At 45.7% G+C, this 144,179-nt stretch overlaps 2 long non-coding RNA genes across 5 annotated transcripts; one reads left to right on the forward strand and one right to left on the reverse strand.

The window, feature by feature from the left end:
• The first annotated feature begins 18,674 nt into the window (after positions 1 to 18,674).
• Positions 18,675 to 86,930, forward strand: LOC142602083 (uncharacterized). Of its 4 annotated transcripts, XR_012835753.1 has the most exons (5): positions 28,020 to 29,902; positions 29,976 to 30,070; positions 37,194 to 37,275; positions 80,923 to 81,181; positions 85,921 to 86,930. It is a non-coding gene; the product is annotated as an uncharacterized LOC142602083 (long non-coding RNA). The 4 variants fall into 4 exon arrangements; XR_012835754.1 differs by lacking the exon at positions 37,194 to 37,275 and having other exon boundaries at positions 28,254 to 29,902; positions 85,921 to 86,922; XR_012835756.1 differs by lacking the exons at positions 28,020 to 29,902; positions 29,976 to 30,070; positions 37,194 to 37,275 and adding an exon at positions 18,675 to 18,761 and having other exon boundaries at positions 85,921 to 86,911.
• Positions 83,597 to 89,140, reverse strand: LOC142602086 (uncharacterized). Its single transcript, XR_012835759.1, has 3 exons — positions 88,928 to 89,140; positions 86,945 to 88,097; positions 83,597 to 86,033 (listed from the first exon to the last, which is right to left on the reverse strand). It is a non-coding gene; the product is annotated as an uncharacterized LOC142602086 (long non-coding RNA).
• Positions 89,141 to 144,179: the final 55,039 nt, after the last annotated feature.

Raw genomic sequence — 144,179 nt, forward strand, 5'->3', positions numbered from 1 at the left:
TTTCAAATTAAAAACTGAATGTTTTTGAAATTTTTCCCCCCACATGAATGTTTCTGTTGACTTGCAAAATCCTTTTCTGTTAGAAGTGTCAGTAGTAGATTTTTTTTTTAACCCCTTCTAAGGAACTTCCTGCTGTTAAAATGACTGACGTCCTAAGCTTTCTTAGGAACTGTTTGTCTGTGTTTCCCTTGCTGAAAAATGATGAATTCTAAAAAATTTGTTTCTTCTCTTTTCTCTCCTTAGCATTCTCTTTGTGTCTCCCTATTTTTTCCCCATCCCTGCACAGAACTGAACTTTGGTAAGAGTGATATTTCTGAACCTGGAAAGTAACAGAAATGGCACAGTAGTTTAGCTAGGATTAAAGAAGTGATTTAAGCCAAGACTGATCTATAGGGAGAAATTTTCTGGAACCAAAAACTGTCATATTCCTGCAGCTTTTTCAAACTTAATAGTTTTGTAAGTCCAATGTACAGTTCTACAAGAACTTCCGAATACATCTCACTCACTAATAAATTCCAAATAATTCTTGCCGACTCTTGGGCTTCTCCATTAGATTTTATTATAGGACTTTTTACATAATGGGAGAACACAAACAGGAGACTTGGAGCCACAATTTTAGAGCTCTTTGTTCTGGGGTTGGGAAATCAGTTTCCAGATGTAGACCATGCTGGCGTTTTTTTCATTCTTCCCCCCCCACCCCCCCTGCCCCTTTTCATTTGTGTGTGTATGTGTGTATGTCTGTCCTTCTCTTTTGGCCAGGAGTGAGAGAGGGAAATTAAGATGATGAATGAAATAATGAAAATAATAAAATAATAATGGTCAAAATCCCCTTTGTTCATGAGTCATGACTCAGCTGAGGGCAGCAGCAGGAGTGCTGCTGCAAGTCTGCTCTGATGTCAACAGCAGACATCACTATAGGGACACATTTAGGTACTTTGGGTGGAAGAGGTGGAGTCTGGGGGATGCATGGAGAAATTCACTAAGGACTTAGGGGGATTCTTAGGTCCATGTTCTCTCCCACGCTCCGATTTCTTTGCGCCACTCTGGAAAGACAACAGATCTCCCCAGCTGAGGGATTTCCCAGCATGGGGTAGTCCACAGATGGCAAAGCTGGCTTCTAAATTAACTTCCCACAGGACAGGGTGTGGAGGGGGTGGGCTGTCACCGGCTGATGGGGAAGAGAGCTGCTCTGAGAACAACTCCCATAACCAGGGGTGAACCCTTCTCATGTCAATGGCACTCTGGCTATGGAGCAAATGCTCCAGGTGTTGGTGTGAGTCAAGCTGTCTCCTTTCTCCCTCCTCCTTCTGTCTTCTTCAAGGGAAAATTCTAAGCTTGCAGTACCACACAGAAGTGACATTGTGTGCTCACCCACCACAATCCACATGACTGGCCACCGAAAGGGACCCCCAGTCTGGCTACTGAAGAAAGACCCAGGGCTAGAGATGTCTGCAGGATAGAGCCTTTTGCCAGAGTTGCATGAGTGAGGACAGTAGGATTAAGATATATTAGTGTTGTACGTGCTGTTGCATCTATTAAGGCAATCAAGTCCTAGTCAGTGCCATCGCTTCCATTGTTTTGCAGGCATCTGTTTCATTCCAGCATGGGGAACGACACCAAACTGGTTTCTTGTTAGATATCTGTTAGCAGGGCTTTAGCCAAAGATCTCTAGGAGTGAATTCTGAGCAGTGAGCTGAGAGGGAGGCTTTAAGTGTAATGAGGAGAAGAAGGAGACAACATTGTGTTGTGTCTCTAGTCTGTGCACGTGCAGATGCTTCCATGATGCGTTATTGAGACCCCTAGAACTGTTCAGTGTTGCCTATGTAGATGATCTGGACAGATGCTGAAGGAAAGGGAGGGGAAGGGGGACTCAGCTCTGCTGGCTCTAAATGTTGGGTTTGTTTGGTTTTTTTTTTTTTTTCCCCCCTCTCAAATCACTGCTTTCAAGTTGTGGATACATATGGAAGTAACAGCAAACATGTGTAGACTGTGGTTTTGGAGGAGGGGAGACGAGATTCATATGCAAGGGGGGGATGCTGTCCCTGTCCTGACAGCATGACCTTGGAGGCAATTGGAGACAAACTGGAGGTAGAGGAAGAACTCCGCAGATCAAAGAGAGATTTCCATCCATCTCTGCCATTCTGTCTGGAGAAACTGGGAGGTTATTCTTGAATGTAATGGACATGCATAGAAGTTGTAACACATGACTCACTCTGGTGGCTATAATGAGATTTGCATCCCCTACTTAGGTGGCAGATGAGACACAAGGCTCAAGCCTGGTAGGTGATGGATGCTCAAAATAATCCTGACTGTGTCTTTACAGTTGTGGTTGCAGCTAGGATATCCATCATAGCCTATGAATAATAAACTCTTTTACCTAGACTGGACGTTTAACTGTATGGCCACAAAGAAAGTACAGCTCTGAGCCCCTTTGATGGCTGTAAAAATCATTGAGCTAGAGAGCTTGAGAGGTTTCAGGTAGCTTTGATGTATCGTTACATTTTTTTTGCAGTCCTTTGCGGTTTTGGGTTTCCAGGGGTGGAAACAGATTTTGGCCATGGACCAGGCTGCTGATCTACCTACTTCTACATTAGTTTTATGCTACTATCCATCTTTACACTGTGCGAAATGCTTTCAAACTCAACAGTGGGGTGAACTTCATGTTGGAGTCCATGGAGTCCCTTGTCTGGTTCTGCTTCTGGGAAATTCAAACTGTTTCAGGGATTGTTTTATTATTATGCTGATTTGAGGGGAAAGTGGGGGGTTTTGTTGTTTTTGTTTGGGTGGGTTTTTTATGATTTAGTTATATTCTATTTAGATTGGTTTATTTCAGGAAGCTTATTTAAGATTAGCATTTTTTGGATAGAGGGGGGAGCATGAGTAGGACATCCTAGTTCTTAGAACAAAAGAGTTCATTCAGCAATGAAGTTTTTCTGGTGTTTCCTCCTGATTACCGACTCAGGCCTCAGAGAGGCCAATAGGATAGGGTAACACATGAAAGAGAAGATAGCATTTGACCTTTCTGACACAGTAGTTCCTCTGATGGCAGTACGTGCTGTCTCGTGATATGATGGACAAGCGTCATAGAACAGAATAAAAATTTTCCATTAAATGTTTGTCTTGACATAGCGAGAGTATGTTTTTGGGTTTGATATCTTAGTATCTTGGGGAACAAGGAGGAACCTGATTTTTGCTGTGTCAATGTCTGTGGGTTTTTGAGTGTTCTTTCCTTTTATGTTGTTTCCTTTTGACTTTCCAACGTTCTGAGAGAAGTCAAAATAGCAAGAGAAGCACAAGTGGCAGTTCACAAGATCGCTGCTGATTTCCAGCTAAATCTCTGTGCCTGGTATTTCTTATTGCACAGGCACTGCCAAAGAGCTGGTGCCAGCAAAGAGGAAATGCTGCGTACATGGAGTTTGGCAATATGTAGGCAGGCTGAATCTGCATTTTCATTTGGGAGGATGAGCTGACTCCTGGAACTGAGTTACTGTGACTTTCAAAGGTTTTTGGCAGAATTAGACCTTGAAAACCAGAGAGGCAGAGATGCCTAGTTTCTTTCACTGTCCATCTTAGTGGTATAGTCAGAGGAAACCTGGGTGATGCTTGCAAACGTGAGCAGGTAGGAACAATGCTTGAGTTAGAAGAAACTAGAAGGTAGCTGACCCAAAGATGTCAATGCTGCATAGGCCCCCTTGGAGCTATAGCCAAAAAGGAATCATCTGCATTTCATTTCTCTCATTTGTATCCAATCAGGACACATTTCCTGAGGATCTGAATGGAGAATAATTTCTCAGAGGAACTACTATTCCCTAAGTCATATAAAAGAGGACACAGAGTCCGTGTCAGTGAGCAACCCAGCTTGGTCTTTGAGCATTTTCATGAATCCTTTTTATCTTTGAGTTGAATAGCTCCAATTGCATGGCAAGATGGAATGCTAGAATGAATGAAGAGGAAAAAGGAGAAACAATAACCTAAACCAAGGACTTATATTGAAAACAGGACTCAGGGAAGAACAAGTAACTGCTGGCTCTGTAGGCCAGCTTGCGCTCTCCTGGAAATTTCTTTCATCGATGAGACAATGTAAAAATAAAACAGAAGCACATTTCAGATTGCAGTCAGCATGTTGGCTGATGAATGGACATAAGTATCAGAGATTACATGCCTGACATTAGCCTATAAATGGTACTCCAGGCTCGTATTCATAAGTGGACTTCTGGTAGTTTGGTCAAGCAAGGAAAGTGAGTACAATCATCACTTCACCAGCTGTGCAGGACTTGCACAGGGTACTTGTCCTGGCATGCAAATCCCAGATGCTGTTAAAGCCCTGCATTACCCAGCAGAAAAACTGGAGTGGTGGCACTGCTTAATAAAGGAGAAAGAATAAAAAAGACAAAAATAAACCCCAAACAAGAACAACTAACTAATTGATTTTAAAAAGAGAATTACTTTTGATGTCTGCACAGCCAGCTGTGACATCCATCTGCTTTTCTCCTTCACAGCATGCGCAATGCTGCTGAAGGTATGGGTGAGAAATCCATGTGGTGGTTTAAAATTCAGCATGTGCCTTGAAATGAGAACTCAGCTGGGCAACAGCAGTGTGGTTGTAGAAGCGTTGTTTCTTTAGCCTCAATAATGGGAAGACAAAAACCTCAGTCCATGTGTTTCAGTAACCAATTGTTAGTTAACAACCTCTCAGTCTTGTTTAATCCTCGAGTGCTAATAGAGGAGCGGCAACATGATTGTTTAAAAAATACAGTCTTTCATTAAAAATATTTTCTGAGGTCTATTAGTTAACAAACAAATGTATCTAATGGGACATAAATAATATACATGGGCAGGCAACATAAAAAATAAAAGCGATGCATATGCCAAAAACCACCTCTGGTTATATTGTGTAACGCAATGGAGAAGATAAATGTAAATGAGAACAAGACACAGTCCTGTAATTGTAAATATATAGATTCGTAGAGAGCTTTGACCACAAAAAAGTGACTGAAATTGTCAAACTCCTGACTGCGTGCCAGGTACCCTGGGGCTGAATTTGACATCCACTGTAATGCATTGGTTAGGGAGAGGACTCACAGGAAGAAACATACCTCTGTCCTGAAAACCCCTGCCTTGAGCTGGGCCAGCTGCCCAAAAGTGGTGTGCTCTATCACAGCATCTCTGTCTGTCCCACCACATTTGTCCTCCCATGGCTTTTACTGATCCTTCGCCCTTTTTCTTCCTCCTCTCAATGCCTTGGAATTGGACCTATTGAGATCATGGTGTTGCCGCCTTTGAAGTGAGTCCTCCTAGCTGTCGGTACTGGCATTCTGTGCACAAGGCACCTGTGGGTTTCGTGCCAGTCCTGAGCTGCCAGCGCTTCATCTGCCTATGAGGACACTTGAAGTTTGGATCCCTGAAGCCACAACCTTTGCTCATTTGGCTCAGTACAATGGTAGGAAAAAATTTGTGGTACTACTCCCTTGAAGGCTGATGCTGGCAATGAAAAGAAATTCCTGGATTTGAATGCTTGTCTGTTTACTTATTTACTTTTGCGTTCAACAGTGGGAAAGTATTTTCATCTTCCTCCTTGTCTTGTCAAACCACTTTGTTCATCACAGCGGGCACCGGCGTGCAAAACTGGACTGTAATAATTTATCCTTGTCCTGAATCTCTCTTGGTCCTCAGTGAAATGCTGCGAGGCTGGGAGAAGACCCGCGATGGATTTGCGAGGAAGAAATGACCACCCTCATTCTCCAAGGCCACCGCAACCAGCTCGTTCCTTGCATCACCTTGGGATGTTGGCTTCCCGTGCTGTGAGGCTGGTCTGCCGCACATCGTTGCTGGAGCTCTCTTTGCCTCTCTGAACGCATGCCCTGCCACCCTGCTTGCTTGCCTTCCCTTCTGCTTTATCCTGTCTGTGAACTCCTGACCTTGATTGCTCCCACTCCTCGCCTGTGCTCCCCTCCCTCTTCCAAGCTCCAAGATGGTCTCGTGTTTCTTGGAATCCGGCAGCGCGAGGGCTTCTTGTTGATTGGTATAAACAATCCTAAAGGTCACATTTTTCCCCCCCTGCAGAGGGAGTTGGAGGCGGGGGGGGAGGTGTCTAAAATAAAAGGCTTCTCTCAAATTAACAACCACAAGGATGTAAACATGGAAGCCAAAGGGAGCTGCTCACCAGCAATGTGAGATGTGCCAAAGAAGCCCCTCGGGGCTTTCTTAGGAAAGAAATTGTGGGCACAAGATGCGGCATGCTCTTGCGGCTGGCTGAGAGGGAGAGGTCAGGGTGCCAGGGGATGGTGGCAATCACGCCCTGCGTGAATGTTGACATCGGATTTGAGCAGCTGTGTTTGTGCCAGTGCTGGCACCGGTCATCCCACTAAGCTGGGGGGAAATGTAGAAGTCCTGGTGGCTTTGAGCTGCAGGGGCAGGAGGCCTGGAGCTGTGGGACAGCGGATAGCATTTCACTCGGCCAGGCGCTGGGTGCCATCCAGCTCCGAAAGCCGGTCGGCCGCCTTTGTGGACTTCAGTGGGAATTGGGTCAGAGCGCTGTCTGGGGAAAGGCTTGTGGAAAACAAGCAAAAAGCAAACGTAGGTGCTCAGTCGCCTGCTCAGAGCTCATGTCTGCTTTTTGGCTGAATTGCAGCCAGGTCTACGCTCTAGAGGTTTACTCACTTGGTTACATGAGTTCAAGTACAGCAGGGAGTCGCAGCGTTGATCAGCTTGGTTGTGCCAGGAAAACCCTTTGTAGGTGCAGCCTGCACTGCAATGAGAATCTTTTAACCAGTTTAGTTTATCTAATCCAGGGAGAGAGCTTAAATGTAAAAGGGCAAGACCTCTTCTTATCTTCATAAATTGTCAAGTATCTGAAAGACTTTGTAGGTTTAATTCTTCCTAGCCTGGTCCAGCTTCAGGGTTGTTAGCACCACTTTGCCCCGTGCTGCCTGTGAGTTGTTCTCCGGTGCACTGCAGGAGAGCAGGAGTGATTTGGGATGTTGCATGGTAGCCATTGCTTCCTTGCCAAGGCTTCAGAAGTGAGCAATCTGAAGAGCTACATTTCAGAACTATCCCACACCTTCAGCAAACCCAGCAAAACTTCATATCCTAGCAAGCTTCTCTGAATTACAAGTTTACATAACTTCAAGGGAATAATTTCATCGAAGAGAAATCCATAGAGATTAAGTGCGTAGAGATTGCATTCTTCTGAAGAAGCTGCTGAGCAAGAATTGTTGGAAGTGAAGAGGACACCTGAGGAAAGTACTGAATATGTCTGCTGAACTTTGTTCCTCCTTGGGCGTTTATTGTGGCCACTGCTAGGCACAAGATACCAAGTTAGATGAACTTTTAGGGCTTGATCCCCTCTCTGAAGGAGATAACCAGGCACAACTTCTTGTGTTGTGCGTTAGTGGGTGCATTCATAACCCTGCTGCTTTGACTAGATGGATGTAGGCAAACCAGGCCAGATCTAATTCCAGCATCCAAGAGCTGAGAAAGTATTTTGTATGTTTTTCTAGATGATCTCCTAAGGAAGTATGGTTTATGCAGATGTATTCTGTGTCATGAGCTTGTGCTCCTGCTTGTTCCTCCATCTCCTTCCTCAGGACTCTTTAGCTGGTTTCAACCTAATTAGGGAAGGGGGTAGCGATCTCAAGGGTAATCTAGTTTCTACAAATATAATGAAACTTAAAGCTGGTGAGGAGACACGTCTCACTAATGGGCATGAATCTCAGCACTTAGACATGAAAAATCACACAGGGAGAAGATCTTAGGAAGAATTTCAGCCATGGGAAAGGCTTCCTGGACCCAGCAAGTATGTCGGATACCCAGTTTCATTAGTTCTACTGCTTGTTTTTTATTTATATTTTTTTCCCTGGACCCATACTTATCCAGGTTCAAATGGAAGCAGAGTCTCAGAAACAGCAGGAAATTTTTTATTTTTTTATTTACTTGTATTACAATAGATCTTAGATGCCCAGAGATCAGGATCCCATTGTCTTGGGTGCATTCCGTCTCATACACAATAGTAGACAATCCCTGGTCTGAAGTGCTTAAAGCATCCAATGCCGGCTCTGGAGCAAAACTGGGTCACCAGCTTGCACACCAGGTTTGCATCCAGGCTCGAGGGCTTTGAACTTGCTTTCTCCTGAGGAAGAGCCCTTGGGGCCATGCGGTTCCAGCTGCCCTTGTAAGAATTCCCCAAAGGCTTGCTCGGATTGTAACTGAGCTTATTATGATGCTGGTGATACTCTCCTGCAGTTAGTGCTTGAAAAATTAGGTGCTATTTGCCTCCATGTCTAAACCAAAAATGATTGCCCATGTCCCCCCTCTTGCCTCACAGAACTTTTATTAGATGCCAAATAGTCCATTTCTATCTTCTGTGGGGTGGGAAAGGAAGGGAGGTGGCAGATTTGAGAAGATATGTTTGTGTTTCAAATGGTATGGCTATTTTAACTATTGTCTGCTTTGTTGGTCTGTTGCTAAAGGGCAACAAACTTCATTCCTGTTCCCAAATGTTGAGTGGCTGGGAGATGAGATCACACTGAGGGTCGTTTGCTGATACATCACCTTTGTTTAAATTCCTAGCATATTATGTTTTCCAACAAAAAAAGTGCTTGGAAGAACTACTGGTGGCCCAGAGTGACTGCAAATGTTGAGTTCATCTCAACATAGGTTTGAAAACTGGGCAATAATTCCTCAAATTTAAAGCTTTGTTATAATTTCAGGCCTGATAAGGACTTCAGGGAAGTTCGTTGAATACTTGGTGAATGGGTTAGAGAGAGTGGGCTCCAAAACAACTGAGAAATAAGTGACTGACTTAATCGTCTGGCCTTTGGTGCTACAATGGACAATTCCAAACTATTCTTGCTGAAAACAGCAGTTTTAGTTAAATAGAACACTTCAAGGAGAATGATATTTTTCATAAGCAATAAACTGTTGTAGGAGCTGAAATACTAACCCAAGTCACATAAGAACTTCTCAAAATTTTATTTCGTTTTAGCCAACACTTCTGAAGGGCTTTTAATGCTTTCTGAGTCAAGCTCTTGTAAGATGCTCCAAAGTGAGATCCATAAAACTACAATTTTCCATGAAAAAATAAAGAGAGGAAAAAGACCAAAGACTGCTTTTGTGAAGCACCAGTATCTTTTAAGAGATATGCAGTGAGGAGGACTGGTCTGGGATCCTTCTCCTAAAGGAAATGTTGACTCTCTAGAAGAAAGAAGGAAAAACTTAATGCCCAGATGATTTGAACAATGGTTTTGCCATTATTCGAATCTTTGGTTTCAAGCAGTCAGGAGAGCTGATACTTTCTGTGACACATCTTGTCTCATCAAACACTTTATTTTCTTCCTGTTAAAGATTTCCACAGGAAATCTCCAGCCAAACCATAACATTAGGCATGATTCTTCCCTTATTTCCACTGCAGTAACGCAGCCTGAGTGGCAGGGGTAGACTTATTTTTGCTAAAAACTCAGGCTGTCAAGAACTGGCCCTTCTGCCGGAGTGGAGCGGGAAGCTGTTTGGAGAAGTCTGCATGCATATTTTCATAAGAGATGTCATGCTCGGGGGAAGTTTGGATCCACAGGATATGGAGGCAAGGCAGCCCACTTCCCCCATGGCAAAGCTTCTCTTTTTTCGGAAAGCGTCCCTCCCCTGTCTCCTGACAGGACTTGGGTCATGCTCCAAATTCCATCCTGTCCCTCTGCTTCCTGCCCTTTCACCCATCACCAGAGTGATAAAACACCCGACTGAAGGTTTTGCGGAACTGATTGCTGTGCTATACTTTCAGAAATTAAAAGTAATGTTGCAAAAACTGTTTTTGTGGGAATTTCAAAGAGACCGGATTGATGTGAGCTGCCCAGCATCTTGAGAGTTTTGGTGTCTGAAATTTGTTATGCTTTGATGAAAATCCCAGCCTCAATGCTTAGATTTTTGTTTTTGCATAGACTCCTGTTTAGCAACATGAGAAATGGTCTGAGACTGTCATGTTTGCCCTGAGAAAAATGTCCCTCAAGGAATGGATCCTTCAGATTTGGGGTTTTGGATTGATACGCTCAAGCTGAGAAGCTGGACTGCTGGCTTTACAGGAGTAAACTGCCCCTAGGAACATATCACTGCCCAGATACAAAAGAAAATCCACCCAGGTGTGGATTTTCTGACATTTTTGATGCATCTGATCTTGGTCACTGTTGGAGGTAAGACATTGGATTAGAGCAAGAGTGGTTTTCTCCAGTTTGGTGGCTTTTCCGTTTCCCTAAGTCCAGGGCTCTGTAGATAGATCTGTTTTGTGGGTCCAGAAGGAAAAGATCTGTGCGATATTTCTGTTCACAGCGAACTGTGGGACTGCTTTGATAAGTCAAGTTGTCCTAGAAGTGTTGCTGTAGCTGTGATTGTCTATGATTGTAAGCAAGGAGAGGTTTGTAGCAAGGTCAGCAGTATCAGCTGGTCCAATAAAAGATACAACCTTTGCCTTCAAACCTTGCCTCACTTAATAAACTAAGGTACTCTTAGGGCAAGTTAAACAACAAATAATGCTGAGCCTGGAAAAAATAGCTTGGTGTACATGTTTCAACTCACATAAGGAGAAATCTACCCTTTGAGCTGCTGAATGCTGAGGAGTGAAGGAAACTGGCTATCCTGATGGTGAAGTCTGGTAATGTTGAAAGTAAGGATGCTGATTTGAGGGACAAGTTTTAATCAGCAAGGTAGAAATGCAGTAATGTGCTAAGGTACGTTTGCTGGTTGCTTTCCCTATGTTGCCACCATTCCCAGCCTAGCCCACGTTCTTCTCCTGGTGTGTTCTTCAGATTGTGCTTTGGAGGTTGGAGAGCTAAAGATTTAGAGAGGAAACAAATGGGGGATCTCAAGAGATGATAAAGGTGGTTGAAATATGAAGCCGGGGTATAGAAATGTGCTCATGTTCTCTTTCTGGTACCCTTGAGAGAAGGTTATGGAGAGCTTTCTTGTATTTCAATTTCTTCTATGCTCTTCAAACATGTGGCAGTGTCCCTGTTTCCCTGAGGTGGCTGCTAGACACTGCACAAGTGTCTCATGGACATTGAAAGTCTCCTAGATTTTTTTTTTTTTTTTTTTTGAGATAGTTGGGCACATTGAACAGCTTTCTCTTGAAGTTCATTATATTGTTCTGGGCAACCTGCTCTAGGTGACTCTGCTTGAGCAGGGCGATTAAACAAGATGACCTCAGGAGGTCCCTTTCCATTTCCACCTCAACCATGGTGTGATTCAGCCTCTTGACTTGGAGTGTATTTCTAAGTGTGCAATGTGTTAATCTGGATCCTGGAAGCAGCATATCTCCAACAGTACAACAGAATTACCCTGTATTAATGTTTTGATATTCCACCTAGCTCATTTGTACGTAATTTCTGTGTTCTTTCACACTATGCTTCAGTCTAGACCCAACCTGTAGGTAGCTAAGCAGGGTTAGGAGGTGATGCCCTGCAAACGTATCTAGCAGCCATCCCTTCCAGGTCATCTTTTTAGAGCAGATCCTGCCTATTTCTCAGTGCTTCACAGCCCTTTGCCATTCTGTCTGTGGCCCTGGCCAGGCTCAGCATGCCAAAGGAGACAAAGCCTCCTCCTGCATAGCTTGGGCATAGCTCAGCTGCATTCTTCAATGACTGTTTTTCCCCAGTGACCTTACTCTACAGCTCTGGTGGTCAGTTGACTATTATGCTGTGAGCTTGCCCGCATTCCTCCACCCACTCAGGCAAGCGCTGCCCGCTGAGAAGGGGCGGCGAGGCAGGGAGGAATCCAACTGTCTGGGGACTTATTCAAGGGAAACAGAAATTCCAGGCCTTTGGGACTGTTTTGCCCATCGCTTCTCCAGTGATGGGGAGGTTGGAGCAGCTGTGTGAAGAGAGTCTGACCGCTGCGGTTGCCACACACCCTGCAGTGACAGGCATTCCCATGGCAAGCTAGCAGGCTCTCCTTGTTGCCGCACAACTTGGCCCTTTCCTCACATTGAGAGGAAACCCCAAGGAAAACAGCCTGGAGAAACCTTCTCAGAGCAGTTGCCACTTGTCATGTTTGTGGGGGCCTTGCAATAACAGGTTTAGTTCCTCAGGTCCCCCCTTTGAAGGCTGCGAAGCTAAAGATCCTTAAAGACTGTAAATCACACAGCTTGTTGGTTTTGAGAGCCTTTTAATTTTGAGCACTTAATGTGCAACTTCTAAAATAACAGTTTTATTTTTTTTTATATGTGTGTCAGAGAGAGACTAGACTTGAACTAGATAGGGAGTTGCAATGCAGATGATTTTTCAGCTCTGGAGCCAACTCAGATTACAGTGGAGAAAGGTTTGTACAGTAAGAGGAGAAGGTTAGAATCCTGCTATTTTATTATTACCATGGTTAGATTAGAAATGTTAAGGATTTGTGAAGAAATGACTATGTCAGGAAAATTTATGATTCTCATAGCTCACTCAGCCACTCTGCACATCCTGTATATTTTCTGACATACTTCCAACAGCATAAATATCAATAGAGTAATACTGACATTTAGGGCCTGATCCAAGTCTCATTAAATTCAGTGGAAACACTCCCATTGTCTTCTGTGGAAGATGGATCGTGGTCTTGAAAAGGAACAAAGGAGGAGAAAATACCAAGTGGGGCTTCGTGGGGCTAAATAATGTTGTTATCAAATCAGAACTCCTCTGCTTCCTGACTCTGAGCATTTTGCTCTGTGACCTTTAACGTTAAATTATTGCCAAAACAGGAAGAAGAAATTAAGGCTTGATAAGGGTTGAGATGGTCACAGATTTTACCAGCCTCACTGATGGAATGTGACAATTTCTTCAGTGGGAATGAGTAGGGCGTGAATTGTTCATCAGTTGTTCTGATTTATTCAACCTTTCAGCCCCATAGTTTGCAGTGGCAGGGATTACTAGAAACTCTGCAAAATAAATTCTTTCTCCCACTTAGTTTATAACATCTGCAGGCGCTTGAAGAGTTACAGATAGAGGATAAGCTATTGTAAATGGCTCCATTTACTTCATTGAAGAGGTAGCCCAGAATCGGCTCTGTTGATACCATGTGAGGATCTGTTGCAAAAGCTTTTTTGGCTTTGAAATCTCTTTCCTTTTCTAGATCAAAATCTTTTCCCCAAACCTTTCTGCACAGCAATTAGCTACAGCTGTGTTTTGCAAAGCCACCTAGGGAATTTGGATGTCCAGTTCCCATAAAGTTTAATGTGAATGAGGTTTCCAAGCAGCTTTGAAAGTTCAGCTGAGTTAGGGCTGGAACCTCCAGGTTTTGATACAGTTCTGTACATGAAACCCCTGCATCTCTGGATGACAAAAAAAAAAGGGAAATTTGAGTTTTTGTCATCACCTTGCAGAGCACAGGCCTCGATGAAACAGCTAAATCAGAGCTTGCAGCACCTGCAGAAGTCACACTTCATGTCAAAAGAAGCAAAAGTAGTTTTTCTAGTGTTCTCCATGCTTTTTAGGACCAGATTTCCAAAAGAGTCCCTCTTTGCACCCAAATACAGGCCAGGTTTCCAAAGGGTCCTTTTATGAAACCATAAATGCTGCATCTCAGTGCACTGAGTTCTGAAAATCTGGCCAAGGATGGAGTGAACACAGAAGATACTGTACTCAGGAGTACCTGGCAAGTTGCAGGCCAGAACAAGCTGTAGGGTACATTTCCCTGGAGAGATTATCAGTGAATGCATGAACTTTCTCAACCACAGCCACCCACAGAACTTCCAGTTCCTCCTCTTGTCTCATTAGGAAGTTCATGTCTGATCTGTGAAGTACAAGTACACAAGGCAGCCTGTCATCTCTACTGTTTGAGGAAAAATATACAGGGAGTAACAACTGGAAGAGCCAAGTGAAACAGCTCAAGAATTGCAAGAGCGAAAGTTGGACTTACACAATGGGTGGAGACAGCTCTAAGCTACCAACATCTACAGAGGTGATACCTTCGCTATCTCCAAAACATGCCTTAGGAGGACAGGGAAGTGGACAGGAGGGAAAGGAGAGAGAAAGCACTTCTAGTGCAACTAGCTGATGCAGAAGCCTCATGGAAAGAGATGGTTATTTAAGCTGCAGACTTCTCAGAAAAGGAACATTTTAGAAATATTTCCTGTAGCTACACCAGGGGTCAACAAATCTTAGCCAACAATCTGGAGCCACATTGGTAAACAAATATGTACTGAAAAAAATTAAAAAAAAAAAAAAGAGACTTTGAGAAATAGGTCCAAGGCAACTTAGATGACTAGCTTTCCAGTGCTAGTACTCGGTAGCCGCAAAAGCAGTAAACCAAAAAGATTTCCCCCTTAGTAAAAACCAGAAGCAGCTGTTTATGATCAGTCCTGTTTGGAACCTCCAACGTTGTAAAACTAAACCTGCACTGACCTGAGTGAATGTAAAGATTTTACAGGGCCTCAAGGTATATGCATGTTTGCAATGCTGTAGTAGCGAGGAGAAGCCAACTGGAGTACTTTAACCAATCTCCCCCCATCTTCCATTTAAAAGCTATGCTGCACATTAGCCCTCAAAGGACAGGAATGGTATGCTGCACTGTTTTGGACTCTTGTCTTACTGTTTGCAATATTTGTCTGCCAGGCTTTTTACTTTGCTGCATCTCTACCACCTTAGTCCTGGAGAGTTCACGGGGTTCCTCAGCTGTCGTGGAATTAGCAGGCACTGAAGGAAGTGGTGCTGAGTACTCAGGGATGGCTTTCTACCCAAGCATGACCTGAGTGAAAGGGCTTTTATGCTGCTGATTGGTCAGATGAAGGACACCAGGGAAAGCAGAAGTCCTGGTCTCCTATTCTGATGGCCTTCAGATAAATAATGATGTAGGCCAAATCCAACTTGGGTCACTCATGTTATCAAACATTGTCTTACCCTTTAGCTCCAAAAGAATGTCTCTTTTGTCCCCTGCAATTTTATTTTTTTTTCCAAAACTTTTTCAGAAAGTTTTTTTCTAAGTGCTGCTTGATGTGATCTGGATGTTAGATGGGTGCAAGTGCTTGTAAACCTTAACTCACTCCAGGAAAAAAGATCAGTGTGGCTTAGGTAAATGCATGTGCCTCGTCTGAGGGACTCGGTGCTCTGTGGCTCTTTATTCAGCTTTTCTCAACTAGGAAAACTTCTTTAGTCATTAGAAAGCCAGGATGGAAGAAAGAAGTGGACTGGTCTGATCGAAAGGACCTCACTCCATGAAGGCAAAGCGCAGCAGTGGCTGGTGCAGAAGTAAGCCATGGCTTCGTTTGCCTTGCAGCCCTTTTCCTCCACATGAAACAAAAGTTCCCTCTCCCCACCCCCCCTTTGCATTGTTTCCTCTCCTCTCTTTTTTTTCCTCTTCCCGTCAAATATTTAAGCAGAGATTTCCTTTCTGGTGGTGTGCCAAGCAGCATTCCAGCTCCTTTACTCTGTCCCCTTCAAAAATAAAAAGGCTGACCCCCATTTCCATAACAAAGGAAGGGACAGGTAGCCTTTGTTTGTGTTCCAGAGCATGACTGTTTTTCTTAGATTTGCACCAAAAGAAGAGAAATGATGCTGTTATTCAGAGGAGGAATTAGCTAGTGACCCCAGCAAATGCAGTAGCAATGGCAGTGAAATGGGTGGTATGAGCCGAACGCTTTTTGGTGATGAACGTCTGGCTTCAGCCAATTCCTTCTCTCCCCCTCTTCCTCTCCCTTCTCTCCCCACAAGATTTCCCTTTTTTCTTGTGTTTGAGGCACGTCAAACCCTGGAATAGCCCTCACAGGCATTAGTCACCGGTGATTAAAATAGCCACTAAGCAGGCAAGAGCCTGCGATGATTTGTACTAAATTGGGTAGCAGGGGTTGCTAATTTGCAAACCTCCCTTGTTATTATCGTTGGTTTTATTAATAGCACCAAGGGGCTCCAGCTGACATTAAAGTTTCATTTCATCCACTGCTGTACAAAAGTGGGGAAGGTAAGAGTTTGTCATCTAGATGGGCAATGCAAAAATCAGGAGAAGTGAAGGACTATCTGGTCCATACAGCCTAAGCACAGAGGTCCCATTGGTGGCCACTCAGGAGAGAGAAGGGGCAGACATGGGAAAGGGGCTCAGGTCCCCCTGACTCCGAGCAGGTTCTCAGCTAGGTGACTGCTCATCACCTCCCTGATGGCAGCGGCGGACTTGGTGGCCCAGTGCAGGCAGAGCTGCTGCCAAGGTGGGTGCTGTGCTGGGGTGAAGGTGGTGCTTCTGGGAAGCAAGAGTGTGCAAAGACAGAAATCAGAAACACCAAACAAAAAGGCTACATTGTTGGGCTTTTGGACAATAAACTCAACTGAAAGGGTAAAAATATCACTTTGGTCCAGAGAAGTATCCCAAACTGTAATTGCAGGTGTATAGCTGCATTTCCTCACCTATAAAGTGGAGACAGTAGTGTGACCTCACAGGGCTCATGCATGGTTTAAGGGTCCAGTTTTATACAAATACATGATCTTGGACCACTCCCAGTCACCTGAGTGAAAAGCCCATTTGTAATAAGGATGATTGATGTAATATAGTGACCAAATCTATTTGTTAAATATGTTGTGTTTCCCTATAGTAATTAGTATCTGCAGTGGTTAAGGTTTTAATTTCTAGGACCTAGAGGAAGCTATAAGGATTTACCCAATTTTTTAGCCCTGTAACTCCAATAGTTTAAAAAAAAAAACTGTGGTTTTTATTGCTTGAAGTCTTGGGTTCTGTCCCTGCTGATAGCTCATGGATAATATATTCTGATGCAGAACAGAAATTGGAAATTGTGTAAGAACAACTTAGGTCAGGCTGCAAGTATATCAGAAGGGTTTTTCCCTCTGTGTATCTGCTTGCAGCTGAGAGGAAGTAACAAAGAATGTGTTTAAAATCAATGGAATTAGTCGAACTTCTTTGACTCATAATAAAGGTCTGGATTTTTGGAGAGTTTAAGTGAAGTTTTGGCTCTGATTTTGTTTTGTCTGCAGTAGTCACATATCTCTAACTGCATAATAAACTACAAGATCTAAGCAGGATTGCTAGAGGTCTGCATCGCTCTGCAGTGAGCATCACTCTTGCTGCCCACACTGACAGTAATAGCAGTGGCTTTGTGAAGAGGGCACATTTTAAATATTGGTTGTTAATTTGCATGTTAACATGTGGTGGATTGAGCTAAGCAGAGAAATAAACCTGCAGTTGGTTGAAATACAGCAGTACATAATTTAAGGCAGCTGCCACCAGATTAAAACTGTGAGCACTTTGCTCAGTGAAAGGGGTCCCTGGTTTGGGAAAGCTGTTAATAAAGCAGTGAATGCTGGGATGCAATTAGTCTCCTTGCCGTTGATGAGGCTTGAGCATGGACTTCAAGCAAAGTGAGTTTTCAGAGTGTAGGGAGAGCGTCTAGGAAATGTTGTACCAAGCCGTGAGCATGGAGAGCCGGGAAAGCTGAGTGATGAGACTTGGGAAGACTTTGGAGTGGCTGTGAATGGATGTGCAGGGGAAGGACAAAGTGAGGGTGAGCTGTGAAAATTAGTCAAAAAATCTCGTCTTCAGCTAATTTATTTCAGTTTTCCATGTGAAAACGTCATGGGGATAGAGAATGGATGTTTGGCTGCTGGGTCCTCCAGCAAGTGTGGAGGTTTGGTAACGCTGCAGAGCCAGAGGTAAAAGTGGAGATGGTGGGGCTCACTCCTCCCAGCTGTGGGACTCGGGGAGCTGTGCCTGCTGGGGTGTTACCCTGATGTGCTGACACCTAGCATCTTGCTGGTTCATGCTGTTGTAACTTGGACTGTTCCTTTGGGTTTTATCCTGCCTGGTGGTTTTAGCTTTCACTTGATTACTGAGAGTCAAGGATGCAAAGAATCTGTGAAGTGGCAAAACTACCTTTTCATTATACATTTCCAAAGAGACAACCTCAAAATATTCTGAGAATCCATCCCAGGGAAAAGAAATCTCTAAACCTCCAATTAAGATACTGCCACAGCACCTCATTTTAGCGAGCTAAGAGCTCTCATTAGATCTTTCCCAAGCCACATCCCAGCTACAGACTTTCTCCCTCGAATACCCTAGATGGGGGGGGGGGGGGGGGGAGAAAAACAGAAAAGAAAGAAAAAACCCAGCCCACTTTCCAAATGCTGCTCAGTCTGCACTGATTATATAACATGATTGATAAAGTTGAGGAGTGAGCTGAGGTCAGAGCCTCAGGATGCTGGCTCCCTGTGCAATGAAGGAGCTTTTTGTGTGTACGTGTATCTGCATGGGGGATGAGGGTTGTGTGTGTTTCTTGAAAAACTCTCAGATGCTCTCCAAGGAATTCCAAATTTAAAGCGGTGTAAAATGCTCCATCAAACATGTTTTACCGTCTCAACGTCGCTGGCTGTTAAATCTACCCCAGTGGTTGTTTCTGAGAGCTTTTGAATAATCTCCTGATAGTGCTTTTTGCTGCTGGGCAGAGTCTTCATGGAAAACAGGGACAATTGTTTTATAGTCCTGTCTGGATGGGGTAACCTTGGAGGAGGCTGCTTCACCCGAGGTCATGTAAAACACGTAAAATATATTCTGCCTCCAAAAATAAAGAAGCTACATAAATAAGGCTGGGCCAGGGCATGAAGCAGGAGTCATTGAGGAATCTGGGGCTGGGGACTTGCTTTCAAATTGAGCAGAGACCGCAGCGTAGCTGTCACATCGAAGTGTTTTCCTGAAGCTTTTCTTGTTTCTCCATAGTGCCTAGGAGTGGGCCAGGCATGGTGGAAGCCAGAAGAGAGGTTTCTATAGGAGATCAGATGGGAAATCGCTCTCCCAGCTGAATTACCTCAAAATTGGTGAGTTCCTAGAGGTAGTAACCATGATGTTAGCTTACATGGAAGTAATGTATCTCGGTCCTTTGCTAATGGTCTACTCACTCACATAGTAAAGGGACTCTGCTGGTCTATTTAGGGCAGTTCCATTGTATTTCAACCATTTATTCACTGCACCTACATTGCATCTTGTGTGAAGTACCAAAGACTAGGACTTTCAAATCTGCCCGTAAGATTGAGGAACTGGACTTCCACTGGTTGATAGGGTCTCAGTGGTGGTACTGGTGTAGCAGAGTTAAAATACACTGCGATAAGACATGATGTCAGCATCACTGTGCCTGGACAGGAAAATAAACATCTCTGCTTTGTCTCACTATTTGTTTTCCACTGATATCTTGACTCAGCCTTTATGTAGCAGCGCGAAACCATTATCCTGTGGCATTTCTTCCTTTCTATGAATAAACAGAATGAAAGGGAGAGGAAGTAAGGCCAAGTACTGTAACGTTAGGACCAATAGGACAAAATTAGACATGGCAAAATTGCAATTCAGTCTGAAGGAAGAAGAGTTACGATATGTAATGCTTCAGCCGTGGCTAGGACTTGACTGTGGTGGGGCTGTGCTCAGAGACAGTTCCTGCCTCAGATTCGTTTACAGTCCAGAGCGATGACAGGTATTGTAATCATTTCTCTTCAGAGGGAGAATCTGGATACAAAGGGTTAAATTTTTGCCTTTGTAAATCAGCAGGACCTTTGCTGCAGCTAGGAGTAGAGTTTCACTATAAGCCATTTGGCTAAGGTGTGTGTGGCATGTCCCATCTCAGTGTCTTACCCATCTTTCTGCACACAGTCCAGTTTTTACCTCTAAAATGTGAATGATCATTGTAAAGTAAATACGCATTTTAGAGGTAACCCAGGCTTGTGTGTGAGTGTTGTGTCTGATCTCATGCATTTGTATGTTGTCCCTCACTTCTTTGTGCGCTCAAGTGCAGTCACACACATGCCACTGTGGGCCAAAACCTGTGGATCGTCTGTGCTGTAGCTGGCAACAGGTTGTCCCTCCAGGGAGGATGCACCAAGCCACGCTCAACTCTGAGGAGCAGGACATGGACTGGAAATGCCTGTGAAATGTGGGTGCAAACATGTACAGAATGGCTTTCACATCAGGGCCAATTCTACCCTTACGTGGTGTGAATGGGGTCAGGTCCTTGTGCCAGGGAGCAAGCTCTGAGCAGTGCAGCCATTATCCAAGTAGTCTGGGACATTTTTGTGGAGATGTGTCTGGTGGGAATATGGAAACTCAGATCTGGCCTTTCAGCGCTAATGCTCGCTCCCTGGTTAGCTGGCTTGAGGTTAGGGTCAGGCAGCAATCACCCGAATTATTTCTGCAACGAGGAATATGTGCAGAGTCAAGCAGAAAACATCTCAGAAGAAATGAATTACCAGCCAAATATAGATAATTTCACTTTGAGGGATATCATCCAATCTACTGAAGTTCTCAGTCATTCAGCAACTTTTAATGTGTATTAATGCCTATATTTATTATAATTGTGCATACTAAAAGCCCAACCTGTATTACATCTTTCTTGCTTGTTACTGGCATATAATGTTAGACAGGGCAATGCCTTTTCTGTTTTCTGAGACACTGAGTGCACAAATTCCTTATGTGTAAGTATTCCCCTATGGATTTTTAGCCTCTTTTTGTGTAGTAAATAGGCAGGAGAGGGTAGAGACAGAGTGGGGTAATTTTCTCAGTGGGCTAGTATCTTTTAAATGCATCTTCTGGCACCAATTCAGCAAAATGTACAGATAAATAGCTTTAATGTGATTTAAGCATGTGCTTAAAGATAAGCTTTGTATTTTGCAGAATAATTGTCCTAATGCCTTATTTGAGGCTGCAACTGTGAAACTGCTCAATTGTGCAATCTGCTTGGGCCAAAGTAGTACAGCAGACAAAGACAGCTAAACCCAATTAATTACAAGCCACACATGAAGTACAGCAAAATTCAGAGACTTGCTAATAAGGGTCTTAGAAACCCTGTTGAAAATTGATATCCACCAAGTGATAAAATATGGAAACTTTTCCTCTGATATAGCTTAAAAAGCGGTGATCTTTCTTCTGAAATACTGTAGCAGAAGCACTAACAAGATAAATGTATTTATGCCATGAATAAAACGCCTGATGAAAACTAATCCGAGAGACAGAATAAGTGATTGAAGTGGGCCAGGATTGTCAATACGCTCCATCTGCTTTGCATCACTGGGCCGGGCAAAACATCAGAGCATATTGGTGAATCTGGCAGACGTCATGTTATTTTTATGTCATCCTTATTCTTCCAGGGGCCTGATCCAAGCCCCACTGAAGTCCATAGAAATGAGTGGACTTTCCTTTACATCAGCAAGCTTTGAATCAGTTCCTTTCTCACTCACTGGTAACGTCAGGAGTCCACGATGGGTCTTGGAGGCATTTTGACAGAGCAGTGCTTTTGATTTTTAATACCACATTTGGATGATCTCGTTATTGATGTATGGTGATGGCTGGAGTCCTGAGATGAAATGGGGAACATAACAAACTGGAAAACGCATGCTGATGTAGAAGCTAATGAAGCCATTCCCAGAAGTGCTGAAATTCAGTGGGATTTAGAATCCCAAGGACCCTGTTATTTTGGAAAATGGACCATATACTTTGAAGGCGTTTGGGCAGCTCTGAAAACTTCACCCATCACCTCTACAAAGAGACATGTGTACCTTATGTAATATCACAGGCGGCAGCCGGAACTGTTGAGAGTAAAACTCACAAAATGGCCTGATCTTCTATTGTTTCTGAAGGTGCAAATTCCTCTTTTCCTGATGTTAAGTAACTTTTGGGTGTTGTTCTCTTCTGTTAAGAGCAGTCTGCTGTATGTTGCAAAAAGATGTTTATAATATCCCTCACATGCCTGTCAATCCAGACATCCTTTCTTATTCCTGTTATGTTTATTTATATAGACACATATAAAAGCAACAATCTTACACTTATTATTAATCAAGGTGATTCAGCCCATGCCTCCCACTGTCTTTCTTTGATTCCAATCTTATTCCAAAAAACAGCCCTAAATATCACTCGGGTTACTCATAAAACATGGTGCTGCTCTGCATGAGTAAGACTGAATCTGGCCTGGAGTAAAGTTACTAATTCTCAGTGAGAAGCAGAGCTAGACAAAGATTGCAAAATATTGTCCATTAATCTGTTCTTGAATTTTAAAACATATTTTTTTGGTCTCTGTTCACTCGTGGATCTCTGAGCTAATGAACTTGTTGACAGGAATGTTCACCATAACAACCCATTTGCTGCAAATATTGCAAGATCTTTGCACTCTTTCCTTCATTCAAAATAATACCAGTCTTGCTCCCGAAGAAATGACCTTCCTGTTTTAGAGTTTTGTCATTAATTGTGAAAAATCACATTGGTAAGATGTTTTGTTTATTTTGCTAAATCCTCCTCCAGCAAGAAAACAGAATTAAACCACTTAAAGTAGAATTTAACAAAGACAGACCTTGTGGAGGTCCAATGCCAAGAGAAAGGATGGCCCAGAGGCTAGAGATGTGGAGGTCACTCCTCTGTCCCACCAAAGGCTTTGCTGGGTGGGAAGTCAGCAGTGCTGCATCTCAACTCCCCACACAGGAGCACTCTGCCTTGCAGGGCACTGAAAGGTTAACGGCTTTCGGGACCTCAGATACACTGGGGTATGCATAAAGGATGCATAATCCTGACAAATCATCCACTTGTGACCTAGCTATAAAAAAAAAAAAAAAGGGGTGTAGAAATGATTTAGTTACAAATTCTTTACCTAAAGATGTCCTTTCTTCTGCTGGTGGATAATTTCTTTGAGAAGATTATTCATGGAGCAAGGTTCTAAAATAAAAATTGAGGAGGATGGAGCAAAGCTGGGCTTTGGTGAATACATCCAAACCCTAAGACATATTGCAAACAATCTCAGCCTGTTCCCAGGCAACTCCCAAGTAGAAAATAGGCACAAACATTCCAAATGATTTTCTCTACAATTTGTTTGCCTACCTGTCAGGTCGTCTTCAGAGCCAGGCAAAATCAAGGGAGGCACAGTTGTTGACCTCAGCTTCCTTTGGATCTGGTCTATAATGAGAGCTTATACCCCCACCAAGCTTCAAATTTCAAGCAGTTTGATGTGGCCTTTTACAGAGAGAAAAAATTGTTAGAATTTTTATTACAATAAGAAAATGCAATTTTTCATTCTCTCCTTGTTTCAGAAGGTCTGAAGGGATTTTACTCAACTTCCTCTTCTACCTTCAGGCAGAGACCAAATCTGAGAAATTGCAGCCCAATTTTGGAAAGTTCTCAGAATGTGCAAATTAGGGGCTCATGATGGGAAGCTGCTGTTCAACACCCTTTGTTGTCATGTGTGCTTCTAGTAATCCGCTGCAGACCAGGTGTCCCCTTCAGCCCCACTGTGTTCTGATTCATATCCTTCCATCAGAAAAAGTGTCTGACCAAAACGATGGGAGGTTTTGCCCTGTTGGGACCAAGCTGGCTAGAAGGTAGTCAAGATCTGGCCTTGCGTATGTGGGGATTATCTACCAGCTCACAGAGTGCAACATCCGGTAGAAAACCATAAATCTTTAAGTACATTGACCTTGCCAAGCTTTGGCAAACACGGTCTTGCTGTTTACTCAGAAGGCTTTGTTGCTGAACCTGTCAGCCCCAGACAAAACTGCGTGGAGGAGGAGAGGAATGACAGCTGAACTCAGGGGTGCCCTCTTTAGGCTAAGTCACGGAACCTAGGACAGACTACACCCTGGACCTTTGATGACGCAAGACTTAATAGAGTTAGTATTGACCTGCTTTTGCAATGTTCAGTATTCAGAAGAGTGTGGTGTGCCCTTACCAAGAGCAAACATGAGCCTTATAATATCTGAGCGCAGCTGGTATTATTTTCGAGCCCAATTTAGATGCCCATGTTAGACACTTTGGCAAAATACACCAGCAGTATGGAAAAGAGTCCCTAGAACTGGAAAAATTTGCTGTAAATTCACTGTTGTTACATCCACCGATTTGGAAAAAATCAGTGTGAAAGCACAATCCCTAAAATAAATGAAAGAAAATGTCTTGTAGCTGCCGGCAGGCGCTGGAGCTCCCCAGCAGAGGCTGCCTGGGAGCAGCAGAAACAACCACACGCGACTCCTCAGCCAGAGTAAACGGCAGCACGGCATTTGCCCATCCGGGGGAGAGATGTGCTCTTTGCCATTGATGTAGGTTGCTGATGCTTCGATCTCTTCCTTGGCTATAGACACCTACCTCTAATTTGGGATCCTGCACTGCTCCATGCAGAGCTGGAGGAGACAGAAGGCGTGAATGGACAGCCAAGACCGAGCACAGCCAAGGGACTGGCTTGGCTCTGGAAGGCAAAACGCAAGCTGAGCCATTGGAGCCGGCTGTACACAGATGAGAAGGAAAATGCACAAAGTGATAAATAACTTTGCTCGGTCCGCCAGGAAGGGCTGCCAGAACATTCTCGCTTGGCTATGCTCTGACTTGGCTCACCCACCGCCACCGGCCCCCCTCCTGCACAGACGAAGCGCCGGGCCAGAGCCACGCATGCATCTCGAGGCTGGCTCGCCGTGTGCCCCCGCTGCCCAGCCTGCCTCTCAGGCGGCTGCCTCTGCCTGCGCCGCTCCCCTCTGGAGCTCTCCGTCTGTCCGGATGAGCAACCCAGAGGTGCACCCTGCAAAAAGGCATGGAGATAAAAAAATTGGGAGGTTTTCCATTAGCTTGGGTTGTTTTTGGAGGAACCATCTCTCCCATTGCTCTTCTAGCAATCTGGATGGTGTCTGCCTCTAGTATCAGCATACAGTACTGCCTGCACAGGCGGCAAGAGCCCTCTTTCTCCAAGGATCAGCTCTGCACCCTTTCCTTACAAAGGCGAGCAGCGTGCACAAGCGATCCAAGTGATTTTGGCAGAGATGGTAAGACACCTGCCTTCTCACCTGTGAGTACCTGGCAGTTTGCAGAGCAGCCTCAGACAGATGGCTGGAGTCATGGCGCAGGGTGTGCAGAACGGGGATGAACTGCCAGCGCTGCACACAGCAGTACAGAAGTCAAAGCGACGCTTCCTCCGGCACCCCATGACACTAGCAACTTGGTGCCTAAGTGGAGCAGAATGAGAGGTGGATCTTTCAGAGGATTTATCAGAGAAAAAGAAGTGTCTGCATTTCTCAGTTTTGGCTGGCAGCTCCAGCTTGAGAAAAGCTATTGTTGCAGGATTTCCAACGTCTCGTTGCCTTTCTGATCTGTGATGCGCATTGAACATATGTCTTTGTTTAGTTGCCCATTACTTAACCTAGATTTCCCCCCCTTGAGAGATTACAGTGAATTCAGGGGACGTGAATGGTTTAATGTATCATTTTCCAATATACATTGTGAAAGTATATATATATATAGTGAAAATAATTTGTTGTCAAGTTATCCAGTTACCACCTCATTTTATAAGCTCCATAATGAGCTATTTGTAATGATCCGTATTTGTAAGAAGTCTAAATAACCCAAATATTGCCATCTCACTACAGATAACCACTAAACATTTCCAACAGCACTGGATCATACTGATCCTTGGGAGAGCTATGTACACATTTTTACAGAAATGGTTTGCTACCAGAAAATTCCTTTTCAAGAGTACCCTGTTTGCTTTTGAAACCCTATACACTTTGGGAAAGCTTCCCTTTAAAAAAAATATGATAAGATATTTCAATTTGAGGGGGAAAATATTATTTTATTGGAATTTTTTTTTTTTTCCAAGTTGCATTTCTTTCCCCTTTTTGCTCTTACTGTCATGTATTCCTTTTACAATGGGTGTGTCTTTCCATGGGATGCTGCTTGTAGCAGTAGCACATTGAAGGTTATGGGCATGCCCTCGTGCTAACTGCAAGTTATTTTCCCAATACATTAAAATGCCTAGACTAATGCACATTCACCCTGGATTTCTCTCGCATGCCACAAATGCCCAAGGATCCCTATAGTCACTGAAAAGAGATGGGTGCTCTTAGAAAGTGGTTCGACACACACACCAAGATCCAGATTACCCTTGGCTGCAGCTGTCTCACCTCCTGATAGCTGAGGCGATATATTATTCTACTTAAATGAAGTCCTTAGTTAGGCAGATCAGTTAGGTGCCTAAAATGGCTTAGGCTGAACCTGGCCAAAGCACTTCTTTTGTTCTGTCCTCGTTTGGTGTTAAACTGTTTCACTCCTGTGCAAGCAAGAGACCCCGGTACCATTCCTTACGCTATAGCATCTGTTTTCTAATCAGCCACCCTGATGTGGTAGTTGCCCTCGGGGATTTAAAACGTAAGTTATTTCTACTGTTATTTTATGGCATGACTTGGCACTATGCGACATCCCCGTTTGGCTTGTATGAAGGACCAGTGACTTGGACTGGCTGACAGACTATAGTCAGAGACTAATGACTGCCTGCATACTGCTAGGAGGAACCCCCTGGGGTGGCAGGGGGACCGCTGCCAACTCTGCTCTGAATTAACATCTTCACTAAGGAGCAGGCAGGGAGATTAGGCAGCCACGGACAGAAGGACAAGTAATACTGAAAACCCTGGCATTCTAGTTGCCAAGAAGTCAGCTTTTTGAAAATATTTTGGGTAGGTTGTTCAGGTCGATCAAACAGATAAATAAACAGGAACCCACACAGTGAGCTTTAACGTTTCAGATGGATGTAAACATGGGAAGTTGTTATTGGGGAAATTGCAGTAGCTGAAACTGAACTGAAATTGTTTGTACACAGAAATGATCTTAAGGCACGCAATGCGTGTGTATTGCTGCTAGATGCATTTTCTGTGACTTTCTAAAAGAAATGGTGAGCTTAGATAGAAAAATCACTAGCCTGCATATTCTCAAGCAGTACAAAATGTAAAGAAACAACAGGGGGTTTGGGGAGCTGCTTTGAAGCACCTTTCTGGAGGAGAAACACCTCAGAAAAAATCCCAAGTGACACAAGAGCAGGAGATTAACATGAGATAAACTCTATGCTTGAGTCTTTCTGGTTTTCTAGCTCTTCTTTTACAACTGCATTTCCAATCTTATAATACAAAAAAAAAAAAAAAAAAGTAATGCTTTGTTCAATTAGAATAACATTGTTTTTATTCTTTAACCTTGAGTGGGCTTTTGAAGGAATTTAGATAACTCTGGAAAGCACCAGGAACACTGGGGTTTTAAAAAACATTTCTGAAACCAGAAACACTTTAAAGGGTTTGACTTTGCAGAATACATCATTATTCAATTCTCTGAAACATGGGTCTGGTTCCTCCTCTTTTGAACTTGCTATTCTCTGTTGTTGGTGTTTTGTTTGTTTGTTTTGGGGTTTGGTTTTTTTGCTACTTCTTGGTCAGAGAAGGCCCAGATCTTACAGTCAAATTATGTAATTTGACAGTGGAGGGGCACACCTGGTCCTCCAAAGGGTTGCTTTGGGAAACCTGGTCTACATTTTTAAAGAGTAACAAATGGCAATACAAATGGACATAGGAGACAAACCAGGAATCTCCTGTTGTTTAATCAGCTGTGCAGTGCTGGCATGAAACACCAGCTCAGGAGCATCGTGGCTTTCTTGGGCATCAGTGCCATCAGACAGGAAAGCAAACTCTGGTTGAAAACACCACCAAGAAGTGCTATGTGGAAGCCTCTTGGATTTGCTGTCTTGCTCCAATGTAGAGCATGCTAGGCCTCCACCAGATCAATGATGAGCCACTGCAATATGGTGGCCTGGAAACTTGGGCTGGTTTTGTCATTTTGCTCCTGGTCTGTTGTCTGTCCATGGTCCAGTTACTCCATCAGCTATGGCCATGGTTACCTCTGTCCTTTATTTGCATTTTGTCACCAGGAAGGGTTCCTAAACTAAGTGTTTGTTCAGGGCTGGTAGCAGTTTGTAACTTCTTCAAATTATGTACATCAAATTATGATACTTAAGAAAACGTTAGTTTTTTAAAAGGTGGTGGCAGGGCTGACAGAGGAACCACAGACTCCTGCTGCTGCTTCTCGTTTTGTCAGGCTGACTGTTCGCGCACCATACCCTCACCCAGGGCAGCCCTCCCTGCAGGGTACATGAGAGGAGTGGGGTTAAGGATGCTGTAGCCCCCACTTGCTTCCCAATACCTTCCTTAGGAGGACACGTACTATAGGTGAGACAAAGGAGAGAAGTCACATGGCTGTTCTGCACCTATGGACTATAGCCTGTCTCTGTGTATTTATTTTAAAACTCTGATATTTTTTAGCTTGACTTCTCTACGTTTTCAGGCAGAAGTGCAGTTAGCGTGATCCCTGTTAAAATAATGCAGGTGTTATTCATATATCAAATTGCACTCATTTAATGAAATCACTATGAAATAATGTCTTGAGCGATAGCAGTATGAACTGGGGTAGCCCTGAAGTGATGTGAAATAACCATAGTGATAGTTAAGGATTTGGGGCTGTTGCCGTGGCTACTAGCCTATTTGACTTACCATTGCAGTGGAAGAATATTAGCCAGAAGACAACTCATTTCTGAGACTCCCACATGACAATAGTGCTTTCTGCCAAACCTCCCTCCCCCCCTGCAGGATTGAAACAAGACAGACGTCAAACTGTTACTATCGTCAATTTTTGCAACGTGTCCCAAATGGTAAATTAGATTTTCAAATGTCATTAGAAGGGGTATTTCAAGACATATTTGAAAGTTTTCACATAGGCTGCTTTTTTCTCCCTGCAAAACCCCCCCCCAACCTTTTTAATAGAAGGATTAGGTGTATGTAAGAGAAAAATTGTCAGCTTTCTACAGAAATTATTTATGTTTTCCAAAAGATGAACTATCCCAAACTGAAGTATTTTAACCAAAACCCTTAGTATATGTTCTGCAAAACAGCACTGTGGTGCCCTTTTGGAGTTCAGTCTGAATGTTCCTCACATAGATCAGAGTGGGTCTAAGGAGATCTCCCAATATGCACCAAGATCCAGCAGTCCTATATTCACACTGTCAAATGGCTCCTCTTGACCTACACCCTTGAAAAAATGTCCATTCTGCTCTAGTCCTTCAGGAGTCCTTATGCTTCTGGTGGCTTTTTCCACTTGTAGTTCAAGATGCCTAGAAGGAAAGCTGTTAGCAGAAAGGTGCTCTTAGCATAACCTGAAAATAAAGCCCTTCAGATGTCCTTGCCTTGGATGTGTAAGAGGGAACCCGCTCATATCACTATGTGCTCTTGAAAATCCAGACCAGGGTGTTTTGCTGCAAATCTGAAAGGACTTCCCTTCCAATAACAAGTCAGCAATGCTTTGGACAACAGCTATGAGGATTTCCTCACATGATATTTGTAGACATGATGTTGAATGTATTTAGTTAACAGCAGTGCTTTTTTGGCATAAAGCCATGTGCATCATTGCAGCTATAAAGCCTCACAAACCCACAGGGTTGCAGTTCTCAGCAGCAGCATTGTAAGGATTCGAAGGGAAGGGTGGGAACGACAAATTGTCCCTGTATCCCAAACTTTTCACCAGAGATGAGTGTTGTGCTTTAGATGTTTTGCTTGGCCCAGTTTGTGAAATGTAGGTATGCAACCATAGAGCCCTGCATCCCAGCACCGAGAGGGCTGGAGTTTGTACAGAAATGCCACCGGCTTGTGGGCGTCTGTGGGGCAGTTACTGGAAAGGACAGTGGTCTTCAGCTTTCCCCTCTCTGACTGCTCCTGCTGTGGAGACTTGTAGTAGAGGTGCTCTGTGCTCTGACGGAGGGTGAAGGGAGTGTCTGGTGTGTATGCAGCAGCAGGAGGGTTGCAAGAAAGCCTCTTGATTAGCAGGTGATGAAGATCTCAGGACATCTTCATGCAACTTCTCAGGATGCCCAGATTGGGAGACAAAGGACGGTGAGTAAATGCAGATGACTCACTGAGGTGGGACAGGATGGAGAGGCTAATCCCTGTCAGCTCCTAAAGAGTACAAAAAGGCAGATCCAAAACAAGCACATCATCACCAACCTCCAAAAAGTCCAGGAGACATGAGGAGACCGTGATAGCTGGCATCTCTCATCCTTGGCGTCCTCGCAAGGGATCCTGGGCTGGCCACTCGGAGACAAGTGTCTTCATGCCTGCTGATGGACTGGCCGCTTGGACATGTCTTGGTGCCCGTGAGCATGCAAGTGTGAGGGAAATCGGTTTTATTTTAAAATGAAATGCTGATTTTTCTCCCCTTCCTCCAAGGTCCTATGATGAATTTTGCTGCATTGTTGCAACATTATTTCCTACATCCGTTTAAAGAGGAAAAAAAAAATTCAGGACCCTGCCTTCATCCTGATGTGAGTCAGTCCTGTGTCTACATAACAGTGTGCAATCTTGGTCATGTCCAGCAGGGAATCCAAACCGGTGCTCGGGGCACTTGAAGGAAGGGTGTAGTTCAGGAGGGAGTCAAGAAGAGGGGATCTGGTAGGAGAAGGACAAAGCTGGTCCCAGCCAGTGGCTGCAAGGAGGTGCAAAGGTGAGAGATGCTTAAGAGCCAGTGCTCAGTGCTCTGTCCCAGTGGTGGCTGGAGGAAACCAGGATGCTAGGGGTGGTCGCTGCTGCAGCAAAGTGCATCTTTGGAGCCTGCTAAGGGGGAAAGGCAGCTTGGATGTAGATTTGTGGTGATGTTGTATAGCTGAATCAAACCATAAGGCAGCTCTCCCCTCACCCTGCCTCCCCTCCTCTTTTCGTGTCCCTTAATATATAAAAATAAAGATCCTTTATGTGAATAAAAGTAGAAGACGCCTCCCCTAAGCAGGTTTTAAAAAAGCTAAAAATAGTCCCAAAGTCTCAACCAAAAGTGAACATAGCCAGGATTTCTGTGGAAAATGTCTGTAGCTGGAGTGGGGCAGGGAGGAGGAATTCAAACAGGGGCTGTCCAGGCATTTCGCCTCGCCCCCAGCTCGGCTGCCCGCCATACCCCCCGCCACCCTGCCGTGGTGGGGGGCTGACCCAGCCAGAGAGCCAGGACTGGGTTGCTGGCTGGGCAGCCAGCCCCCCCAGGAGGCAGCAGAGCCTCCGCCGTGGGCTTCCCTGTCCTTCGTCTGACAGTTCTTGGCAGCTCTGGCGCAACGTGTTGTTAACAGCAGTCCTCCTAATTAATGGGGAACATGTGTGTGTTGCAGAAACCTTTTTTTTTTTTTTTCTTCTGTTTGGTGGAAATACCGTAAAACTGTTTATATCCACTATAAAAGCGGGGTTTACTATCTTCCTATCCCAAAGGTTTCCTTTACCTCAGATCAACCCATTTTGGGAACAGGCACTTCTCTAATCCCTGGGTGTCTTTTCCTGAATGCCTTCACACATCTGCACCCCTCTGTCCTGCATTCCTGCCATACCATCATCTTGTCCTAATGAAAAGTAGCAGCCTTCAGCCCTGCCAAGTCCCCTTTTTTTTTAAGACAAAATCCTGTTTATCAAAAAGAATTTCAGAAGTTTGTTGATTTTTTCCATTCATTAACTTAAATTTTTGCAAAAAATGAAGAAACTTTTGCTTTCCCAACTGTTTTCCCTTCTTGAGTAATAAGAAAACACATGTTTATATATCATCTGCCACCAGCATGTTCTACAGATGATCTGGCAGGCTCATATCTTCAGTTCACCTCTAGCTCAAAAATAAGGGTCCCATGTCACAAGTGACTCGCTGTCCAGCATGAAGAGTGTTTTGGTTGGCTTAGGAATAAACACAAGGAGAAGAGAGCAAAGTGACACATAGATTTGCCCTCAGTCATTGCTGATCACCAAGAGCACAACAGAGCCCATTGCAATGCAGAAGGTCTCCAGTCCCCTGCAAATGTGCTAAAGCCCAGAGGATAGACATACGGTGGTGCAGTGCTGAGCTGAGATAATATACTCTGAATAAGCTGGACCTTGGCAGACCTTCGCGGTGTCCCATTGTGCAGAGCACGTGTACCCACGCTATTTATTGCAGCCAGGCCTTGAGCAAGGACCACCCTCCCTAGGGTAAATAATGACGATATAGGGCACGCCTATAAAGCTGTGCACAGCTCTTCCTTGAGGCTCAAGCTATACTGACAGCTGTAGGAATCCTTTCACGAAGGTGAATAAGACTTAAGACATGGGAAGGGAGCCCTAATTAATCTAGTCTCCTTGAAGGGAGGGAGATACTCCTGTTCCCATTTTAAAAATGTTGAAGTAGAGGGAGAGAGGGACAAAGACAAGCCCTGCTGGTGGAAGCTGGTGGAGAAAGCCCTAAGGCTCACCTGCACTACCAGGATGAGGAGAAGCAGCTGATCACATTTTGGATTTCCCCAAGATCCAATACTGGACCATCATCCTTTGGTGGTTTCTCTTGTAGCCAGATATGTTTGGTGAGTTGCAAGCTCGACAAACAGCACAAGGGCTATGGAGTTGTGCTTTGGACTTCAGGTTGCATGTGCGCACTGGTAACTTGGAAAAAGCCTGTCATATCCTGACAAGTCTGGCAGGAAATGTTATCCTAGCCTGTATCCAGGTTCCTGAATGTGTTTGCTGAAGGTCCTGGGAGACTGGATATCAACAAAAACCAGCTGTCCAGTCTCTTCTGGGGAAGGATGTTTCTGAACACAGACATGGGGAATACCTGCTTCAGAAAGAGTGGCTTCATCCAACTACTCCTTGAACCTTGCTTGCCACGGTAAGGCTTTTGGAGATGTATAGAGTACATAGGAGGGTAGCAGAATGATGAATAGCAATCAGTATGCAATTTTGGCTTAGGGTAAAGTTAAATCTTACATTTTCCAGGAGAATGTTATTTCTGGTGGTTTTGGTGTTTTGCATTAAAGAACAAGTTCTGAAATTCCACAGATAACACATTTTCCTACATTTGCCCCAAAAGGGGGAAAAAAGAGAAGGCCATTCGTGAAACATTGCCCTTTGTTTCTTGTGGAAGACAGCAGAAAATTTGAGACCAAAGCATCAAATGTTTCACTTCTCATCAAACCCATGGAAATGTCATTTTTTCCAGGTTTACCAGAGCCGCAAATATGTTCACATAAGCTGATACTACCAGTACAGCTAATGGACCAGATCCACAGCCAGCATTAGTTGGCATTGCCCTGTGGTATACTTGTTACTTAGCAGCTTGCCAACTGTGGTATCATTTTCCAGATGATTTGCATGGAACTATGACAATTTATATCCACTGAAGATCTGGCCAACTCAACTGACACCCACCCGGGAGGACTTGATTCTGCAGAGCTTTACCCGTATCTTATAAACCAACCTGAGTAAAGTGCCTCACCTTTATGTCAGGTCCTCAGCATCGTGTTGCCACGTGGTCACTTTGTGACATATGTGGCAAAGCTCCACTGAGAAGGTCCAGTCTTGGTGAAGCTCCAGCGAAGGAACATGGTAGTGGTGTTTTGTTTTGCAAGACAAACACAAAGAAGAAAAGCAAGCAAATGGATGAAACTAGAGGAATCGCTAAGATGAAAGAAGAGATAGGGTCATTTCTGAATGACTGTAACAGACCTTAACTGAAGTTACTGATCTGTGACAACCCTGAAATCCTATAGACACTGGTTTTTTCCCCACAGCCTGCCAAGACCTTGGTGACACATCCAGCATAAAAAAAGAACCAGCATATGCTATATCCTGAAAGGCTTCTGGATAATCCTCCTCTAACATATTTAATGCTTTAGCATGCAGAAGCAGAGGGCTCCATCTTTTTCTATTTTACAAGAAGCCAGTTAGTCCTTCTATTCCTCATTTGGTTCCCAGACTGAACCTACCCAATTCCCATCCTTTGTTCCTTCAGGCAAGGGGAGCTTTTCTAAGTGTGCTGTCTGTCGTGCTTTCAGCGCTCATCCATCCTCTGTTTAGGGCTATCTTATCTATTGAAGGCAAGTCTCAACTATTTTCTCAATTTCTTTGATGCTTTCTCATCCAGGGCATGACAATCATCGAGTCCTTCAGTGAGCACTCCCTTCCCTGGTACAGCTGCAGTTCGTACATACACATGCATTTAGTCTGCATACAGCTTTAAAATAAATACCCTTACCAGCAGAAGCCACTGTTTTCTGAACAGTGGTGTCTAAACTAATAGTGTTTCCAAATTCAGGTAACACAAACCTCATTTTCTTTTAGATGAGCAAGCCAGTGCTCTGCTGTAATGCTGGGAATTAGAGTCAGAAAGATAAGGGAAAGTACAGCCAATGGACTGAGAAAGCCACAGCACACTAGCCCTCAAAAATATCCACAGCCAAGCCAAGGTTCACCCTAAAGAGGGTAAAAATCCAAAATGGGTGGATTTGGGGAGGTTCACCCAAAAAGGAGAACCTCCCCAAACCCACCCATTTTGGATTTTCCCAAGATCGAGAGAGCGTCAAACTATGTTTATCAACTACATGCACAGTTGGCTTCTCAACACCATCCTACCCAAGCCCACCTGTCTCCCTTAGCACTTCACTGGGAAGGAAGCTCCACTGCAGCTGAGGAGGAACTCAGCGGCGTAAGGGAGCTGCTGTCCATGTGCGGCAGGGGTTGTGCTGCTCCCACCAAGTCTTTGTTCTGGCTTGTTTTGGCCATGTTTGTAGCTATACATACCATTTTTATTTTTTTTTCTAGATGCTGTCTTTGAACTCCACATTGCCTTTCTACTTCAATTCTCTTGACAAATGGCTCTGTTCAACCTATGCCTCCCCATATCCCCTCTCTGTTTCTCTTTCTCTTGGATCTTAACCACAATTGGGGCTGCAACCAGGGGCTTTGACAGGCATCTTCAAAGCAACCTGTTTCAGTCTTCAGCTTGAGATCAGTTCTAAGTTATTCTGTGGCCAGCCATTTTTGCACAATCTCTACTTTAGAGCATATTACTTATATGTTTCTTCTTTGTGGGTAGAGAAAAAGGCATTCTTCTGATTTCTGGCCTATGGTATCAGAGCTAGCTTTTCTCCCTGCCAAGTAGATCAAGCACCTCAGGACTAGCAGCTGTCAGACATAAGGCTGCCTGTCTGACTCTTTCCACAGTGATCCTATAGCTTTCCAGGTACAGCATGGAGTACTATAAAAGCTTTCCATATTTTTAGTACTTCAGCCTTGGTAAAACATCCAACTATTTTGTTCAGCCACTGACTAGAGCCTTTTCTTCTTGATCTGGTGTACAGAAACCACCTAGCACTTGCATAGTCTTTAGGTAAACCTGTCGCAGCTACAACTCCTTCCAGCAGCAATAACAGCCCTTGACAAGGGTGGCTCCCCTTTGAAAAGGTAGGTGCAGGGGTCCTTTGAGAGCCTGGCACATCCCATCTGGACCTGATTAGGGTGGTGGGAAGGGGTAGCACCTGGCATTAATAAAAGGAGAAAGAAGCAGCAAGAAGGGCTTTTGGATGTCTGTATGACCTCCTGTGAAGGATGGAGTTAGGAGTGGGGGTAGATGGAGAAAGCAAAGGAAGGTGTTTTCTGGGAAAAGGACATGGCAGAGGTACTTCTCTGAGAGCTTCTACAAATCAGGGCTGAAGAAGACTATAGTTGGTAGAAATGTTAGTATGTTGTCTTGCTAAGCTGGCATAGGCAGATGAGAGAAAGGTAGGGATGAGATCTTCAGAAAGATGCCTGTCTTTCTCTGTGATGAGAGAAAATATATAGTGAGACTGGATGATACAAAGAGTTAAAAATAAGTAGGGGCTCTTTGATTGTGTCTTTTATGCAAGTCTGCAAGGTGAAGGCCTGCAGGCTGAGCCACAGAAGGCAATCTCTAGGCAAAGTGCTTCAAGAAGTTTTTGTAGGGGAGAGCTGAAGTTGCTGATGGCACAAGAGGCTGCAGAAGACTTTGGGGAACAACAGGAGATGTGAGAAAAGATGTGTATCTTAATGCACTGTAATTAGGTGTTAAGTAATATGAGGATGCTGTATCTACCTGAAGCACCATGTTGCTGGGTGGACTGTCAGTGCTTCTCAATAGCCCAGGACTAAATTGAGCTCTCTGATTCCCCGTGCTTAGCAGGAAATTTGACAGGTGGGCAGGAGAGGTGAGAATTGCAGCAATTCCACAGGTTTTGGAAAACAGGTGACCTGGGAAAATGGGAGAAGGCAAATTTCTAAACCTCTAAAAACATATAGGATTGCTGATTCCCCTTCATAAGACTGATTCAAACCTGCTTGAATTGTCTTAGCTCTTATCTGTGGGCTGTACCTTGGCTTACCGAAAAAAAAGGGGGGAAAAAAAAAGGCAAATGAGGAGGTGAACAGACCCAAATCCACAACACATCAAGTGGCCATGTAATAGCACATTGCAAATGGGTTCACCATGGGACTGCAGATGACTTAATAGTATATAACGGCCCACAATGCTCAAGTGAGTCATTGTCTTTGCTATATCTGTTCCAGCTCACCATACTGAGTAAGAGAGCTTTACCATCAAAAAAACCCCCTCTAATAAATTCTGCAGCTTTGAAATATCCATGGTGCTTTTGAGAGAAGCATGGCATATCTCATGCTCTGAGAACATCTCAACCCACTCTGCAGGGCTCTGGTAGGACATGCAGGCAGATCAGCATCATTCAAGCCAGCTAAAAAACTCACAGAGCCAAAAGGGACTTGAGAGAGCTCCTGTGGATCTTCCCAAGGGGAGCTAAGTGGATGATTTTGAGTAGGAGCATAGCAAGTTGAGGTGTATTTCTCACCTCCTCCTGCTACCCAGGGGATGGGAGATGATGAGTTTGTTGATTCTGGGCACTGGGGAAGGAACTGTAGAGCTGTCCCATGCCAAAGTTGCCCCCATGCCTCACACATGTGAACCATCACCAACATCCAGCCTGTTCCCATGAGGGGCTGATGCCCCACTGTGTCATTTGTGCTTGATTATGCTGACCTCTGACTTCAGTAGGGGTGTGTTGATACAGCCCAGTGCAAACTAAGGTTCTAAACTCCCTACCTTCTCCTCTGCCTCTTAAATCCATTTACCTTTCTTTGATGTATGGCAGCAGCTAATTTATTAGTGCTGTTAATAAAATAATTGCACTGATGATATTAGTGCAAAGAGCACAAGTCATGTCAAAGGCCCGCAGTGCAGGGTGTAACGCATTCACAAGAGGTAGGACACTCTGATCTGCAAGCTTTTGGCTGTGGAAACAAACTTCCTAAAATCACTTTCATATGGAATGTTTTATTTTTACAATCCAGCCCAGATTCAGCTCTGTCAGCTTGCCTCTTTCCAGCAAACTCTTTAGATGCTCAGCTGAATTAAATTGTCACTGCTGACCTCAGGTTCTTAATTTTCACTAATTACCAAAATTGGCAATTTCCCTCTGATGTCAGCATGGGCTTTGCCTGAGGAATGACTAAATGAGAACCTCAGAATACAGCTCTCCATAGGCTTTAGGAAAGGATTTTTGTGTGTTGCTTCAGTGAGGGTGTGGGAGAAGGCTTGATATAAAACTTTCTAGCTCAGCTCTCTTTGGTTACTTTTTCCCATGAAAGGTAACAGATGCTCATTGTGACGTGAACATTATTTCAATATCTACAGAGGAGAAACAAGGACCAACGTGATCCAAAGTGAAAGGTTAGTTTATTTCAAATTATTTTGTGACGTCAATAGGCAATGATATATATAGCAAAATATTTTTTGTCCTTACCACAGGGCCTTTAAAAGGATATCTTTGTTGTCTTAGTTGCCATAGCACTGACTAACATGGATATATGTGTGTATGTAGGTGAGGAGGGATTCCCCAACCCTGGGGTTGATTGTGTTGGCTTCTGTGGTTGTATTTCCTATTCCTTCCCCTGCTCGAGGTGCTCCAAGGTGCTAAGTTTGTGAAACATCCTCATGTTGGGAAATGAGTATTTTCAGTTGACCATCTTGAAGTGTATGCCTTATCGTGTTTTGCAGGGCTCTCTTATTTAGCACTTATCTCCAAAAACAGGTACCAAGGTCTGGGCAGAGAAGAGCTCCTGCACCGCTCCTCCAGTGCCAGGGTGATTTGTGTGCAAAGCAGATGACTGAGATTTGCGAGGCCGTGGGGCTCCATAAATAAATTAGGAGGCCATTAGTAGTAAATGCGCTGTTTACTATTTAGATGGTTTTACATGTACCCAGATTGTGCTGAAAGGCCTTTGACACATTTAGCTCATCCTCACCTTAGAATAGATTTTTATCTCTGTGCTCATGTTTCAAAACTGTTCCTCCCTTTCAGCAACCTACTAATGCCCAGAGATCTTACTGGTGGTGGTGTCTGTCCTGGTCCTTCCTTGCGTTTTTCCCGTAGCAGTCTGCCCTGAGCTCTTTGCCCTGTAAACAGCAGGACTGTGATCCAGACCTGGAACGGCCCCTGAGCACAGCCCTTGGGAAGTGAGACACGTGCAGAGGGGTTTTTGATCTCTTTTTGACCGAGTTCAGTTGTCACCTAAGTCTGAGCCCCTCTTCTACTCTTATGCTGTGCTGTATGCTCTATTCTCACACTGGCCTTAAAATACTTGATAAACACATTAAGCAGCATGATTGTGTCTGTGGCGTGCTGTTTGTGCTTTCTCTTTTGTGTCTGTAGCAATCCGTATGTCTGCCCTTTTTCCTTTCTGTGCCTGGTAAAGCATCTGGCAAAGAACAGCTACCCCAGGGAGGGAGAGACGTTCTGCCTGTGTTTTGTTTTTGTCTTGTTTTTTCATGTTTTGGGCCAGGCACTGGGTAGAAAAGTTTATTTTCTCAGGCACTCCTTTGTCTTGTCTCTTGCCGAGGTCCAGAGCTCTCCAGTCCATCAACTCTTCACCATGGGTGGGTGCATGGTGCCTACTCTGTTCTCACAATTGTGCCAGGGTGCAGGAGTAGGAAAGTGGGATAAGGGGAACGGAGGAGCCTGTAGGTAACTGCCCCTTCCTTCACGTGCTTCACCAGCTTTGCCAGCTGTCACTGCCCTTCCTCAGCTTGTCTGGGGAGAAAGCAGCAGGACACTGGGTGGTTTGGGTACAAGGGTGAAGCTGCCTAACTCACCTGTGCTGCAGTCCTGTCCCTGATGATAACATGTCACATTCCTGATGACTCTCCCACTGCCTTCTCCTCTCCTGCAGTCAGACAGCAGCAAAATCGGAGCTGGTAACTGTGGAGAGGGAGTGATCCTGCTTTCCTTTACTTTCTGAATATCTTTTGTTTCGCAAGTGTCAACAAACCTCAGGACAGTCCTGGAAGTGATGTGGGTGTAAGCTTCCTCCTCACATCTTTTGGGGCGTGGCACAAGTAAGACTGGTGGGAATGAGAAAGGTTACTACTTCTGAGAACAAACAGGTGAATGTCTTCAACACTGGTTGCAAATCCCATGTGTTTGTTGGAGCTGCCATTCAAACTGGACTTGGCCGTGTGTTGGTGAAAGAAGAGCATTTATATGCAACACCATCCCTAAAAGCAAAAAGAGGGGAGTCTGAGAACCTGAACCAGCCTGCTTTTTTGGGTTTAAACTCTTGCTTTCTTATGCTTCTTTTTCCCCAGTAATTTTCATGTTGGGGCTTTTTCACTTTACCTATGAAGACCTATGCTTCTTCATTCCCACAGCCAGCCAAAATTCAGCTTTTCTCTTTTTGCCTGTGTTTGTTGTTACCAACAAGTAAGATGCTGGAATGAGAACTTGGCTGGCCATTGTGTTGATGACAAATGAAAGAGAAGCAAACACAGCTTGCTTGTCTGCAGCTACAGTGGTTCAGCAGGGCTGGCAGTAGTAAAGACATGCTATTTGTTGATAAAACACACAATGCCAAACTCTGAGAAGGAGCCGAGATAGACGGTATCTCAGTGAGATCGTCTGCCCGTCCCGCCTGCACCTTAAGAAGTCCCAGTTTGTTGTGCTGGCTTCACCTGGAGGAGTTGAAATGGTGCACAGTTCCTGCTAGGTAAGATCAGGAGGGGTGCTCCGCAGGGGGCTGTGAGCACTTAACAGGTAGCACAGAGCAAATCACAATGTGCCACTTGCAGTGGTGACGTGCACATTTAGTCTTTGCCAACCTAGCATGCATGTATGTCCATGTGTTTAGATAGTCTTTATATAGATACATATGTAAAATGTACACACACATATATACACACAGGAATGAAGACAGAGTCCCCCAGTGCACAGGGTGGCTAGTTGGTGCTCTCTAAGTTTTAATCCCAGCTCTATCAGTTCCCTGCAGGGTGATCTCACTAATATGTAACCTCTTTCCCTTTGCGTCGCTCTTCTGTTGAGATTGAAAGGTCTTCACACAGGTCTTCATGCAGGGACCGTCCCTTCATGTTTGCGTACCCAGTGCCCAGCATGGGAGGCTTTGACCCCAGCTGGGGCTTCTGTAACACCAGAGATAAGACTTAGCAATTACTGAGCATGCTGCTGCCTGACAGCATCTTGAGGAACTGCCTCCAGAGAGATTTTGGAGCAGAAGAAGGACCCACTCTTAGTGGTGTGGTAGCTCCTGGAGTTAAGGATCCTTGGTGCAAAACAGTGAAGAAAAAGTAGTTTTGCACTGCTTTGTTGCAAAACTCCTGCCTCGGGCACAGCAATGGTTTAGCTCCAGTAAAAAGAGACACTAGTGTCATACCCAGAGTTTCACTTCATGCTTTGGGCTACACTGTTCAGTCAAGCAAGGACCCGGTAAGTGCACGCAATACAGTACTGCTTGCAAAAAGGTGGACGCATGTCAGGCTGCAGGGTCCAAGGGATTGCCAGCAAGCTCAGCAGCCCTCCAAGGTCAGGTATAAATCCTCACCTTACAAAAGCAGTCATGAAAAATGCATGCTGGGATAGAGGTGCACCTTGGGACACAAACCTCAAGTTTCTTCTGCTTCAAGTGTATACCTTTGCATTGATGTCCCTGCTAAACAGTGCTTCTCTGGGTCATAGTCCCTTAGGGGCTGGATGTTGGGGTGCTTGGTGGGTGATGGGGGCAGATTGTCCCTTACAGCATATGTATGTCCCAGGAAAGGATGGCAGAAGCTGGCATGGTGTCCCAGCTGCGCACATGTGAATGAGGAGAAAACCATGTAAACACACTAAATGCAAATGACTCCAAGGGTTGTTGGGGGGAATGAGAAAGGTGACAAGGATGACAACGTCCCCAGGTGCAGCACGAGTATGGGGATATGTCAAGATGGGGGTGAGAAACTTCCATGGAGAAAATGCCTGAACTCTCATCTCTGCCCTGCTGCTCACAAAGACAGAGCTGCTCTAACGAAGCTCTGCGGGAAGGGGTGCTGGAAAGCAGCGTGTATCAAATTCTCATAATTATGGTGGTAACTAGAATAGCAAGAGACAGACCTTGGACCATAAAGTTGGCAGCCTAAATAGCCAAGAGGCGCAGGATGGCAAGGAACGTGGAGCCGCGGAGGGGAGACGTGACTTTCCAGGGTTACACGGTGGGGTGTTAGGGTAGCCAAGAACAGTGGCCTGACTCCCAGGACACTACCTTAGCAACATGACCACATTCCCCTCAGTAATAAGAGCCACACTGAACCTTTGCCAAGAACTGGCTTGGCTCTGCTTTGAATGGTCACCATTTTTGAGGGTTTTTTGGGGGGAAAGAATAGCAGTTCAACAGTAAATAAACCAATTCTTTTCTAGTTCTAGAGGTACTAAAAGCAGTAGTGTTGGGAAACCAAAAGTATTGTTGGTTTTCTTCATTGCCCCAAACCTACCAGGAGGCAGAAAATTTTCATCTCTGCTGGTTTCAAGAGAAACGTCTCTTTTAAAGCTGCTGCCTCTGCTTCGAAGCATCCCAAGTGTTGGGTGCTTCTACAAGACTTCTGAGGTTTGCTTACTATAGACACTATGATGGGGAAACAGGACTGTAACAAACCTGGCTCCTCAGCAATTTAAAAGGTTGCTTTGAAATGTCAAAGCCCTCCAGTATGTAGCGGTAAGTAGTCCTTATCCATTCATACATCTGATTTTAATGCTTTGATTTACAGATAATACACAGCAATGACTTCTCCCTTGAAAATAAAGCATCTGACCCTCAGTTAATTTGTACACAAAGATAAATAGATCATCGCAGAGTTTATGGATGTTAGGGACGCTGGTCCAGGCTCTGAACAACAGAGCCCATTTAATTTCAAGAGCTGAATCTCCACAAAATGTTCACAGCAAAGCCCCAAACTAGGTGCAATAAACCTAACGCCAGCCAAGTTTGCAAACCCAGGCTGAATTGCAGGAAAGCCCTGGGCCAGGTTTGGAAGAAGCCCTGGGCCAGGTTTCCAGTTAGCTTTGAAGCCACACTTTTAAAGAGGCTCCTGATCAGGATTTTGATCTTCCCACAGGCTATGCTTCAAGCAAGTTCCACCAGCCAAGGATTTGAGCTCACCACTGCCAAATCCCGAACCTGCTTGGGATGGAGCAGCAACGATGCCCAGAGGGAAGTTTCATCTGTGCCTAGCCCCCAGTCCCATGCAGGACCGGTGCCCCGGGGAAGGTGTTCTCGTTGTGGGCAGGGCTGAGTGGCAGGCAGCTTCCCCTATAGGTTGCAGTGGTTTCATTTTCATTGGGTTTCAGCACTTGGCATTTTGGGCTGAATTTCACGCCAAGTTTTCAAATCCAAGAGGCCCACAGGCCTTGTGGACATGCAAAACCTCCAATGTAACGAAAATTGGTTTAAAATTTATTTAGTTAAAAAAAAAAATTCAAGGCACCATGTGGAAACATTTAGAAGAGTCAATTACCAAGTTTAGCTAAATGGAGGTAAATGCCTTTGAACATGTCCATGCAGAGCACTGGCACTGGAGGAAGTAAATCGATTTGCTGTGAACTTTAATTAAACCAGTTGAGCTCTGGTTTAATAACCAGCAGAGAGCAAAATTTGCCAAAACACTGATACCCCTGATTAGACTCCCAGAAATGAAAAGAGGCTCTCAGTCACCTTTGTAAACTTTCTCGGACCCTTAACGTCATTTGCGGGGGGGAGGGCATTGGTGTTTTGGTCCAGATCCTTGAAGACACTTATTGAAAGGTCTAAGCACCAGTGATTTCAAAGAGGATCTAGTGTCTTTGAGGATCTTGGCTTGCAGACCTCATTCCTATTAACCTGGGGTGAGGTTTCTGCTCTTCTAGGTCAGCTGAGTAACTCTGAGCTGTGGGATCCTAAATGACTTAAGCCTGGTAGCAATTTGTGTTATCTTTTAGGTTTCAAGGCTATGGAGTACTCTAACCAAAACACATAGGGCAGGGAGATGCTCCATAACCCCAAACTCTGCAGTCTCTTGGGGAGTCATGGAAATCATCTCTATGCACGGCTGCTTGGGGCTTAATGGTGCTTGCTTGATGTCAAGCAAGCCAATAGCGGGCTGCAAGTTTCCAGGTAGCTCTGTCCTGACAGTGGCACGGAACATTTGTAGTTGATGTTGCTGAGCTCTCGGTAGCATCAATGGTCATTGTCCTGTAGTTGTTTCATTCTCTGGTTTTTTGGTTTTATTGATTATTGCTTTTTTTTCCTTGCCAGTGCTGTCCTGCGAATCCCACCTGGATGCCTCTGCTCCCCGTCTTTCCCTTGCACATCTGCCTGCATCCACAGCTATGCACATAAACACAGCAACCTCAGAAGTGACGTGATCAAAAGGTTTCAGAAGGGCTCTGCATGTTATGAAATGTTTTGAGGCTCAAAGCCCAAAGGGGGAACTCCATCATGAATTCCCCATGTATAACTCGTTTGGGAAAAGGGATTAAAATGGGACAGAGCCTCTCTCTTTATCCCCCTCCTCCATGGCCCCCTTCAGAAAATTAGGGGGCCCCTCTCTGAGGAGAAACTGTTGAAAATTGCACACTGCTTTCCCTTCCCCTTCCTCCTGAACGTAGCCAGAACAGCAATATACATTTCTGAGGTTTGGCAGCAGCATCTGAAAGCATGTTTTTTTTGCCAGAGAAGGACTGCTGATGGGGGCCAAAGTGCATGTGGGCTTGGGTGATGCTCAGGGAAGGGAAGGCACCTGTACCCTCTCTTTCTGCCACCGCTATTAGGGATCTTATTCCCACTGTTTCCCAGTCAGTGCCTGATGATCACATTTATTCCCTGGATTGTATCATCAGCTGCTGGAATGAGACCCATCAGCTGAGATTTGTGCCTGAACTTTGGTTTCATAACACAAGCAGAGACAGTTGTTCTTGCGACAGACCTCTTTTGGACTGAACAAAAACTTGTATGACCCATGTGCAGTCCATACAACTGAGAAATACGACGTTAGTTAGGCTAGTCCGGAGCTATTGATGATCTTGTTTTATGTTAAGTGTTCCTCTTCTGTAACATCACTGCCTTCCTCTTCCCAGCCTCGTCCCTATCCACCTCCTGCCTGATGTGGCTCCAGCCCCCTTAGCTCGCTGAGAGCCCCCTTAGTCTGCTTCAGTTCTTGTTACTGCGATGTCTAGACTGGTATCTCACGCCGCAGTATGCACGTGTTTTTAGCACCATGCTGAAGTCTAATGATGTCACCTCTTACAGCTTAGAGGAAGAAATTTCTATTTTGTTTCAGAATTTTTGTGGAAAGATTTGAAAAGTTTGGGGGCGAGGGGGAAGTTTTGATGCCAAATGAATCTGAAACCTGAAGTATTTCCATGGCTCACAAGCTGAAAAGCCCTTCCTGCACTTCCTCCTCTGCACCTTTCTTTTCTTTAAAAGCAGAACGGAGAGGAAAACCAGAAGAGGACAAAAGAGGGTATTCTCCCTCCTCCTGGACAAGGGTTGCAAAATGACAACCCATAAATGAAACTTTGCCTCAAGCATTTTGTTAGAGCTAAAAAAAAAGGGGGGGGGAATATGAAAGGGGTTAGAATGAAATCTTTAACAAAAAATCCAGACTAGTTCCCATTATTAAATGTTCATCTTTGGGCACAAACCTGTCTTTTTTTGCCCATGTTTTATACAGCATCTAGGACGTGGAGGATCCAGGGCATGCCTGAAGCTTCTGAGTGCTGCAGCAGCGTGGGTGACACGCCTCAATGTTAGCTTACAAATACTTCCTTATTGTCTAACATCATAATACAGAGCATAAATACATACATTTAGCTTGTTGCCTTCCTCAGCTTGGGATACAAGGAGGCATTCATGCTCCAGTGAGCTACTGCCCCATGGTTAAACTCTGCTAAACCTCCTCCACGAGTCTGCAGCAGCAGGGTAGATGGAGCTATTCCTGCTGCCCCTGAAGTTCAAGCCCCCATCAGAGGAGCTGCAGCCATCAGCGTGGGAGAGGAGAGAGGGGCTGCTGTTATTCATGTTTTTACATGGCTGGGTTCCACTTTGGCAGACAGGAGAGACTGCAGTCTGAAAGCCGTGGGCTGATAAGTGGTTTTTGAGAGATAAGATATGAAAGACTTTGTAATTCTGGACGAGAGTGTTGAGTAGTTTATATGTGTAAGTCCAGATGTTCAGTAGAAGAAGCTGTTCCAGCCCTTCAGCTGTGTATGTCTGCTTGCACATGTATGGTCTGGTGAGCTCATGGCACTGGTTGAGCAATGGTCCCCGGTCCCCAGGAGCAGCAAACAGGGCACTGAGTCCCCTGTGGGACTCAGGGGAACCACAGGGTTAACATTCAGGCGGTGCCCCATTTCCGTTTTGCTTTGACACAGCCGTATTTCACCGAGAGGATAGGGATGCTTTCCCGATCACGGAAGCTGCATCCGAAGCTACAGCCCAAACTGGCAGGGCAGGGGAAGCCCCAGAGCATCTCTGCCCTGAAGACACTGCGACTCCGGCACACCTCTCGGTCACAGGGGCTGCCTTGCTAATCCCAGGTGTCACTAATTTACTACTAGCCTCCTAACCGCTACCCACACAGTAGTGGATACCTAAGGCATCCAGAGCACGGAGGGGCTCAGTTACAGCCCCTCTGCTTTCTCCCCTGATTCCCATCTGAGTAATGAGCAAGGTGGAAAATAGCTCTGCACTTACATCTGATAGAGCTATGGTGACAGCAGTCACAGCAAGGCAGAAAGAGGGCTTGTTCCTGCCTCTAGTGTCAGGCTCGGGGAGCACAGTTTTTGGTATTTGGGTATATAATTTGCTTACCAGCAAAGCTGCACATGTACACCTATTCCAGAAAGTACTTTTCTTGCAGAGGGTAGGCTTGTGTCCAGAACAGCTGTACTAGTTAACTGCTCTTAAACGTGAATCATTGCTGAAGGAGGGCTGGGTTCAACTAGAAGTGTATCTTATCATCAGCCCATGTCTCAAACATGCAGTCACAGGGTAAGGGCTGCTTTAGTAAGAGGCAGACTCAGGGCCGGGTTCCCAGCATCTGTCAATTGGGGGTAGCTTCCCTAAAATGGATGTAGCTGTATTGATTTAAATAGGGTGGGAATTTAGCCCTGGATATTCTGCAAGTACGTGAACCGTCAATGGCCAGGATTTTTCCAAGCAGACACATCATTTTTTATCGTGAGCAAGATCATTGCAGACAGGGAAACAGATAAGCAGTTGGATTTTTCTTTGGGCTGTGATTTTTGGGGTAGGTGAATCGGTTCATGTGACATGAGCTTGTTTAGTCAGTGTTTGAAGAGAAACAGGTAAACCTCTGTACTTAACGGAGCCTTTTCAGAACCAGCCTTCCATAATTTAACTGTCTCTTAAGAGCAAATTGCATATGGGGCCCTTGGATATTTTCATCGTTAAGCATCACCAGGTTTTTCAGGTGTGCTCAAGGGCAGGTTATCATAGACCTGAGGAGTCTAAGTAAGGTGGTGGGGACCCCTCTCCAGTCTGCAGGATGGGATGTCCCCTGAGAAGGCTTTTCAGAGCCTCGCCTGCAGCTTGTACCCCCATCCTGCTGACTCTGCCTTCTCCAGTGGCAGGACAGTGACCTGGGCAGGAGGGTATGGCAGGCAGCGGGTGGTGATTGCCTCTTGAGCATGCACCATTCACACTAGGGCAGTTCATGCATTGGAGGCACACGTATCGTGTAGTGGCTAATATTTGCCAGTGGCAATGCCCTGCTGAGGGCCAAGAGAGGCATGGTAAGCTCATCTGGGAAATAGATTTGGCTGCAAAGAGCTAAGGCAGGAATGGTTAACGTAGGGTAGGGAAAAACTCTTAGACCCAAGAGTGACCTGGCTGTTGGCAGTATGACCAGCTCACAGTGCTGCATCAGTGTGTCCCTGCCCTGCTGGTACTCCACCTCCCTCCCCAAATGCTCGCCAGCGCAGGCTTTCAGACATCACCAGCAGCTCCTGCTGGCCGCAGCCACAGAGGAGCACAACCACAGTGCTCTTCTGTTCCACATTACAGCCTGGGATCCGCCTCTGTTGCCGTTAGCACACATTCCTCACTCTGATTCACAGTGGCATCTCTCTCTGCTTCTTATTCATTACCCAAACATCTTGGCGAGCAGGGGCCTGTTAGTGGCTTTGGCCACTTGGCACAAACGGCGGAATCTTATGGTAAACCCAGAGACACTTTATGGAGGTGTAATATCTTGGTTTTGGTTTCCATCACATTTTTGTAGTGCAGAGGCCAAAAACACATCAAAGAAGCAAGTCTGGCAGTGAGCACCAACCCTAAATTCATTACACTCCAATTAGGCTGTTAAGAAGAGATAAAAGAAGCAGCAAAACTGTATGTCCTCCTCAATTGCTATTTGCTGAGGTTCCTTCTCTCTTTTGTGGTGGGTATCTTAGTCCACCAGCACCAGTGGTGTTGTGTGCCTGGGGACAGCTGAGGCATCCTTCTCATTAGAGCCATGATTGGATCAAAGGACTTTGGCCAATCCCTGTGGAAGAGCGAAGGGCTTTTTTGTGCATCTCCCATTGTGACTGACCGCTTTTTCACCATTTCACCTCATTGTTCTGGTTCCCTTCTCCTCTCTGCATTTCCAAGATGTAGATTCCTTGCTGCAAAGCGTGAAGGCCGACACATTGGGCAGCTAGGGCAATGGGTATTCTCTCTGCAGCATCCTTTGCTTGGGCTCTCTGCAGCTCTCCTTTGGTCAGAGTCACTCCTGTGGGAATGGGAACAAAGCAAAAATTGCTAAGTTATAGGTATCAAAAAAGAAACTCAGCAGCTAGGTTGCAACTTGGGTATTCAGGAAATGAAACAGTGCATTCCAGTGACCCCTCTCAATGGCATATTAAAATGGCAAATCTCTTTGAATTTTGTACCATTACTTCCCATGCTGCTGAGTGCAGAGGCTTGCAGGAGCAACCGGGGACCTGGATGGCAAAAGCTGCCATTGCAGATAGCTACCGGAAGAAGTAGTTGCAAATGATGTAATCTTCTGTATATTTACCAACATTTTATTTATGATCTAGATGCCTAAATAATTGTTTAGTCTTGCAGAGAGATCAAAACAATCTTCCAAACCAACAAACAAAAATCACATCTTTTAACTTTGATTTTTGTAGTTGTTCCTGAAAGTGGTGGCAATTTTCCCCCACATCTTGAAATGTGAAAACTCCCTATAGCCAGACAGAAAAATGGGGATTTCCCCTCCCTGTCTCATCCCTTAAAACCTTCAGGAGTGATTTGTCCAGCTCAGAAAACCTGATAAAAACCTGTGAAAAATTCTTGACAGTTTTATGGATAACACTGAGTCTATCCTCAAACGGATCTGGCTTTGATAGATAAAGAATATTTCTATTAGTCACTATGTGTTAAAGCTGCCTGTTCACAGAAAGTGGAAAATATCACAGCAAGGCCATGGTCACTCTGTGGGACCACCTGGGATGCCCAGAACTTGGCTAGGACTGGCAGGGAGGTAAGGTCATGAGTGGTCCTTGAGAAGCTGCTGCATGTAGATGATGTACCCAGAGCAGATCTGTCTTAACTAGTGGATTTGGGACTGCACCTCAGCTCCCTGACTTTGGGTCAAGGCACGCACCATTTTCTCCTCTACATATCCTAGTGGACATGAGCAGGAGACCTGTGCACATGGGCTGGCCTTGCTCCAGCCATGTCCTCTGTCCTGGATGTCTGTGATCACCATGACCTCAGGCTACGTCATGGCATGAGTCTGCCATGCAGTTTAGATACAGCCTCGAAACACCCCTCTCTGAGTCAAGGGACAGCATGTTCTTTCTGAACACTGTGTGATAAAAGGGTCACAGACCCAGTGCATGAAACATATTGGGTAACAGTTTCCTTAATGGCTGGGACAACTGACAGTTTGTCAGATCTTATTAAAGAAAGAAAATCAGCAATCCGTCTCCCTAGCTGTAGCCTTGATGGCAAGAGCTGGCTTTGTCTTCACTGAGAGAAAATGGGATGGTACATGCTGAACTTGTGCCAAGTAACAGGTAAAAACAAACAAGAACTGTAATTCAAGGGAAGTCATAGAAATTGTATTTTTTGCCTAATTTTCCAGATCAAGAAAATGCTGTCTTTGGGCTGGCCTGTTAGCTCATCTGAAAATGTGTAAACAGTCCTGTCTTCCCAAGGCATTTACTTGGTCTTACCACTCAACACGAACTTGTTTTCATTTATCTTAGGTAATGCTCTTTTTTTTCCTAGCAAAGATCAGTGTCTTCTGTCCTTCTGGCTGGACACCATAGCCAGAGACACTGCAGGTGCAGGCAGGTGATCCTTCTCCCTGCAGACCCGAGCAGGTCCTCTGCACAAACGTAGGTTTGTAGGGGAGCCTGGGTTATGTCCTGGTCACCAAGAAGGGGGGGAACCCAGCCCCCAAAAAACCAGAAAGCAATCAATGTCTTGTGGTGGAGCCAGCATCAGCAGGCTCTGCTCAGCCAGCTGCCGGGGAGGAAAAGGCTGCGGGAAGCCTCAAAGGGATCCTTCAGCACAGCTCAGAAAGGGTTTCCCGAGCTGTTATGTTTACGCTCACCACAAAGCCACAGGGGAGGACAACCTTTCAGATGCTTTTGATTCAGCATGCTCTGGCCCAAACCACGCTCCCTTCATCTGCTTTTCGCAGGGGATCATTCAGCTCCATGCCTCTCCCTGGTGTGTAGAGCCTGCCCCAGTGCTGCATGTCCAGGGCTGACCTCTATGGCAGTGCCGAGGCTGGAGAAAGGCACACCAAAGCCCTCTTCCTTCTCACTGAGGAGAGAGCAGGGTACAAAAAAGGGATTGAGCACTCCCTTGGATGACTTGAGATAGGACAAATATCTCAGGTAGGACAGGAGTAGGTCGGCCAGCTCTTTTGTTCCTGCTGACCAGCAGATAAAGGGGAGAAGAGGGAGAAAACTTACTGCTCCTCTTTCGCTGTGCCTAAACTGATGGATTTAGGTCCCATGATGGGTTGGCATCCCAATACACAGCACTCCACCCTCATGCCCTGATCCTTGATGTTGCAGGGAAAGGAGACCTGGTATGAAAAGGCACCACGATGTGCCCTTGGTGGCTCGGGGACCTGTACCCTCCTGTGAGCAGGGGCATTTCCCCATCACTCAGTCTCTGTCTGGCTCTCTGAAGGGCTGCAAGATAGGCCCATCTAGGAAATAACTTCTCTCCCCTACCTCATTATCATTTTGCCTTTGAAGGTTTCAACTTTGTTGTTGTTGTTTGAAAAGCTTGTTTCTCGAGGGTACCCCCCTCCACACTCACACAGATGATCGATAAAAAGACTTCCAGAAGAAATTTAGCTTTGGCTGGAAATTGCATTCAAAAACTCCCCATGGAGGAAGACAAAAAGATTGCTACAGAAGGTTTTCAACTCTTCTGCCAGGAACTGTGGTTCTTTGGACCCACTTGAGTGACCCATCAGCTGGCAAAACAGCTTCCCATACTCCCTGCTCAATTTGTGTCACCGTTTTCCAGCTCACAGGCATCCAGCGCTCCAAGACAGTGTTGTCAGCTGGGTTACAGCAATGTCAGGAACTAAGGACAACCCCTTATTGGTAAGGCATTTCGAAATTGGTGCCTCATATGGTGATAGTCAGAAGCTTCCCGATGGGTGCCGGATGCAACTTTTCTTCCACTGCATGTGCCTTGGTGTAGCTGTGCCCACAGTTGGGGTGAGAGGTACCAGGGCATCTTCTGCCCTGCCAACAGCAGCCAGAGTTTTAGCCTCAGCAATGCAATTATTAAGCAGGTGGAAGCCTTGCTTCATCCCATTTGTAATGTCTATGCTAGAATATTTTATTAATGAAATCACTGATGTTTATTACCTACTAAATGATCTCTCTCTCCAACAATCTCTGAGGGTTATTACCACAAAGACTTGCACAACAGATGTTAAAAGCCATCAGTTTAAATCAACATATACTTTTATTAAAAACAAAACCGAATGGTTTTTTTTCTAATCCCTGCATTCCAGTTGCTAAAGCTGAGATAATCTTCTGGAGAAGCTAATGGATATTGTTAATAGCTGGATTGAATTTATAAAGAGCTAGGAGAGAACAAACAGGAGAGCAGAGACAATCTTCAGCAGCAGTGAGGGCAATCCATCGTGCTTTGCTAGCAGAGCTTTATTCGTGCCAGCCATTTCATCCATTCAAGATGATGCACAAGATGAAGTTGGGTATTTGTAATTATTCCTTGCACTTCTTTTCCCCTGACTCAGGATCCCAGATTTAAAGGGTTTAGCAACTTTAATATTATGAGTGCATATTTGTTGTCAGCCATTTTTCATTCCTTGTGGTTTGCTACAGAAATCTAGACAGACTATTGTTTGTGGTCAGTTTATTGCAATGTGATACTTTTGCAAAGGTGACTAAAGATCTGACATCTCCAGCCAAAGCTTGTTTTATTCCCCACTCATGAATGGAGCTTAGTCCAAGCAAGAATGCATAGCCTAGGTTCAAGTCTCTCTAATGTACTGATGACTGCTGAGGATGAAAGACTTGCTTAATTACACGAGTGACGTGAGGAGCAGGTGAAAAGGTTTGGATCCTAATTGCATTGAGTGAGCCCTGCAGTTGCTGTGGTCATTAATGAGCTCTAAGAAAATAGCAATACCCCACCAAATAATTGAACAATTGCATTTTACAGTGCCACTGGTTGTATATACTCTGTGCTAATGTGCATAGTAACACGAGATAAGCAGGGCAACGTGAACGATGGTCTCAATGTGGACTTGCTTTCCAATTTCCACAAAAAGCAGGTTTCCAGTTCAGGCTTATTTATATACGTGACTTTCTCAGAACATCTCCTGTGAGTTGTCATGTCTCCAGCTGATCTAAACTCAGAAATCAATACTAGCATGTAGACTTTAGTGGAAAATCGTGTAATTAAATACATATTGTGACATTTTGTCAGGTACTAGAGAAGTACTTTCTCCAAGAGACTATTTCCCGATGCTTTTTTTTTCCTCGCTTTGGATGATTTTGTTTTAAGACCTGCCGTGAGTCATGTCCATCGTAGTGGATTAGGAATGGTGCCTTTGGCGTGTTTCAGAGTACTTGGTTTGGAAATAACGTTATGGTTTCTGCAAACAGTGTAAACTGAAGATGTGCAGAGCACTCATTCCTAGAGCTTCAGAGTGCCCCAAGGGATGGCAGGGCTGGCAAATGCGCCTCCCTGATTTCAAAACAGGGAGGAGGAGGCAGTATATAACCAGGGTGCTTTTCCCACCTCAGCACCCGTCTGTAATCATCTCCCTATCTGGCTGCCCACCATTTGCAATAGGCATCCAATCTGACTCTAAATGACCTCCTTCAATGTCTTCACCTTTATTAGATGTAATAATAAGTAGGAACCCCTGTTTTCCTCTTTTCTATTTTTTCTTATTTTTTTTCTTTTTCTTTTTTTTTTTTTTCCCTTCCCTTCTCCATTCCTTAGCACTGCAGAGCCTGATGTCACTTTCTCAACTGATATGCAGGAGGTTCTTGCTGGGATTTTCCTCCCTGGGATAACGCACAGTGTTTACTGTCTGTTGCCTTTCCGGTGGTCTCCCAGCCTCCAGCAATGGGAGTCATGAGGTCCTTTCCCCCCCGTCCCATGGTCTGCGGTATCTGTTGTTTTCTGAGTGCTGGAATCTTTGTCCCCGTTACGTAGCCCCAAACCTGACCTTGTCAGAGACCACACACGGGTGTCTCTGGATGAGCGGGGAATGTATGGAATGTTTTTCAATGAGCAGTTTATGAAATTCCTTTTCTATATGTTTCGGAAATTCTTTAAGTTAAAAAGCACAAACATTTCTCCAAGGAAACTAGAGTTCGCAGCAGCTCAAATGCAGGCACTTGTTTTTAAAAACATTCTTTACTAAGAAGGGGGGAGAAAAAGGAGGGGGTGGGGAAGATAAAAAGAAAAGAGGAGATGTAAACAAGGAAGCCTAATTCCCTGCTCTGTATATGCACAGGCAAGAATAACAGCACAGTGGGGCTGCACGCCTCCAAGGCCTGGCAGCAGGCTGTGTCCTCTTCCCAGGGTTGCCAGCCAGGAAAAGTGATGGAGAGCTGAAGCTACCCTGTGTCAGTCATAGGGTGCAAGGGCTGAGACCCAAAGAGCCTTATCCTGACCCACTGAGCTGGGGGCTTGAGCCCCTCTTACAAAATGTGGGGAATGATAGGAAACAGAAAGGGCAATGCTGATTGTGGAGATGACAGGGACAGGCAAAAGGCAATGCTGAGGGCAAAGGGATGTCTTAAATCCAAAAGTCTCTCCTGAAGAGAAAGCATATGGCTTTTGGGTCTGTTTTCCCTCTGACAATGTTTTGTATATTCACATGTTGAAAATAATGAGATCAGGTATTTAAACAAAACTTGGCAGAGCAAACTGGGGCCAAGAATATCTTTTTTGCATGGGACTGAAGTGCAAAGGGAAGGAGAGGGAGGGCTTCAGCCAGGGTACCCTCTGTGGTGTGGGGCTGAGTCTGCATGGGCAAGCAGGAGAGGGAAACCAGCTCTGCCTGGGTGTGTGCTCCAAGCGCCGAGCTATTGTACAATAAGGTGGTACCACCTCTTCCTCTGTTTGTGTTTTGGAAGAAAATGGAGTTGCTGTTGCATATTTAATAGGTCCTGGCACTGGTGGGCACGCTGCAGGGGAACCTGGGAAGGTCTGGCTGGAGGTGAGGCAGGGAGGTGGGCGTAGAGCTGCTTGTCAAGGCTGAGGTGCTTTGGGGTGTGCTCCAAGGCAGAATTATTAATTTTGAAAACTCAGTGGTTTCCAGGGACTGAGGACCTTTGTCTGGGACTCGCATACCTCAGTCCCACTTTAAGTGCCTAGGTCCCTTTTTGGATCTGGGCCTAATCTACTAATTCAAATCCAGCTTGCATGCGTCAGAACTGTAAGCCAATATAGAGTTGGCAGGAAACGGCTTTCCTATCCTGTGAACATTTTCAGGATTTTTTTTTTTTTTTAACCAAACCTGGGTTTAAAACTTGGGCCAACAGCCAGAATTTCAAAAATTTTTGTAAATGAAAACTCAGGTTCTGAATTTTCTTCCTCTAGCATCAGCTAAAACATTTGATTTCAATATTGACGACTTCTTTGTGTTTTACTCTTTTATTACCAGTGGTTTAATTTTAAAAACAAAAGTGGAATTTAAAACTGGAGGGAGCTGGTTGAACTCTCTCCCCCCATCAGAAGTCTTGGGCTTGACGGATTGGCATATTCTGATCTGAAAAGCACTTCATCAGAAACAACCGTGGGGCGATTAGCTACAGCTGTTGGCATCTAATGGCAGTGGTCTGTATTAAATAAGTATGTCAGTGTAGTGGGACAGATGAAAACCACAACAGCTGGCACACACTGGCTATCTCAGTAGAGACACCATCTCATAAGTGCAGGAGATGATTTTTCTTCTTATGAGGCATGGTTCCTTATTTCCTGGTTGAGGAACATGTGCTATGACTTGTAGTATCAATGTATGTATCATGGTGACAGAGAAGGTTTGGATCTAGGACCTTTCACCACTGCGGGCCATTTGAGCAATAGATCCATAACAGTACCTTTTAACAATTTGCAGTATGGCTAGGACTTCTCTCACTGTACATAATTTTAAATTTGAATCAATTTTTTTTGCCTTCTTTTATGTTCCCCTCTATGTCTGGCGCTAGTTCTTCCCTCCTTGGTCCTGATCCAAAGACCATTGGAATCGACCAAAGTCATTCCACCAGCTTCAGTGGGCTTTGGAGCAAATCCTTTGCACGCTAAATAACCTTCTTCTCATCTTTCAAGTACTTCCTGCAAAATACACTTCTTTCGCAAAGCCTTTAAGCACAGCTGATCCCATGTAACGTTTGTATTGCTCTGTGATAGACTTTCATCCAATGAACTGTATGTGGGTCAATTAAAGGATAAAAAGATTCGCTGATCAGGTTTGCTCTGTAACAGCATGCAAGCAAGAAAATATGTTGTTTATTAGTACTGATGATGAGTTTAAAAGTGTGATAAATATCATTTAGAAATAGGTCTTATGTCATAACTCTTTCACCGTCATATTATTTTCTCAAAGTGATTTGTAGTATCTTTCTACACTTATGAGTGAGTTTTGGAAACAGAGTGTGGAGATATAAGGAAAATGTGTGGGTGTGGGGTGGCTCACTTCAGTGTCTTCTTGATTCCAGTGGCCAATAAATAATATATTGCATTTTAAAAAGTCTTGTGAGCAGAGAAGAACCAAGACGTGTCAGATCCGTATTCTTCCATCATGCCAGGTGTCATCTTTCCTTGGTGGATAGCAGTTGCCATTGGCTCGCCATACAGCGACTCTTATCTGTCCCTGTATGACACGGTGCAAACAGACCTGTTCAGGCTGTCCTGAGAGAGTTTTCCACCATCGCTTTTGTTCTGCTTTTTTTCTCTCTTCTCCACCCTTGTCCATTCTTCATCCCACAGACACGTGCTATCTCTGCATCTTTGTTCCCTCTCCTGCTCTCTGTCCCTCCTGTCTCCATGATGAGTGCTAGTACTACACTGACATTTACTGCCAGATGACATGCAAGCACAAAATAATAGACAGCCCTTGTCCTGAAAAAACTAGAAAGGGGTAGAAGGTGCATCAGATTCAGAAAAGTGCTTCTTCAGGACTGAATGGCAGGTTGAACGAAGGGAGAAGCCAAAACAAGTAATATGGTCACCTTCTCTCCTTATGAGAGCTGAATTGCATCATCCCTCTCTCTTTTCAGTCCCCTTGGTTTACTGTTACCCAAGTGATGGTTCACCTCACTGTGCTCAGCAGAAATATGAATCTAATGGATCTTTACCCCTGGGGCCAGGACCTTGCCCTTTTGGTGTGTTGAGCATACATAAGAATCTGATATTCCTGCCTTGAGTAGTTGGTGATCTAATCAGGTGAACCACAGACACCGGGGTGGGGAGCAGGACAGCCTCCAAGAGTACAAAGGAGCAGGTAGCTGCTGGTGGTATTATGAATGGTTAGGATGAATTCTTCCTTCAACCAAAATTGTGGGAATCTGTTGAGGAGAAGGTGGCCAAGGGAAGGTGTGGAGACAGATGGCTGTTTAGAGTTTCTGCAAGAAATAAAGCTGTTAGGAGGACATGCAGGAATGGGAGGAGGCTATGAAGAAGGTGAGGAGCCTGACTAAGTGTATGGAAGGGGCAGAGAACAGACACTGGCAATGCCTGGGACACTGGTGAAATTAAGTCCCAAGAACAAAGCAGAACATCCTGGAATTACTGAAATAAAGTATTGCAACTGATCTAACTAGATTTTTTTGGCTTGCAAAATGTTTGGAGATTTAGCAATTCTCTCTTCTCCACTGGCAAAAAAAAAATCAGAGATACTGAAAAAGAAAAAAAAACACCACTGATCTCAGCGGATAACATAATTTTTTAAGGTGACAGAAATCTTTGTTCTTACTGATCTACCATCTGAAAGTCAAACCTGTGGACATTTCAAGAGCAGGAAATGCAATTGAAAAGCCCTGTTCAGACTTGCCTCTCCTCCCAATCCTAATCTGCTTCCGGATCCAGACTGCTGTATCCTGAGTACAACCTATGTCACTGCAGTGGGTTTTTTTGCTGCACAGTGAAGTTGTGAACCTGGAGAGCAGAGATTTCTATCCAGTTGTCACTGCAGTTTTCTGAACCAAAAAAAACCCCACCAAACAGACAGACCCTTAGCCTATCTAAGACTAGTGAACACAACTTCACTTTTAAAGCCATCTGTCAAACAGCTGGTTTCAGAAGAAAAATTTACCAAGCAAGAGTGTGGAGGAACTCAGGGTGGTTGGTTTTTTTCTTTCTTTCTTTCATCTGGCTAGGATTAAGTATTTTGTTTTTCTCTTCTACATACATCAGCATGCCACCATGGGACTGTATTACTTCATACACAGATGAACAAAAATAAGAAAAAAGAGTTGCCAGTGCTTAAGTGGAACCTCAGCTGGGTTGAGGTAGAAACCGCCCAGGGCTGAAGCAGAGGTGCGAGGAACACAGCACTGAGTCATAGGCAGCGGGGAGAAGTCAGCAGCTTTCTCAGCTCATTGGGGGAGGATGTAAAACTTCAGGTCATTCCAGAGGGGCGAGGGTGAATTTAGAGAAGAGTTAGAGACTAGGGAAGGGAAATTTCACTAGCTGATTTAAGGTTGGCTTATTACAAAATCATGGGAATCAGAGCTGGAAAAGAAAACATGTTGTATTAAGTCATCTTATCTGGTCTGCTCAACCAACCAGTGTAGGCTTTCTCCTGTGGGCTTTCCAGGCAAATTTAACCCTTAGAGAATAAAGAATGATCATTGCTGAAGTACGAAATTAAATTGGCTTCTGGATTATTTTTTTTTCCCCTCACCAGAAAAAGCATCTTTTCCTCTTTCTGTTCCACATTTCCTCTGTCCTTCACACCCTGCTGAGAGCCCCCAGACAGATACCCAGCTCGAAAATCAGGTCAAGAAATAGCAGTATCAGGAAAGACAAAGATTTAGGAGGAGACTTCAAAGATGGGTGGTCAGAGAAGTTCTTAATCCCTTAGGAGAGAGATTTCTTTCTTTTCCTGATCTAAAGAAACCTCCTCCCTGCTACCTGCCTTTGCAAATGCTTAGCAAAGATGATGATTTACCAGTTGTTATCTAACTTGGAGCTGTCGGTTTCCTGAGGACAAAGGCCCAGTGCACAATATGACAACAAGGTCTTACATTTAACCGCAAAGTCCCTTGACACTGCAGCGTTCCAGCACAGCAGGCTGGAAAATATGTTGCAGCTCTGTATAAATTGAAGGGGGGGGGGAAGGAAAAAAAAAAAGGAAAAAAAAGGAGGAGAAATGTAATGAATTAAATATGGAAATGAATAATACACTCAAGTACAATCTCCTCTATGTCGTCTTGGTATTCAATTCCATTTAATTTATGTTGTCCCCGCATGATCAACTTGCAGAGTCACACAGATTTATGTGTAGTGAATGTGGAACTGTTTTGTAGAGATTATCTGGAAAAAGCTGGAGGCTCAGCCATGGAGGAAGAGAATAGGAAGGGCTTGTAGGGCTTGGGAGGCTTAAGAAGCAGGCTAAGAACAGAGGGAAGCCTGTAAAACTGGCATTTGTTGCTGAGGTAATTGTAAGGATGCGCCAACTGCTGCTGAAATTAATGCCTTTAGGTTTTGCCAGACCATTGGTTCAAACAAAGGAGAGTTCCCATCCCTCAGAGCTGCTTCTTTAGGCAGACATTAGTGTTTATGAGGCTATCTAAGATCACAAATCAAAGTTTGGCAGCCCAGGAGGGTTTTTCAGGCGAGCATGGAGCTCCTGTGGTGCAGAAGACTGAGCCTGGAGTAACGGAGCTGTCCACCCTCACCTTCCTTAAGTGACTCTTACTGCTTTGATATAAAGATGTGCAGTTTGTTTTTTTTCCTTTTCCTAATATCCCATTAATTCGAATGTAGGTTTCTTTTTCTTTGATCTCTAGGTAAGAATAGACTGTGGTGACCCTCTGTATTTTTCTCCTCAGGTATAGTTAGGTTGCAGAATTTTTTGTAGGAGCTGCTATGGAATGAATGTTCTATGAAGTATATTGATCCAAGAAGAGGTTACCTTAAAATGATGAGTTACCATGCATCAGCTTCTCTGCAATAACTGTCCAAGCACATGCTCTTAAACCTAAGTGCTCCCATGTAATCATATGTGTCCAAGTCCTAAATTGTCCATTTGCATCTAACAAACTCCAAATTGTTTGTGATTTCATTACGTCTCTAATATTAAACAACTTGCACAGCAAGGAAGTCATAACCTGCTTCACAGTTGCATTTGTCTAACATCAGCCTGACTTCTCCTGAATCTTTTCATGTCTCTGGCTGAAAGATTTGAAAGGTCTGTAAGGCATCTTTTCCGTGCAAGAGTACCTACATATAAAAAATATCAAGTCACATTTTGACTAATCTCATTAGATTAAAGGTTTATACTCATCACATTGCAAGACTTTTCTCTTGCAAGATCATTTTTGTGGCTTTGTTTTGAACTCTAAGACGTTTGTATCCTTCCTGAATCATAGAATCATAGAATGGTTTGGGTTGGAAGGGACCTTAAAGATCATCTAGTTCCAACTCCCCTGCCATAGGCAGGGACACCCTTCACTAGACCATGTTGCCCAAAGCCTCATCCAGCCTGGTCTTAAACACCTCCAGGGATGGGGCCTCCACAGCCTCTCTGGGCAACCTGTTCCAGTGCCTCACCACTCTAACAGTAAAGAATTTCTTTCTAACATCCAATCTAAATCGACCCTCCTTCAGCTTGAACCCATAACCCCTTGTCTTGTCACTACACTCCCTGATAAACAGTCCCTCACCATCTTTCCTGTCGGCCCCCTTCAGGTACTGGTAAGCCTCAATTAGATCTCCCCAGAGCCGCCTTTTCTCCAGGCTGAACAATCCCAACTCTCTCAGCCTGTCCTCACAGGAGAGGTGCTCCAGCCCTCTGATCAGCTTCGTGGCCCTCCTCTGGACTCTTTCCAACAGCTCCATGTCTCTCCTGTACTGGATGCAGTACTCCAGGTGGGGTCTCACAAGAGCAGAGTAGAGGGGCAGAATCACCTCCCTCGACCTGCTGGTCATGCCTCTTTTGATGCAGCCCAGGCTTTCTGGGCTGCAAGCGCACACTGCTGGCTCATGTTGAGCTTCTCATCAATCAATACCCCCAAGTCCTTCTCCTTGGGGCTGCTTTCAATCCATTCCTCGCCCAGCCTATAGCTGTGCTTGGGATTGCACCAACCCACATGCAGGACCTTGCACTTGGCCTGTTGAACTTCATGCGGTTCGCACGGGCCCACCTCTCCAGACTGTTGAGGTCCCTCTGGATGGGATCCCTTCCCTCCAGCGTGTTGACCCCACCACACAGCTTGGTGTCGTCAGCAAACTTGCTGAGGGTGCACTTGATCCCACTGTCCATGTTGCTGACAAAGATGTTGAACAGTGCCAGTCCCAGTACTGATCCCTGAGGAACGCCACTCATCACCGGTCTCCACTTGGACATTGAGCCATTGACTACAACTCTTTGAGTGCAGCCATCCAGCCAATTCCTTATCCATGGAGTGGTCCATCCATTGAATCCATGTCTCTCCAATTTAGAGACAAGGATGTCGTGAGGGACAGTGTCAAATGCCTTGCACAAGTCCAGGCAGACGATGTCTGTTGCCCTTCCCTTATCCACCGACACTGTAACCCCATCATAGAAGGCCACCAAGTTTGTCAGGCATGATTTGCCCTTAGTGAAGCCGTGTTGGCTGTCACCAATCACCTCCTTATTTCCCATGTGCCTGAGCATAGTCTCCAGGAGGGCCTGGCTCCATAATCTTGCCAGGCACGGAGGTGAGACTGACCGGCCTGTAGTTCCCTGGGTCTTCCTTTTTACCCTTCTTAAAAATGGGGGTTATGTTCCCCCTCTTCCAGTTGGCAGGAACTTTGCCAGACTGCCAGGACTTCTCAAATATGACGGAGTGGCCTGGCCACTTCATCCGCCAGTTCCCTCAAGACCCGCGGATGCATGTCATCAGGTCCCATGGACTTGTGCCCTTTCAGGTTCCTTAGATATTCTCAAACCTGATCTTCTCCTACAGTGGGCGGTTCTGCATTCTCCCAGTCCCTGCCTTCTGTGACCTGGGCAGTGTGGCTCAAGCATTTGCCAGTGAAGACTGAGGCAAAGAAGTCATTGAGTACCTCAGCCTTCTCCATATCCTGGGTAACCAGGTCACCTGTTTCATTCCGGAGGGGACCCACATTTTCCCTAATCCTCCTTTTATCACTGACATACCTATAGAAGCTTTTCTTGTTGTCCTTGACATCCCTGGGCAGACTAATTTCTGTCAGGGCTTTGGCTTTCCTAACCTAATTGGGGATGCCAAGACTGAAGATACAATTCTTCCAATGATTTTAATAGTGGCCAACCCAGGGACAAAACCACTTCCTTGTTTCTACTCGATAATCCCTTTCTTATACACCTGAGTATCGTATTAGTCATCAAACATTTCATTGAGATCTCATTCTGAGGTGATTAATTTTTATGTTCCTCATTGACTGTAGAGGAAGCCTAGGCCAACTAGGTTCTTAGTTTAGAAGCCTCTGTTAGGGGCAGGAGATGAGTGGGGTTGAACCTCAGCCTTTATTGCCAGGTGTGATACATTGCACTTGTCTTTAGTAAAATGTACATATTGGATTGTGATAATTTGAGCAGTTAATTCTTGTACCCCCCTAATCCAGCCTGTCCTCTTTCTTCTTTGCTATCTCAGTAATTTATACACTATTTGCAAATCCCACTATCTCAGATTTTGTGTTATCTAGATTGTTGCTGAATATGCTAAACCAGTTTTCTAAAGCATCTTACTAATAATGGCCCCATTCATTATCATGCCTCTCCATTAATAATTCCATGTTGAAAGTTGTCATTGAAACACATGTTGGTAAGTAAGTCTAATACATGCCTGACTATTTCCACACAGTGCAAAGTATTTGTTTCTTAACTAAGATCTCATGAGATATCAAATTATATGCCTGTCCTGGTTTCAGCTGAGAGGATTGATTTTTCTTCATAGTAGCTAGTGTGGGGATACGTTTTGGATTTGTGCTGGAGACAGCATTGATAATATAGAGATGTTTTTGTTCTATGGACTTATTGTTGAGCAGTGTTTACACGAGGCCAAGGCCTTTTCTGCTTCTTGCACTGCCCTGCCAGCGGGATGGCTGGGGGTGCACAAGGAGTTGGGAGGAGACACACACAGGACAGGTGACCCAAACTGACCAAAGGGGTATTCCATACTATATGACGTCATGCTCAGTTTATAAGGAGCTTGGAGGAAGAGGAGGGGGGGGGCGGCGGCGTTCGGGGCAATGGCGTTTGTCTTCCCAAGTAACCATTACGCGTGATGGAGCCCTGCTTTCCTGGGGATGGCTGAACACCTGCCTGCCCATGGGAAGTGGTGAATGAATTCCTGGTTTTGCTTTTGCTTGTGCGCGCGGCTTTTGCTTTACCTATTAAACTGTCTTTATCTCAACCCACGAGTTTTCTCACTTTAACTCTTCTGATTCTCTTTCCCATCCCGATGGGGGGGAGTGAACGAGCGGCTGCGTGGTACTCAGCTGCCGGCTGGGGTAAAACCACGACAATGCCTTGGAGAAAAACAAATATACTCTGCTAGTGCCATTGCCTTTATCAAGATAGACCTTTGTCCAAAGAAGGGTAACAGTCTGTGCTTCTCCTGAGTACCAGGGCAATTTCACATCTCTGTAGGTCTGTTTCTAAGAGACATTAAATTTACTGGCAACTGGGTTTTAGCAAAAGTCCCATCACAAGCCTCTGGAGCTCAAATTTGCTGCTTTTATTCTGATCAGGTGATGTTGGCATTCATGTCCTGTTGTTGGCCAGCATCTCCATAGTTGTCCATATCTTGGATTTCAAAGACTGTGACACTTTCTTTGAGGAGGTGTCAGAGTTCCTTGAAATCAAAGACTGTTCCTCTCTCAAGGTCTTGAAAACTTCAGCCCACACTTCAGATATTTGTAAGTGTGATCTGCCACGTTTCCCAAATCTGAGGGATATGCTTATTTACTTGCAGATATTCATCGGAGGACTGGGTTGGCAGTGGACAACCTGGGAGGACAGCTTGCTGCCTCTAATCAGTGTTGAATGTATTTTACCTCCTCCTGAGCCATTACTGTTCTCCAAGGTGATGCACAGGCAATAAGGAGTTATCCATGTGTCAAGCTTTTCATATGTTGTTGCTCTTGGAACCCATCATCCCATCTTCTCAGGGTTTTCCTGCCTTGCTCTGTCATGTTTAATTTCTGTTGCTAAGGGCCTTGGGGCAGGGACCTGTGACTTCTCTTTTGCCCTTTTTTTCCTTGTTGTAATTGTAAAGGCCCATAAAGTCACAGACCTCCTCTAGTACTGAATAAATAATAAACAATGCTAATCCTTTCTTAATATAAAAAGCATTGCCATTAGAGGCTTCTTCTGCACTTAACAAAAGGAAATACATTTTCCTTCATTCTCTCCTTGAGCTTGTGGAGGTCTGGATTCACAGAGCTTAGCTATGCTCTTTTGTGGATAGCAGCACTGCAAGAGCTAATGGCAACTGAGATAACACAGACTGCTACTCCCTGAAGGCTGACCTAGGACTGGACTCTTGTTTTACGTTGGCTGCATCTATACTCAAATTTAATACCAAGTCTGCAAATCCAGGCACTAAAGCTGGTTGATGTTGCCCATGCGTAGGACCTCCAGGCCTTGCATGGAGCTCCCGTGCTTCACCACTTGGAGGAGAAGAAACAGCAATGTGTAGTGGCCCATTCAGGCACAGCAAGGGCACAAGTGCTTAGCCAGCCATGGGCACACAACAGCGGGAGAGGTTCTTGTGGCACATGATGGCCCGCAACGCGCTAGTCGGCCATCTTTCTTCATTCATCTCCAGTGGGAGCTCTCCACAAGGTGGCAATGTAACACCACACATTCCACTGTCTCCTCTGGCAGAGGTCCTCTGGTTGAAGTTTCCTTCACCTCAGGAGTGGTGCCCTTGGTTATGTGTACCCATTGCAGGCAGGAATGCAAGCCCGTCTCAGATTGAGGTGAATGCAGGTGCTCTGCCTAATGGTTCTCTGCCAAGTCTCCAGAGACAGAGCAAAGTCCAACTATGTGGCTTTGCCACTCCTGGTTGGGCATGGGGAAAAGATGAGGCATGAGTGTATGGAGTCACCAGGCCTGGAGAATGGTGGTGGTGCTCTTTGGGGATAATGGCAGACTTTTAAGAGACCAAATCTGGTATCTTTGTAATACTAAATTGTACTTTATTGAACAAAAAATCCTATTGCAGTATGTAGGATATCTGTGAAGCACAAGACCACCTTGACATGAATGAGCAAGCTAAAAAGATGTCTGTCCTAGCTTATACCTGCTTCTCATTAATTTAAAAGCAGCCAGGAAAGATGTTAGCTGAAAACAAGATGTGATCATCAATAGGTTGCTTATATCTGTTTAAATCTAGCAACAATAACAAAAGAAGTACAAATGATAGCTTCCTTCTACACCACAGGCCAGGATTTTGTGAATTATCCCCAGATTTCAGTACCTCCCCTACGGCTTCTGTTCTGTCTCTTACAATAAAGATTTGCTTGCCAACTTCTTTGAACAGGGGAAGGGAGCCAAGCCAGTCCTGGAAGGGGTTGAGCTGTGTTTGTTGTGCTATGTTTTGGGAAGCCCTCTTTTGATATGTGTCGATGTAGTTTGTTCCCCTTAAGTCTTTTTATCCTTATGGGGGGTCTCTGCCCTTTAGTTGATTCCTTGAGGAACCCTCCCAGAAAATCTGGGGCAGTTCAGGGTGGAAGTGGGAAAGATGCTTTAGCAGCTCCTCACCCATTCAGAGGAGGGAATCTTTCTAAAGCTGAGGTGTCCTGTTGCCACTGTGAAGTTGTGTTGTCTTCTGAAGTACCAGGTATTGGTCATGGCTGGAAAAAGGAGAGCAGATTAAATGGATCCAATTCCAATGAACTGATCTGGTATGGCAGGCTTTAAGCTCTTTGAAGCCTATGAGGGCATTTCCATTTCCAAACCACAAATTATTTCCAGAAACTGGGAAACAAGAGGAGGGAAACAAGAGGAAGGAAAGCTTGCACATGGCAAGCTCAACAGAGGAGAAAAATCCTTTGCAATGAAGTCATTGGACAGAAAGTAAACTGCCCACAAGCCCTTTTACCAGAAGAGTTTGGATCAAGAGTCCAGTGAATAGGAGAATTATACATAACGTAGTATATGAACTGTCAGGGCAATAAAGAGGTATTGTCCATGGGTTGATCTCAAAACTTCCACTGAACCCCTTAGTGCATGAGTCAGTCACAGAGAAGATTGGTGCATGTGGTTCCTGTTCCAGACCCAGGTTAGAGGAAGGGTGGAACTTTTCACAGAAAATAGTTAAAGCTTTGCTTTGTCAGGCTGGCTGTTCGCTAAACTTTGCTTAACTTGTGCAATGATTCCTGGCTCCTCCATATGGCCTTCACCTTTGAGTACTATTGATTAACTAGTACCTAGTTTGCCATATGATCTGAGTTCCTCTTACACCTTTCTCCTCTTTATCTAATGAGGTTGGTTATTTTAACCCTTTGAGTGGGAACTTACTCAATTAGTGGCTGGTACCTCTTCTGAAAAGCTTTAAGCTAAGGAAGCAAGCAAGAGAGACTGAAGAACCTGGGAGTGAAAGCCAAACTCTTTTGAACTGTTAAGGCTCTGAATTCTGTGTGTTGAAGTAGCATCTAGTAGCTGTATTCCAGCTAGGAGCGAGGGGCCTGCGGTGCAAGGCACAGGACCAGCACGTAACGAGAGGGCTGCTCCTGCCCTGAAGAACTTGCAGCCTGAATAGAGAACACAAAGAATGGGAGGAAAACTAGAGGCACAAAGAAAAGAGATGACTTGGCCAAGATTGAGCAGTAAATCAGTGGCAGAACTTCGAAGAGTTCCCTTGAGTCCTAATCTGGTGACCTTTCTAGTGGGGCAGGCTGCCTCTGGCTTTTCACTGAAGTGTGCAAAGCATTGGCTTTTGATTTGCAAATAGATTAGAGAATACAGCATCTTGTGCCAAAAACTCCAGCACAAAGTTAACATTGCCTGATGGTGTCTCATATTGTTCCAGAATGCATAGAGGATTAATTCTCAGCAGGATATGAAAAATTAATGCAAATTTAAACTTCTGAAAAGTAGGAAATATAAAGGTTTATACTACACTGTCAAAATAACCTTAACTCTGCCCTGTTCCAGAATTGCTGCTATATGTGCTCATACAGACTGAGTCTCAAGGAAAATTCAAGAAACAAGGCACAAGAAAGCATCCAGTACAGACTAATATTGGTGCTGTCTGAGCATATCCCATCAAGAGAGATGGAACAGGAAGCAGTATGTTCTCTTAAGTTTCTTTGTACCTCCTTTAAAGCCAGGAAGACCTCACTAGACTGCCTGACCTTATCTATACTTATACCTATTCAGACTTTTTCTAATTCATCTGTATTGAGCCAAATACACTGAGATTTTCCACAGCATCTTCAACAAAGGCACAAGTTCAGATCCCAAGTGCAGTAGTTTCAGACAGAGAAACTATTGTCTGGTTGTTTTCAGGGGCTCTGCTCCTCCCTTGCACAGTCACCACAAAGTTGGCTTGCTAACCTTGGCATGCTCAGGAGAGAGGATGCATTTTGGGATGCTGAGGCATGCCAGTTTAGGAGTGCTTAGAACAGTCCACCTAAAACCAGAAAGCGATGCTTTGTTTTATCTGTGGCAGAGCTGAGATTCCTCTAATGCATGGATGAATTTAACCAATGCCCCTTTTACTTTTGTGAGAAATGATTTAGCAATGATGCAAACTGGTCATGGTTTAGAGAACAGTTTGGCTCTTTAGGCCTTGTGATCCCTCCCCATCTATCAGCAAGGTGTTTACAGGTCAACTTCCCCCACCAAGAGCAAATCAATATATTTATTTAGTCACGATGGTTTCCCACAGAGAGAAAGGGCTAGCAGGGGTCTGTAGACCCAGCAGCACCCACAGAGATGTTCTTGGTAGATGGCTGCAGGGGACCAGACAGCTGGCAGGGCACTTGTGGTCACTGTTCCCATCGTGATGGTAAGGAACTGGGTGCAGGACTCCCAAATATCCCTTGGAGTTTGCTCAAAGCACTGAACCCCTGTGAGTGCCTCAGCTCCTCACTTGGCAATGCTGCTCCCTTTGCCTCTCTTACTTATTCAGCTTGGAAGCAATTTGGGCAGGGTTTGGTGCTCATTCCATATGCCCTGGGTATTATGCTTAAGTGTAATATGCTGGTATAAGCCCTATTCCCTGTTTTTACTGAGTCAGGGCTGGGAGAATGAAAAATCCTCTTTTCTCACCTGCAGCGCACCTAATTCTTGTTACCCACTAAGCAGTGAGCTGGGTAGGGAGAGCTTAGGCTCTTGTGTTACTTAATCACATTTGGTATTATAGCTGAGTGAAATGTTCATGGGGAGCCATTTATTAGATGTCTTTTCCCTTTATGTGCTCAGGTGCTTTGAGGAACTTCCTAAATTTACCCACTGGGCAGCTCTCGGTCAAATCATTCCTCCGGAAGAGTTTCAGCCCTGGATTAATAACAGCTTGAGTGCAAACACGATTCGCTCATTTTGACTGGATGCTGAAAATCTTGTGTCATTCTCTTGCCTGGACAAGGGCAGTGGTTTTTATCTTTCTTAAAAAGAAGAAATAGCAAGGGAGAGGAAATAATGTACAATGGATGGCAATCGCAAGTTATTTGTGTAATGAACAATATCCTTGCAATGCTTCCACATCACTGGGACTAAAATCCAGATGCTGAAGGAAAAGTGACTGAAAGGGGACACCCGTACAGCCTACCCATCCAGAGTTGTGCCATCTGGTCCTCATCCCTTGCACCTCAGGACTTTTCAGTCATGACATGGTTTTATTGTCTCCGTCCCATGGTGATGCAACATCTCTATCTCATGGTGGGAACTGAGGCACAGGCTACATGAAATGTCTTGCCCCGTGGTTAGCTGGAGTCAGGCTCCAAGTCATTTATAACGGTTTCTTCACTGCCACTGGGCACATTTCCGTGGGTGAGATTTTTTTGTTTTTTCAGGGTAGGAGGAGGTTCCCTAACATGTTCTGATATCTCGAAGGGACACGGACTCCCATTTCTGCTTGGTCTCTATACTGCTGTTTCCTAGAAACCAAATATCTGTCCATGTTCTTTACACCCTTCCCTACAGACCCGCTACCGGCTACTGTCAGACCCAAAATACTGCACTGCTTGGACATTTGGTCTTATGTAATATGGCGTTTATGTTCTTATGAGGTTTTGGGAGCTTTTCTGTTTTTCATTGTGGTCTCCAGTGAGTAGGCAACATGCAAAATGACCCCACCAAATTCGGCGGTTTTGCCAAATGTGTCTTTTAAACACTTTCTCTTCCACGCAATTCTGCCTCCAGCGGGATCGGCAGTTGATTGAGCACTCTAGCACCCACTCTAAAAGTCTTTACTAGGTCTATGTTGTGCATTCATCATAGGACTACAAGTCCCACTAGCATAAATAAGAGTTGTGCAAGTGAAATGTCAGATCCTGAAATCCTGATTATTTTTAATGGCCAAAAGAAGCTGCTAGAGTAACAGAATCTGATCTTCCATGTAAAACTGGCCTCAAAATTTCTTCTGGTAATTGTTGGCCTGATCCCAGCCACTTTTGGTTGCGCTGGAGAAGGCATGCGGATACCTCATCAACAATGGCCAGGAGGTGGGTATAGGTCTTTGGCAGAGGAGGGGGCAGTGGAAAGGAGGAGAGGCACACAGCGGAGCCGAGGTAGTACAGCAGTAGCCTTTTAACGGGGATGTGGTTTCCAGAATGTCTCCCTCTATTTCTGGCAAAAGATGTCAGGGCCAATGAATCCTGGAAGCCATCAAGTGCAAGTTTGGATATGTTCTCCCTCCGTTTTCCAGCTCTTCTGAAGGAGAAATGACTGCTACAGCACTGTCCCATCCCTGAGCAGCTATTTGGCAACCTCCTCCTTACATCAACACTGCAGCTGGTTTGCACGCTATCTGCCGACCATTTTCTTCTCCTCAACCCTTATGCCCTGAATGGATCAAACTTTAGAATTTACGAAGTGTCAGATGTCCTATTGAAAACTGAACATGGATTAAAAAACTGCTGGAAAGCTGGTGGAAATTGCTAGAAAGCAGCATTATTTATCCACTGGAAAAGTACACCACAGCCAATGTGAGGGCAAGCACCACATCTCCTGGATCCCCTGTCATCCTCTCAGCCCCTGCTGAATTTGATGTTTGCTCACGGTCAACTGGCCACTTTTGGCTCCTGGCTCTGTGCTGCATCCCCTTGTTGATGGCCATGTTCTGCAGCAGGACCAGCCAGCTTCAGGAAAGAAGGGGTAAGCCTCCCTTCTGGCACAGGTTCAGGTCAGGGCCTCTCTCTTTCCCCATCAACACTCTTGGGTCCCGCAGTTTCTTTGTGGTGACTGAGACCCTCAGATCCAAGAGGTTTCAGGAGTTGGGCAAGGTCAGAATTTTAATGTGGTGTATCTCTCACCTGGAAAAGTGTTGCAAAGACATGAAGTCATTGCTAGAGCTGCTTGGAAAATTTATTTTGCATGTTTTTTTCTGCCACAGAAGGCAAATATATTCAAACTGAAATTGTTTGTGGGAAAGGGGATAGTTTAAGCAGGTTTTCCAGCTTACAAAAAGGTTGCAAGTCTTCTAAAACCATTTTCCTTTTTTTTTTTTTTCCAAGTGATTAGCAGGTTGGTTTTGTGTTTGTTTTTTTTTACATTGAAATAATATTTCATTTTAAAATTTAACTTAATTTTTACTAGAAAAGAGATTCAACAAAGAGGGAAAGGTCCAAATCGACTATTTAAAAATTATTTTTATCTGTACCAATTTTTCCTTTGTTTTGATTTGGTTTTGGTTTTCACCTGAAGGTCTGTGAACATATTCGAGATTTCCTCCCAGCTTTCTTTCTGATATGGAGTGGAACATCAGTTGAAATTTCAAAAACTTTTAGGAGAAAGGGAAAGTCTTCCCTACCAAGCTCTAGCTATGGCTTGAATACATCTTAAAACACTGACTGTCAGAAGCTGTGATCTGATTTACCAGGGAGGGTTTTCTTATGTTGTCACACACCTCTGAAGAGTAACAGGATTCCTGACGGTTTCCACCTGCGTGAGCTCTTAAACTTCTCCAAAATAGAGTATATTGTATTGTGGAGAGGGAGATGTGTTAAGGAGCTTACAGTCAGCCAGGAAGATTTGTAAACAGAATTATGTGAGATTGGAGTCAGTGAGTAAGAATAATGACATGTAGGAAAGGATTGGGAAATAAGAAGTTAGGGATGACTTGGTGTGAAGGTCCACACCGAGCAATCACCCGTGGCCAACAGCAAATGCACGGGGGAGCTTCGAAGCAGAGGACAAGCAGGTCTCCAGTGGAGACTCCAGCCATAGAGGTTTGCAGCTCAGGGTGTTCTGGAGTCAGGAGCTTCACTTTTTTGTTTAAAGGCATGGCTAGGAAATCTCAAAATGCAATGTGAATTCATATAAACTGCTCACTAAGCCTAATGGAAAAGATCCTGTGGCACCTTATTTGTTCAAGCATTTTTCTTTTCTCTACCTTTCACTTATCCACAGTTTACTTTCTAGACCAAGCATGCCAGCCCTTTGTTTTTGACTTTTGTCAAAAAAAAAAAAATTTTTTTTGAGTAAACCTTCACCGTTTCTTCCACTGAAGTTTCAATTAAAAAAAAAAAAAAATCTCAAACTGCAGTTTTTAATCATTTATTTCACCCCACTTTTAACCTTATTTCTACCCTAGCAGAGTAGGTGATTGGAGAGATGAAACGCAGTGTGTCTTTGTTCCTGAAGAACATCATCTGCCCTTTCTTGTCCCGCATATAAATCTCATTGATGTACCTTGCCCTTTACAACGTGGTAAGACTGAGTGACCAGCATACACTCAGCAGAGAAGGTGGGGAGGGTGTAAGTACAGAGTTTCCAAATGACCCCAGAGAAGTGTAGAAATCATGTTGTTAACAACCATACTCTATGTGGCAGCAATCCAGGGTCCTGTAATTAGATGTGAATATTACAGTTGGCTTCGAAACGCTATAGAAATTAGAAATTGCTGTCTGTTGGGGAATTAGAGCATCCTTTTATTGGACAGGGGGAGAGCAGATTGGTGGTGGGGTCGTTTCATGTTTTTGTATTCCAGGCAGTTTGCCCGCTCTAGAGGAAGCTATTTATTGATCTCTGACTGCGAGGGTTAATAAATATCTCTTCAGACTGGTTCAAACTCTGGCCAGGTCACTCTGAGGCAGATGATAACTGCTTCTTAACCAGAGGCACTCTAGTGAACCAGCCAGGAGAGGCTGCCTAGGTCTGGTCTGCAATAAGAAACAGGAGTGTGAGGGTCCTTGACCTTCCCACAAGTCTCTGGTGTTTGGGTAGTTTGAATTTAATGCATATGAAGTCCTTTTTTTTATTATATGGCATTGCAGTCAACAGCTTTTTTTCCCATCCCTTCACATTTCCCGTTATACATCCATGCCACCTTCGGTGGGGGGAAGCGTCTGCTTGGCAAACAGGCTGGTTTCATTACGCTGCCTCCTCCCCTCGCCTCCTGAAGGACATCTTCATTGGAAGACTCCCTGTGTGGAAATCAGCTTATGCTCCACACAATATGTGAAAGCCCTCTGGAAGGATTTTATGAGAGGTCACACATTCGAGCCTGTCTGTCACTGGCCACCCGGGGGTGGCCACCCCACCCTCCTGCCTCTCCGGGACTTGCCTTTTGATTCCTCACCCTGAGCAGCAAATGCCTCTGCTTCAATAGGCATAATTTCCAATTGTCTCCATGCGCTTTGGAAGTCTCTCTATCACACCCTGAACAAATATGCCTCTTTTTTTTTTTTTTTAATTTGTTCTTCTGAACTCACTGCTGAATAATCGGTTCTTTCCCCACTGCCATGTTTCTGCTCTAATCAAGGACAGATTCTTGTGAAAATAGATTGGTCTTCCCCCCCGCAATGTGTGTGTGTCTGTTTTTTTAAAAATAATTTCCTAGAACTGGTAGATTTGGCTGGCCCTCAGGTCTCTCCTGATGCGGGAGGGTTAAAGGGAGAGCTGGGTGGCCTGTTTGCTCTCGACTTTAACCATTTCATCATCTGCAGAGAAAACCCTTTCCCCTACTCTCCTTCCTCAAGAGGCTCTGTCTCAGCACGTGTGGTGTAGGAAGCCCCACTGAAACCTCAGCAGCAGCTTTGGGCTCAGGTAATGCCTCCTGCCAGCCTTGTCAGGCAGCCCTCAACACGTGGGTTCATCCCAAGAGATGCTGGCGCTGGGTGCCATCGGCTCCCACTGGCGATGCCAGGACTCAAGGCAGGAACCCTTTTCCAGCATCATGCACACACCCTGAAGGCCTGAAGCTCTTGACAATGAGTTTCGTCGTTGAGGACATCACCTTCCCAGGTTCCCTGACCTCTTGCTGGATGTGGAAAGGACCAATTCACACCTTCCTGCAAGGGTGCTGGGTGCCTGGCAGGGGGACAGCAGGGCCAGATGCGGCCTCTCGTCTGGAGGAAGGTGAACTTCTGCAAAACCTGAGGAGGGCACTAGAGAAGTGCAGAAATGTTGAGACAGGGGCTTGGCCAGCCAGTGCATGTGGCTGCCATCTGCAGAGTCCCCAGCTCCTGGTGCTGGGCTTTTCCTGGGAGGGTGAGGTGAAGAGAGGAGGGAAAAAACCTGTTCTCAGACTTTTTTGTGTGTTGTGGAGCAGCTAAGGTCTTATCAACACTTCCCTCCGTGTCCGAGCCGTGATTACTGAGCCTTCACGTGTACACACTGGGTGTATATGTGTATAAAAATATATGGCTGTATAATTAGAACCAGCCAAGAATATTTGGCTGAAATGGTGGTGGAGGGGGGGATGTCGGGGGTGTCCAAATATACCGATTTGTCGGAGCCAGAACTCTTCATGGGAAGTGTCAGGTTTGATGAATTTCCCATTTAGGGAAAAAAAAAAAACAATCCAGAAGAAAAAGAAAGAAAGAAAAGGTTTTGACATATTTTAAACATTCCAATGTAGCGTTTTTAAACCATCACCTCCCAGCCTCATTTTTTTCTGCTCGCAGAGGTTTTTGAGATCATTCTGAATCAGGCAGAACAGGGATTTGAAGCGTGGCCAATGTCCTAAACACCAACTAAACAGCATCAGTCAGTCTCTCTCCTTTTCCCCAAGAAAAGCTTCCTGATAAAACTGGTTGAAGCTGAAATATTCCACAGGGTTGCGTCAACTTTAGCCAAATGGTATATTTGACTAGATGAGGTGGTAGCCACTTCTAATTAAAATGTTTCCATCGCCTTCGTACTTGAATGGCTCTTCCCATCCCCAAGATGCACCTACCATCCTGCCTTAAAGCAGCTCTTGGTCGAGTCCCTTAACCGAGCTGGTCTTTTCTGAGTCTCCACATTTCCCCGTATCTTTCCATCTTCCCAGAAAGGCTCCTTGCCTTTTTAGTGCTGCAAAGCCTCCGCCTTGCCACAGGAACATAAGGTCGGGGGGACGGCCAGGCTGGCAAAGGCAGAGATGAGCAAACGTCAGGACTTGTAGGAAACCCATGCAGAGAGGTGTTGGGGATTTAGGACCCACCTGCCTGGAGCATCAAAGCCATTAGTTAGGACCATGTCCATTGGTGGGGGTCGGCCTGAGTGCCACGTGGCCGGTGCTTTTGCCCAAACTATTATTCATGCTTGTCTAGGTAGACAGCCCTTGCACTGGAGCCCAGATCCTCAAAGGTTTGGCTAGACTGGAGAATCAAATGCCTAAATACCTTTGAGGATCGCAGCCTTAGTCACTGCATCCACAGCCAGCTTTAAATCTACTCTGGAGAACTTATAAATGCTTCTTTATAAGCTTTTTGAGCTGGACTCTGACCCCGACTGGCTTCATCTTGGCAGCGCTGAGCGCCTCAGCCTCCCTCCTTGCTCCCCCCTCTGTGCGGAGGGGCTCTGGGGGGGGGGGGGGGCTGGCGGCAGCTCCTCTCTTCCTCCAGACCCTTGAGCGAAGCCATCACCTGAGTCGCTGTTTCAGTAGGTCACTGCAGAATGGGCTAAGCGGGGGTCGGCAGTGTGAGCTACAGCTGAACAAAAAGGTTATATATATATATATATATATTCATATTTAAATAATATATAGCTATCCCTATATGTTTCTGTATATTTAAATATACCTATTATTCTCATGCCAGTGAGAATAACTAGTTCAAACCTGGGCTGAAGAGCTGGGGAGAAAGCATCCATTCCTGGTGTTGATCCGTGCTGGGCGACACCCTCATGGGTGACAGCGGCTTGTCACTGTACCAACACCTGCATTTGGGAGCAGTGGGAGGGACACAAAACATAAAACAGCTCTCTTGGGACCTATGAAAAGGCTTTCCCCAGAGGTAGGTCACACTGGAGCTGCCATCTGCAATGTTTCCTGCACCTTCCTTGCCGCGGTCAGGTACAAGCTCCTGTATTAAGCAGAAGTCCAGATTCAATCCAGCTTGAATATATATTATTGTTCTCTTTTTTTCTGTCACATCCATGTCCCCCTTGAAGCATATTTCCCTTCCTGCATTCTTTAGCATTAAATTGCAAATGGCAGTCTCTTTAGATATAGTACTAAGTGATAAATAACAGCAAAAATAATGCAAGCAAGAAATGATAAATGCAGTGTTAAAAGGAACTTATACTGTGAATTATTCAAATGTTAATGGAGTACTTCTAAGTGTTGATAACATTTCCCCATCTTTGGGATCAATGTTTGAATTTATCTTTTTTTTTATGTCATGATAAACTCAAGTCTAAACCCAGATGGAGGTCACGGGATTGGTCTGGGACCATCCAAACTGAAGATCAAATCAAAGTGCCGTGGTGCTGGGAAGCCTTCCTGTGAGGGTGCCTGACTGAACCCCGGCAGAGCAGAGCAGAGCCCAGCTGAGCAGAGCAGAGCAGAGCAGAGCTTCCCAAGAAGCGTGCAGACAGCAGTGATGCTTCCAGGGGAGCCTGACCGTCTGGAGCAGAACTTCTGGTGGCCCCGCAGCCCAGGTAGGCTCGGCGTTGCAATGCCAGCGAATTGTGCCTCCATACTTCCCCCCCCAAAACACCATCAGTTCCTGACCCACTTTTGTCTCCAACAAAACCTTTTCTATTCTTACTTTTCCTGCTCCTTGCCCTGGTTTTCTGCTTGCTTTACATGCTATGTCTCTGCATGTATATTCAGGGCCTATATTCTTTTTATGGATGTTTTCTTGTAAATATGTTTTTTTGGCTGCAGTCTGCCCATTACACATCCAAAGGACACTTGATTGGCAAGTGTCTCCAAATCAACAGGAAAATCGACTGCATGCTACTCTTTTATTTTCTTCCCCAGAGATCTGCTTGGACTCCCTCCTCCTCTGAGCCAATGCTTAGGCCTGCCTGCTCCACTCAGACATTTAGGGAGCTTTAAGGATGTTCCACATTGATTTTTAGGTCCCTGGGAGCCCTGGGAAGCAGAGGGCTGTCGAAGCACATTGCGCCGTACAACGAGGCTGCGCATGACTGCCCCGGTGTTCTCACGCGAGGTCCGTGGCAGAGCTAGCCGTGCCAGGGGATGCGCAGCCGTGCCAAGGAAAGGTGCTGTGACCAGCTCATGCGCTGGAGCAGGACAGCATCCCCAGAGCAGGACAGCATCCCCGGAGCCAGCGCAGGCAGCAGCTCCCGGCAGCTCAGGCAGCCGCATGAGCTGCACCGTCAATGCTGCTGCTTCTCATTTATTCACCTGCTCTTTTTTTTTTTTGTTTTTGGTTGTTGTTTTCCCCCCTCCACTCTTGCAGTCAGATTTCCCTCAGACAGGACCTCCCCGCAGCGGTCTCTGCGTGTGTTGTTCCCTCTGCTGAGCTCTAGGCGCTGCGTAGGGGTGGGCTGGGGGCTGAGTTTGCCCGAAGGGCATTGCTTTGTACCTACCAGATGTGCTGAATTTCTCACTCTGGCTCCCTCTGAGCAGCCCCCTGCTTCCTCTTGACCTTGCTGTAATTTAGACTCTCAGCCTTTTGCCAGTCCCTGCAGCTGATTTATTCTCCTGATGTTTAATGTTGAATTTGCCTCTTTGGAGGAAGGTTATAGCCACCTTGGAAATATTTGCAGAGCAGAACTTCTCTTTTTTTTTTTTTTTTTTATTATTTATTTTTTTCTCACTCCTTGAGAGCAAACTAGTGTTACGGTATGTGGCTAGCCTGCAGTTCCCCAGCTAGCAAATTCTCTGCTGGTCAGATCTCTATGTGAGCATTTGCGTTCTGTCATTAAGCCTTTAGAGATCCTGCCAGCCATTGGTTTGGCATCCAGTCATTCTCAGCAGGACTGGTTGCCTGTATCCTGTCTTTAGCTAATGCTCTGTCAACCACAGGGGGAAACTCAGCCAACAAGATCTCTATCAGCCTTTCAAGGACCAGCAGTTCTGCCATGTGGACTGGAGTCCTGCACTCTGGCCTGATCTATTTATTAAAGAGCTCTGCCAATCAGTAGACCTTGTCAAAAATAATGTTTCCCCTTCTCTCCCTCCTCCCTGGAAAATGTTGATGTGAGTGACAAAATGTTTGTTTTCATTGACTTATTCCATGGAAATTTACAGGTTCCATTGGAAAATGAAGGATATGTTTTCAGCTCTTGAAGATCTTTCACTTTGAGGCTTTTCAGATTTTCAATAAAAGAAAAATAATTGAAAAATTTCAAGGAAAGGCACTAAACACTGTGAATACATGGATTTCACTAAATGCCCACCTTTCCAGCAAGATTGCTCTTTGCTTACATTCACTAGTGACTGAATGTCTTTCCTATCACAAAGGTGCTCCTGCAGAATGACTGTAAGGCTTGCTGTGGCATACATTGCCATCTCCTTTTCTGGACAGTGTTGGTTACCTCTTGCCATCCCCTTAGGACCCATAGTTGTCCTATATTGCTGGTTGACTTGACACATACAAAATGATCTCTTTTCTTGACAGAGTCTCCTGTCTGTCTTACCATCTGGATGACCTTCAAGCATTGTTTCAGAAAGGGTGTTATTTATTTGGAAGACAGGTGGAATTGCGTGGCTTCAATTCTTCTCAGCAGAGACCTTGATCTAGTTGCCATTTCCTTCTTCCAGTGTGGACTAGCTGTGGTCATGTAAGCCATAACCAGTCTTCACCTTTGTGTTTGAGAGACCACGTCTGAACGGAGAGGGAACCATCCTAGCCACTTCAGACCCAGACAGGGCGTTTCACTTCACTTGCTATTGAGATGTACAGAAATCTGTGACAAAGTCAAGTAGTTAACACAGGTGTCTAGTCTTGCATTTTGACCACAAAATTATCCTTTCTTGCTCATCCAAGCACATCTGGTCCTGCCTTCCCCTCCCACCAAACCCTTGTCCCAATACCCTTCCAGTCATAAACATGTACACAGGAGCATGTCTTTGATTTTATCCAGGCCATGGACTTCCTACTTTATGGACCAGAAAGTGAGGTATTGCATCACATCCAGCTCATTAGGCTCTGCTCTGCTGTACAAGCGTGAGGGAAGGTGGAGAGGGTTGATCAGATAAAGCCTGGAACTGCTCCATTAGTGAGACGTGCTCACAAAGCCACTGGGATCACTGGAATTAAGCTTTAAAATATTCTGAGCAAATATTGTCCTAGCCCAGTTCTGAGAATTGCCTTTGTGTGTGTGCGTGTGTGTGTGTGTGTTTTAGCCAGATGCTCTGGCTCAGCCTCCTTGAGCTTGGCAGAGGGCTCTTTTCAGAAACTTGGACCTGTGGCTTTAGCACCTAGTGGCTTCCTCTGAGCTTGTCTCCAGCTTGGTTGGCAAATATCAGCCAGTCCTTTAACAATGCGTCCGCTCTGGGAGCAGCTGCAGTGGTAGGAGAAAGCTTTGGAAACCAAAGACCCTTGCCAGTACAACGCATCTCTCTCTCTTGCCTGCCCTGCTCTGGAGGTGCAAGCCTCCAGGAACAAAATACCTGCTGCTCCCTGGCTGTATGTGCTGTGTAGCCTGTTGGCCATAGGGCTCCTTGTCCCTAGAAGACATGCCCATCAGCTGTCTTCTGGCCTCCAGTACCTCTGAAGTAGCTTGACTCCAAGAGACTGGTCATTATAAAGCCGGTAGGAGAGGAAGAGGGTAGGTGCCTCTCCTGCTCCATACTTGCTCTATCATAGCCCCATACAAGCTGCTTTTGCAAGGGGAAGCAGGGGGATGTGGAGTACCAGCTGAAGCAGTAAGAGGGCAGGGAGAGAGGCACATCTCATCATGTCTCTCTGTGCCTGATCACCCTCTTCTCTGTTTCCTGGCTGGTAACTTCAGGATTCATCACACGGCAGCACAGGTAGAGGGAGACGGAGGGCGAGCTGCAGACTGGCGTGCTGGAGAGGGCATGATGCTGCAGACCCCCAGCCATCACACCGCACCAACAAGGAGAAGAGCCACAGGGCCATAAGCCAGATAATGACAACCGAATATGCCAGTAGTAGAGCTGACCAGCAGGTCTTCACATTCCTACGTCCTCTTCCAGTCTCATGCGTCCATTTCCCTGTGACTGGCACTGGGAAGGGGACACATGAGTTGGTTTTGGTTAGTGTGAACCCTGGGGCGGTTGGTGCTTCCCTCCAACACCTCTCTTGTGCCATGTACAAAACTGCCAAAGAGCTGGTGGGGGAAACATGGGAAGAGTGGTTTTTCCTTTGGAGAATGCAGTTCTGCAAAATGTCTTAAAACATTTTTAGGATGAAAAGTGCTAATTTTTTAATCCTAAAATAACTTCTAAAAATGTGGAGCATTAGGTAATATAAATTGTAAAGTAAATAAGTTCAACCAGTCTTGACTAGATTTGAAAAGAAAATATTTTTTTTTCTTCCACAGAGAATTTAGTCATATTCAGGTTTTATCCTGGCTTTGAAGAGAAAATCCTTCTGGTCCAAATTACAGACCCGCACTTTTTTGGTGAAACAAAGTTTTGGTCCACCGTGGAACTTAGTGAGAAGATTTTGCTTTAGGATCAAACCCTATTAATGCTGCATAACCACGCCATTCAGTTGGAATCCTCTTATAAAAGGCTCAGTCACCCACCTGGAAAATGGGAAAAGTGCCATGTAGCTGATGTGACTGATCACGCGACATGCAGATTGAATCAAGCATGGTATCAGTGAGGAAAAGGAACAGCCCTGTGGGTAGGGCAGTGGTCTGGGACATGAGATCTGGGTTCTCTGTTCCCTGCAAACTGTCCCTGTGGCCACGGCCCCATCACCTGAGATCATCCTTGTTAGATAGCGGTCCCCCACGGCTGTTACTGCATTGGCAATGGATGTCAATGTGCCATTAGTACCGATTAAGTGCACTATCTATGCAAAGGCCCAACCTGATGACGAAGGAGGTGATGGAGGTGACTTGGTATGAGGTATCAGCTCCCCCACCACAAGGAAACGTGCAAGCCTTTTTCCTCTTGGCTCCTATTTCCTTACTGAAGCCTCAGGGGGAGCCAGAAGAAACACAGTGGGTGGATTCTGCAGGAAGCTCACAAGTCAAGGGGCTGGTGGGACATGAGACCTGATGGGCTTGGGAGTGGATAGGAGTAAACCCAGCAAGGGTTGGTGAGGCCAGCAAGTTTTATTTTTGAAGCAGAGCAGAGAGAGAGGGAAGAAGGGAAGGAGGGAACAGCTGTAAGGACATTTTTGTTGCTGACTGGTCCAAAGGAATGTGTATAAACAGCTTTAGATGTATTTTCCTAAGCATGCTAAGTGTATTTATTGCCTGCTCTAATTGGTCCTGCCTCAAGTTAGCCAGGACTAAGAGTTCCCATGGGAAGTACGCTTCACTGACTCAAATGGTCTGAAGACTGGTGTTTGCAGTGCGACCTGTGTTAATGATTGCCCCTGAGCTGTCCTTTCTCACAACCTCCTGCCAGAGCACCCAAGGCAAGCGCAGATTTGGCCCTGTCTGAGGGTCCACCGGCCGGGTGGCTTTATCACAGGGCATCAGCAGGGCCCGGCTAGCACCAGCGCTGGAGCCAGCAGCACAGGTGTAAATGGCTGCATCTCCCTCTCAGGAAGGCTGGTCCACATGGCCGAGGCAGAGGATGCTTGAATTGATCTCCCGAGATGGCCGCAAACTCCTTCACTCAACCCGAGCAAGTTGCCGGCAAAGGCTCCCTGAGCAGGGACTGCATTTTCCCAATGTAGTGGTTCCCGTGCAGGCACCAACAACCAAAGGTGTTTTTGCATGTGCAAACACCCCTGCATGCACACAAAGTGTTCGTTTCCACTATAACCTGGATGGCCACTTTTTCTGAAGAGTTCAGTGCAAGCAGATAGCAAAGGGGGGGAAGCATAAAACAGTTTCTCATTGCAAAATGTCATTTTGATGGAACTAACATTTTTGGCAAAGCCAATATAAATTTCAATGTTTTGTTTTGTTTATTTTAAAAAAACCAAACACAGAAAATGTCCAAATATGTAATATTGACATTTTCAGAACCAAATGTTTTGCTACTTCATCCTAGCACAGTTCTTAAAATTTGAATTAACATTTTCATAAAAATACTACAAAGAGACTAAAGGAAAAAGAAGTTTTACGTTCTTCTAAAGTACTTGGCCTTTCCACAAATTTTAGATTTTTTATTATGACTCGAGACTTGAGCCCATCCATCAAAGAGAAAATGAGATGCCCTCTTTTGGGAAATACATATTTACCCTACTGGCTAAGCCAGATAGTTGTGAAAATGTTTCCAAAGAGTCATGCCCATGGTTGGTGGTCTTTTGGGCTGTCGGCAGCCTCCTGCCAGCTGAGCTGTGCATATGCCTGTAAAATGCATCCTTGGCAGGTTACCGGCACCATTGGCTTCCCCACACAGGGAGCGTCAGGGCGGAGGTAGGCTAGAACCCAGGCTGTCGCCTCATTTCCAAAACCAAGATAAAGCAAAAATTTAATCAAGCTGCTGGACTTCTAAGAATTGCGCTTTCTGAAGATGCTTAAGGGCAAGAAGAGTTGAGGGAGGGAGGAATTTGGGGGAATTTGGTTGTACCTTGGCTAGATATAAGAGCATGGTGTGGGGACGGCCGCTGCCTTGCTTGTTGCCAAGCCATGGGGCCAGCAGAAGGTGTTGATGGGAAGGACTGGTGTGGCTCTAACTATTGTTAAGCTTCCATGTAAATACTGGCTATAAGTATTGAATACGATTGCAATTCTCCATCGTCCATTATATTGCTTTGGATATACAAAGAGAACCCAGAGTGAATAAAAAACTGAGCAGTGGGTTTGTGTTTGGTGACCCTGGATGCTAACCTGGGCTTGGGGACTCCTGCAAAGCTTGGTTTGTAGAGGTGCTGAGCCTCTGGTTTCCCTTCTGTTTCACTGCCAACTTTTTTTTCAAAGCTCTCTTCAGCATTTCCTGAGTCCCACCAGCTTCTGACGTGTTGGACACAGCTCACAGGACCTGGTGGCAGAGCCTCCTCACGTGCCCAGGAGGTGATGCAAGTCACACCCGTCATTCAGCAGAAGATGTTGCAATAGGGCAATGAGGAAATTTGCCCAGGACCACTGAAGGGAATCAGTGACAAAGGAGACATGGAAAAATCAGCCCTCAGAAGAGACTAGATGGCTGCCACCAGCAAGATTGACCTTCAGGAGGTGGGTGAGTAGAGGACCAGGAAGATGTAGTGTGTGGCGTCACACGTGCCACACGTGCCAGCCCTCCAGGACCTTTCCAGGAGCTGTTTTAATTTTGTGTAGAAGTTGATGCTCTGAGCCTTGAAGACCCCCTGTTCAGTCCCTCAGGGCAGTGCTAGCAGGGTTTGCTGCCCATGGTCCAAAAGAAGTTGGATTTTAAGGCTGGCTGGCAGGGGTACGAAAGCCTTGAATAAATCCAGTCTGCTTTTTGACTTCTTTTCCCTTGAGTCGTTCTCCGCAGCACTTTTTTCCCTTGCCATCCCTTCCATGACGTCTCTCTCTCTCCCCCTCCCTCCTCCTGTGGCCCCCCACCAGCCCCAACTCCAGCCTTTCCCTGAGTGTCCCAGTTAGGAAGCGAAGAGGTAACTACGTGCCAGCTAGTACCTTCTTATCTAGTCACGGTATGTTCCCCTAAGGGAATTTTTGGCCTGGGATTGTATGTGTGTGTGTGTGTTTTTTTATATGCTTTATTTTTATCACAGAAAGGATAGACAGTACATTATGTTTTCAGTCCAGGAGGTTACACATTAGATAAGAGACAGGCAGATATACTACAACTGCTCCAGCCCATGGAGTTATGTTCCTGAGATAGCACTGGGAACGTAACAGGTAAATTGCTTCCAACTCCCCACGTTCAGGCAGTGAATTTTGTGTCAACAAATCCAGATCCAAGTAGAGATTTTGATGTCGATGTTCCCGCAACCAGAGAATAAAGTCCATGGTGCTCCCTCCATCTCCGCTGCACTTGTACCTTCTCTTCGGCCCCAGCCTCCCATCTCCCCCATCCCATCTGCTCCTCCTCCAGCTTCATCCTCACCCCTCTCTGTCCATCTCTGATCTGGTGCGGTTCAGCAGTCACCTTGGGTTCCTCCAGGAACACAGCTAGATTCAAAAGGGAACAGGGGTGTGTGTAGGAAATGGTGGTGTCAACAACTTCCTAATAGCAAATATTAACAAAAGTTAGGAAAGGGAATTTTTTAATAATTATATTTTGGTATTAACAGCTAGTATCAGAGCTGGTAAATCTGTGCCTACTTTTGGCACCTTTCTTGAACTATCTGGGCTACTTAATGCTGGAGACTGCACACTAATGTTTAAAGGATTGAAGGTGAGCCACAGTATAGCAAATCTTTTTTTTTCTGTCATTGCAATAACAGTGTCCTCGCCACTGAGCCACAGCTGTGGCAGGCTCCAGCAAGCACCCAGGGTCTGGTTCACCAGCATCACCACCCCTCACAAAGCTCAGGGGCACCCAGCCACTTCCACAAAGCTGTCTCTAGTCTGGCAAGGGAGGTGTTGCAGGGCCTTTGAGTCATCCCACAAACTCATGCCCTCCCTCACCTCCTCCCAAGCCTTCATCTCACGTGAAGATTAACAGCATGTTGCAGCATCACCATGCTGCGATGGGGATGGTGATGCTGGGTTTATTTTCTCAGGAGAAACAGATAAAGATGGCACCAGCTACTACCCAACACCAACGCTAAATTAGTAAATTTATTATTCTTTTAAACCTGACAGATGTGACAGGGGCTGTTTTGGATTTTGATCCAAAGCTTAGCAAAGCCTGTGACCTCTCTATCAGCCCGACAATGAGCAATTGCGGCCGTGCCGCCCCAGCATCCATCAAACGCAATGATTAAGGGGCTCGACTGGCATGGCAGAGATAAAAGTCATTGTAACTAAACATTGTCACAAGATCGATGTCTCCCACTTAGAAAATATTGTCTTAACTTAGGCTTTAGTTTCTGGGTGTTTCTGTGATGGTCTCACCCTAATGTCTGCATTCTTTACAAATATTACCCAGACTTTAATGAATATATCTTTGTGGCTTACCTGTGAGATAAGAGTAAACTATCATCACTCTAATTTCATAGTGGGGGAAATGAGGTACCAAGAGATTATCAGCAAAGTGTAACCACTCATTTTGATACCTAGCATGAGTCATATAAATTTCGATTTTCCTGATTAGCTTTTTTGTAGTTTTTGACACATCTTCAGCATGGCTTTGGCTGGCCCCAGGTCCAGTCCCAAAGGCTGACAACTTCTGCACATCCAATCTTTCATATCTTGCACGTAGCAACTTGAAATGAGGGATACGCAACACACATCTCAATTCTCTAATTCCCTAATGGGTGAAGACTTGACATTGCCTTCTCAGTGTCTCGATGCTTCTGTTCATGCCATAGATATTCAGTACATGTTTATGTTTAATGTAAAGCTGGCATCACCTCTGAACTGCCTATTATTTTCAAAAACTCCTGTGGTAAGGCTAATTTGGCCATTACATGCATCTTTCAAGATTTATAATAACTGAACATATGAAACAAATCTCAGATTAAGCTGTGCCTATGCCTCCCTCCCCTTCCCCGTAACTCCACGCTGATTGCTCCAGTGCTACTTGTGTACTACAAATGTGTGACCACGTGTTTTCTCTTCTAGAGTTTTTACATGAGGAAAGACAGGGCTGCTGGAGCCCGGGTCAGGAAAGTCCATACAGTTCTTACAGCTTTCTCCATCTGCACATGTCCCCAGTCCCAGCTGGTTGCTGGGAGTTTGCAGGTTGAGATGAGAAGGGAGGATGATCTCTGCCTCATCACACTGCTGGGTCTAGTTTGAACTCCTCAGCAGTAGCTACACTTCTGCTGAGCCCTTTGACAGCTTCCCACCTCCATCACGGGGAGCAATGCAGCAACCAGGCTTCTTCATTCCCTTCTGCACTTGCAAGTCTTCTGCCACCATTGCGAAAATGAAGCCTTGTGCATGCTGCCTGCTCCCATGTCTGCTCTCCGTTTCCCGCCCAGCAGCCCTGTAGTTATTTCTTCAGCTGCCAAATCATCCAGGTTCAAAGGTTTCAGCAAGGATGTTCCCTCAAGGGCTCACAAAAGACCCATCCCACTATCTCTGCTCTGTGTAATGGGGCTGGAGGAGGCCTTTGCATTTGCTGTTGCAGAGATACTGCCTCAGAGGTCATGCCGCCAAGCCCAGGCTCTGCCTGCCTGGGATTATTCACGTGCTGCCTGGAGACGGCAGTCCTTTCCTTTTGGTACAAGAAGGACTTCAGTAATGAAAAGCCTTCCCTATTCCCAAATGAGCTAGCTGCTTGAGTCAGAGACTGAGGGTACTTTATTAGCAACAAATGGCTCATGAAGCCCCAGAGAGCTTGGCTTGCACAAGAAAGAGACATGTAGCCTTGTGATTGATAAACCCAAACCAGCCCTCCCATCCAAGGGCACTCTGAGCACTGAGTGTGTGCTAAGAAGTTGCCACAGCAAAAACGAAGCTGGCGTGCCCAGGGCTGGGGACAGAAATGCTGGAGCTGCCTGGGGTGGCCAGTTCCCAGGAGGTTTCAGTGAGCACCGCAGGTGCCTGTGAGCTAGCGCATTTAGAAAAGGTAGATGGGATAGACAGACAGACTCATCTATTTGATTCTTCCTTTCTGCAAAAATCCCTTTTCTGGCTCAACTTTTGGCACAGCTTCTTGCTGGCTGATGCTCAGCTCAGATACCAGGATGCTTTCAAGGTATGAATGAAGTTTTCAGCAATGACTCCTGCAGCTCTTAAGCCCTGACAACTAGTTGGAAGCCAGGTCCCCCAGCCCTCCCAAAAATCCCCCTCATCTGCGGCCAGCTCCTCCACACACAGCAGAGCTTTGCTCCGGCAGCACGGCAGAGGCTAGCGAACTCATGCCACAGGTAAACCATTCCCATCCCGTGCTTTAAAGCGCTGGGACTGTCAAAGTTGGCACATTTCTGAGGCTGAGCATCTTACAGTGGTTTTGGGAGCAGTTATTCTGCCTACCCATAGCTTGCTTCCCCCCCCCCCCCCGCCCCGGTCTCCCAGGTACTCTGAGTGGCTAGGAGCAAAGCTGGGATCTGCTTCTCCCGGTATGCACAGTAGGGCTGATTCTCTGCTCTGCCATAGAAGCGATACTTAATTACTCTCTTAGGTGAGGAGTGCCTGTGCCAGCAGTAAGCAGCACCAGCCAGGAAGTGAGCAGCAGAGAGCTGGAGAAAGCAAGGCGGCGTAGCTGCACACCACGCAGTGGCACACCCGCCGATGAGGGTATGGTGTTGACGATGGCTTTCATACGGGGTGTTTGGAAGCAGATAGTCTCTGCAATGAGGGCTCCCCCTGGGCTTTTGTACTCCCATGCTCGCAGGGCAGACTGGGTGCATGCTTGGGCAGGGGGGCTGTGACCTGGTGGGTGCTCCCCCCAGCCAGGGTGTCAGGCAGGGTAGCAGAAGTGCTTTTTTTCCAGCTAAGCTGTGTCAGAAAATTATTTTCTTTTCATTCTCTTTCTAATTTTGGGCTCTGAACTCAGTGCCCAAAACACACACACGAGTCCAAAGTCCAGCGGGCCAAAGTAGGCGTGTAGTTATGGGGACTGTACAAACAGGAGCAGGAAGGGAGGGAAGAGGAGCCAAACAGTAGGGTCTCCCCGCTTGCTGCCCAATATTTTTGGTGATCTTCACGTGCCTGACCTTGGCTACCTCCAGTGATGTTCATGATAGCTAGGGCTGAGCCACACCTCCTTGTTTAAGACAGACCTCCTCTATCCACTCCATTTGACTGTTTCCCCCACTTTATAAATCCATTTACTATGTTTGCAGTGATGGAAAAGACCCCAAGGAACATCTCTGTGGCCTGCAATGCAGCACGCTCCTGTGGGTGTCCAGGCTAAGGCAATGTTGTTACACCTCCCAGCATCCATGCAGCACAAAGAAGGGACAAGAGTCCTCTGTGGGGACAAGATGAAGAGATAGCCTGCCCACCAGCTCAGCTCTGTCTGCAGGATGTGGCTCCAGGACCAGATGCAACTACAAAAGCAAAAAGCCAGCAACTGATGAAGATTTTGCAAACAGATTTGAAGACATTTGGAAATTCTAATGGAAAAAACATTTGACAGTTTGCAAAATAATAATAATAATAATAATGTATTTTGCCTATGTGACTTTTTCAGTAAGATGGGCGAAGAATACCATAATTAACAGTATTCTTTGCACTCTGTCCCATACCCTTAGTTCCACCATCTCCCACCTCTTATCCCAATCACTCATGAACCACTCCCTCGTTCACCCACATATTTCAATGACAAGAATACAGATCAGTTGGACCTTCAAAATCAAGCCTTTTCTGTTTAATATATTTCCACCTATGAGGCAAGACACTTGATATTGGCTGAACGTGGATGCTTCCAAAGGCAGTCTCATCTCTTACACTTCCCAAAGAGACCCCCACCCACTGTCTTTCAACGCCTTGTGTATCTGGACTCTGGGTACCGAGCAAAAGTTGTACTTGCAGCAGTGCACAAAGTATTACATTCTGTGCACACAAAAAAAAAAAAAAATCACATCCTGAGAAGTTCCCCGAACATTCTTAAAATAGATTTTTCCATCATTTAGGGTCGCATGCAGAACCCTAGCTGATGAGGTCTGGGAATCTGTTGTTAATTTGCTCATTAGGAGGTGTTTTTACAGTGGCTTTCAGCACTCGTGAGTTTTGTGCTCTAAAACTCTCACTAAACTTCCAACAGCAAACTTCACGAGGAGGGAATCACCTGCTTAGTAGGTCCCATCCATCCCCTAAAATCGATCCTAAATTTAAACTCCCCCCCCGGCCCCCTTCTCTCATTACAGTGCCAAAGCAAAAATCAAACACACACGTGCATGCCTCCAAATCTGCCATGGTTGAGAAGTCCTGGGTTGAATAGATCTCAACAAGCTTTTACCTATCTATCCCAGGAATGCATCCCACTGCCTCTGACAGCTTGCATGTGCGCCGGCGAAGAGTCCTGGGCAGTGACGTACGCGGAGGAGCAATGCGGCTGGGAGCGCGGTGGGGAATGCCGAGGATGCCACAACAGGAAGCGCAGAGACATAACACGTCCAAGTGGGGTAACTGAGGCAAACGGAGCAGGAATGCGATTAAATTACTCCTCTGGGATTTGACTGAGACGGCGCGACGTGCTGAGCTCATTCCCCGGTCAGAGGGAGGAAGCGAGCTGAGAAGGTTTCGCTGTTTGTGTTTTATTTTGTCAGCTAGGACCAAACAGCAGCAGCAAACATTGCGGTTTGGGGAAAGAGGTATTTCAGCACATTCCCCAGCTTCTTCTCCCTGTCCTGAAGTGCAGCTAGTGGAGGGAATGGGGGCAAATGAAAGTCTCCCTGGGCACGCTGGTGTAGGAGATGGAACCACCCACAGCGACTTGCCAGGAAGCTGGCAGATGCTGGAGGGGCAGATCTCGCGCATCCCAAAGCAGTGGCCACAGCCCTGCACGCAGAGCCGTGTCCGAAGGAGCTGGCATATGCCTTTTCTTTTGCATGTGCTTCCCCCTCTGCCACACAAAACCTGTCTGCTCTGGCTGAGAAACGGGTCCCAGTTCCCTGAGGTCCCTCCACAGGGGTCTTGAGTGAGTCACAGGGACGATGACAAGGCACCGCAAGCAGCTCCTCTACAGCTGGTCTCAGCTACTCCTGCCCAGGGGAGTATGTTGAAACAAACCTTTGCAGGTTAATTTGGTGTGCAAGCTACAGGGGCCCTTGTTTGATCTCATTCTTTAATGCGGTCAGGAGTTTTCCTTTGAATGAGTTTCATTTTTTTAACCTGAAAATGCCACTTACTCAAAAGCAAAATTATCTGTGGAAAAAAAAAATTGAGTTTTGATATCAGGGAATGCAAATAGTCTCTTGTCAGTAGTTTCAGCTCTGAGGAATCTTGCACCGAAAATATTTTGGGTTCAGTAAAGTATTACAAATACAGTAAACATGGAATAAAAAAGTTGGGAAAGGTCAACACTGAAATGTTTTGCTGCCATTGATCTTCTCTGGACATATTCATTGTAACTCACACTTCGATAAAGTTTTCTAAGTTCTGGCCTTGTCCTGATTCAGGAAAGAGAAAAAAAAAAACCCCTCTGATATTCTGCAAATTTTCACAGGATTGGGAAACAGTGTTTCCCACTTAGTCTATTGATTATTCACCAAGCAGCAAGGCTCTTTGCCCTCATGCTGTGCTTCATAGCAATATACGCACATACTGGATCAGAGCTACAACTCTTGTCATCTTAATATCCAGCTGCTAAGCAGGCTGAGACCTGTGTGACAAAAATAGGGCATGTTTTCAGATGCCACTTGGGAAATGCTAGATTTTACACAAGGCATGAAGATTGTCTCCATGCTGATAAGTGTTTTTAAAATACAGTCATATTTCGGGGTGGTGAGGGGAAGAGATTTGGATTCTTTTCTGTATTAATAAATCCTTTCCTAGGTTTTGCAGGAATCTTAAGTGCCTTATATGAGGCCCTGAGAAAGGAAGACCACCAGTCCATCAATGAAGCATGGCGTGCTCACTCTTCCTCTTTCTGAGCCCAATTTGGGATTATTCCTATCAGGCCCTTTGCATTTAAAGCACAACTTCCCAAGTGCCATCACTTCATTAGGACACAACCATGTCCAGCAATACCAACAAGAACAGGAGAAGATCTGTGGCTCACACAAAAACTGGGAACAAAGTTTTCAAAAATTTGGAAAGCAATTCTCATAGCAACTGGTTTTGGCTAGTATCAGAAACATCCCTCATGACAGATCAGAGTCAATAAAGAGAACCTCTGCAAAACTTCTTTACGTCCCAGATATATCTCCTTTGAATGACTCCTGCCTTTACCAGGTTGCACACTGTTTATAGGTTAAACCAAGGTGTTTTTTTCCCCTACCTGGCAACGCTGCAAGTCTCACATGGTATCTGAGCAAGAAGTGAGGTTGCTTCCAGTCTTCTATGTAATTCAGAAGTCAGGATGTTTATTCAAAAGTTTCCAGACTATATGGACCGTGTCACAGCTCTGAACTTTGCTGGAACTTCTGAAACAGTGGATTATGGGTTTCAGTTCACATCTGAGAGAAGGATTCAGATGGCTCTTGGTGCGTTCATATTCCTGTGCTTGTCCTTCCTGCTTTTAAGCTGTCACCTACCAAAAACATGCTGAGGTCAGGATTCAGCTGGTGGCCTTGCTGGTGTGAGAAGCAAAAACTGGCCGGCAGTTCCCTCTTTTAGCTTTGCACGAGCTCGGGAATGCTGACTTTAGTGAAAACTTGTTTTTGTCAGTGTTCAAAGCTGCTTGCATGTTACTCAAGAGGCAGAAAGACAGCAGACCCGAACTGGTTAAAGTCACTTCTCTGACTGCAAAGTCTGACCCCTCCCCAAAATGCTAATTTCTAGTGCGAACCCCAAAAGAGCTGCCCAGCTTCTTCCTCTTACCCCTATACCTGCTTTTTGACAAGTGTTAGATATTGTGACTTTTCTTTCTTTTTTTTTTTAGATCAATGAATCTGATGCTCTGTCTGCACTTGTTTGTTATTATATAGCAACTGTCAACTCAGACACAAACCATCAGGTGTATGTGAGAGCACCTTTTTTATTCTTCTTTTACTAACAGGATCCTAAACAGACAAATGAAGAACAAACCCAGCTTTTAGTGCCAATGACTGTTCCTGTATGGATCCTGGGATGTTTCTGAATGGATTTCTTTGAGCAATGGGGAGAGTCCCAGGGACAGTTTTGTTGTGAGCAGCTTTGCTGGCTGTCCTCCTTCCTGTGCAGCCATAGCCAGGCAGCCAAAGGATCAGCCATTTGTGTGCCGTGAGGACTCTGAGTCCTTTTCTCAGGAGGGACCAATTCAGACAAAGGCAAAGGATGGGAGGAGATGCTGCAATGTGCCTATGTCCCCAACAGCCCTCAACTGAATTCATCCGTGACAGCTGGATGTACATTATAGTAGCCCTGAAACGTCTCTTTCTGATGACACCTGAAGCTCATGTTGCGTTGAGTCAGACGTTGCCCTTCCCAAACACCAGTTGGTTTGGCCTAGGTCTAAGGCAAGCTCTTCCTTGATGACCTGCTGAGAGGAGAGCCAGGGTTGCTCCAAGCTGTGCAGCCCTTCGGCAGAGAGCCAGCATTTACAACCCCAATTGCAGCAGCGCTCCTGTGTGTGGTAGCCAAGAAAACTTGCAAGAACCATATGCTCGAAACATGCCCATGGGGAAGATGACTCTCTTCTGGCTCATTAGCTCCTGAAAAGACTTTAGCCAGAGGCAGCTTTCAAAAAAACCACCCCAAAACTCGATGACACAGAGACAAGAAGCCATCTGGTTAGGTATAACCAGAGGACTTAGCTACCTCCCTGGCCATTGTCCACCCTTATTAATGGTTAAACTCTCTCTGTGTCATTGCTTGCTGTTTCTGGACAATTCAAAGTCTTTCAAGTGGGAGGGAGAGTGAATAATGGAGGTAAAACAACCCCAAAGACCTGCTTGTGTTCCTCAAGACACCCATTTAAACAGCACCTCAGGTTATCTGTAAGTGGCATTTGCTTTCCTGTTAAGGGGTATTTATGCGAATCCAGAAGTACATGAACAAGCAGGGCCCTTAGCCTTGTCTTGAAATGGGTGAATGGGTATTTGTGCATAACTCACATCCTTTGTACTTACATGGAGGACATCCTTCCTTCATCTCCACAGTATCTTAGAGCCTTAGTTTTCTCTTTATTTATCTCTACAGTCTCCTGAGGACTTCTTAAAAAATGGGGTCTGACTGACTTGCCTGAAATCACACAAAAAACTCATAACAGCACAAAGGACTTGAGTCGAGGACTTGTTGGCATGGCAGGCAGGTCACCATGAAGTCCTTCTAGTGCACCCTGAATCTCACAGCAGCCCTTTGGCCTTGGGCACCTGCCCTTCTTCTTGCACGGAGGAGGATAAAGCTGTGCCAGCCTCATGCCCTCGTGGGGCTGTGTGCCCCACAGGCACCCATGCATGGTGTGGCTGGAGTCACGGGGGCCTTGCTTAGGCACGGTGCTGCAGGCAGGTAACTCGTGCCCCTGCTCGACCGCTGACATCTCAGCACTTTACAGAACTGAAACTGCTGAGAGTGACAGATTTGCTAAACCACGTATTTTTCTTGTTGAAGTCAGATGTTTGAGGAGGATTAAGCTGAGTCCACTGCTTCACTGTCCCTCCTACCCAATGGCCATAACTTTATGTTTAGAACAGGTATGCATGAACCTCCTCCAGTAGATGAAAGCCCATACCTGGCTTTCGCCTGAGACTTGAACCAAACTACACTTGACCCTTCTGTCAAGTTTGAAAAGTTTAGTCAACATTTTTTTCAACTTTTGCATTCCTCTGCCCTCTTTGGGATTTGACTGGAGGTAGAGGGACTGAAATACCCTGAGGAATGCTGTCTAGCAGTAATTTCTGACCCTGTAGAAACCAGTCTTTCTGATTCTGGTTAACTCTTACCATTTCCAGGCAAAAAAAAAAAAAAAAAACAAAAAACAAAAACCAACCACATTTGAGCAAGGTTCAAGTGGACATCCAGGTCAAGAGTTTCAAGTGCTCTCATTTGCAGGTGATCAGTCAGAAAGCTCTCTACTGAGTCTGGTGGCACCAACATCAAAGTTACACCAACAGTAGATTTGGGCCCAGCAGTTTTCATTGCTTGGCCACACCGATGTCACCATTTTGAAGCCTGATGTAGGATGGAATGAGCAGATCTTGCCAGTTTTCACTGCCTGTGTTTGGCAGCTGGCAGAGGTTTTGTGATGAGCTTTACCAGAGGTGAGGTGATGTTAGACAGCTGTGGCAGCTGCTCAGTCAGATGTGGCATGTGATAACCTGACCTCAGGGACAACACTGCGGCTGTCTGGGAGTCCCTTGCTAAATTGCCATGCTTACTTAATTAGCTTTCTGCTTTCTTTTTCTTTTTTTGGTTTTTTTTTCCTCATTCTTGCTCTTTTGTCAGGCAGGCAATCTGGTTCACAGGACAGAACGCTGGGAAGATGGGCTGCTACAAGAGCTCTTCCATGCAAAGATATCTAATATGGCATAAATGGGGTCTCTTGGGCTGTCTTTCCTGTTCCTACCCTGATTTACTACCATATGCTCCTGCAAGTGCTGCTGTGGTCCTTGTCTTTCCCTGAGAATCACCTGAGCCTCAGATGGGCTGAGGGAGATCTGAGGGCATCAGGGCCACCCAGGGTGTGGGTGGCACATGTTCTTAAAGCAGTCAAGCAGCTGAGCAACAGAACATTATGCAGGAGATAATGAACCTTTTGCAGATAATTAACATCAGCCAGTGACATTTCAGCCAGCCAGGATGGCTTAAGCAGCTTCCACCTGCCTAGCCCTGCCATTGAGATCAGGTCCTCCTTGTGCTGCGGGAAAATTAATTGGGGGAAAGAGGGAAGTGGAGGTGGAAGTTCTTGTGTTTAACATCTGTTAACAAAAGATCATTTAATCAACTGCAAACAAGAATAGTCACTTCTCCAGCTTCCCAAACATGTGTTCATGTGATGCTGCAGCTCTTCTCAGAAGCGTGGTCCCTAAAGGATGATGTTGCTGGGAAGGGAGGGCAGTTTAGTTTCAGGAAGGTTATTGCCTCATAGCACAGGGGAGACAAGGGCTTGAGTCCTGAACTTGATGGCCCCTCACATGCATATCAGATGTCCTAGTCAAGCCTCCAGTCCTCCCTCCCTACCACAACCGTATAAGAACAAACCAGCCAGAGTTCAGTAAAATACAGTAAAAAAAAAAAAAAAGAAAAAAGCATATAAGTATTATGCTAACACTCTGTCACCTAAAGGCATAAAGAGGCAGCTGGACGATACCATTTTGATGGTGAGGTGTGTGCACCTGGATGGGCGCTGTGCACACCAAGACCCTCTGTTTCCTGAGAAACAGCTGAAAGATGAATTATGGAACATGAAAGCAGTGATGCCAGTGATCCAGTGGGATTGAGAGAGCACCAGATTCAACAGCTCTGCCCCGGGCAAAGAAGAGGTGAATCCCTAAGGATGCTGCTTTGCTTCCTTGCTGGCTTTTCCTACTTCTCAGGGGAGACAGGATGTGTCCCAGCATTATCATCTCCCCGTGAGCAGCAGCCACACTGCCTCCACCATGCTCTGAAACCACATTGATACGGTGCATTGCCTGGTTGCACTCACAGAAGATGCCTTGTTGTAGCCTCATCAGCTTCTTCCTCTCCCTCCAGAGGGAAATCATGATGGAGCATGACTGGTTCCTCACTTCATCTCACTGCTCTTTCTCCCCTCTCTCTCCCTGCAGCTGCCTAGGCTGCTTGTCCGCACCTCCACTGTAGTCTCAGTGCCAGTGTGCAGCAGCAGGGGATCTCAAGTCCACGCTGTGCTGGCTTAGGGGCTGGAGGCCAGTACCTTTCTTCCAGGAGATACCATCCAATCTCAAACCCCACCATCCAGATCTCCAGATCAGTGACCTGAAGCAATGCTCTTCCTTGACTCTGATACTTCTGTCCAGACAATGGGTTCAAGCTGGTAAAGAATTTTTCTAACATTACTAATGTGAAGAAACAAAGACCTAGCAAACCAAAATATAACTAGTGCCCAGTTGCCTCTTTATCTGGCTGTGCTTTATTTGCACAAGCTGAAGAACTTCATGGTGCCAGGAGGAATGTGATAGAGGTTCTTTGTCTCATAAATTATTTTGGCCTGGTCTTCCCTGGGGAGACAGGGCATGAGAGCAGGAGCTGGCAGCATGGGTTCTGCTCCCAGCTTTGGCACTGACCTGCTGCATGACCTTGGACAACTCACTTCACCTCCTCTGAGCTTCTGTTTCCCCTCCTCTCCTTTGTCTGCCTTGTTTATTTGGACTGTCAACTCCTAGAGAAAGGAATTCAGCCTCCCTGGCTGCTTGCAGATTGCATAGCATGATGGGAGCCTCATCGGACTTGCTCCTGGGAGGTACTAAAGTAAAAAATTCATAACGATGACTAAAAACTAGCATTTGCTAAACAATTGTATGGGAGTTTTTAATTATTAAGTGGCATACGTGAATTAGTGGGACATCTCTGGCACTTTACAGCGCTTGTCCAGGAGCAGCAACTGCTGTTTCTTTCCTTTTCCGTGGCCATGCCGAAGGCCGTATCTACCAGTCCCATGAATTTTGACATCTCCTTCTCCCTGCCTCAGCTGCGCAGTGGGAGGAGTGGGAAGCATCTGCCGGAGAAAAGGGAGAGCTTGTTGGAGGTAATGAAGAAGTCTCCTTTTAGAGTCCTCCCCCTCATGAACATCTGGACAGATAACAGCTCTTCTGAGAAAGATTGAAAGAGCCAGGGAGACCTCCTGGAAAGGGCAAGGAAACACTCCCCCTCAGACTTGGTCAGCGCAAAGGGCAGAAAGTCTGAGAGAGGCTGTGCGGGCTAACCCTGCCCCTGTCACCCAGAGGCTAGGGACGGAATGGATGAAACCAAGGCCACCAAAAACCTACGGGGCAGATTGTCTTTGAGTGAAACTATGAGCCTTGACCCCAGAATATACTTCTTTTAGGCAAGTGCTGCAGCCTTGAAATCTATTTAACCATATGGATGGTATCAAGAAGTATAATAAAAGGTTTGCCATTGCATTCATGGCTCTGGAGGAGTCTCCATGCTCACCCAGTGGCTTCTCCTCCACTCAGCAAGTCCCCCTGGCAGTGTCATCGCTGTCCCTCAGCCAAGAGCATGCCTTCCTCCTCCTGCTGAGTGACCCATGGCCAGCACACAAGGACATCACAAAATGGCATGAATCGCATCTTTACTCTACAGGCCACTCCACTACAGCAGCTAAGAGCAGACTGTTTCTCTAATGTGCCGAGGATGTTTTCAAAAAGGCCAAAATCCCACTACCCTCCTGACAGCAGCCTGCAGCTTGGCAAACCCCACTTGTGCACTCATCCACTTTTAAAACATCTTAAATGTATTGCATGCATTGGCTTTCTCAAGCCCCAGCAATGCGGAGGGGTCTGCTGGGAGCACTGTGAAATACAGCTCCTGAAGCGATGCTTTCTAATTGAAAGGACCAGAGAGGAGATGGCCAAGCAAGCCGTTAAGCAATCAACCAGGGGGTGATGCAGGATTGTTCCCAACCGTGCTGTTCTCTGGTGCTTTGCCCATTTACGGCTGCTCTGGTGAAGATCCTTTCCCTGCCTGCCCACCTCTGGCCGGCCTCTGCAGGAGCATCCTTGTGACATGAGTCCTTCCTACCTGGTAAAGCCTGGAAGTGCACAGGGGCTTCTGTCTCCAAATGCATCAGGTGGCATGAAGAAGGCACAGACATAGGAGGGACAATCTAAGAGAAGAGACTCCACCTGGCCTTAATTCCCTTCTTCTCACTGCCACAGGAGCTTAGGAAGCTCAGGAGAGGGATGAGCACATGTGGGAGAGCAATGGTCAGGTGCAGGGCAAGTGGGAGTGAGGATCCTCCTGTACACTGCCATTGAGGGTGTTTACAGATCTGTGTCTTGCCACTGGATCCAGCTTGCTGCACACCCTGAGGCCATCAACACATAAAGCAGGCAAAGGGCAGCAGCTGCATATTTAAAAGAAACATAACAAAAGAAGAAAAAAAAAATATCTGTTTTTCAGAGCTCGCAGGTTGCTGTTAAGCAGCTACTCCTTTCCATGGCAGTCGCTGTGGCTCTGAGACCACTGCAGACATTGCCAGGGTCTGAAGGGCGAAATTCCTGTGTCTCAGTCTCCAAATTCCTCAAATAAGTCCCTCCAATTTTTATGTTTTCATAAAGACATGGCCTGCTGCCGGGTGACCTGGAAGAGGCATCGCAGTGCTTTGTCAGCACACTCGCCTCACTGCAGAAGCTAAGGACCAAATTGTCTTATTAATCATTTAAAAAGTGGGGAGGAAAAAAAAAATAAAAGGCACAGTTCTGGCTAATTGTAGGGGGGAAAAATGAGGTCAGAGTTCATTTTTCTCTCGGCTGCTGCTTCACAGTTCACTGGCTGACAAGGAAAGCAAGATAACAAGAGACAGGAGATAGTTCAGGGAACAACCTCTGTCTCCCAAGGAGAAGTGGGGGAGTTCAGGTTTCTGACATGGATGGAGAGGCGGCCACGCTGGCTGCCGAGCGGCAGGACTCGGCAGAGGGGATGCCGCCAGCTACTCCAGGAGGGAGCGGAGGGTTTTGGCCCCAGTGCACGTGGAGCACGGGAAGGGGGGGACTGTCTCAGGTTTTGCCACCCCATAAATGTACTGACATTGGTGCTGCTCGCAGGGAAGTCTGAGCCGGGAGGAATTGGGAGGCTCCCATCATCAGCGGTTGTGCAGGCTTTCAAGTGGATGCATTTGATTCAATCTCAGCCTCAGGGTTTATACACTCACTGGTTTTTGGTTTCTTTCGAGCTTAACATCTATGCAAATGTAGAGATTGGAGGGGAGAGCAGGGTCCTGGTGCTCCTTCCTGCTCTAACACAGGGGCAACGATACAGCAAAGTCTGCCAAACCACCCTTCCCACCCTCTGTCCCCTACAGTTGCTCCCGCTATGAGCAGCAACTGCTGGAGTAACCGAGACCTCCTCAGGAGCGTGAGATCCAGAATCATTCATTTTATGGGGCCCTCCTGTGAGAGCAAGGGATTTGTTACCCTGACTCCTGCTGGGGAAGCGCTCCCACAGCCAGAATGTGAAACACAATACAGCACGGGCTCTGACATTCAAGCTGGGTTATTTGAGGCGAGTTCGTTACACGGGGCCTACGCAGCACAATCCCAGCAGTAATTATACGGGCTCCTTGCACCATTCTGACTAGTTAAATGCTAACTGTTGCCTGTAATTGCAAAGCCGCCGAGCAAAGCCAACGTGCTGTGGCTGGGTTTAGGGGTGTAGAGGGAGGAAGGGGGTCAGGAGAAGGAATCGCAACCAGGTGGCAGTTGCTCAGTGAAGGTCCCTGTGCTGGAGGACGTACGTTAGGGTGGGATGTTTGCTTCTGTGAGCATGAGCAGTGGGCTGTGGCAGGCGGCTTGGGACCTTCTTCGGCAGTGGCACTCATGGTAATTCCGGTGCTAATGCTAGTGTTAATGCTACGGAAAATGAGGTGATGGATAAAACTCCTAAGTCAACAACGCGCCAAGCACCAAAATCACTAGGGTTGTGTTAACAAGGCAAGAGAGGTTCAAGAGGATGTGAGTAAATAGTGCCAGCAAAACGTCACAGGAATAAGGTTGAGATTGCTTCAGGCCAATGACTTGTTTGGCTCAGCATTCACACAGGCGGTTCACCATCACTTTCTGATGTCCTTATCAAGTGTAAAACTTATGTCTGCAGTTCAGTGCTGATTTTTAACTCATTTCCACTATGATTTCAGTCCAGAAGTGAGAGACCCAACATGAGGCATCCTCTCATCTTGCCTCATTTCAGCTGTCTCCAGTGTAGGTCTTCACAAATAAGCTAGGCATCCAAACTCCCATTATAGTCACGGGTGGTCTAGTCAACACAGAGAAGTTTGCAGAGTGATTAATGTCATCCTAAAGTGGACACCTACACGTGGGCAGAAGAACTGTCCCATAACTTCGTGGACAATAACTGTGTCTAAGAGGCTGCAGCTCTGTCATCACCACTGCTAGATGTGGCCAATACAAGACTGATGTCTCATGTTGTAAGTACAGGGACTGCGTTCAGAAACAGAAACTATCGATCTCCTGAGGCAGAGTCTTTCAGACAGTGAGACCTCACTCTTGGACCATGGAGAGTCTGGGTGGCACTTGAATTTCTTCTGTGATGGTTTTAGTAGCACTGTATTGGGTTTGCGTGGCAAGGTTTTGGTAACGGGGGCTACAGGGGTGGCTTCTGTGAGAAGCTGCTAGAAGCTTCTCTGTGTTCAACAGAGCCAATGCCAGCCGGCTCCAAGACGGACCTGCCGCTGGCCAAGACCAAGCCCATCAGCGACGGTGGTAGCGGCTCTGGGATAATGTATTTAAGATGGGGGAAAAAACCCAACCTGTACAACACCAAGAGCAGTTGTACCCAGAGAGGGGAGTGAGAATGTGTGAGCGAAACAACTCTGCAGACACCCAGGTCAGTGAAGAAGGAGTGGGGGGAGGAGGTGCTCCAGGCACCAGAGCAGAGATTCCCCTGCAGCCCCTGGAGAAGACCGTGGTGAGGCAGGCTGTCCCCCTGCAGCCCATGGAGGTTGATGGTGGAGCAGATATCCACCTGCAGCTCACGGAAGACCCCATGCCGGAGCAGGTGGAGACACCTGAAGGAGGCTGTGACCTTGTGTGAAGCCCGCACTGGAGCAGGCTCCTGGTAGGACCTGTGGACCCGTGGAGAGAGGAGCCCACGCCAGAGCAGGTTTGCTGGCAGGACTTGTGACCCCGTGGGGGACCCCATGCTGGAGCAGGGGAAGAGTGTGAGGAGTCCTCCCCCTGAGGAGGAAGGAGCGGCAGAGACAACGTGTGATGAACTGACTGCAACCCCCATTCCCATCCCCCTGTGCCACTGAGGGGAGGAGGTAGAGAAAATTGGGAGTAAAGTGTAAGCCTGGGAAGAAGGGAGTGGTGGGGGGAAAGCGTTTTAAGATTTGGTTTTATTTTTCATTACTCAACTTTGATTTGATTGGTACTAAATTAAATTAATTTTCCAAATTGATTCTGTTTTGCCTGTGACTGCAATTGCTGAGTGAGCTCCCTGCCCTTTTCTCAACCCACGAGCCTTTCGTTATATTTTCTCTTCCCTGTCCAGCTGAGGAGGACAGGCACCTGGCTTTCACAGGCACCTGGCCTCCAGCAACCCACGACAAGCACATTAGAAAATAAGGATATGCACATTGGGTATGGGTTCCTTTTGTCTGCTTTGGATGCCAGCAGTTATTCAATAGCATGTGCTATGAAGGTCAGGCCAGGTGATCACAACAGTGAATCTCTGTCCGTATCAAATGCAGGGCTATTTGACCTAGGGAGAGCTATCTAGAAGGTGTTGCCTAAAGGTAGGATCAAAAGTAAGGTCCTGAAAGTCTTTTTCTTTCTTGACTGAGCGTGTGCAGAGCAGGCAGGGATGGCAAAGAGCTGTGAGGTGAGAGAGATGTTAAACCCCCGTGAGAGATTAGACCATTTCCTGAGGGCTGCAGCATAGCTGGTGGTGCAACAGCATCAGGGGCTGAGCAGGTAAATTGCAGGTGGACCATTTGGGCCAAACACCAGATAAACATGAACAACATCCAGTACAGATGGTTCCACCATGCTCTGAAACACAAAATGACTTCAAAACTACCCTGAAACAGTAAGGCACATGAGAATGAACAGCAGATAACAAGGGTTGAGCAGAGGATTATAAACAACTCTGAAGACCACGTTCCTCAGCCCCTTCAGACAGACTGCCCATCCCTTTCCTTACCAACCATATTTTCCCCTAATGCAGAAAAATTTCAAATTGCTTTTTTGCATGGAAGTAACGTGTAGTTTTTTTTTTTTTTTTTTTCCTTTTTCTTTCTTTTTTTTTTTTTTTTTTTTTTCTGGGACATCAATAAGGACCCTTCTGCATTTAGACATGAAGGAAGAGAAGGAAAACAGGATTGTTTTCAATAAGACAAGGTCTCTTCCGTTGCTCAACTGCCCATTTGCACAAGGCTTTCTGGCCCCGTAGTATCCTGTTTCCCTGGAGAGTATCGTCGACATGGGGAGGCGAGGCAGTGTTGGAAGGTAGCCTGAGGATAACAGGCGTTATAAAGAGGAATTTTTTTCCCTGCTGTTTTTGTTTGTTTTACCACAGAGGCTCAGAGGAGCTGGCCAAGAGCCTCACACAGCAGGTGCTGCCTGGGAATGCAAGGGGAGCAAAATTCCTACTAAATGGAAGCATTATTTGACACCACCGCCTTTCGCAATCTTTTTCTTTTGTTTCAGACAAACTCCAAGTCCTCCTGGGCTTTGCGGTCAAAGCTGTGTTGGACTCTTCTGCAGGGGAGGAAAGGGAAGTAGTAAGGGTGTCCCCAAACATGCCAAAGACTTGGGTGACAGAGACTGAGCCTTCTGGAAACAATACTTCTGGGTTCCCACAGAAGTAGCGAGAGGGCCAATAAAAAAAGAAAAGTCTCTTTTGGCTCCCTCGCAACAGTTTTTTCTTTTTGCCTTTTTTTTATATGAAGAAGAGGTTGAGCCTGCACACCCACATCAAAATGCTTTTGCCATTTGGAGACCTCTGAGCCTACAGGAGCGGGTCACAGCTCTGCCCAGCTTGGCTATTTTTCCCCAATGGTTGTTGCAAGACTGGAAGAGAGAGTAAGCATGGCTGGGGGAAAGCAGGCTAACTCCTTCCTTCACCAGGGGCTTCCCCTGTGGCTCAGTCCTTCAGCTCTTTTTGTTTTCTTTTGTACCCCAGCTCCCTGCCTGTAAAACTGGTAGGAGCCATGTGGGGATCATATATTAGCAGCGTGGGATGTGCAACTATTTCGTAAGTGATGGATTTGTAGAAATACCCAGCAAGAAGGAAGTCAGAATTTTCCAGAAATGACAGGCTTTGCCACAGACTTTACATCCCCCCCCGCTTTTTTTTTTTTTTTTACAAGCAGGGAGGCTGCCTCTGTCCAAACGCTCACCTCCTACCAGCAAAAATGGCAAAGACTCAGGCAAAGACTCATTTCATTTTTCATAGCCTTGTATTTGGATACTCTCAGTTGATGAAATGAACCCACAGAACTGCCCAGTGATAGCTCATTTCCAGAAGCCTACGAACACGCAGTAACTGGCCATGCCTGCAGTGTTCAGATTCATTTGTCTCATGACAATCCTCAAGCAAATGGGGTGTGTTCTTGGTTGCTCTGCATCTTGCGTGCTGGAGTCGTGCTCACTGACTGAGCCCCTGGGTGCTCCTCCAAGGCCAGAGCTATTAATATTAATGATTTTCTTCCCCATCCACACTTTAGGGTGCCTGGGAGGCCAGTGGTCCCTCCTGCCCCAGCCTGGATGCTTTTACGCAGCAGCGTGTGATTCCTTAGTTATAAGCCTTTACAGTCACGCACCGGCTCTCCAAAACAAGTTCAGAGCATGACTTCCAGCGAGATGGATGACGTGCCTCTTCAGGCCCAGAGGTAAAAGCTAGAAGTATTAGGAACACGGCAGCTAGGTGGTACCCACATTCCTGCCACTAACGTCACTGGCATTTCTGCTTGCCAGCATGCAACTATTGCATTCCACAGCCCAAAGAACAGCTTTGTTTCTTGAATTTCATATACAGCAAAAGATGGAGAGAGATGCTTGTGAGACAAGCATCTGATTTTTCCCAGCTCTTCCACTGCTATTATTTATTAAGTACACTAAAAATAATGAAAACCAATGACATTTGGATGGAGGGGAGAAAGTCATAGAGTTCAGAAAATGAAATTGAAATGAGCCTCTTAAAGAAGGCCATTCGTGTAGCATTAAAATTTCGGCCCACTTGGAAAGAAGGAAGGATAATACTGAAAAAAAACCAAAACTAAAAGCTTCTGGTGTAAATTTGCAACAGTGAGAAAAGTGTGTCCTTGACACATAGCCAGAAGGACAAACTGCAGCAATGAGCAGGCCCTTCAGGATCAGGAGTCTCAGCAAATGGTATAGCTACTGAAAAATAGAAAAGATGCAGAATAAGATTGCACAACTAATTTCAAAGCTGGCAAATATGGCTTGATGGGGAGAGACACAGCTCTGTCTCCATCTCCACATCAAAAGGGGTTGGGGAGAGAGTAATAATGTACAACATATCTGTGCAGGGAGATGGGTGAGGTGTCCAGAAGCCCATTGGCAAGCCTGGTCACAGGCCTTGTTTCACCAAGAAATGTCAGTTTGTGTTTTGCATCAGCAAGTTGAATTTCTGTTCATTTTTCTAAATTAAAGTAAAGTATGTTGAAAAATATTTTTTAAATATCCGAGGTTCTCATACCAACATTTTGTGAAAGGCATATTTCTGTTCCCTTATTCAGAGTGAATTTTCTCTGTATTATTTAGGAATAAATAATAATGCAAGCAACAGTGCAAAAAGTTTTTAAATAGCCAAAACTGCAGTAAAGTTGACTCAGAAATACTTCTGATACATCAGCCTTTTGTCCAGATGTCAGGCAAAACCCCCCCCCCCCAAAACACCAAAGTTTGAAAAATATAGTTTGCCAGGCAATGCTGCTCAGTTATAAAGTGGAGAAAGGTGCAAAACTGATCACTAGATGTGAAGCCAAACAAAAGCGTATTAGAAACAAGGCGCATTTTTAGACTAATGTGAGCTTCAAAGTCAAGGTGGTGAGTCTCCAGCTTCTGATATGTTCACATTCCCATATCTTGGTATGTCCGGAGGCGGATGTTTTTCTGGAAGATGCAGCAAAACTACTGGGCTCGGTACTGGGCTAATTGGCTGCGACTGAATGGCTTTGAAATATAGGAAGTCATACCAGATGTTCTCATGGTTCCTTCTGGCCTTAAACCCTGTGAATCTATGAATGAGTTCTGAATCTGTGAAATCCCAAGTCCTAAGAATACAAACATATGAGTAGAGTTATATTTCTGGCCTCCAGATCAGAAGAAAGATATTGAATGTGCATTGTTGCGATAAATCAAAGCAGCAGCTAAATCGGAGCTGTAATAAAAGTCAACTGCAGATCTTTGTGCAGAAATTGGTCATATGTCATGTGAGGACAAGGTTCAGAGAAGTGATTTCTCAACATCTGAAATGACTGATTTTTGGAGCAGCCCCTTCCAAGCACTGTGGTGGAGATCCTCCTCTGAACTTGGTGCTCAAGGCCACACAGGAGCTCGTTTAACAAGTGACGATCAATGAGGCACTGAACGCTGTTGACCACAGTGTAATTGAGATGGGCATCCCTGCCATGAAAACCAGCAGTGAGACATTCAAGGCAAGAGAAAGGATTTTTGTTTAGTTGGGCTTCCTTAAAGGGAAGCTTGTCAAAACTGAGGAAATTGAAATCCATAGTCAGCAAGAAAGCTACTCAGCCATGGTCTAAGGATGGTCACACCAAGCATGAATCCACCCGCTCCCCTCCTCTGAAAAAGGAAGAAGAGCAGCAACAACAAAAAACACAAAGGAATTATGATACTTTTGTATCATTTCATAGCACTTTTAAGTAATCTGATTTGTTTTGGGGGGAAGACCTCCATATGCTCCAGAACTGGATTCAGGTGACATGAGTTTGAGTCTCACCACTGAAATGCCTTCTTGACAAGCTCTGAGCATCTCAGTTTCCTGCCCCCACCATCTCTCAGCTATGTCTCGAGAAGGCATTGGAGCAGCAGGAGCCACCTGGGACCCAATGTGCCTCATCAGCACAACATGGGGTGAATCCTAAAATGCATGGTTGGCCACCATGATGCAGACTTCCCTTCTTCATGCATGAGGGTGCTTGCATGATGGGCATGTTTAGATGGTTGCGTTAAAGCAAACTTCCTTCAAGAAATGGACACCTAGTTTGAATGAAATGGTCAGGAAAAAGCATGTGCTGCCAAAATTCTCCAGTGAAGCACCCTTATTATATAATACTGAGCTGCATGTGCTGTGCAGAGTACTGTATGTTGTTTGCAGAGGGCCCGTTGATACTCTAATGTCACCACCAATGTCACGCAACACTGGGCGAAACAACGAGCATGGCAATATCACCAAGCAATACATAATGCCAATGACAGTGGAACTAATGTAGCGGCGATTATCCTTACATTATTCAACACTTCCAATTGCTCTCTGTTTTAAGTGGCTATATGATGTAATAATATATAAATACTGTAATGAAGGGTTTATTTATAGCCATCCTCAGTGTTACCAGTGAAAGTATTAATGCATTTTTCCCACGCTATGTTCATTGACCGCAGCAGAGCAACCCACTTTCAAGGGACTGTGTCAAAAGAGTGTTTAAGCCATTCCTCAGTCTTAGGAACAGGTGAATGGCTAATGTAGCGGGCAAAATAATCAGCTTTGAATACAGGAATAAAAAAAAAAAAGAGCAAAAAAGTGAAGGTGAAGAGAGGACACCTCAAATGGAAAAAGAGGGTTAAAGTGTCTCTAAAGCTGGCGACTACTTTCCAGCCTGAGGACTAAAAGGACTCCCTGGAGCAGTAGCAGCTTGCACCCAGCTCTCATTTAAGACATGAGCGTTGAGGGGGGTAGTGATCAAACCTTGGGGCTGTGTCAAACATAGGAGCAAAAGCAGCTTCAGGTCTCAGAAATCTGGAGTGATGCCATTCGCGCTGCCAGTTGCTCTCAACTTCTAATGGCATTGGCCTTAACTGAGCTGGTGTTCCTGTACGATCCTCCACACCCTTCAGCTTTCCAAACCACACCAGTAACCTCCAGATATATCTTCCTCCTCCCTGAGGGTGATACCGAGAAGAAAACATCAGGTCTTGAATGGCTGGAGATGCAGGGGTTTGGAAGGACTACGTGGTGTTTGCAGAGGCACCACAACACTCCTATTCCTACGCTCCACCTGCAAAGAGAGTTCCCTTTCACTCTGAACAAAGTGAAAACAGGAAAAAGCAGAAAGAAAAATACTCCCTTTTCCCTTGTGGGAGAAAAGTGTGATTTCATCATCGTGACGTGTGGGTTTCTTGGGGTGTGCAGGAGAAGCCACAATTACCTGGAAAGACGGAGCAGTGGAGATGGGGCTTCTGGCTCTCTGATCCACCTTCCTGCTGCACCAGGTCCTGCCCCACTCCTCAGCGCCTTGTGTCCCCGCAGCTTTCTGCTGGTCCAGGAAGAGCTGCTTTTCAGAAATTCACCTGCTACCTGCATTTTTCCCTATTTGGGGATGAGCTTTCCCTGCCCTTGAATCTACTAACACATGTGGCTCATCATTCCTTGCAGGGTGTACCATGTCTTTCCATTAATGGCCTTTTGAATGGTGGAGCCACGGCAAGACTTGTAGGGAAAATGTGAAAATATCTCTACATAGTTTAGGGCTTTCCCCATTCATCTTTCTTACAATTTGCCACTCTGAGAGCACAAAAATCCTGTGTATCCACGTGGGCTTTTAGTGCGAAGTAGAGCGAGAATAGGGCATCGGCTTTTCGTGCAAGAGTGACAGCAGGAGGGGTTGTACTTTCCTCCACCGCATTGGCGTGCTGCCGGCAAGTGCAAGAAACTGCCTTTTTTTCCCCATTTCACAACAAACAGAGCTGCACTGTAAACAGCATTCATCACACAGGGAGTTCCACTTAGAACTGGGTGAACGCTAGAAAAATACTATTTACAAGTCCTCCCTCAAATAAAAAACATGAGTTTATTTTGGCAGTGACAGTGGTTCTCCTAGTGATTGCTTCTGGCAAACGATCATGCAGGTACAACAACACTTGCTGAAATATTCATGGGATGGGGACATGCTGCAGATACTTGTGTAAATATGAACCGTCGGACAAATGCTTGTGCAAATCTGTGTTCACACAGGTCTGTGCAGCGAAGGGTTTGCATAACTGGTTTTGAGAGCTGCTTGTGGGTTTGGGACTCCTCGAATCAAAGCGGAGAAGCTCTGCCACGTGACGGAGGTAAACAGTGACACATGCATGAACTCACCAAAAAGAGCGCAAATGAAAAAAAAAAAAAAAAAAGGAAATAAAAAATACTTGAACTGCATTCAGGCTGCGTAGTTTACAAGCAACCCAAAGACTCAGAAATGGCCAGAGAAACCATTCACGTAATAATGGTGCGTCAAACACATCTGTAAAGTTCCTGCAGCATTTGCAAACAGATGCCCAAGTTCAACAGGATTTAGTCAGAGCGGTTCATATGATTAAAATTAGGCGAGCATGTAAATATCTTACTGGAACGGGGCCAGGAGAAGAGACTACAGTTGCGTGGTTACTTGATTGTCGTGACTAATCATCCAGCTATATTTCCTCCAGGACCAACGCATGGATCGATTGGTATGGGAAAAATTAAAGATGGGAATTGCAGGAAAAGGAAGAGTGATGGGAGAGCTGGCCAGGCTGGCTCGCCAAGGTGGGCGGCTGGGCGGACGTTCAGTAGGTGGCACCTACAAGCAGGGACCCAAGGCAGGTGTCACCTCACACCCGCAGCTTCCAAACGCCCCATTGCACTTCTCCTGGCGCAGTCCAAGACTTAACCATGTGCTGGCTGTAACTGAGGCGTCCGCATGTGAAAGCAATTGCAATGGCTGGAAAGGCTTGGGTTCTGTTTTGTTTGCGTTGTTCATTTCCTACAAATGCAATTACCAAGGGATAAATTAAATTAGGTTGTAACGTTATTTTGAACATCTTTTCTGGTTTGCTTTACTTCAAATTTTCTGAGAGGCCAGTGTTTACAGTTAAAAATACAACTTGGCAGAAGTACAATCAGGAGTGAGCAACACGTACCACAAACAAAACCATTAAGACCATTTAGAAAATTTTTGCAAAAGACAATCAAGTGTTACGGGACTGATTTCCCACTTGGTCATCATAGTCTTATGTCAACATTAACACCATTGACTTCAGCTGAGCCCTACAGGCACAAAGCTTGTGTGATGGGGAGGAAAACTGGCCCGGTTTAGGATTATGTATACTGTATTATTTAAAAGACAAAGAAGCGAATCCCAGGAGTGTTTAAGTACCCTGAAGCCTCTGAATGCAGCCCTTTTCCCACTGAAATCAAAGGCAGAGCATCCGTGTACTGGGAGGGGCTGTCCCCTACCTGCCTTTAGGAAGGCATGGCCACCAGCAATGCACTTTTTTGGGCTGGATGCGGAGTTTAGGACAGGATGGATGCTTTGGAGAATGGAGAGGTGACTAGAGAGAAAGGTGTGTCTTCCTCCCTACACACATCATCTCCCAGCCACAGTACCTCCTTATGTCTCATTAGTTCATGTTTCTCCATTGTCAGAACAATATTTAAATTATTCCTGCCAGACTAGGAATTACTTTAAAAGCTCCCCAAATCAGTCAATATAATTTTTTTGTCTATATGTTTATGGATAGAGAGATACCTATATAAAAAAAAGATGGGAGGTGTTTTTCACCTGGTTAATCATTGGAGTTTGGGGTTTTTTTTCATTGTTAGGTCTATTAGAAGAGCAATTATATTAGACATGTTGAGTTGACCACTAGGATGAGTAAAACAGTTTGGGAGAGGAAGAAGTTTATGAATATTTCAGGGTAATTACTAACAGTTAGTCCCAGAACCAGAGGAAAAAAAAAAAAAAAGAAAGAAAAAGAGAGAACAGCTTTCGCCTGTTACTGATTTCCTTTTTGGTTACAGGGACCATTGTTTGTTTTAATGACAGGAAAAGAGAGCTGTCAGAAGACATTTGCATAGTGCAAATAGGGTCACAAATCAGAGGGACTGTGTAGATCGTTTAGCAGCGAGGCGGCAACCATTGGTGTGCAACTGCAAGAATAAGATCGTTTCCTTGAATATGGGGAAAAGCTGATAGTTTTTCCACATGCAGTTGAGGGCTCGAGCAAATTTTGGGGAGAAAAGCTTCCTGCTTGTGACAGGGTCCGCCAGGCTTTCGTGAAGGTGTTGCTGTTTGTTTATTTTCCTAGCTGCGTGCTTAAGATGCATTCTTTGAAAATGTAGGTGATGGGTCTGTTTGTATAGACTGCACTGCTGGTAAGTTAGACCAGGGGTTTGTGTTCATTTGGGAAAAGAGAAAGAATCCTGGCCATCAGAAATGTTTACTATATCAGGAAATGAATTCACTACTTGAGGGTTCCAGTGGATATAAAACAAAAATTAAAACAAGAGGCTTGTATAAACCCACTTTGTATTGTCTCCTCCATAAACAGCGCCATACGTGACAAAGCTCTGAGTGAGAGAGAGAGGTGGTTTTATTGGGGCATGTGGAGGGGAGTTAATTGCTGTCATGTTTTGATTTTTTTTGCACATGTTGGTGAGTTTGAAGCAAAATCTGGTCTTCTTTTTTCCCTCCCGTTCCAGGGAGAGCTGAGCCTTCGCTGAGAAATAACACTAGGCAAAATGACTTCAAGCTGTCACCATTACACAACCTAAACTTTATTTCTTCATTAATGCATTACAGAGCAAAAAAACAATGAGAGCATTCCTCTGGAATGCGTGTTTACTGAGCACAAAATGATATGTTTACTGAAATAGCAGTTGCTGCCGGGTTACCCAGTGGGAGAGAGCTTTCTCTTTCCGCACCGGTCCGAGACCCCAGTGCCGCTCTGCTCTGCAGCCTTCGGTGCTGGCGATTTCCCCTCGCTGCCCTGGTCCCCGTGCAAGCGGAGGCTGAGGGGGTCCCATGGGAAAGAGCAGCGGCGGCGGTGCCAACCCAAGCCAAGGCTCGGCATTGTCCGGCGGCACCTTTCTGGTTGCTCCGCCAAGCCCTGGAGGAAACGAGAAAAAGGAGGGAGATTTTGAGGCATCCCTTCCTGGAAAAAGCACGAGTCAGAGGAGAAGGGGCTAAGCCCAGGATTTCGGGGCAGGCAGCAGTGCTCCGCTTGGTGTGGGAGCAGGAGGGATGCTCAGGGCAGAGGATGGGTGCTGGTGGCACATGGGCAAAGGGCTGAGGCAGTGGCTGAGGACTGGCAGAGCAGCTCCTGGGTACAGCAGCGCTGGGGCAATGCACCGCAGGAGGAAGGGTGGGAGGGCAGGCGATGTCCTTTGTGGTCACAGTAATGAAAACATCATTCCTGATGGCCGGGATGTGATGGGCACGTTGCAAACGCCCCAAACAAAAACAGCCAGGGGAGGGAAGAAAGGGAGTCAGATAGACAAAGGAAAATAAAACTGGTGATGGAGCTTTATCCCAAGAGTCAAAGCAAACCGTGCGTGTGTCAGTACATGTGTACATGCGCAGGTGCACACACATGCACACCCTCCTATGCACCCGGTCTCATAAATTCAAAGGTAGGGTGGGTTTTTTTCTCTTTATTCCACTAAGATTCAGGCAGCAAAAACAATAACTAAGGAGCTTTCGCTCAGTACAACTGCCAAGCAGACATCAGGTTGGCTGCAGCGCTCTTTGGTGTGGATATGGCTCTCCAGTGATTCATAACCAGCCCAATCGGAACAGGGTTCATCTGTGCCCCAACCAACAAAAACACAACTGCAATGTTTTCTGTTCGTTCCCTTCTCCTTTAAAGAGAAATACACACACATGCGTGGAGGAAAAACAAAACCAGAGTGCTTTCTAACCTGGTACAGCATATTACACTAATTAAGGGATGCTGTTACTCATGCATCATTCACGACCCTGCCAAAACTGGGAACAAACAGTCCCTACAATCTGGATAGGACTGTCTGAGCTGAACTTTGTTGAGTTTTCTGATCTGAAAATCCCAAATAGGAAACATCCTTCCCTACTGCTAAATCCCTGTGTTTGGCAGTGTACCGGACACTGCTCTTGCCCTGATCCACCTCTCTATGATCACACATGGATACTCCTGTCCAGCGGTGACCACAGGGCAGGTGAAGGGACTCACACAATGTCACAGGCCATCTTCTTTCTGCTGGGTTGCAGCAAAGACCTCAGAGGCTCCCCATTGGGTCAGCTCCTGCCATGGTGGGAGTGTCCCTGGAGACCTGGAGGAGGCTGCACCTCGAGCATCGCCACCACTCTGGAGGTAAAAGCATCTCCTTGCTGCGGGCTTTTTGGTGTCCTGTTCAATACCGTGGGGACACAGGGGCACTGCTGCCAGGAGAGCCACAGACATCACTCCCCCAAACCCTTCTTGCTGAGGTGTGGAGGAGGGCCGGGGAAGTCTGCTGAGGTGTCTCTGTCTGTGGCTGAGAGGGCCCAGGGAATCATGCTATTTGTGTATGTGCCATGTATGCGTCTCGGCACCACGCTGAGAAGGATTGACAGGAGCTGCAGAATGGCTGAGTAAAATTTTCCAAAATACCTAAGTGATGTAGAAGCCTCCTGTCCTATTTTTAAAACGTGACTGAAGCACGCGAGGCCCAGAGCCTTAAAGGTACCTCTGCAGATAGCTCCTGTGGAGCTGAGCACCATCATCCCACCACCCTGGTGAGCCATCCTCCCCACCACTCTGGGGTCCCCTCTCCTCTTGGTCATCTCAGTTCAGCCCCCGACACCCAACAAGTTGCCTCTGCTGCAAGTCCTGCAGGGACCTGCGCAGACCGCTGTCGAGCGTCTGTCCGCCAGTGGAGATCTTCTCTTTCCTTCCACCAGTCCCACCAGAGCTGTTTCATTCTTGGGTTATGCTCCCAGCCACTGTGCCTCTGTTTTTTTCTCCTTCTTTTCTGATCCAGAACCTGCTGCCGGGTGGTAACTCCACTCCAGCCCGGCCAGCTTCCAGCTGGGACATCCCCGACCTAGCCACTGCACACAGGCACGTTGGTCTCAGCAGATCTTGGAATTCCAGAATGGGTGGCAAGGTGACTTTAGCAGTGTCTTTTCTCGCCAGCCAGCGGGCTCGCAGAGCTCCAGCCCGTCTGGCTTGGCCCAAAATATCTCAGGCTGCTTTCCACAGCAATGAAATGTCACCTATTTATTGCTGCTGATTATTGCTAATGACAAAGGCAGGTGGCTGGGGCGGGCAAAAGGAGAATAGCAAGGCTCAGGAAGATGGGAGAAGATAAAAAGGTCAAAAAGCAGTTATTTTAGCTGCTGGCTTTGTGCGATTTTGGAAGCAGAGGACTGTTTGCGTTAGATGTAGCAAGCACAGGTTTCAGCTGCAACAGCACACTCTTCCCACTCCGTGTTTTTGCAAAACTTTCTGCCTATTTGTAGCACCTCCTGCTGTATTGCTCACACCAGCCCTTGCTCAGGAAAGATACTGGAGCCATACGTCGGAGCCGTATGTCTCATCGGCACAGCAAGACTCGAGCAGAAGCTATTGCCAGAGGCAGAAATACTCTCATGGGTGCAGCCAGTAGAATAGGTGGAAATTTTCCAAATTTCTTTTTGCAGAGGGAACATTTTTCCCCATGAAAAATGTGGAGGGAATGAAGGGAAGGCTTGATAATGACTTTTACGACATTTTCTTTCCCATTTCTAAGTTCTTCTAATTGTCTTTTCTATCTTATGATGCCCTTGTGGAGCCCCAACTCTCTCGCTGATGTCAAGTCAGGAGCAGTGAGGAAAGAAATATTGTCACCCAAGCTGCGGTGCTGAAAGCTCCTTCTTGTCAGCGCTCTGATACAAATAACCATATAGATACCAGGACGTGCTCCTAAAGTTTCTGTCATTGCGCAAGGGCCCTTCTGGCCTCTCAGCTGCTGCGGCAGTGCAGTGCTCTTATTTTCCCATGTCTCTCCCAAGCAAATCTTTCCCCTGTGGACTGGAAAATGGCATTGAGGGTGCTGCTTTGCAACCGTGCCACGGTTGGTGAGGGTGGAGGTAGAGGCAGGTGGGAGAAGACAAGGGTTTGTGAAGCACCGGCAAGAGGCAGGCTGGGCGCTGGGAGGGAGCAAGTGCTGCACGCACTTCGGGGGGAAGCCTAAACCACCCAACGTTGCAGCAGGATCCCTAACATGGTAAGGGGAGAAACCCATTAATAGCAGGATGTCAGCATATCGCAGTGGGCAGCCCAGGAACTCATAGTGATGCAAGCACCTACACCAAGGACAGGTCCAGAAGAAGGATGAACTTTCGCACGTCCTCCAAACACCATCCCTACAAGTACAAATTCACCTAACTTTTAAATGCCAGGATGTCTATTTTGTGTTCCTTTGGAGTCATGAGATGCTGGTAGATCCATCAGTGATTTGTGAGCTTGTGTCTCTGCAACCAGTCACCTGCTGAACCCTGGGGACCACTGCACATCCTTTGGGTACCAACAGTTACATCCCTTCCCACATGATGCAGCACTGGCCCCCACACTGGCAAGCCACGGCCGCAGGGAAGCCACGACCGCTCAGATGAATGCCTTTGATAAATGGCCACCCTCCCACTTCCCTGCTGCATGGACCAGATAGCTGCAAGCCAAGGCCATTACTCAGCGTATCATCAGGTGTGTAGCTGTGTCCTGTGTGCTCCAAATTGGCAGCAGGATGACTATTGGAAGGAAGCTGAAGCCAAAAGGGCTGTGGCATCTGGCCAAATCTGCTGTCAATTTTGAAACTGATTCGCTGCTCCTCCTGTGGAGCAAAACAACCATATTTTTCATTTTGCAAAGGACAAAGCTCAACAGGGCTTTTTTTTTTTTAATTTGGCTTTTTTTTTTTGTTTGTGTTTGCTAGGAATTTATTGAATGCTGTTAGATTATTCTTCTTGCTGTCAGGAAACAGGCTGACTCCCCTCCCAAGCAGCAAAGTTTGGCTACTGAGCAACCAGGCTGCATGGGGCTTTTTGGCCACTGGTGAGGCTACTGTCTTAGATGGTGGCCCATGAACGTCCTTCAAACACTTGGCGTAGAAGAGCTTTGCCGTCAGCCTCTGGAAGTTCCCCTATCAATGGGCGATGAGCGGACAGCACAGCTCTTGGGCCTGAAGAGAGCAAAACCCCACTGCCATAAAATCTCTAACGCAGCATCTGGTTTGGTTTATACTCTCTGTGTGCTGTATTTCATCCCAGGAAAGTGGCCCCGAGCTGCTCGGAACATGTGCTGCGTGGTCCAGGACCGCTGGGGAAGGTGCCCTGCTCCCCAGCATCTGCAGCCAGTCTCATGTACTCAGAAATGCACAGTCCCGTGGTGGGAAATTTGTAAACCTGACCCCTCCCTTCCCTATTCCTTCCGTGAAAAGTATGGAAGGAAAAAGCCTGCAGTATTTTTCGTGATGGGGATGAGCAGCAGAAACAGGCCACGAGAAGGGATGGTAGCATGAACAGAGTGGGAACTGGTGCTTTCCTTATCCCTCCTCCTCTCAGTTATCCAGGGTGATTATGCACCTGACCCATCCACCTACATCTACATTCAAAATCTGGCACTTGGCCATCCACTAGCCATCATTTCTGTGCTGAAGCAGGTCTTGTTTGGGGGAAATTTCCCCAGCCATGGAGAAACAAGAGCAAGAAGTGGTTTCCCCAGTTCATTCCATTATTCATCATTATCCTCCCCTTGGGCCACCCCGAACAATTTCCTTCCCCTTCCCTCCATGTACACCCTTGAAATGGTTTTAGAATACAGCACTGAAAAATAAAGTTTAAAAAAACCCAAAAACCCAAGGCATTGAAAACATTCAAATATATTGCTCAGCTCTTTCCTCCCTGCACCATTGTCTTAGGAGGGCTGGCGCAGGACCAGACTTCTTTCTTATTACCAATCTTAACTACTCCACTGGGCATCGAAAAATAAAGCCCTATAAAAGTCACTAATTAAATAAGTTCTCCCATCTGACCTAATACAAGCAACATGGGAGGCTGCATGATTATTTTTTTTAGGGGGGTTTTTTTTTTCCCCTCTCTTTTGCAGAGCCCACTTTTTTGACGGGGCTTCGTTGTTTTTCTGGTAAGGGAGAGGGATTTCAAGGTCATGGAATGAATAAATGATGATAATGCATGGCCATGGGGACAAGCGGGCACGAGTGAGCACAACAGCAGCAAGGTGCTTGCTGCCTCCCCGGTCTCCTCCAGGGGGGGACGGGGCTGCCGTCGTCCCTCCCCATGGCGGCTGTGCGGGTGCCCAGCACCCCTGTTATTGTCTGCCAGGGCAGCTGCTTCTTTTTTTTTTAATTATCATTATTATTTTCTTCTCTTGCAACTCAGGAGTGCATGGTTATCTCATCTGCATGTCCCTCGCCCTGAGGCTCTGCAGAGCTCCCCGGCTCCAGGCCTTGCGGGGTGCGTGCCTGCCCCAAAGCAAGCGAGACGGAAAATTAGTGGCTGGATTTCCTGTTATTCTTGGGAATTTTGGATGGATTCATGCAACTGGATAGTCGTCACTCTTAGCCGCGGTGATTCCAGCACCATGCACCCCCTCCCTCTCTTCCCCCCACTCCCTGGGTGTGAGCCCACAAGTGAGATGAGTTGGGCAGTCTCAGCCTACTGCCCCACCACTGGGGCTGCACCGGACAATGCTCTTATCTTTCCTCCTGACTTGCTCGCTAATAAGCTCATCTGTTCCGAGAGCGTCCCGAGGTTTTCTAATAACAGGAAGCAGCACGCTGCCTGCCCCAGGGTCCAGTCGCCTGTGGGAAGAGGTGTGGCTGCCTCCAACTTCGAGGAACACCAGTGTCACGAGCGGCCCCAGTCTCAGCACGCTTTCTCCTCGGCTTCTTCCTTGCCACCTCAAGCACTATTGCCCTTTTTTTCGCTTGCTACCTGAATAACCCAAGGGATTGAACTGGGATCAGCCCCTGCAGAGACAGACGTCTCAGGGGAGAGGGTTGCAGCTCCCAAAAGGTGGCAGGTAGAGGTGGGGATGCTGAGCCCAGGAAAATGTGCACCTCTGCTGTGGCTGCCCTGTTTTGGGTTGCTGGAGGTCCCAAAGCTGGTGCTGTAGTGAAGCAGATGCCAAAGGGTTTGAGCCCACACCACCAGAGGATTTTCCAAATCTCTTTCCCTCTTTTAACACAGAACCTTTGGCAATGAAGGGTCTTGCCCTTTAACAAAGTGATGGACGGGATCTGCCCAGCTAGACAAGCTCTCGGGCTGCTCCTCCTGCCTCTCTTCACGCCTGGAGTGCCAGGCAGTGCAGACCCCTGGGGACGCCTCCCGACGGCCCCGATTTAGCTCATTCTAGGCCATGCTGAGAATTATTATCTGCAGGAGTCTGCCTCTCTCCCCTCCTCGTTGTGACTAGTTTTCTTATTTTAGCCTGGTGCTTCTCTTTGCCCCCACCCAGGCTATTTATTCTATAGCTTTTACACTATAGCTAGGATAAATAAACAGCAGCAGAGAGAGGCCGTGGCTATCAGGGAGGGCAGGGATGGGTGTGAGGGGCTGGGAGAGGGTGGCGGGAGCTTTGTCTGGCACTGGGCACTTTCCTAATGAAACCTCCCAGAATATAGTCCCTGAGCCAGGGCCACAGGGAAGCCATGCAGCATCCACCCGACTTTATTCCCACGGCTGTTGTGGTTGAGCATGGCCATCAGTTTTGAGCGCAAGGTGCTCCTGGGTGGTACAACATCTCTGCAAACCTGCACAACAGCAAAGCAAACCGGAGCAGCTGCATGGAGGCAGCAGGCTCGTTGCTTAACCCATGGAAAGACTTCAAATGATTTTTCTGTGACCGGTCACTTCAAGTCTTCCAACAAATGCCCTTTGGCTATTAATGTTACACGAATAGTCCTGCGTACTTGGTTATTAACGAGAGGCCTGTGGAAATGACAAACCCTAAACAAATGCAGGAGACTGTTCGTAGAACAATTAAATTTGCTTTGCACCAGCTTGTGGCCTGGAAAAAACATCCCTGAATTGGGCTTATGTCAATCTAGTCATGAGACAAATATGTTGTGTGACTTGGCTGAAATGACAGGGCTCTCTGCTGGCTTTCGAGCGGTGGTGAGCACTTTCGGTTAGGGATCGGGACTCAGCAAGTTTCAATTCAGTTGACACTCCAGGCAACTTGCATTATTTTCTGTGCACCATCTGCAATCTGGAAAGGCTTCCTACCTCATGGGTCTCTTGTTGCATACGTGGTAGAAAATATTGGAGATACCTGCACCAGCCTCTTAAAAGCCATTTTCCAGAAATGAAGAGTAAATCAGCTGCAGAGCAACAGCCAGGATGAGAAGGGCAAGAGCACAGCTGTGACGCAGCAAGCTTGTCTCCAGGCTTCATAAGACACCCTGGCCGAGGCATTAGCAGGACTGACTGGCTTCTTACCCTGCAAGTCAAGGAGGAAACCCTTTAAATTTATATGATGTTCTTTATCCATGAAAAATATGAGACTCGCGCACTGTCACTAATTTATTGCCTGAGCAAATTTGATTAGGAGAGAGGTCAACTCTTGAGTGCAGAGAGAAACTGTCCTCCAGCAATAGAAATGATCACTGAATATTTAATATGATGTTTGACATCATAGTGCACCTCAAATGGGAAAATTTGGGGACTTGGCCCTCTCTCTGGTGACTCTCTCTGGGCCGCTGAGGTCTCTTGTTGCCATCCTACGTTGTGAACATCCTTTGCGTCGTCTATGTTCCTGCAGGCTACCCAGTGGGGATGACTTTCATTTTTCCATGGGTAAAGACTGACACTAATTACAGCTGTTTGGGGGCTGCTCTGGGAAAGGCAAGAGATGAGTCACGTTGCTTCTCCAACCAAGAAAGGACGTGGATAAAAGATCATAATTTAGTCTTCTGCAAGTGCTTTCATTGGGAGGCATTGCCTGTCTTCTGCAACCTCTCATTTTACAGTCAATGCAATTCAAGTTACAAGCATTTTTAGTGGGGACCCTGGTACCGGACGGGGTGGTAGGAATTACTGTACCATGGGGCAGGAGAGGGCTGCAGGACATGGGGCAAATAGATAAACCATTTGCTGTCTATCAGTAAAGAAAATGGTAATTGCCACAAAGCTTTTCCTGCAGGAAAAAGTCGTCGGTTCATGATGGACAGCCATGTTTAAGGTGACTGGGAAAAAATGGATCATAAATATATTTGAGCTTAGCTTCTAACAACAAACCTCCAGAAACAGCTTTTGGTTCGTTGGTGCTTGGGGACTTTAAAAGACAAAATAACTGACATCTCCCCTACAGAAGGCATGCAAATGTATCACAGTATAATAGAGTCACGTTTAAAGACATTCGTCTAGACCACAGAATATGGGAGTGTTCTCCAGTATTCTCACATAGCTTAAATACATCATTTCAACTGCATATTTGCATCAGAATAAATCTACTATCAATTGCTTGGTAAAAAGGGCTTATCTTTTTTTTTTTTTTTTTTTTTTTGGTAATGCTTCAATAGAAATATCCCCATGTTACTAGCTTGTTAGGACACAGTCAAGAAGGGAATAACCCATTACATACTTCATTATTTTCCAGATAGCAGAGTAAATCTCCTAGGAATATTTGAAATGTAAAGGGTATTATAATATCTAAAATCAAATGACATGAATTTTGATGATGTGTCAGCACTTGCAACTGGTAATGCTAATGCTGATTTTTGGGGAGCCATCACTCAATCTGCACCTCAATATAAAATGAGATGAGGATTGCCTTACAAGCAGTTGCTCTGTTCATTTTTTAAATAATACCACAAAATAAGACATAGATAGACCCCTTTTTTTTACCTTTCCTTATTTGCAAAACAAAGCTTCAATTACCCCTGATATTTTGTAACACCAGCCTCTGAGACACAGAAATGTTGAAGCAAATCCCTATTCAGAGCTGCGAGCAGTATTCAATGAGCTAAATTATGCTTTGTGATAGTCTTAAAATCAGAATTACCCGGTCTAGTATACGCTGAAATTTATGGTGGTGCATTAAAGCTACAACAAACAACCTCTGACAAATAATTTAGTGGTAACTCTTATTTCAGCACACATCAGGGCAAAGTAGCGCAAATGGAAAGGGATGATGTTGGGCAGCCGCGGACGCTAGTTTCAGTGCCAGATTTTTATTTCAACAAGCAAAATTATCTTAACCTACTTTATCCATTTTTCTCTGGAAAAAAAAAAAAAAAAAAAAAAGACGTCGTTTTTTCCAGAAACCCTCTTGATTTTATAAAATGTTTGAAACTTGAGAAGAGACTGGATATGCTTTGTCTCCATGAGAACTACTTCATCACGATAGATTTAGTGGAGAACGTGTCTGTGCTCCATGAATCTTCCCCTAAGAAATAGTCGAATGTATTGTTTCCAAATACTAATTCTCTCAACTTCTTAAAATCCCTTGGCACTTACTTATTATATTCATTCCTCGCAAGCAGTAGTGAAAACAAATGTTCTTTGTGTAAACAGACTTTGACAGAATGTGGGAACCTAAATAAATATGGTTATAATATGGTATAAAAATCAACTTCAAATTTGAAGCAAACTGAAAGTGTACGAGTAAAGAATCCTGTCATTCAACTTCAGAAAAATCCCTAAATATATACTGAGGTGTATTAAAACAGGTAAATATCAACTCTGAGGATCCTAACTGCGTCATATGTTTGAAGACACTGGAGCTGTGTAAATATGCAATGTTAAGTAAAACAGTTGCTCCAAAGCGTCCTTTCGCATAAAACATGCTCTCATATCTGTTATTCCCCTCCAAGAAAAATGAGCATCCTACCAGCGCTGTTTTCCTCAGCTGGCCAGCGACGTGGGGCGTAGCTCTCCAGTGGGGTGGGCAATTATGTCATAGGACCGATGGAAACCAAGGATATTTTGAAACGTTTACGTGGCTTATTTAAGCTGGGGGGGGGGGGGGGGAGAAAAAAAAAACCTTACTCCAGAAAGCACAACTGGCCACAAAGCCTTTCTATGAGATTGGATACCCTGGGTGGTTTTCTGAGGCATGAGGCCAAAGGCCAAAAGAGCAAAACCACCCAAAAAGTGTAATAATTACCCTTTGGGGCAACGGCTGCATGAAATGGAACTTATGAATAAAGACAAGGAAAACTCATTAAGTAATATTATTGACATGCATCTGACGTCGCTGATAGCCAACCAGCGCTTGCCACTTGTGCTCTGGATTTCTGAAATAATTTCTTAATGGAATAAGGGGTTTTTAATTCATAACGTCTTTCTACAGATGCTAGAGGATGCAGGTTTGCCAGCCATTCACGTTCCCAGCCTGCATGCTGTTAATAAATCCAAGGTTTAGTTGAAGCACAGTAGTAGTCCTCTGTTATATCAGCATTGCAAACAAGTTTCAGCTTCATGCAATAACAAAAAATTGCCATATATCAGCATTTCTTAAGCACCTGACCCTGACAGTGCCAAGCCACTCCGAGAATTACAGGGGGAAGAAATGAGAGAGACCATTTTCCATGTGAGATGTAGTGCTGCGGCGACAAATATACCTTTTGATTGCATAGTGCAACCAGACTTCAGTGCCAATTTCAGAGGCAAAATAAAGGAAAACAGGGTTCAGACGATGCTACAAGCCTGAAAAATGTGTCTGGACCACATAATAAAGGCATAAATGGAAGATTTGTGACTCTTGAGGTTTTTAAGTTTTAGGGTCCAAATGGCTGCTTTACTTCCATGGTTTAATAGCAAAGCAGTTTTAAGGAGAACCAAAATCAGAGCTGAGAGAGGATCAGCTGAATAATGAAGTTGTAGAACCAAAGCTGGATACCCACTTACCAGAGGGCGACGTGGTGGTCATGAAGATGGGAGTAGTCCTGAAGCCAGGCAATATCTCCCTTCCAAAACCTGTACCCCTTCTCCTCACCTGTATCACGACAAGGACACAGTTTCTGTTGGGCTGGATGTGAAGAAGACATTTTTCTAGAGGAAGGCATATCAACAAGGTACATTCCCACTGCCCAGGCTTAGGGAGAAAACTGATTCTTCTCTCTTTGTACATACAGTGAAGTGTGAAGATACTGATGGCTCTAGAGAGTCGATCCTTTTATTGGATTATTATTTTCTGCAACATTACAACTCCGCAACTTTAAAAGTGATTCTTTTCACTGCTCAGGGCAAATCTGCATTTGGCAAATTTAAGGAAGTTGGTCCCACTTTTGAGAAGCAACAGTATTTTGACAAGTAAAGAACAGTTCATTAGTAACTCCAAAATTCAGATATTAATCACAGCTAAAAGACACACTTTATAAAGTGCCTGGGTGTTAATCTTATGGAGGTGTTTTGAATGTAGAAGTAATTGTACGTCTGCTGGGTGAGTTGTACTTGAGTACAACTGTATGTTGGGATGGACAGTCAATCACAGATGCTATTTCTGAGACTTCAGGAGCCCCCAGATGCTTTTATTTAGCCTTACTTAAATATATGCTGTACTCATCTTGCCATGTGTCCTGACGGTCTTTCTGTGTCCCTTTAATCACTGAACCAGGGTGCACTGTGTGATGATGTTGCCTTATGTACCAGGAGCAGCTGAAGCACAACCTTCCTGTCTTGCCTGTACAGTTGTGGTTGGTGAAAGATCTGCCAACAGAGTTGGGTGAGGTCTGGCATGCTTCGCAGGAGTTTCTGCTCTGCTCTGTGCCAAGCAAGCACAGCTTAGGTCTCCTCCGTGCAGTCAGGCATGCAAGGCACCAAGGAGGGGCACAGCCCTCTGGAGCAAATTGGGCAGGGGCATGTTTCCTTCATGGGAATGCAGGCACTATCCCCAGCTCTTCATACCAAGACCCTTCTCCACATGGTGGGGCTGCACAGTGAAGGGTGACAACTGCTCGCCCATCAGTACCCCAAAGCCATGGTTCCCTGAGGTTTTGCAGGTGGGAAGGGTCTGTTGAGGGAGGAGGCTGGGGCTGCCTGGTGAGGTGAGGAAAGCCAGCTTTCAGACCACCCCACGGTGGGAGGTGGACTTGTTTATCAGCACAACTTGCCTGGTGCCACCCCTTTTCATTTTAGACTGAGTCAACCCTCCAGACACCAATGAATGTGCTCTTGTAAACAAACACCATGGGTTGTTCTTTTTCTGTTGTTGTTGATGCTGCTGTTGGGTGTTTTTCTCTCTTTTCCGGCTAAAACTGCTTTGCTTTCAGAGAGCAAGGCAAGGCAACCTTTGCAGGTTCTTGAGCAACTTTTAATTGGTCTCTGTTGGGACAGGAGCCTTTTCTTTCCTGGTGAAAAAGGCCTGACCATGGGTAGTAAACAGCTCAAGGACAGTGGAGATGACACAGTGCAGGTGGGAGGGGTGCCCAGGACTGCACCCCAGTCCTACTATCCCAAACAATGGCATCACTGAGCTCGGTTCAGGGACACACCCAGTGTGGGTGCTTATTGGAGCATTGGATGGTGTGTCGGTATCGATGGCACTCAGGTGGTGGCAATGGTTTCACAAAGGGCAGGAGAGCACCAGGTGCATTAAAAATACAAAGAGAGGCTCAAAACTATTCCTTGACCTTGCCACCCTTGGTGGAATGTGGGAAGAGATGCAACAGGAATGACTGGTGTGGTCCATAGCGGCTTGTCTGTCTCTTTAGGATTTCCCTTCTGTTTTCCTCTTTTCTATGTATTTTTTTATATTCTGCTCTTTTCATGCTTGTGTAGCCCTGGTCACACTGATGGCTTCCCCTTGCCCTGGTTGAGCACTACTAGTTGGTAGCACAGCGTGTCCCACCAGCTGGTGTCTGGTTAGCTCTGGAACCTACCGATGGCTGTTGAAGGATGCAGTGTCCCCTTCCCTGCTACCTCTTTCCCAAAAATGCCTGAAAATGCCCTTTGTTTTCCTGGCCACAGCAGCAAATTGGAAGTGGTGGGACCATCTCAAAAAAATCAGAGGGGATTCTGCCTCTGCACATCACAGTTTGGAGGTTGAATGTTATGAAACTGAAGATGACTAAACTGGTCAGACTGGGATATTTCCTAAGGATGCTGCCTTCCCGTGGGTGAGCATGCTCCCAAGGGATTGTTACATTCATGCATTAAGCTGAGTGACTTCAATGCTGTTAACTGTAAAAAAAAGCAGCTTTTCTGCACTTACTACAATAGCCCAGCCACAAACTGGGAGTTTTGGTAACGAGGAAATTACACTTTGCTTTAGGGTCAGTCAGTAAAGTTTCTTTGCCACCAGCTTTTCTCTCTCCTTCTTTTTTTTTTTCATTTTTTCCCTTTTAAGTCATCGGAGACCAATAACCCCAATTCACACAGTGCTTTGTGGTATCAGTGAACTCCTCCTCACCATACATCGAGCAAGCTCACAGCAGCGTGGCAGCTCTGCATCCCAACACAGGTACATATGAAGGCTTAAGGACACCAAAGAATGCAAGCTGCATGTTCCTCCTCTGTGCCTCACCTCTCCTACCACTGCAAGACACAGAAGTTGGAAGTTAAGTTTTTGAGTTACCAGCAATTTCCACTTTGGTGCGTTATTGGCTTTCCTGCAGGACTTTTATAAGCCTGTTTATAAGACAATAGACAATGGGAGAAGTTGCTGAGGCTCCCAGTGGACACATGTTGACAATAAACCCCTGTAACAGAGGTCAAATGTGTGTTCCCAGAATAGCAGAGGGTAGCTCACTGCTAACACTGCAAATGAACCAATACAGAAGAGATGTCTTATTGTCCAAGCCATTGAGTCAGCTTGGCCCAAGACGACTAATTTTCCAGAAGATCTGTTCTCTTTACTTACTGCAAGGATATGACAACATGTATCTCCCATTGGTAATGCCTATGCGAAGGTCCCTGTAGTCATAGATATAAAGCTATTTAAAATGATTCGAAGTGTAAAGAGACACCACCACCCTAAATGTCATGTTCTTGACCAGGTGCCCCCGTTGGTGGAAAGCCTTTCTCCAAGCGAGACACGGGAGTGAGTCAGATGGCAGTTCCATGTGGGTGGGGTGGCTCTGCACAGTAATGAGGGGAGGGGAGGAATTATAACATGCTATGTCCTATTTTTAAGAAGTTGTAACCTAGCTTTACTTTTCCCTCATATGAAGTATCCTTGGGCAGGAAAGCATTTTTAATACATGGTTTGCAAAAAGGAAAAAAAAAAAAAAATAATGACCAAGTGGAGTTTTCTTCTTTCTCCGGTCACTTTTCAGCTCTTTGTGGGTGCCAAAAAGAATTAAAACCTGCTTTTTTTTTTTTTCACGTGTGGTTGCAGATACATTAGTTGTGCTCTGATAGCCAGAGGATGACAGGATGACTGACTGAATAGGACAACCCTATGGTCATTTGTGTCAAAGATGAATTGCTGGCTGACAGACTGCTCATGATGGGTTTCATGTTTGAAAGCCTGGCACACCAAGCTCTCCTTGGTGCTAGAGGAGTTGAGTTGACAGCAAGGTGGTATGAATAGCAATGTGAGCATATATGTGAGCTCTTGGGTTGACAGGAAGATTTGCACAAGCTCCAGAAGCATTTTGGCAAACAAAAACTCTCTCCTTGAAAAGCATGTGTATCACTCCACAGAAAATATATCCATCTGCAAAGTGATCCAAGAAAGGCTGTGGGACAGCCCAAGTCTTCTCCATACGCCACCTCCGCAGAAGCAGGGAGGTGAGGTTGCTGTCATGCAATGGCAACAATTGTCCTATGTTTAATGCCTTTTTTACTCTTCTTGCCTCCATTTTTCCTGGCATGTGAAGGGCTGGAAGCAAAGGCACCGCACCCTGGAGTGGTGGGGGATGTTACAGTGGGAGCACAGTGCCAAGGTTATGGTTAGATCCTAAGCTCCCTTTGATTGGCATTGCAACAATTTTATGACCGACTTTGTTTTATGAATACCCAAAGCTCTGAGCCAAGAGACAGGGATTTTTCTTCATTTTGGAGCCCATTAGTGAGCAACCAGCAGTGGAGACAGGAAGCAGCTGCTCTGTAAAGGTCAGGTTGGTGGGCTAATTACATTTTCTTTTGCAGAATACCATGCCACCAAAGCCAGTAGAGTCACTTAAAGACCCTGAGACAACCAATGATGACCTCATGGCCAAACTAGCACCCTGGCCAACCCACCATGCTGTTGGACAGCTGTGCCTCATCCAACTTGCAGGGGGCCTGCAGTTCAAATGGGCACAGACTGGGATGTGAAGGGTGAGAGGGTTAATGGCACCTAGCAGAAAAACTGAATGTCCAGTGTTTCCAACCAAACCAGCAACTTGAAAATTTCCCAGCCAAAATATTGATTCTTCTTGTTTCCTGAACTTCTGCAGCCAAATTCACAGCTCACGATCCAGCCTAGTGCATTGACGTCTTCACAGTGACTGGCTGATTTTGAGCAAAGTTCCTCGAGGGTTTGTTTTCTATTATTTTCAACTGTCTGGCTTAGAATATATAGCAGGTAAGATAATTAATGGGTATCCCTGGAAAGATACGTAGGTTCCTGGAAATTCTCTTCTACCTTCATGAATTCCATTGCCAGCTGTAAATTTGCCTGAAGAAAGGAAGCTGGCCATGACAATCATGACCCAAACACTGCTTTGCTAGTATAGTAACGTGCTCGAAAGTCTTGCTCAAGGAACTATTTATTTTGCTCTTTTAAATGATTTGCATGTTGGTTTGATGGGGACATTCACTTTCTCGAATTCTTCATTGTCCAGCCACGTAAGGCCCTTCTCCACTTCTGTGCAAACCATGGGAGAGGAAAACGCTTAAAATGCCACGCAGTCTAGTACTAGCAGGTTGCTGATAAGTCTTCACATCCTTCCTAGTTTCTGTTTCAAAACCTTCACCTAAACGGCAGAATTCTAGGACGAACTGAGGATGAATGGGAAAAATACTTGTTAGAAGCTCAAACAAAACAAACAAATAGGAGTAGAAGGTAAATACAATCTGAAGACCCAACTAAAATACTGTTCTCCATAGGGGATAACCAACTTCATGTTGTCTGCGTTCAAAATAATCTTGAGATATTCTTTCTCCATTCCCTAGTAAACAGGTAGGAATGTAAATGTTTGGGAGGTATTTAGACATTAATAACCTAAGGACTTTGGAATTTCTTTGCAACCATCTAAGAAGGGAGGGGGGGGGGGGAAATCGTTAAAGTCAGCATTTTGTCATCATCTTCAGCCACAAGCAAGCATTACAGACCACTCACAGCTCTCTCTTCTCACTTCCAACATTGCCTCCAGAGATATTTTTATTTCTGGGACACTGCTATGGGCAGCAGGTGTCCCACCAAAGCCACTGATTTAGTTGCATCATTGGCTAAACTGTTCTGTAAATAGGAAAAGCAAAATCTTCCTCTACCCCACCAATGCTTCACAGAGTTGCTCAGGAAAATTTGTAATGCATGAGGCAGCAGCAGTCCCACATTAACTTGCAGACTCCAGACATTATGCAACCTGAAGCTTTCCTAAGTATGCTGTCCTCAACAATTCCGGCCTACATTCGTATGTCCAGACTCTTACAAGTGTGTACAAAATCCAGGGTGATTTAACCTTTACTTTATCAAAACAGAATGTTAGATTTGCAATCAGCTAGGAAAAATATAATAGTTCCTGACCATAGGAAAGCAGTTCCTTCAAACCCATATCATAGGACTTTGACATTTAGCCTCTTGGAGAAGAGGCACAGGGACCTGGTGCTGGTGGACACCTTGCTGAAAGCCACCTATGTCCACCACTGGTCAAGAGTCAAGATAAGGGTGCTACCCAGCAGTGACCAGCAACCACATCTTCAGCTATCTATTTGAATTTTGCTCAAGAAAACACAATCCTTGGCTTGCTCAGCTTGGATGCTCCAAGTGCAAGTGCTGTAACTGTGTCAACTGAAATGGCTGTCTCGTGATTCAGTCTGCTGAAAAAATACTTTATTTTTAATGTAGCATAGCTGATTTGCACCCATCTATGGCGTATTATTGTCCCAAAGCCTCTGTAGCTGCTTCATGATAAGGCGATCCCCCAACGGATTAGACTATGCTGTGTCTCTTTCCTTCTCCTCCATTAGTTGTAGATAAAGCAAGGAAGAGGATGGGTAAAGCTTTCTTGCACTGATCAAGTGAACATGAAAAAGTTTAAAAGTTGCTTTGAGCCTCCTAAGTTCTGACCTAAGCTAGTTTTGCCTTGCCTGTCATGGGAGTAGCTAAAACTTGGTTTAAGCAGATTTGCCTTCCAGGAAACTGAGCTGGCAGCAGGGTTTCCACAGATGGAAACTGGAATGCTTCATGGTCTGTGAGCCATGTGATATTTGGGTGAACTGGTTCCTACTGGTTCTTCTGCTGCTGCCTCAAAATCATCTAGTTGCCTGCTGTGTTACTTGCCTTTTGGCTGAAGGCATCAGCCCCTCTATTCTGTCCTTACCTGCGTCTCACCATCGTCTGTTGGAAGTTATCTTTTTTGATATGCTGTCTGAACTGCCTGGGCGGTTGCTTTCTAAGCTACTTTCAGTTCGTTGCCAACCAATCTGGAGGGGCAGCATCCTGCATCAGGAGAGTGGTTGAAGATAGTAAGTTGTCCAGCTGGCTCAGTTGCTTTTGGAAGATGTGTGATCAAGCTGTAAATAGAACCATTTCCTGTACTTTTCTTCCCAGGCTTTATCTTGTTCATTCATGTGAACAGTACCTGGGGAATAGCTGCGTCTGGCCTTGGTTTTAATTTGCCTGTATTTCAGCAGCATCATGTCATTACATTGGTGCAATACCAGATTTGGAGGAAATTCATGTGGATGACCTATTCTTGATAGCCCTTTAACTATGGCCAGATGGAGCATGAGCCGCTTGTGGCCACACATTGCACGATGAGGAGCACATGTTAATGTGCATGGCTGGGAAGATGTCAGAGCTCTCGTCACAGCTCACTTGATAGATGGTTTTACTTCACGAAGAATAAGCCAGAGCAATCAGCTAAAAAGGTGTAGGGAGTTTCTTGGAGGTCTCCAATGCCCTGGAAAAGTGAGGAGCTGCCCTCTGCCTCCTTCTTTCCGGAGAGGTTTAGGGACAGGGAGCTGGCATGGGGGAGCACCAAGAAGCCACCAAGTTAAGCAGATGAGATGCAAACATCACCCTGCACAGCAGTGGGTGCAGCATGCCTGCATGTTCCCGGAATTTCCACTCTTGTGGCCTTGGAAAATTGTATTTCAACATGCCGGTTCCCTAACACTTGTAACATGCAGTAACGCTTCATAGCTAAGCCATCCGCTTTGTTAGCATCGTTCCTGCAAGGACCTCAAAACACTTAATACTGGGAAATGTTTCTCTCAGTTTTTACCAATGGGCTACCTAGAGCCAAAGGATAAAGTGATCTTTGCAGGAACACTTTCAAACCAAGCTTCCTGAATGCTTTTGCAGGAGCTGTTAAAACATGGCACTTTCATCTATCAGCCCAGTCTAGTTCTGATTCTTGTGGCCACTAAATTTTTTCCAGCTTCCTTCTCAGTGCATCACCAAGTCACTTTAGGACTCAAAAATTTACTTAACTCATTACATCTTCCATGTTTTATCCCCTTTGTATCACCACCAGCCTCAGGCTGAATGACTTTGGGGGAGAGTGGTCTGAGCCACTCAAGAGCGGCAATCTAAAGAGCTGAAGGACAGCTGCCACGTGCTTTGGGAGGCAGCAGTGGGGTGGCAAGATGCTCAGGGCTGCTGAAGGGTGCACCAGTGTTAGGGCACACAGGGATGCCTTCTCCTCCACCTGAAGTCAGAGACCCAGGGTTGGAAGTGGGCTGGTTGGTGTCCACATGAGCATGAGGTAGCTTCCGAGCACCTTGTTTCCCATTTCATTACCCCATATGACATAAAATGTTTTTAAAGAAAAATTTTGCTTTTTCACTCCCATTTAATGAAGCTGTAGAAAGGAAGAGTGAGTCCTGCATCCTGTTGGGGAGATGGGGTTAGCCGATACTCAGCCACTCCAGCAATGTGCTTGGCTCAACACCCCTTGCAGCTTTACATGAGCTCCAGGGCCTCAAGGTCTCCTGCAGCTGGGCCCATCCCAGCAGTACATCCCAGGTGATTGTAGCACAACAAAATTTCACTTTCTAGGATTAAACTCCAGGATTTCCCCACTCTGAAGCAAGTTCCAGCTCTCTGGAGTCAACAGCAGCTTGGCCAGATCCTGCTTTCAATTACATACAGATGTAAAACGCAGGGTAACGTGGTGCTCTGCTATCCCCCCCGGACGGAGGTGCTCTGACAAATGCTGTACCTTCCCCCACCTGTTGGGAAGCCGGAGGGATCCCCCCAAAACAGCGTGCCTCCATGCTCTTTGGCTCCTCTGTGGCTGGGAAAGCATTTGCATGCAATTCATTCATTGCAATCAAAACCCAACAAGTACTGGAAGAAAGTTCAAATGTATGTGAAATAACTTGTCCAAAAAGCTGGCAAAGGCAGCTTATTTTTCCTGTCTTACAAGAAGTTATGCAATCAAGTGATTAATTACCCATGGCACGGCCTGAGGGGTGAAAGATTAATATTCCTGGAGACTGCTGCTGTTGACCTTGTGTTATACCCAGGATGGGAATAGCCTGAGCTTCCCAACAGAATAAACCTGGCCCAATGGTGAGTCTGTCTTCTCCATAGTTGAGTGAAGAGGTTAAAGTTTTATTTTTCTTCTTAATTCTGTCCCTCCAGCAGGAAACAGTACCATCAAAAGATTCCCACCCATCTCCCAAATAAAAAGAAAGTTCAAGTCTTTTATAATTGAAGGGATCTGCCTCACCCAGCCGCGGCAGTGGAGTGGGAGCCCAGCCTTCAACACAGATGCTGTTGGGAAGCTGCTTAGCAGCATTGCATGTGTTAACCGGCGGGGCGTGAGCAGCGACCCAGCACTCACTGCAGACAACGCTGGAAACCCATGTCAGCGGGTTGCAGTTAGCCCTGGGGGGGACAAACCTCAAATTCAATCACAATTTTAAACAACGGTTCTTGCCTGCACTGAATGCTCGTTAATGCACACTGTAATATTATTTCTTTCCTGGGGAAAGAACCATTTCCTGGGATGTGACAGAAATTAATTCTGCCTGCAGTTGCAGTACTCATTCATTCATTCCGCTCATCATGTGCAGCTGAAGGGTGCCACGTTTCTGTGGCATAAGAGGACATACCTTCTCAAGCATATTGCTCATCCTACCTTTCTTTCTCTACACAAGCCCATATGCAGCAATCACCTTCTGCTGAAAATCCTGCACCAGCTTGCTGTCAGCAATGTTAGCTTAGACCATAAGTTATCTGGTATTTTTGTTAAAAGTTTGCTTTTCAGTAGTTTTTAAGTTTGCCACTCTAAGCATCCACTTCAAGATGAAGTTATTTTCCAAGGGAAGGGTGCAGTGAACTTTCAGGCGTTTTAGTCATTGGATGTGCAAGGAATAATGTGTGGCTTTCCCTATATTTAAAACCTTGCCTGCTTTGTTACTAAGCCTTTACAACTCCATTCTTTAGAGTATATCTTAACGTATCCTACCTCTCATGGCTGACTTCGTAGCATTAAATACTCTTCTAAAGAAACAAATACTCATTATTCAATTTTAGGCTATACTCAGTGCAGGAAGAGGGAGTAGAAGAAAAGTTGTACAATTTTTCTTTCTCAAGTAGTGGTTTCCATCGAAGCAACTTGGCATGTGAAAGCTCCTAGTAAAGGAGAGAACCATCCATAAGAAATGAAACCAGGAAAAACAGGCCAGGGGAGTGAGGGGTCACTTCATGTGCAATAAATAAAACCTGCTGTAATCTTTGATCTCACGAAAAGGTCAATAGCGCTGGTGCCAAATAACTCCTCACAGCAGGAAGGCTGCACAGCAGCGAGGCTGCTGGGGCCGGTGGGCACCTCTTGCCTGAAATGAATGGAAAGGATGAGGCTGCCAAAACAGTGAGAAGTTGAACTGGGGCTGAGTGGAGGACTTGGAAATGGATGGTGTTAAAAACTTTCGAAAGTGCTGTAATAAACCTGACTGCATGTGAGGTGGAGCTCACAGCTCCTCACATAGTCAATGATGGTATCAGTGGTATGACTTGTGTCTCACCGCCAGTCCAGAAGAGCTCTGCCACCTCATTTGCTCCTGGTCCTCTTGTCAGAGTCTTGGGTTCACAAGATCACAGAGTAGCTGTGGTTGGAAGGCACTTCATGAGATCATACATTCCAACTCCCCCTATCAAGCAGTGTCGGCTAGAGCAAGTCCAAAACCCTGGCCAGTTAGGTTTTGAGTATCTCCAAGAATGAAGACTCCACAACCTCTCTGGGCAACCTGTGCCACTGTACAACCACCCTCACAGAAAAAAAAAAAATTTTTTTTTTTAATGTTTAAACAAAATTTCCTTTCTCTCAGCGTGTGCCCATGGGCTCTCATCCTGCCACTGGGCATCACTGGGAAGAGTCTGGCTCTATCTTTCCTCCCCCCATCAGATGTTTATACATAGTGATAAGATCCCCCCTGAGCCTTCTCTTCTCTGGGCCGAGTAGTCTGTGCTCTCTCACCCTTCCTTGTATGACAGATGCTGCAATCCCTTAATCATCTTTGGGGCTCCTTGTTGGACTTGATCCAGCAGACTGGTGTTTTGTACTGGGGCACCCAGAACTGGACCCAGTTCTCCAGTGTTGGATCACCTCCCTTGACCTGCTGGCAATGCTCTTCCTAATGCAGCCCAGGATGCTCTTGGCACCTTTACTGTGAGGGCACATTGCTAGTTCATGGTCAGCTTGTTGTCCACCAGGACCTTAAAGTCCTTTTCTGCAGAGCTGCTTTCCAGATATCTGGTCAGCCCCTGGTTCATACTGGTGTCTGAGGTTATGCCTCCCCATGTTCTGGACATCACATTTCCCTTTAAACTTTGTGAGATCTCTGTTGACCCATACCTCCAGCCTCCTGAGGTCCCTCTGAATGGCACCACAAGCATCTGCTCTATCAACCATTCCTCCCATTTTTGTATCACCTGCAAACTTGCCAAGGGTGTCCTCAGTCCCATCATCCAGGTCATTAATGAAGATGTTAAACAGTGCTGGCACCAGTATCAGCCCCTGGGGTGCACCACTAGAGACTGGCCTCCAGATGGGCTTCATGCCACTGATCACAACCCTTTGATCCCAGCAGTTTAGCCAGCTTTCAAGCCACCTCACTGTCCTTTTATGTCATCCATATTTCATCAGTTTGTCTGTAAGGATGTTACAGGAGACAGCGGCAAACGACTTCTTGTTAAAGTTGGCATAAACAAAACCCACTGCACAGCCCTCATCCACCAAGCCACTCATCTCATTGTAGAAAGCTATTATGATGGCTAGGCATGATTTCAGCATATCAAAATCACCAGAATGCAAGGTTTTGAGAAATTGGAGAAAGGGAACCGCACCTCGTCTCCCTTTGGCCTTGGTTTTCATAATAGTTGGAGGGAAATTGGTGTTTTAGCTTTTGTTGTAACTAAGAATGCCTGTCTCCCTTCTGGGGAGTTATGTAGGAAAGGCAGAATTTACTGTAAAAGCTTAGTTACGTGTGCTAGAATTTTAGTCTCTGCTTTGGCATGGACTTAGAAAAATAATAATCATTTAAAAATAAACCTAGCTATTGTATTTAACCTTGGCCCGTGCAACCAGTGATACTTTGTGAGACGTTCCAGCTATCCACAGATTCTTTTCACTGAAGCTTCCCTTCAGGAAACAAAATAAATTAATGATACAAACAGGAAGCAGCTGTCTTTTCCTAAATAATAATTAAAATGGGGTCCACTTAGCAGAGGGGGGAATAAAGGGGAGGAAGACCTGAAATATTGTCGGTTTAACTTTGACCAGCCTTCAGAGGACAGGTTTAGAATAGTGACACAAGCTGTGAGGCTGGGAGGACTTATTTTCTTACAAGCCAGTTTCGGATTTAAAAAAACAGAACAAGGTCTGTTCGAGGGGCAGATGAGCAGGACAAAGGAATGTTGCTCTCTCAAGGCACACATGCTCTCCTCCTTCGGTAGTATTCACATGGAAAGAAACATTAATCATCGTAAGCATTGATGCTGTTCTTCAGCGGCTTTCATCTGCTATCAGCAATCACTAGGAAATTCCAGGGTTCCTGATGGTTGGGGATTTTTTTTTGGTCTTTGTCCCAGACTGTTAACTTGACACAGTTCCTTGAAATTCCACTTTAAGAAGGAAGAAGGACAAGAGAGCTGGAAACTCTTGGCTCCTTCCAGCCGGCTAGGAGGAGGAGGTGGTGGCAATGAGTGTGGTACCACAGAGGGCCTCCTGCTGTGGCCCCAGGGCTTGGTCTGCTCAGGGCTTCCAGAGGTGGAGGGACCTTGCCCCTGTGGGCTTAGCAGCTGAGCCTGTGGGTGACCACAAAAACATATTGGTCAGAGGCGGGGAAACCAGGGGAGATAACCATGGCCAGCAAAAGCCACAAGCAGCACAAGAGCTAGGACTTTTATCTTTTATTACAATTGGGTGAAGCAGTAAGTTGATGGAGCGTGGCAGTGCACTGGGGGAGGTGCATTTCTTAACAGCGTGAAATAACAATTTATTAAAAATTAGGTTTGAGTTTGCTCTGTCTCAGGACATGATGTCATTATCTAACCATACGCATGGCCCTGAGAGAAGACTTGGGATGCACCCTTAGTTGGTGCTCTGCCATTTGCTTGAGTAGGTGGTACTGGGTGACTGGTGGTGCTGATCGTAACAGGAGTGGCTTAGTGGAAGTTTTTATGACTGCAACCAGAGAACCAATGTAGAAAAACCTGTGCCATAAACCCAATGGGTTAGCCAGTGCCACCTCCAAAAATATAGAGCAGGTGGAATAAACAAGATTTGTGTTTTTTCTGTAACATTACGAGAATCCACTTGGCAGGAAAAGAGCCTTCTGTCCACTCCCAAACATATCAGTGAGCTGTTGAATGTGGCAGGGATTTACAGGTGAAAAAGGAGATGGCAGAATAATTGGTGACAAGCCTTATGACTCCTTCTGGTATTTTAAGTCTGGTATCATCAGACTATCACAGATACTAGTTTCTATATCATTTGAGATATGGAAATGCCAGAGAGACATCATGCCATAGACTCTTGTCCATGAATCAGAGTTGGCACCAATTTTGACTTAAAAATTCCTAGAACTGGTTGATTTTAAGATGGGAAAGCAATAAGGCTTCCGGACCTGAAGAAAATTTTGGCACGGTCTCTAGTCTACACTCAGTGACCCTATTATCTCTACAACCTTTCTTCCACCTTTTTCTCCTTATATCTTGTCCTAAAAGCTCAAGTCAGTATCCTCTGAGTGAAGCGAGCAGTAATACATGTTCATTTTTAATTGGGCACAGCATTCTCCTGCCAGTCCTGTATCTGTAACACTAAAGGGACAGAGCTAATCTCATGGTAAAATTGCAAATGCTTCTTTTGGCAGCACAGAGCTTAAAAGTGTAAGGACTGTCCAAGATGCTTAGCAGCCTTCACCAGGTCACATGGAATTTTTTTTCCATGGAAAAGTTTATCTTTAGTTACCTTCAGATAAAGTGGTGTCTTCATAGTCACCATGGAAATTCCCATCCATGTCCTCTCTGTGAGAGGGAAACCTCTTCTGGGTCTCTGAAGGGAAACATAACATTTCAACATGAGGATTTTGTGATTCCCTACTGCAAGTACAGTTTTGTCCCTGGCTTAATTTGCCTGTTATCACCCAGGATCTCTGCTGTAATATCCATTAGTAGATAAGTTGCAGAGTCTGCACCTTTCCTGCCATGAGGCACACTGGAAGGATAACACAATCCAGGGGCTTCTCCTTCAGATGGTCAGAAAGGAAGTCAGGAGAGCTGATGTATTCTGAGCAAGCACAGCTATTAAAACAGAAAACTTCAAGGACAACTAAAGAAGGAGTGAATATTTCTCCAGTGGTACAGAAATGCCTCCACGGGGTCCCAAGAAGCCGAGCAGATTGCAATGTGGACATCACCTTTGGTTTTGTGTGCACTTGCTGCAGTATATGGAGCAAAGTAAGTGCGGTTACTTGTAGTGACGAACTTTTAAATTTTGGAAAAATTTTGGAAAAAACACATTTTAATCAATGTTTAATCAATGACTCACTAAGCACACACAAAAAAAAAGATAAAAAGGGAGACATGTCATTTGAGGCCTCATGGCTCCTGACAGTACACATGCCCTCATTTTTAGTTCAAACTAAATTAATTTATTAAGGTTCAGGAAACCTAATTTCACATCTGACTCTTCCGGGCAGATGCTGGAATACCAAAAAAGGCAGCTAGGTCTTTATCACAATGTACAATTCAAGGGAAGTGAGAGGTATTATTCATGTGGGTGTGACCTGATGGCTGTGCTGATTCACTCTTCCACTCCAAAGCCCTCCCTGTCCTTCCTAAGCCTTGCAGCCCTTCGGGCCGCCTTTACAAGGGTCCTTATTTGGTGAAGAGGGCTACGTATTTTGGCCTACCCTCTTTCCTCCCTGCTACAAGTTATTGTTGTGGAAATGGCCCACAGAGGGGTGGGGTTTTTTTTCTTTTCTTAAAGATTAGGTTCCCCATGGCTAAGAATAGCTTCTGCCATTATGTGAGCAGCAGCAAAAAGTAAGAGTATCAACAATGTGAATGTCACCGGAGGCAAAAATCCCACTCCACCCGTCGCGACAGCAGTCCACTTTTGGAGATCTCTGGGTGGTGCTTGGCTAATTTTGAAGCTTCCTCAGTGGGATCGACAGTTGGTGTGACAAAAGAGATAGCAAAGTTAGGGCAATCGTTCTGCATTAAGTAATCCCTCCAGTACTGCAAACATGCTGATAATCAGACATCATCAACCCCAGCGAGCTTCGAACTACAACAGAGCTAGGTGGTTTGTTTCCGCAACAGATGGCTTGCTATGAAGTCCTTAAAATCTTGAACTGATGTATTTATCTTAGAAGATAGCGCTTGGTGTAGCCATGCATGCTTTGCCCTCTGTTTGGCAGAGAACAGGATCAATGGGCTCCAGGTATACATCTATTCTCATTTGGTTTTGGTTTTTTTTCCCCAGACAATTTTTTCCTAATTCCCCCTTCAGGCATCATCGTTCTTGGTTTTCAGCATTTTCTCAAAGTCATAGTGAGAGATCCAGGACAGGAGACCTCAAAGGAGCAGCTGGGAAGATGTGAAGGGAAGGCTAACAAGGCTGCTCAGTTGTTATTCAGAGACTCATCTTTTAAATACTGTTTTCCAAGGAAGGGGGGGTGAGAAAGGCTCTGCCTGTTATCACTACAAATAAACCCTTTTAAACACATCCCAAGCAGGATGAATAAAGTCCCAAAGCAGTTCATCTGAGATATGCACTGTTTCAGCAGCTTCAGCATTTTTTAACACAGATGCCAATTTCGGTAGCCAAACTTGGAACCAAGAGGGTAAGCTGGTGGCCAGAGCAGAATTATAATTTATTGCAAACTGCTGGGTTCACAACAGCTTCAGCATTGTTTGCTGAGGTGGGAATGAATGGGACAACAAGGAGGCAAGAGGGGTAGCAGTGTCCACCATCAATATTGCCAAATACTTGATAACATCAAACCCCCAGAGTAATGGACTACTTGGGGATGACGTATAAAGCAGGTGTCACAAACCTTAAGTTGTTCAACAAATTTGTCTACCAGCAGTCAGGATCTTAAGCTACTTGGTCAACTACAACCTGGAAAAAGGTATGTGCGGTGCCTGAGCTGTTGTGAACGTAAGAGTGGGTGAGGATGCTTGGAGAGGGTGACCTTTGGGAAGTAACCACGCAAGAACAGGATAAAGCCATCCCTCGTGAACATGAAGGTACATAAGGACATAAAAACAGCTCCACTGGGTCAGACCAAAGGCCTGTCTAACCTAACATCCGGACCCCAACAGAGCCCATGAGTGGAAGCCTAGAGAGAAGTAACAACAAGGGCAAACGTATACAATACTTCCCCTTAGTGCTCTCCCAGGCTCCAACTATTTTCAGCTCAGGAACTTCCTGAGGCAGATACAGTTTCTATGTATTTAATAACTCTCAGTGGATTTATCTTCTGTGAACTCTCCTTGAATCCATGTAAACTCCTCATATCCACAACATCCTTTGGTAAGAAGATCCACAGATCTACTACCTGCTGCATGAAGAGCCATCTCCTTCTGTTTGTTTTTCAGCCCAGCTCCTACTAACTTCACGTAACGCTGCCTGCTCTTGTACAGGAAGGGACAGCAAAAGCTGCTGCCGTGCCTGCTCCCATGCCACTCACAAGCTCAGAAACCTCTCTCATATACCTCCCAGTCATTCCTTTTCCAACCTGAAGATACCTGTTTTAATTGGAATGGAAATTAAGCCATAAGGTGGAACTTGTGAAGGACTTGGTCTATTTTTATGTATGGCCTCACTTGCCCTGAGACTCCAAAGGGTCTTGTTGTGTGTTGCAGTTGTGAATGAAAGCCTCCAGCTTGCACAGAGCTTGAGTTCCAGCTCTAATGCTGCAAGCGTCACACGTTGGCAGAGCTATGGGGATATAAATAATAGCCTGCACTTAAATCCCAGGGAGGAACAGTTCCTAACCATGCTGTACCCATGCACAAGCCATTCCTGGAAGCCTCTTCATGCTCCCATCCTCCCTTACACCTCCCCAACTTTGCCAGTAACCCATACTCCCAGCTTCACTTCCAGAGTTCTTGTGAGGTTATTCATGTCTACAGGCTGCACTTTGTAGACAAACTCATGGAGTTTCTGGCAACAACCAGCAGCTTAGCCTTTTCTCTCATTGTGCTGGCATGTAAATCCATTGTGAGTGCCCAGGGAAACCAAGAGCCTGCCACCTGCATTAAGCGTTGCTGAGTACTTAACGAAAGCATAGCATGCTCTCTGCCGTGTGTGTCTGTGTGTGTGTGTGTCACAGTGACCTCCAAGCACGCCATCTAAAATAACCCCATGCGTGGAACCAGGAATAGAAAGAAAGGAAGGATGCATTTTATGTAAATGTAGTCAGAAAGTCTGCAAGACAAATTGCTTGAAGTGGTTCGAAAGATGAAGAACTATGACTCACTTCCAGAGGGAACTGTTTTTACTGGTTTTGCTAGGCTGGGCTGAGGGTAGTGCTGTGTCTTAGGCAAGTACATGGTTGCCATTAGGGCTTTACTGACATCCTCATGGATGGGTTGGACATCGAGTAAACTGTATTATGGGCATACAGAACAGGTGTGCTTCATGAACACCAAGGCAGCTCTGAAAGTGTAGGATGCACCTGTTTATCTGCAGTGTGGATTTACACATATCTTTTGCAACCAGTGTCACTAACATGAGGACTTTTGTCATGCTCTCAACAGAAAAAAGTCTACGAGGCATTTTTGTCCAGGCCGGAAGGAACCTCTGGACTGATTTGGAGCAGTCACATATTTAATTAAACACACAGCTTCCCATGAAGCCAGGGGCAACACTGCAGAAGATGAGGTAAAAGTGCTCAGCATGGGCAGCCATGCCATAGCAAGCTGCCAGCAGAAGTCTCCTCTGTCCCCCAGGCTATCAGCACTCAGCTCCTCTGAAGTATGAGGGTTTAGCAATGTTTATCAACACTTCCCCTGTGCAATGCAGCTACACATACCCTTTATTCACCACAGAGATAACATTCTCTTGCCAGTGTTTTTCTTTCACTAACTCCTTGCAGCAACGAGCAATTTCACTGAATTAATCTGTGGCTGTTGATGACATCAGGTGTTTTATTTCAGACCAGTTTTCCTCACCCATGTGTCATTGCCTGCTGAAACTAGGGCCGCTGTTGCATGTAGGAGAGCTGAGAGATGCTCTTCACATGCAGCTCCATGGTGTGCCCCAGCCCGAGGGGACAGCAGTGGCTGGTCCTTCCTCCTTGCCCAGGTGTGCAGTTTTGGGCATGAACCAACTAGAAGTGTGTTGTGGCCCGGGTATGTTTCTGAGCGGGACCCAGCTAATGTTCATTGCAGGTTGCATTGCAGCAGTCCAGACTCTGCTTTTCCAAAGCACTGCTCCCCTCCACATCCATCGAGGACAGGAATGCAAGTTCACCCGGAAACCACCTTTCCCTTTTAAGTGAGCACATTTCTGAGCGGGTTTGGTATTTCCCATCTCTAGATACCACATTTTTTCCACTGACTCTGCAAGCAGTGCCAGGACTTTCAGTGAGAGCCTAAATCCGTCAGCGTACCAGGAAGCACAGGAAGCCAAACACCGAAACTTCCCATCCCATTTTCAGCGGAGGGGTCAGAGCTGTCTCTGCCCTGTGGCGCGACGACCGATTTACCGTCATCCCTCTGCTGCCAGGACAGGAAAGCACTCACAGACGAGCTCCATCCTCGGCGCCCCCCAGCCCTCCGAGGTGATTCCCGTCCCGTCTCGGGTGCACCCACCGAGGTGTGGGTGCTGCCTCTCTGTGGCCAGGGGCTTTTCCTTTCTCTACATCACCTCTTCCTCCAAAGACAACGGGTGAACCAGGCTCCCTCACGCATGCCGGGGCTGGTGGTAGGGTGGCACAAAGCCTGCATTGTGCAGGCTCGCCGCCCTGAGAGGAGATCTAATTGTCTTCCCTGGCTCGGAGCAACAATTTGCTGGCAGCCAGACTTGTGTCATTATATAACTGGAGATAGTCTGAATTGTAAACAGATCTCCAGAACATGTTTCTCTTCCCTTCTTTTGGAGAAACAATAAGCTTGGGGCTGGCTGACACCTTGATGCTGTTTGCAAGGGCAGGAACCAAGCCGTTGCAGTGAGGTATTCATCCAGGGCATCGCCTCCTCTTTGTGCGTGGCAATGGGGAGTCCGCCGGGGAATCCCAGGAAAGGCAGGGGCTTTGACAACAGACCTGGAGATCTGCAGGGCTCCTTCAGCTGCACCTTGTGCTATGCAGTGGGCTTCCCTTGGGCTGGGAGAGGAGTTGTTCAGCAAAGGCTTTCTTTATGTGCTTCCAGCAATAAGCCTGGAGGAGCCCAGAGGGTTAAGGAGGAGGAATTTGATTTCCATGCTCACTTGGGTGTTTTCCTTTCCCTCCTCCCCCTGTCCAGCCATATCGTATGCTAACTGGCTGTAGTTCGGAAAGGCAAAAGCTGTCCTTCTCTACTTCCATCCCAAGGGAGCGAATTTCCATGCATGACTTCCAAGGTGGTGAGGGATGGTCAAAGGCATCTTCTCTCGAAACTTGTCAGAGTTGAAGCTGAAGGTACCATGTTGTCATGGTCATCTGTGCTCCTCAGGCTCCTCAGGCTTTCCTCCCCATGGAGATGCTCTGCACTGGGGCTTGTATCCTCCTTGGGAAAGAAAAGAAACTACTCTCCCTTTCTGAGTTTCATCTCTTTCTGCTTCTGCACATGGTAACATCAATGGAAAAAATTTCTACTTCTGGAAAACTGTTTCTCATTGACTGCAGGGGACAATTTAATCTTCATGTTAACTTCAGTGCTGGGCTTCCCAGACAGCTGTTTTGCTGTCTGAGCCTGAAACAGGGAGTAAGGAAGGGGTGTCAAAAGGAGAAATTATTTTGGGGGCTGGAATTTCCTGCTGATTTATCTGTGTAAAGACCAAAGAGATTGAGAGGAAAGGGCTGCTAGAGACTGGTCAGAGCCTGCCTGAAGGCAAGTGTCTGCAGTGCTACCCTCACTGTGTAAGGACTGAACCTGAGCATCCCAGCACCAGAAGCAGCCTATTTAACTTGTTTAGGTCCTCTCCTTACCGTACCTTTCCTCTGCTCTCAATGCTAAGCCTGCCTTTTTTGTTCCTCTCTTCCATCTCGCTTTCCCTGGGCCTCCGAAGCTCTGGGCACTGCACCCCTCCCCCAGAAAGAGGGTAGAAAAATATTGGGAGGTTGCTGCTCTGTTATAACTTGGCAGCTGCTAGCTCTGCGCGTCCATCTTCCTCCGCTCCTCTCTCCCCCACTGTTAGATTCAATTTCATAAATAAATACCCTGCGTATTGACGTCAGTGTAGGCCTTGAGAAATAATACTCCTGCCGCTTTCTTTGCTAAGCATGGGGAACGGAGGGGAGAGGGAGGAGGAACAGAAGCACAACCTCTTGGAAGATGAAGTCTTAATATTCTCTTAATCACCTCCCTCCCTTTGCAGCTATGCCCCAGCTGTGAAGAAAACAATGATTACCATTATCGGTGTGCCCTTCTGGCTTGAGATGGGAAAATCAAATCTCCAAAATTCCTGTTTGTGGTGATTTTTTTTTTTTTTTAGTGAGGGAGAATGATGGGGAGATACTCTGTCCTAGAAGTTGGAGGGGTCCCTGTGCTCCTAACATAGAGTTTAAGGAAATTGTATCCAAAATTCTGGCAGAGCTTGTATTAGCACCTTGGTGAAATGAAGGAGATGGTTCCTCCATCCAGGGAGACAAGACAAAAGACAGGGATGTCATTAGGACAGATATCATCACAGGTGGCTTCATCTAGTCATTAGGAGATGGTTTCTAGCCCCTGGAAGTGAATAGACACCATTGGCCTGCCAGTAGAGGAAACGAGAGAAGAAACCTGTGTGCTTTGGGGGAAGAGCTCTATTAATAAATTATTTAATTTTTAAAATAATGTTTATTTGCAATAAAAAGCTTTATAACAAGACCCCCAGGTAGTGACTGCCTTCCTTTTGACTTTGATACAGCTGAAGCACGTGGTCTTGTACTGAAGGAGCATGGCCTTCATCTAAACAAACTGGTGGGAGAACAGGGGGGGCAAAGAGACTGTCCCAGCACTTCTCCCATGAAAAAGCATGTAAATCCCATGCTTCACATTGTAATTGTTGGTATTATTTCATCTCACTGTCCTAAAATTGTGAGCTGTGCTCTTTCTAAAGCTAACCAACAAAGAAGCAGAAACATGTCCATGAAATATATGCAAGAGCTTTGAAAAGTCAGTACAAGCTGAATTTCTCTCTCATAATTTTGAAAAGTGAAGCAGGTTATTTTATTGTGGGTGACAGAGCACGAGTTCTGCACTTGTCTCTGCTGCTGCTACCTGTGAATTACTCAGATATTTGAATAGTGTTTGTTTTCCATCCAACACCATGCTATGCTTAATGCTTTCCAGCCAAAGCTGCTTGCCATATTGCTCTTTGGAGAACACACATGGAGATGGATGCTCCACCGTGGTGCTCACCTCCGATCACTGCTGCATGCTGTGCCTGTCCTGGAAACCCAAACCAAGAGCTGCGAGCAGCTGGCTTAAGACCAGAAAGGCCCATTTTGAGTGTCAAGTTTGACCTCTCACACTGCCCAAGCCAAAAAAAACCCTAGTTCAGAAATTTCTTGCCTCCAGGCTGTTGCTGGTCGCTGAGCCAGAGCCTGGCAGGTTGGAAACCTCACCTTTCGGTTCACCATTGGCAGATAGAAGGAGAAGGCAGTGAAAGAGACTCTTGCAGGGCTCTCTGAAATGCTGACACAATTTTAATGAGCAAATGCATTCCTCAGGACACGCACAGCTGGGAGCACAGCAGTGAAGGAGGCCAAGATTCCTGTGAAGACCAGTGCCTTTCCGGCAGGTTGAAGTCACATCTGCTGCAGCGCGTTCCCTGCTGACAGCCAGAGCATCCTTCAGCACCCTGTGGGGGGTGAGAGCCACATACAGCCCCTTGGTTGTAATGCCAGACCCCTCCTAGGACATGGGGTCTGTTTGTCTTTGTAAACTGGAGTTCCCCTTTGCTAGCACAGGGAGCCATGGAATTGCTTTGCTACCCCAGCCTCAGGGTGTTTTACAGCTCACCTGCTCTTGAAAAAATAAATGAGGGAGGGAAAAAAGATATCAGATGCCAGAACGTTGTTATAACTGCTCTACCTTGCTTTATTAGTACTGCATTACAAATGGAAAGTGCAATAGGTGCAGAAACTGTCTGAATCTTGCCTACCGCTGGGTGCACGCCAGCGAGAGAACCCACAACACATCAACATGTTTCCCAGGCCTCCCCGCAGCCATGTAAAACATCCGTGGACAGTAATACATGTAACAAGGAAATCAGGTATATTTGAAAAAAAAAACAACACACAGAGTTCTTCCCTTCACTTAGTGCATCACTGAAAGACCGAGCTTTTGAGAGCAGGCAGAATGAAAGGGATGAAGTTGCTACAAGATGCAGAGGTAGAGGAGCCAGTTTGGAGGCTCAGTCCATCCTGATGGCACCAGTATCTGAAAGCTAGGAAACAGCTCAGCTGCTTTCTGGATAAGAAAAGCTAAGAAATAATGTAGAAGGGGTAAAAAAAGGGAAAAGTATTTGTTGGTGGGGTTTTTTTCCCCTGTATCTCCCCATATCCCAGACAAAGCCAGAGACGCTGAGTTACACAATCTTGCAAAGACTGTGGCCGCTTCCATACAGCAAGTTGCACACTCTTGCCTTCCCAGTATCCCTGTGTGTATGACACTGGAAAAACGCCCTCTGAAGAGATGCTTTATGAAAAAAAACATGCGTCCTTTGCTTCTTGCAGAGCTGCATGATAATACTCAAGGGCCAGAGCTGGAGCTGGGCTAGAATGAGAGGGTGACTTTCCCAGTCATTCCTGGGCTCTAGGCAGCATTTCGGACTTCTCTGCTGAAATTACTCTTTGCCTCCCCACCCTCTTGCATGTCAGCAGGGCAGTGGGTGGAGGGCCGTGGACCAGCAGGACTGGATGAGGAGGTGAGTTTAGTGCCCAAACCTGCCAGCTGTCCCTCCCTAGGGAGCACTGCCGGTCACTGCTTCAGCCTCCAATGCTTCTGTGATCCAGCAAGTCCTGGGAGCTGTGTCTGTGTGTAGAGGCATCAGAACAAAAATTGGAGTAAATTCTGCCCATCCATCTGAAAAAAACATGGCATTTTGGGTTTGTTCTCAAGCCTACAGTCTGGGGTTTCCAAGCTAAGCCCGTGACTTATCTGCCAATCTGCAAAGAGGCTTGGCAGGCAGCAGCAGCAACTTGAGCCGAAGCAAAGGTCCAGTTTCACCCAGTCTCCCACCCACTGGCTAGGACCAGACTTAGAAGTTCCTGTGGCTGCTTGGGTCTCTCCTTGCAAGCAAACACAGTCCTTGTCAAACCAAAAGGCAGGATAGCACATTTAAACAGTTTCCTAGTATCCAAAAAAATGAGCTGCTCTGTCTGGCCACATGGTCACCCAGAACAGGATAAGCAGAAAGGAGGGTTAAAGATGAGCTGTGCTTGAAACACCACCATCACCCTTATGGTGCTTCCAGCACCACTGCTTTGCTACCTGAGGGGAGGCAGGCAGGGATTTAGCTGAAGTTTTTCTTGGTTTTGAGTCATGTCTAAATGTCCCCCAAGATAGTGGTTTACACAGCAAAGAGCAGAAAGGGACCAAATCTCCCAAAGGCAAACTTTCCAGCAGCGGCCACCAGAAGCTGTGATGAAGTCAGTCCTCACCCCTTCATAGGGACACCTTTTAGTGCAAAGAAAACCAAAGGTCTGCGGTGGATGGTTGGATGGGGACAGGAAGGCAGACATATCCTTTCTCCACCTGCGATAAAGTACATGCCCAAAGGAAGCAGCCAGCCCTGCAACTGTACAAAAACCCTCTTGACCAACCACAAAAATCTCAGGAGGAAAAACTCTGAGAAAAAAAAAAATTTTAAAAGAAAGCAGTTTAAAATACATATTTTTAAGTGCCTAAACTAGCGACTCTACTTTCGAGGTGGAAAATCTTTTCCACCCCAAGCCATCTGGGGCAGGAGGTTGGACTCAGCGAGGTCCTTACTCAAGTCTCTTACCCCACAGCAGTACAGAGGTCTTACCATGCCAGTGGGACTGTGCAGATCAGGCAGTGTCTGGCTGATTTGGGGGATTAGGGATGCTTGGGCACTCTGTCGCCCAGCAGTTGCTCTACTACCAAACTGGAACGACAGCATTTTACCTCCCATCTGCACTGCTGTACAATGGTTATATGTGATGAAAAGCAACTCATCGGGATCCCTAAAAACTTGCCTACCCTGAGAAACCAAAGAACTGTCTACCAGGACACTTTATCTAGATCAACCATTATTGTTTTCCTTTTTGCCTTTGGCACATCTTCAGCTTCTGTTCAGGTCTCCAGGAACAGCCCAAACTGGTAAAACGCTGAAGCTAAGCAAATCCCAACGGCCACTGGGAAACATCCCTGAATCTCGCCAAGAATCACTGGGCACGTATTTATCTCAGTGGGTTCAGGGGGCATCCACCACAGGATTGAGTTTTCAGGGATGTTTAAGGGCATCACAGAGCCTCACCCTTTCTTGCAGGTTTGAGCCCCAAAAAGAGGAGCTGCAGCACACTCTTCCTCCACAAAGAGTAGTACTTGGCGTGGCCTTCTCCCCACCCAACTCTCACCCCAACAGCAAAAATAAACAAAAAGTAAAAGTCAGGCTTCGTATTCTGGATGGATATTTATTTGCTTAACAGATTTTCTTTTTTTTTCTTTTTTTTTTAAATTTTTTTTCTTTTTTGGTACAAAGCATCCAGGAAAGCTTTTACTCCTCTTTTTAAAAAATAAAAACTAGGTTTCTTTTAGAAAAAGACACATGAAAAAGAAAAAAAAAAAGTCAATTATTTGCAATTGCTCTGTTTTTATTCTGCCACCCCACCCACTTCCCTTCCCCCCCCCCCTTTTAATTTGGACCAATTTTCATTCTTTTCCATATATATTTAATAAAATAAATAAAGGATTTTCTTTGTCGTGTATTGCAGTGCCATTTTTTTTAAACAAAGGCTTCATGGCTCAACATTGCAAGGTAATAACAAACAAAAGGATTATACATTAAAATCCTCCCCCTCTCAAGACTCCCCCTAGCCCTCCCCTCCAAACCACGAAATAGAATACAATTCAAGTAGTCTTTTTTTTTTTTATGTTTTAAATGTATGGATATATAAGACAAAGCAAGTACAGAACTGTTAACAGAGTGTCCCCATTTTATTAGCAAGTGAGAGTATATCATAGGGAGATGTAATTGATTCCCCCTTTTTACGGTTCCTAGACAGATAATATATATTA

The sequence above is a fragment of the Balearica regulorum genome, chromosome 5, assembly GCF_011004875.1.
Source record: "Balearica regulorum gibbericeps isolate bBalReg1 chromosome 5, bBalReg1.pri, whole genome shotgun sequence".
Taxonomy (NCBI): Eukaryota; Metazoa; Chordata; class Aves; order Gruiformes; family Gruidae; genus Balearica; species Balearica regulorum.